Below are 144,179 nucleotides of genomic sequence, written 5' to 3'. Positions count from 1 at the left end.
TACTTCCTTCTTCGGTTATGTAGCCTCTCCTGTACACCGGCAAGCTATGTAATCCAATAAATCCTACTATTTTATTAAGCTAGTTTGAGCTGGATTTCTGTTGCTTACTACCCAAAGAATCCTGAAGTACATACACATGGTTATATACTCAATGCCCATTGCAAATATTAATAATGGAAAGCATTTATATATGCTTGTAATGTACCAGGCCTTGTTGAAACACTTTATGTATATTAATCCATTCAAAAATAACACCATGAGGTAAATACAGATGGTCCCCAACATATGACGGTTCGGCTTAGAAGTTTTCGACTTTGCGATGGTGTGAAAGTGATACACATTCAGTAGACACTTCGAATTTCGCTCTTTTCCCTGGATAGTGACATGTGGTGTAATGCTCTGTCACAGTGCTAGGCAGTGGTGGCAAGCCGCCATCACAAGTGTCAACGACTGGTGCTCTGCAGCGTCGTAGTATTAAACGCATTTTCGACTTACGGTATTTTCAACTTGTGAGATAGGTTTCTTGGGGTGTGACCTCATTGTAAGTCAGGAATCATCTGTACTATCTTTCCTCACAAGTCCTAGTCCAGCCATGTGCATTCAGTTAGTGTTTTATGTACAATGCCTTTTAACGTGACTTACAGATCGTGAAACAAACATATGGTTAATTAAGAGGACAGATGTTTTCTAATTTGACTTGATGACGTTTCTGGGGGCCTCACTTTTTCCATTGAGTGAGAGGTGGCTCCTGTTTCTCTCTGTTTCATATGAACAATCTCCATAAATCCTCATACAGAAGGTACTAGAATTCCAAGGCAATTGAATGTTCAGAGAGGTGTATCTGCCCACCAACCTGAAGATAAGAGTCCAGGAACTAAATTGTCTTCCCATATCCTGGTTTCTTTAAGTCACATACACAGTCTAAACCATTGTTTCTGAGAGTTTTTAATGGTACATACCAGTGGAGTAAGGAAAAAAATGTCATAAAATGATAGAGAACCCTTTTCACCAATTGCCCCATTCAGATTTGTACCCCCGTCCCTGCCCCATCACTGTAAAGACTCATTAGAATGGACGCAAAGAATCGCTTAGCCTTAAGATAGGTTATCATTTAAAAATATTATAGAGACAAAGGAAAAGAAAAGTCAGAATTAACTCTTTTTAAGCATCTTCAATGTGCTAGGTGTGACAGTTTATCATTATGTACCTTCATTGTGTCATTTAATGATATAAGGGTTTGGAGAATTAAATAACACATGTAACATGCTTAGCACAGAAGCTGGTACATAGAAATACCAAAAGTAATAGTGCTCTAAAACAAGCAAACAAAATAAGAATAAATGTGAAAGTAGAAACACGGCAGGTATAAATATCTGGAGTTTCTGTTTTACAAATACTTTTTTATCTCTGCCTTCTCTTGTGATCAGTAACTGCTTATTAACTCTAGCGTAGTTACTATTATTTTATCTTTCATAGGAAGTTGTTATTACCCTCATTTTACAGATATGAAAGCAGAGGCCCAGCGCCATTCAGCAGCTTTCCTAAGATTGATCACACAGCTAATAAGTGGTAGAGATGGCGTTTTAACTGAGGTTTCCATGAGTAGAAAGCTTGTCAGTCAGAGTTCAACCAGAGCAATAGAACCCGTAGGAGATATATATGAAGAGATATATTGCACGTAGTTGGTTTCTGCAATTGTGGGGACTGCCTAGACAAATCAGAAATGTATAAAGTAGCTGTCAGGAAGGGCAGGCAGGGATTCTCAGGCATGGGCTAATGCTGCTGTGTTCAGGCAGAATTCCCTCTTCTTCAGGGAAACCTCAGCTCCGTTCTTAAGAACTACCACCTGATTGAACCAAGCTCACCCAGGTTATCTATGAACATTAGACTATGAACATTAATCACATCTACAAAATACCTTCACAGCAATACCTACATTAATATTTGATTGAGTAAGAAGGGACTGTAGACTAGCCAAGTTAACCCATAAAATACCATCACAATGTTCTTTCTATTTTGCCTTCTAAATAGAAATTCAGAATGGGAATTTACCTTAGGTCTCATCAATTCCAACTTCCACATTTTAAAAGAGAGAACATTGAGGCTCAGAAGCTGGGCCATGACTCAGCCAAGTTCACACACTTACCAGAGCCCGGGTCTCTTAACCCCCAGTGCAAGGCTTTTTCCATAGCACAAACACATGAGCTCATTCAATAAGTATTTGCTGGGCATCTGTCCTGCACCTTGCGAAGAGAGACACACATGACATAGAGCATCATAGATGCTGTAACAGAAATGTGCATGCTGCGCGATACAGCCATAAAGTGAGAAGATCAATGCCACTGTACAGATCAGGAAGTGCCTCATGAAGGAGGTGAAGCTGAGATTTGGAAAAAGTGCTGATGTTGGCCAGGCAAACGGAAAGGCATCACTGGTAGAGAAAGCAGTGGGAACAAAGGCCTGAAGTAGCATTTACTTGAGGTGAAAATAGAAAGAAGATTGAAGTTCTGCCTTCACGGAAAGCACAGACCTTTTCACATTATATGCAATAAAATCAGCCGCGGCCCACCCGTGGATGCTTCTCTGGGCCCTGGTGGTCCCTGACTTTATTCTGAGAACCACTGCCTTATAGTAATTTGTGAGAGAGAAAAAGGAGGTTAACTGGTATCTCCATTTGTAAACACAAAGGAAGATGAGTGACTCTGTCAAAAATACAGCCAGAATCATCAAATCTGAAATGAAAATCCCCCCATTCTCCTGTGTTCACAATAAGGAACAGCCAAGTCTCCACGATCGGACAGAACAGGGTACGGGTGGGCCTGTCTCTGGGGATTTCACTCTGCCTTGGGCATTGTCTGGGCCTCTGGCTGGAGTGGTCTGAGAACTGGAGGATCACCGTTCTCTGCTGTGGGACAGGTTCACCTGGCAGAAAGGAAGTCCTTGCTGATGTGGGGGAGGGGCATTTGCCACCCTCTGACAAAAGGGGGCCATGAAGGAAGTCCCGTTGCTGCCCTGATGTGCAGTGAACACTTCTCTGAAGCAACCAAACACCTTGAGGAAATTGTTGCAGGCTCAGATACTGCTTCTACATAGAAAACTTCAAGGGTGGGAGGGCCTGGGCTCTCCGAATTTAGAGGTGTGTCTTCCCAGGAGCAGGACAAAGAGCAAGTGGGGCTCCCAGAGACTCGGGGTGGCACGGGAAAGAGCCCAGCATGTATGTCCATTACACACTCATGGTGGGACCTTTCTGAGCTGCAAGGAAAATGAGACAACACAAAACCCTGCCTCAGGGTTGCTGTGAGGCCTGTGGGAGGTCATACAAGAGTAAACGTCCAACACAGTGTCTGAAAAAAGTTTGTGGAATTTAAACTCATAGAAAATCTACACTATATGCCACCCCCTAATTCCCCACAGTTATATATAGCTAGGAACATATTAAGGGAAAATTCAAAAGGGGGTTAAAGCTATCAAAAGTCTTCCCTGAACTCAACCACTCAACCCCCCTTCCAAATAAGTTGTTTTCCTCAGCTAAGCAATCCTATAGCATCTCTGTACATCTGTCATAACACTAATCAGACTTTCTTATAACTGCTGGTTAATTATCAGGCTTCCCTGACGGACTGTCAGTTCTGGGAGGGCAGGGACCCTATTCATTTTGTTCCCCACTGTATTCCCAGAGGCTAGTATAAACTTGGCACATGCTAGATGCTCGATATTTGTCAAGTGAATAAAAGAGTATGGGAAGCAGTAGGCAGCCCCAGTGCTTTGCCCTGGTCTTCTGGATCCCTGGCCTGGTTGCCAGCATAGTAAGATTTGGTAAGAGCAACCAAAGGAGCCAGAATCAAGTTCTGGCCTCCAGGTCACCGAGAAGACCTAGCCAAGCCTCTGACAAGGAAAGGGTAAGGAAGGGATCACTGGATCAGAGCTTCTCATTAGCAGGCTAGGGATCCCTTCAGCCCATCAGGCAGGGCCTAGGAAAGCTGGAGCTCACAGGTTTGTCACCGCCAACCAGGAGCAGCCTCAGGCATGTATCCCAAAGTCCCAGGTAAGTATTCTCGTGCATGACCTAAGATAGAGACAGAGAAGCTGGGAAGCACTGTACTGAATGAATAAGGATATGGTCCCTGGCCTAGAGCACAATGAGGTCTTATGTAGGAGGCACTGGCCATTTGAAAGCCCACAGGACAATTCAAGGGCTGGGCTAACAGAAGATTGAGCTGCTCAGGAAAAACAATCAGGAGGTCTTAAGAGATCTGTCTATGGTGCTGAATCATCTCCCAGCAAGGTTGAACCTGTCTCCTCTTTTACTTGACCCTGATTTCTGCTACTTTGATCTTTTCCTTTCTTACTGGTTTTGGAACCATGATCTTGACATCATGTCATTAGACCATTGCAATCAATCGTGGGAAATGTACATGTGTCTAGCCCAGAGCATTTACCACACCTGAGGTTGTCTCTGCCCTCAGCCATGCAGAAATCTGCCCCTCCCCAACTCTCCTCTTCTGGACCATATTTTTTGCTGTATCCATGGTTTTAAATGTGATAATTAAGGCTAATGGGACAAAGAGACAAGGGAATTGTTGAATTGGGGAAGGGAGGTACTGCTGGACAGGGCGGCATGAGCCTCTCTGAGCACCACTCTGAACTCTAAGAGAGAGAAGCACAGTCCAGTATGGAGTCCGCCAGTACTAATCAGGATAGGCTGGGTTATGATGTGGTAACAAACCATCCCCAAATCTTCTTGTCTGGCCACAGTAAAAGTTCTGGCTAAAGCAGTCTGCTGCAGGACCAGGTGGCTCACCAGAGAAAATGTCCTCCATGTGTCGCCTCCTCATTCCAGGCTGCTTGATCTTATGGCACCTCCATATCAAAACTTGCTTCCATGTTTTGGAAGTTATAACAAGGAAAGAGGAAGAGCTGGTGAGCTGACCAGCAATAATTAAATGTTTTGGTCCCAAAGTGGCACAAATCCCCCTTGTTCTCATTTTACTGGTCAATATGGACAAACATGTCTAACTTCAAGAGGTCAGGGAAGCACAACCCTCTGTTTACTAGAAAGTAGAGGAGAACCAGATATTGGTGATTATTTGTATTGCCTACCGCACTGCCTGGCATACAGCCTTGGTGTAATGAATTTCAAGTCAGATATGCACCTTATTTACAAGTTCCAGCTCTGCCATTCACAAGGAGTCACTCCATTTCCCTGAGTCTTATTTCTTCTCTTTGTGTAAAATGGGGATGACATCTGTTTTTCCTGGTGAGACACAAATGAACTAAGGTAATTGCAAGTGTTTTGAGAGCTGTAAGCATTGGCTATCATTAAAATTAATAGAAGCCCTTGCAAGATTTGATAGAAGAGGGAGCTGGGGTTTCTAAATAGAGATACAACAAAGTACAAAAATACCCTTAGGGGAACTATTTCTAGCAGCTAGGATAAAAAGAGGGATTGATTTTTTTCTTTGGGTCCTTAGTACTTACTGCCTCGTACAACATTTTTACACCTTTTTTACTCACAAATTGTTCACTGACTCTTTATAAACATATTTAAAGCTTAGGGTAAAATAAATAGCATTCCTTTTCTCTACCTGAGTTTGGGGACAAACTGAAAATAGAAAGGAGTGAGGCTCTGGGAGAATAAAATATCAGTTTTGTTAGTAATAAAGCTGAAATTAGGAAACATGACAGTATATGCAACAATGAATTTCTTAATACTGAATCCTAGAATTAAACAGACATACCTCCTAAAATCGAAGGAGTGATGTAATCGAAGTGTGATGAAAGAAATGTATGTAGGGAGCTATGGAGGCATGGAAAGGGTAAATCACTTCTCAGACTTTTGGTGCCCACTTTAAATGAGTATAGGATAGAATGCAGGCTCACCACCCATGGGTGTGCAGGTTGTACACTGCACAACTCTAGGGGCTGCTATAGTCTATGCAAATCCCTCCCACCCATCCAGAGTTGTGCAAAGCACGGCCTGAATGGCTGTGCACAGCGACCCTTGTAGAAAGAACAGATAACTTTGGGGGGTTCTACACTGTTCTGAAAGTCTATGAAAGACAGGTATACCACTATCCCTAGAAAGGTGCAAATACTTATAGTGAATTCTGCAAATAATTTTAAGAGTGACACAAACTGACTGAAGCCCATCTCCAGAGAGCTACTTAAGAATTCCTTGGGGTGGCTGGATGGCTCAGTTGGTTAGAGCATGAGCTTTTAACAGCAAGGTTGCCGATTCAATTCCCTCATGGGATGGTGGGCTGCTCCCCCTGCAACTAAGATTGAAAAACCACGACTGGACTTGGAGCTGAGCTGCGCCCTCCACAACTAGATTGAAGGACAATGACTTGACTTGGCGCTGATGGGTCCTGGAAAAACATACTGTTCCCCAATATTCCCCAATTAAAAAAAATAGAAAACAGAAAAAGAATTCCTTGGGAAGATGATCTCCAAAATCCTACATAGCTCTGACATCTTACCATTTTAGGGTAACCTGATTACATTGCAGTGTTTGCCTGGCAACAACCTGGGGAAATGTAGGATCAATAAAGTGAGAGAAGACCACCGATAGGACCCAAGGCATTCAATAGCACAGAACGCAAACATCCCAATACTGAAAAGCTTGTGCAAAATCTACAGAAGCCATTATGTACGGCTTTTGAAAGCATGGATTTGTTTCTCTCTCTTCTGACGTTTAAATAGACACAGGTGGGTGTATATTCATCTTTTCGCTGCTTTATGTCTATGAACAACAGTGCCTCATTCCTTCCCCGCCTCCCCCACCCGCAGTTAATATATCATGAAATGATAATGCAATATGTCAAAGCACATTCTTTTTTAAGACTTCACTCTTAATGTGAAGCACATCCTCGTCTTTTGGTGGGAAGAAACTGATTTTCATTTCACCACAGTTGTGGGAGCCTTGAGAGGCAGACACAGAGGGCACACAATCCTTGATGTCCCCAAGGACACTGAAAAATATGAGTGGTGAGAATGTGGACCAGAGGACTAATAGCTTCTCCTCTGAAGGACTTCTTTCCTCTGGAAGTCCCTGAAAAGTGAGAAGGCAGGACCGAGGCACAGTACCCTCCTGGGAGAGCTCTTAAGGAAGTTAAGATCCTCCCTCCAACCTTATCAGCTTAGACTGGGCTAAACAGATAGTTTGTATAGGTGTTTATTACCCAAAGTTCGTGCCTTCCATCCTATACAAAAATTTGCATCAGTTGTTCTCAAGCCTCAGGATCAGCTGGATATGTGTTTACATAGTTGGTTAAGATAGTTGGCCCCTCTCTGTTTCTGATTCGACAGGTCTGGGTGGGACCAAGGATTTGCATTTCTAACAAGCTTCCCGGGGATGCTGCTGCCGCTTGTCCAAGGATTGCACTTTGAGAGCCACTGGTTCAACTGTTCCTATTTCCCCATTCTCTATTTTCACTCCAAGCAGTCAAGGAAGGGGAGGCTATACAGAGAATCAGGAGTGCTGATGTCCGGGGGGCAGTGAAGGAGGAAAGCTGGGGTAGAAGAGGTGGTTGAGGAACAGTGTGCGTCTAATCTTGGTTTAAAGGATATACTGAGTATCCCACCTCAGGGCTCTGGGAACAGGTATTGACTCTATTCAGCACGCAGCAGCACGGAACCTTCAAATTCAGGTTTCTGTTTCTTTTCTCTATGTCTACTCATTTATCACATCACATAAAAACCACACAGATCATGGATATTGTGTAAATTGTGCCATATGCTTGCCATAGGAAATTCATAGGCAGAAAAGGAGGAGGTACAAGAAGAATGGAGGAGGAAGGTATCACAATATGGGGGTGGGCCACAGTGTTGTGACATTTCAAGAAAGAAGGAAGTTAGGAATAATCCCTATTTGTGGATGAGTGAATGGACACATAGCTATCTAATTTAACACTGTCAAATTCAAAACCGTGAAAGGATTTAGAATGGGGCAAACTCAGTCCTTTTAAAGGCTACAAGCTCATTGGTTTTCAGATCATGAGAATTAATAACCCCTCGGGACCCCTCCTCTTTCATACTACAAATGGAATGTTGTGTTAAGCTCGTAGCAGGACATTTTGAATTGAGAGGAAGAAAATTCCTAGGCTAGAAGACGTTGCCCTCATCGCCTTGTTTTGGATGATTGCTTTTAACTGCCACTGGAGAGCTTGGATCCTCCTGATTTTCTTCTACGTGCCTCATCCTGATCCTCAGCTTGCCCTCAACCTTCAAATTATGAGCACACCTGGCCCTGGCTGGCCCCAGGCACGCACAGAGCTCCTGTTCCACCATCAGTCTCTACCTGCCCTGCTTCCTGATATGATGGAGACTGGCATCTGATCTGGGCAACGCAGTCCTTCTGAGAACCGAAGAGATTTAGAATGCATTTGCTTGTCAAATAAATTCCAATTCTTTTCCTTTGCAGACAATTCCTGACTTTTGGCAAGATTGTCTCTAGATGTTGTGTTCATTTTGTGGCTGCATATGTCTTAAAAGCTGAGATAGCTTATAGTACCGGTCTCTCTGGGCTCTGGTTCAGAACTGCCTGAATTTTGTCTTCAGCACTTCCTTTTGATGGGTCACATCTGGGTCACAAAAAGTGATTTCTATAGGCAGTTTGGGCTTCAGAGCCCTATAAACTCTGGGTGTAGCACAGCAGGTCTATTTCATTATATTTTAGTATTTCACTGTTTTAATAGCCTTGGTTAACTGTGCACATGGGGTGCCTGGCTATAATCCATGTCTCTTTCTCAAGCCAAGCGGTTCATCTAAACAAAATCTGCTGGAATCTGCAATGAGCTTCAAGGCAAACACTCTGCCTCTTTAGTAGCTTCAATTCTATACAAAGGAAAAATGCACATGAACCTATCCATAGGATAAAAAAAAAAACTCTGTTCTTGGGTACTGATCTGTGCATACTAAAATCCAAAGTTGGCTTCTTAAGAATGTGGCTCTGTATATAATATTTGATGATTACTAATTTATATTAAGCATCCTCTGGCCTAAGCACTTTTATATGTTATCTGATTTAACCACAACGTTGGGCACAATAACATCTGCCATGTGGTGGGGATTTTGTGTAGATTATTCAATGGATCTTTTCAACAACTGTTATTATCCCCATTTCACAGATGAGGGAACTGAGGGTCTAAGAAATTAAAATACTAGTACAATAGCTCTCACTTACTAAGTGACTGAACCAGAATTTCAACCAAATCTGTCCATGCCAAAGTCCATATTCTACCCACCAGGCTACCCTGGCTTCCTCAGAGGGAAGACCATGGCATGTCCAGCCTAACCAAGCCCTACCACTTTCCCCAGCCCTGACACACTTAAGTACAGTGGGTTCAGCCACTAGTATTCTGGCCCTAGGACATACAGCTCCTAGTACTTGATGCACACACAGGGAGAACAATGTCAGAATCCCAGGGGCATTTCATCAGAGGTGCTACGCAGCCTGTTAATAAATGTAACTCACGGCTTATTCAGTTTGGCCCTTGCTTTTATTATTATTATTATTATTATTATTAGTTTCAGGCATACAGAACAACATAATGATGAGACATATACATAACTCACAAAGCAATAATGCCAACAAAACTGCTATCTGTCTGACACTATCCATATACTTTTTACAATAATACATTGACTATATTCCCCATACTGTACTTTACATCTCCGTGACGTGCCTGTAAATATCCATTTTTTCTTCTTAATCCCTTCATCTTTCTCACCCCACTCTCCAACCCCTTCCTATCTAGTAACCATCAGTTTCTTCTCTGTATCTATGAGTCTGTTTTTATGCCAATACCGTGCTGTTTTGACTACTATGGCCTGGTAGTATAATTTGCTATCAGGTAATGTGATACCTCCAGCTTTGTTCTTATTTCTCAAGATTGCTGTGGCTATTTAGGGTCTTTTATGGTTCCATATACATTTTAGGATTATTTATTCTTGTTCTGTGAAAAATGCCATTGGAATTTTGATAGAGATTGCATTGAATCTAGAAAATGCTTTGGGTAGTATGGTTTTTTTAACTAATTACTTCTTCCTTTCCATGAGCATGGTATATGTTTCCATTTATTTGTATCTAATTTATCTCTTCAATGTCTTATAATTTTCTGAGTACAGGTCTTTTACTGCCTTGGTTAAATTTATTCCTAAGTATTTTTTTATGCAATTGTAAATGAGATTGTTTTCTTAATTTCTCTTTCTGATACTGTATGAAAATGCAACTGATTTCTGAATTTTGTATCCTGCAACTTTACTAAATTCATTTATCGGTTCTAATAGACTTTGGTGGAATCTTTGGGGTTCTCTCTATATATTATAATATCTGCAAATAATGACAGTTTTACTTCTTCCAAACCAATTTGGATGCCTTTTATTTCTTTTTCTTGTCTGATTGCTGTGGCTAGGACTCCCAGTACTATGTTGAATAAAAACGGTGAAAGTGGACATCCTTGTCTTTTCCTGATTTTAAGGGGAGTGCTTTTAACTTTTCCCATTGAGTATGATGTTAGCTGTGGGTTTGTTATATGTGGCCGTTATTATGTTGAGCTATGTTCCCTCTAGTCCCACTTTGCTGAGAGTTTTTCTCATAAATGAATGCTTTATTTTGTCAAATGCTTTTTCTGCATCTATTGATATGATCATATGATTTTTATTTTTCATTTTGTTTATGTGGTGTATCATGTTAATTAATTTGTGGATTTTGAACCAAACTTGCACTCCAGGAATGAATCCACTTCTTTTTAATATATCTCTGAATTTGGTTTGCTAATGTTTTGTTGAGGATTTCTGCATCAATGTTCATTAGAATATTGGCCTATACTTTTCTTTTTTTGTAATATCTTTGTCTGGTTTAGAAATCAGGGTAATGGTGGCCTTGTAAAATGAGTTTGGGAGCCTTCCTTCTTCTTGAATTTTTTGGAATAGTTTGAGAAGACATTGGTAGATATCCTATGTCTCTCAGTCTTTGCCAGGTGGCCTTATATAGTATGTGTCCTGTGTGGTCCAGTGGCACAGTCTCCCTGATTGTCTGTGCATGTGTTCCAAGAGTGTCCCTTGTGTGTGTTGTGTGTATTCTCCTGTTGTAGTTGAGCTATAATTGTTTGTGGCATGTCAGTGGGTGGGATTAACTCTCAGGATGACTGAATGTGAGGATTGGCTATGCCCACAGCACATGAGTTGCTGTGTGGGGGCTGACCCCTCAGAGGGGGATTCATCCCAGTGGGTTCTTGTGACAGTTGATACCACCCTTTGGGTGTGCCACTTGTGGGGCTAATTGGGTAGTGCTCTGGTATGGTCTGAATCTGGCCTCTGTGTGTGTTGTTTCTTGTGCCTCCTGGGAGGAGCTCCTATTCATAGCTCTTGCTTTTTAATTTCCACAAAAACACTCTGTGCTGTTGTAAGCAAGAGGAATTGGAGAGCCCAACTGACAAACTTGGGTCTTTTTTGGGTCAGGTCAGCCCCTCATGTTTCTCAAGCCACCAAGGAGGGCACTAGACAAGTCCCTGGCTCAGCAAATCCTCAGTTTCTTTGTCTGAAAAACAAGGGGATTAGATTAGAGCAGTATTTTTCAAACTTGAAGGTTTTCTTTCATTAGAAAAAAAATTTAAAGACCCCTAGTGTTGACAGAAATATTTTTTGTTATATGATACATTTTTCACGTATGATTGCTTGTCTGTTTCCCCCCATTAGACTGAGATCTACATTTTATACATTTCCATATTCCCAGCCTGTAGCACAGTGTTTGACACATAGTAAACACTCAGACAATATTTGAGGAATAAATGAATATATGTGTTAATGAATAAAGGGGTCGATGGATGAATGGATGTCTTAAACAATTAGGAAAGTTGCTGAAGATGTGGGAATAATCCATGATGTAGTGGTAAATGATCTTCTTTGCCAAAGGATCATGAGAAAAGGGAAAGAAATGGAATATAAAGACCCTATTCCCAAAATGGCATAGATGTCCCAATGTCATGAAGTCATCAATGAATGCAGCAATGTCTCAAATAAGCCACATACATAAGGTTTATTTACTCAGTCAATATTTATTAATAAGGATCCATTATGTATAAATATAGCCATACATATGCTGGTACTGTGTTGGGAGCTCCAGAATCAGAAATGAGTAACACATAGTTTTTGCCTTTCAAAAGTTCATGGTTCGGAGGACAGAGGAACATACGAACAGAATTATTATAATAGAGTGAGTCTAAAAGAGAATGTGTCAAGCAGCACAGGCCAGTTAATGCTGCAATAACAAACTTCCCCCCAACCTCTAGCATCTTTAAGGGACAGAGCTCATGATACATGTCCATGACCTCCACTTGTGTTGTTCTGAATCCAGGGCCCAGGATGACAGCCATTGTCCAGAACATTGCTGGTTGCTGCGGCAGATAGAAAGGGAGACTGGAGCACTACTCCTTAGCTCTTAATGAGCACATCACTTTCACTAAGTGTAATTCATCAAAGTCATATGGCCACAGTTAACCCCAAAGGTGCAGAGGGAGAACTGGAAACATCTGGTGAGCAGTATTAATGGTTATTGCTCAGAGATATGAACAAATTGCACTGTGAACATGAACAAGGGCCTTACCAACACTGAGCAGGTAACTGGGGGCCTGTACAAAGAGGAGCTGCCACTTGAACTACTAAGTCATGAAGTATGAATACTGGTTCCACTGATGCACAGGGTCTAGGAGGCCAAGACTTAGGCGTTGGTCTGCAGGTAGGTCAATCACCTTTGTGTTGCCTGAAGGTGACCAGGTGTCACAGCAGTGTGCAGTGTATGATGCATAAGTCTGTCTGCAGTGAGTGTGATAGTTTCAGCTTCCCTGAAGGCATCATGCTGAGGCTTAAAATCACTAATATTTATTGAAGCTCTTACTCTGTGCCCCGGGAGGTTTATTAAGGGCAGACAGGTCACCAACGCAGACTGTTGATGTTATGCCCAAAAAGGTTATAAATATAATCACAGAGATTTCCTGAGAATAGGATATTCATCATATACACTTGTGTCTAGTTTCTGGACCCATAGTCTACAGGCCCCTTGAGTTAACAATTTCTAGAATTCTTGTAATCATCTTGCATTGTATTTTTGGTCATCTTGCATTGTATTTTGGTCCTTAAATGTATACATTTAAGCTTTCCTCCAATTTATGTAACATTGTTTTGCTCTTCATTTTCTAACCAAGAGCCTTAAAAAATGAAATGGCTAAGTCCCTCTTGACCACTCACCCCTCTCATTGTTTAACTTGCTCAGGTTTACCACCATCCACACCTTTCTCTTGGGGACTCTGCTTTTAGTTGCTCCTCCTGACCCAGCTGGGTGGCCCATGGAGAAGAAGCAAGCCTGAGTCAGTGGTTTCTTTGAGCATAAAGTTAGCAAGGAGTGCCACAGTTGCACTAGAATCTTGTGGTTCCCGTAGCAACAGAATTAATCAGTCAGTCAACAAGAAGTTATTGGTTGTCAACTGTAAACTCAGCCCTATGTTGCCACTGAGCCCAACTGTGGAGGAGTTTGGAAGAAGGAAGAGGGTGGGGAGCTGGAATATGAAGACAAGGAAATCCAGGCCAGGCTGTGGTGTGGGTGTGGCTGGTTCCCTACACCAGATCTGTGCTCTGAGGGGCCAGAAGGTGGCTGTGATTCAAAAAGGCAGATAGATAGACATCACTCTGAGACAGTGCTCGCTGCTCTGGGTGCCACACCCACTGGCTGGTTCAGTGTGTTCAGGTATTTTAACGGGAAACTTGACTGCTCCTGAATGTCTATAGGAGAGGTACTGGGGCAGCCATAGAGGGGGTTTGGGTTTTGTTGTGACACTGCATCTATATACCAAGCATACTGACTGACTTGAATTTGGGACAGCTAGGAGATGGTTCTGATGAAGATTATTGGGAACGAAGGCACCCTCACCCCCACTGACAAGTATTTACTAAAGATTTTTTAAACTCCCATCTTTGTGCCTTGAAGAAGGAAGGCATAATTCACTGGGGAGAATTGACCATCCTCTAAGGAATGATGAATTTAATACATGTATAACTTAAATATAAATTTTAAAAAATGAAATATACCGAACTGCAGTGCAGCTCTGTGTCATTTCCAGTTCTTTCTCACTGGGCAATGGGCAAAATTCTCAGCAGTAAAGGTTGGGCCCTGGACTCCTGTTGTACCCACGGACCCATAGCAGCTCTCAGTGTCTCGCTCACTCCCTTTGGTCACAGATGTTACACCAGCCACAAAGGCAACTTTCTCCCCATTAGCTGTAAGAGGCAGAGCCTTCATCAATTGTATTCCCAGAGCGGTGGCTATGGAACTGAGGTGGCAGGAGAGCTAGTTCTCAAAGCTCAGGGCACAGAGGAATTGCCTGCAGAGCTTGTGAAAAATGCAGTCTCCTGGGCCGTTGAAATTCCATCGGTGAGTCAGAGGAAGGCCAGAAATCTGCATTCTCTAAACACACCAGATGATCCTGAAGCCTGTGACGCCACCCGTGGGAACACCAGTGTGCGCCACGGTTGGGAGCATGCATTCTAGTCAGGCAAGTCTGAGTTCCCACTGCTCAAGTCTCCTCCTCTTGATGAGAAGTGGGGAGAAGAGCACCTTCCCTCAGGAGGACAAGGCCACCCAACGCCCTGCAGCTCATCAGTGGCAGAGCGGGACTGGCGCTCAGGTTTGCCAGCTTCATGGGCCAGTGGCGGTGCCACTTCACGGGTCTGTGAATGCATTGCCCCTGAGATGCACTGGGGATTAATCTTGTCTCGGAACTGGTGAAGCAAGTTACAGATATGTGTGAGAGGAGAGCATGGGGGTCAGCATGCCTCCAGTGGGTCCTGGGAAGGGGGTGTTCTTGGGGACCCTCAATTGTTCCTGCAGTTCCCAAAAGCTCCATGGTTTTCCTAATCACTAGGTCTCAGCAGATTCTGATTCCCCTGCTGGAGCAGACGCCCCTTCTCCCTTCCCTTGGTCCAGGGTGAGGGTAGACAGTACAGCAGAGGGCAGAGGTTCTCGAACTCTGGTGTGCTTCGACGTCCCCAGGAAGGCATAATAAATGCACATTCCTGGGTCCCACCCCAGAAATCCTGACTCAGTGGGTCTGCAGGGAGGCCCAGGAATCTGCCTTTTTAACAACCCCATCCAGGTGTTCCGATGCAGGTGGTCCTCGGGCCACATGACCTGAGCTTGGAGCCAGGCAGACCTGGGATTAGATCCTGGCAGTATGCTCTCGAGCCTCCATTTCCTCATCTGTAGAAGGTGCAGACCTACTTGCTCAAGTGTGGTGAGGAATAAGTCAACTTAGATGAAATGCTTTAGCAAAGGGCCTGCCACGGCATGTGCTTAGTGCAGGTAAGGCTTCCTCACTGGGCTAGGCTTTTCTCACGGACCCCAAGCCTGTGTACCATCTCCTGAGCACATGTCCCTTCTTAAGACTTCATGGGGAGCTCTGTGAGGGCTGGGACTGTTGCTGTGTGTCAACTGCCTGACTGCTGGCTTATTCTAGCAGCTGTCGGAAGACAGATGTGACCTGGAATGGAGACGAGCTGAGGAAAGACAGAGCCCAGTCCATTCCTCTTTCCTGTGAACCACAGGCTGCGTCCTTTCACCTTGCACACCTTCCTGCCATTGCTCTTAAAGTTCCCCTGCCTGGAATGCCACTGCTGTCCCGGCTTCTTTATTTGGTAAATTAGAAGCCATGTTTCTAGGCTTCCACCAACCCAGATGTGACCTTGTCTGTGAAGTATCCATCTCTGTGTTCCTAAACAATACCCAGGGGTATTTTCCCACATCCATTGATAGCACTTGTCAAATTGTGTGGGGATTTACCTTGTACTCCGTCCCTCTACTTCTAAGCCATGCGCGCTCAAGGGTAAATACTAGGCCTGATTCCCCCCCAGTATCTGTTACCATGCCAGCTATGGACGTAAAGCATGTCACATGTTTGTTTAGTAAAGAAATGAAGGGATGATGCCAAGCTGATTCTGCTGCAAGAACCTCCGCTCTCATCTTTCAAAGAAGAGGATCAGCCTGACATAGTGGGTAGGAGCACAGCCTGTGGAATCCAAACCCACTTCCTCCTTCCAAAGCTCTTTGGTTTGGGGTGAATTAATCTCAATATGCATCACCTTCCACATATATATACAATTAGGATTGACAGTATCTATCTCATGTAGTGGTGATGGCATGTATTAAGAAAACCACCCAGTTTCCCTTCTGTGTGTCTCCTTTACTGTCACACAGAACAATTGACTTCTGACACTTCTGGTCACCAAACATGTAGGGCTTTTCCCCACCCAATAAGCAATTCTCTGTGACACCAGCTGGATGTCCTACAATTCAGCTCAATTCTGACACTATGTGCCTGGAAATGGCATCAGATATCACAGGTTAAGGGCTCAGTCTCACGAGACCGTCCTCTCCTCTTCAGAAGCCAATTGCAAGTGTTATGCGTCTCCACAGGTTACTCCAGCTTCTGTCTGACTTGGCTATAAATTAGGGGTTCCCATGACTTCCTCTCCCTAGGATTCCATTATTTGCTAGAGCAACTCACAGAACTCAGACAAACACATTTACCAGTTTATTGAAGGATATGGTAAAAGAGAAAGATGTACAACCAGATGAAGAGATATGGAGGTGAGGTCTGCGAGGGTCCCGAGTGCAGGAGCTTTTGTCCCCGTGAAGTCGAAGTGTGTTACCCTCCCAGTATGTGGATGTGTTTGCTAATCTGGAAAACTCTCTGAAACCCATGTTATTGGGATTTTTATGGAGGTTTCCTCATATAGGTACAACCTATCACTGACTGCATTTCCAGCCCTCTCCCCACTCCGGAGAATGGGGAGGTGGGGCCAAAAATTCCAAGCTTCTAATCATGCCTTGGTCTTTCTGGTGACCAGCCCCCGTCCAGGAGCCATTCAGGAGCCCACCCAGAGTCACCTCATTAGAACAAAAGACACTCCTAATCACTTAGGAAATTACAAGGGTTTCAGAACCCCCGTGTCAGGAACCAGGGTCAAAGATGAAATGCTAGAACAAAAGATACTTCCAGTGCTTTTATCAATTAGGAAATTACAAGAGTTTCAGGGGCTCTTGTTTCAGGAACCAGGTGGCAGAGACCAATATACGTATTTTCTAAAACGATCTCACAGGCATCGAATGAGTCAGTGCCTATAAAATATTTGGCACCATGCCTGACACATGATAAATCTCCAACAACCGTAATTTTTATCACATGGTCTGGTCAAGCCATACATATTACAGCTGATTTTCACTTTGTGTGTGTGTGTGTGTGTGTGTGTGTGTGTGTGTGTATACTCTCCAAATTCTCCCCCTATGAACATATATTACTATTCTAACCAGGAAAACATGTACACACCTGCTGGTAAATCTCACACACCAGACCTGACTCCTTCGGACTTAGATTCTAGATTGTCAGAAGCCTAAAGTCACCAGACTCCTTTCGGACTCTGAAAATTGGACGAATTCTTATTGTGAGGCAACCACTAAGAACCTGAAAATCCAGTAAAAGGTTACTGTCTGTGAGTTGCATTGTGAGGCAAACATAATGGGTTCTAATAAAATAATGGCAACTAGCATTAGGCTTCTCCTGTGCCAGGCACAGGTGCTCGTTATATGTTCCCTCATTTAATTCTCACAATGGTCTTCTGAGGTACATGATATTATCCCCATCTTTTCAGTTGAATATTGACTTGTAAGGAGGTTGAGGATCTTCCAGAAGTCATGTAGCAAAACCACTAGGAACCAGTCTGTCAGCCTTCAGAGCCCACTCTCTCAGTCCTCTTTAAATCCGCTTGAAAAAGAATTTCTTTCAAGCCAGTAATGCTTGACCGAAATGTTATATGTTGACAGAAAAATACATGTTAGAAAATTATGGCGTTCTTCCACTTCCTGAACAATTTGGTCCCCAAATCGTTACGTGCGCAGAACAAGGCAGGTGTCTGTGACGAGACACAGCTCAGTGTGGGGTGTTGGCACCTAAGGTGAGTGAGATGGACAGACACCCACGTCATGACTGGCCTCTCTCAGGGCCATGGGACAGGGCTTGGGAGAGGTAGCAGTGAATGTAGGACGTTGACGCCACATATTTCTGTATTGTCTGATTTTTTAAAAAATGAATATGTAATCATGAATAGTATACACCATCTTTATTTTTAAAATTAAAATTAATTTTAAATTAAATTAAAATTTAAACATTTGAAATTAAATTTAAAAAGAGAAAGGGCGGGAGCGGTGGCCTGTTTTGCGGGGTGAGGCTGGGAAGGGGAGGGCTGACACCCACCGCTGGGAACATCACCTCTGACACCGAATGTGCGTGAGCCCGGTCAGCGCTCACACAGGCTGCGCAATGGGCCTGCGCACTGGGGTTCCCAGGGTAGCTTCTCCAGCCTCCGCTCCAAATGCTAGGAGGTTCACGCCCACAGAGCCCATCTGGTTTGTCTTCGGGGGCTCTCTGAGTCAGGGATATTCTTGAGTAGTTTTGAAAATACCCAAGGCAACCTTTTCTGTATTGGCCTTGAGTCACTTGGGACCCAGCGACAAAACCTAGGAATTAATGGCAGGGCATCTGGCTCCTCTTGGAAAAGGTGGATGTTTTCCTGTTTTAGTGATGACATTTTCACATACGTACTTTCCCAGCCGAATGTTCCACCACTGGGTTCTATGAAGACACTCGAAATGACTTCCCTTCCACTTAGCTGTTGTGAGTGGGTTTCTATTTGAGGTAAGATAAATAACTACTGTTTGTTGGGTTTCTATTGAATGTGATCTTGGTTCCTGACTCCAGGGGCATGATCTCGTTGAATCCGCACTACAGCCCTGACATGCGGACATTGGTACGAACATTTTAAGTGACTTCTGCACAGTCACCCCTTGTAAGTATTAGAGCTAAGGCGCCAAACTAGATTTTCTGATAGAGACCCAAACTGAGCTTTTGCAATATGCCAAACTGCCTTTCGATTAGGCTTCAATAGTTGGGGATTTTTTAGTTTTCAAACATGGTTTACTTTGTGAACAAAGAAAATGCTGTTAGACTTGTGTGTGTGTGTTTTTTTTTTTAAAGGACTGAATGTTTCCTACCATTTTCCCCCCAAAATAAGACCGGGTCTTATGTTAATTTTTGCTCCAAAAGATGCATTAGGGCTTATGTTCAGGGGATGCCTTCCTGAAAAATCATGCCAGGGCTTATTTTCCAGTTAGGTCTTATTTTCGGGGAAACATGGTATGTGCTGGCACTGTGTTTCATGCCTTTATTTAAACAGTCTACTTTACTCCTCACCAAACCCCATGAGTCCTATGTTACAAAGAAGAAATCAGGAACCACACTCTCATAGCAATCAGCAGGTGGCCTCCAGACAGCACTTAGGCAGCTTGTTGTAAGCACCCATTCCCTTAACCCCTTGACTGTGTCCTCATCCCCAAATTAAGGGAAAACCTTACTGACTTGTGAATATTTAGTGTGTATTTAGAGGCTGTGTAGTCTGAGACCCTCACTAGGCAGACAGCTTGGACAGGTGAAACAACAGTTGGAAACAAAGCCTAAGACTTTCTCAGCCTTCCCCTGCTTCTTTGCCACCATCCTTCCCAGGAAACTCCATGAAGCCTGTTGGTTTATTCAACTTTATATTCCCACCATCAATCACAGTAGGAGTTTGAAAAGCCTTTGTTGAATGAATGAATGCCACTTTATTTTGCTGCTGAGCAGTTTGGTCATAAAGGCACCTCACAGGAGCTTTGCAGAGCTAGGGAAAAACCAACCATCTTTGTCCCAACTCAATCAATGCTCAGGGTGACTCACGGCTTGGTGAGAAGCCCAGTTCCCCAGCTGGTGTGCTGAATAAAGACTGCCCTGGGCCATGTGGGGGACTAACCACCTGACGTAGACCGCAGGTCCGAAAGCAGGCACAGTACAGGGGAAAGAGCCCTGCGCTGGCAGCTCGTGACCTGGGGTCTAATAGTCTTGGCCTCCGCCCTTCTCTGGACCTTACTATCCGTGGCTCTAAAAGGAAGGAGTGGACTGATGAGCTCTGACCATAGGGCTTTATTCAGCAGAAAGGTAGACTGAGGGGAAGTGTGAATTCATGGCCAGTGGGAATGGCTGCCCCAAGCTGGTGTCCATCTTCATCAAGAGCTTGGAATCAGCCATCAGGAAAGAAGACCTAACGTTTACTGAGCACTATGCTAGGGACTTGTCTTTGTGCTATTCTGTGGGATCCTCAAAACAAACTTGCATGGAATACTCTTCAGCAATAAGAAGGAACAAACTCTTGACACGTGCAACAACTTGGATGGATCTCCAGAGCATTATGCTGAAATGAAAAAGGCCAGTTCAAAAGGTTTTATGCTGTTTGATTCCATTTCTATTGCATTCTGGAAATGACAAAATTATAGAGATGGAGAACAGATTAGCGCTGGCCACAGAGTGGGGATGGATGGGTGGGGGCCTGACGCTAAAGGGGGAGCATAAAGGAGTTCTTTTGTAGCTATGGGGCAGTTCTGTTATCTTGATTGTGGTGGTGGTCACAAAAATCTGTATGTGGATAAAATTCCATATAACTAGACACACACACACGAGTACATGTAAAACTGGTGAAATCTGAATTAAGTCCATAGATTGTGCCAATGGCATTTTCCTGGCTTTGCTATTATAGTGTAATTATATAAGGTGTTACTATTTGGGAAATCTGGGTGACGGGTAGAGGAGACCTCTCTGCACTTTCTGTGGGTCTATGATTATTTCCAAATTCCTGTGGGTCTAAGATTATTTCCAAATTCAAAGGTTTTTTTAAAAGGCTGTGAGATATTACTATCCTAGTCTGCACATGAGAGGCTCGTGGAGGTCATACAGCTCTGAGCAGGAAAGTAAGGATTCCATCCCACTTCTCCTCTGAGCCTAGAGCTGTGAGCTTCTCTCCACCACAGGCCTTCAGTGTGGAAAGGGAGCTACTAGAAGCTGGCCCATACAGTCCCAAATTCTTCTCCACTTCTAGCTTCAGAAACTTCCCTTTAAAACTGTCCAGTGCCTGATCCTGCCAAACGAGCACATGAGGTATTCATGAGTTTTCCACCTGAGCGGTGAGACTGTATGACATAGCCAGCTCATTGGTGGGAAAACCTTTTTGGAGGGACTCTACCATGTGCTCTTATTACACTTCTTTACCCACCTTCATCAAGGCTCTTATTGAAGGAGAAAGAATGGCCCTGAGGAGTAAAACACACTTCATCCACACATTTACTTACTCTCAGCTCATTCCCATTTCACTTCATCTTGCTATGTGCTCAGCACTTGCTAGACTGAGGTTGGGCTGTGGAGATCTACTATGAAGACACTAAGGTAAGACCATGACAAGAATTTAAAGAACTTACTAAATACTTAACAGAGCCTATATCCTGTTTGAGGACAAGAACTTAGTAAGTACTCAACAGAGCCTATAGCCTGTCTGAGGACAACAAGGACAAGTAGCAAAAAACAAATAAAACAGTGACAGTAATTAAGGCAAGCGAGCACGTGGGTTAGGGAAGCAGTCACGAGCTCTTACTCGATATTCAAGGTGCTTCACAGAGAGGAGGCATTTAATGTGCATCTCATGGTGAGCAGATGGTCAGTACTCACAGACTTGATGGGTTTCAAGACAGCAGAGGATATGCACCCCTTTCTTTCTAATGAGACAGACAGACAATATTTCAGAAGAGAGTTATCCTTCCAGAGAAGAGAACCCCAGGCCAAAACAAAGAAATTGGCAAAGACAGAAGTACGTTGAAGTGCATGCCATTAGGTAAGAATAGACGTGGGTAAAACATTGATTTGACCTACTCTGTCCAATATGGTAGTCACTGGCCACATATGACTGAGCACTTCATTTATTTATTTATTTAATTAATTAACTTTTAAATTCCCATCCCTCCACCCCCTTCCCTTTGACAGCCATCAGCTTGCTCTATGGGCCTGTTTTATTTATTCATTTGTTTCTTTTTGGATTCCACATATAAATGAGGTCATACAGTATTTGTTTTTCTCTCTCTGACTTGTTTCATGTAGCATAATACCCTCTAGGTCCATGTATGTTGTTGCAAATGGCAAGATTTCATTCTTTTCTATTGCTGAATAATATTCCATTATATATATATGTATATATATGTATATATATATATATAATATTCTATTACATATATATTATTCATATATATAATGGAATATTATTCAGCAATAGAAAATATGCATCTTTATCCATTCATCTATTGATGGACATCTAGGTTACTTGCATATCTTGGCTACTACTAGTAATGTTGCAATGAACATAGGGGTGCATAGTATATCTTTTTGAATTAGTGTTTTTGTTTTCTTTGGATAAATACCCAGAAGTGGAATTGTTGGATTGTACGACAACTCCATTTTTAATTTTTTTGAAGAATCTCCATACTGCCTTTCATAGTAGCTGCACCAATTTGCAATCCCACCAACAGTGCACGAATATCCCTTTTTCCTCACATTCTCGCCAGCACTCATTTATTGATTTATGGATGATTGCCATCCTGACAGGTGTGAGGTAATATCTCACTGTGGTTTTAATTTGTATTTCCCTTATTAGTCATATTGAATATCGTTTCATATGTCTGTCAGCCATCTGTATGTCCTCATGGGAGAAATGACTATTCAGGTCATTTCTTTTTGGTGTTAAGTTGTATGAGTTCCTTATATATTTTGGATATCAACCCCATATTAGGATGTATCATTTGCAAATATCTTCTCTCTTTTAGTAGGTTGTCTTTTCATTTTATTGATGGTTTCCTTTGCTGTGCAAAACCTTTTTAGTTTGATGCAGTCCCATTGTTTATTTTTTCTTTTATTTCCTTGCTTGAGGAGATATATCCAAAAAGATATTGCTAAGAGCAATGTCAAAGAGTTTACTGCTGATGTTCTCTTCTAAGAGTTTTATGACTTCAGGTCTAACTTTTAAGTCTTAAATTGATTTTATTTTTGTATATGGTATAAGAAAGTGGTCCAACTTCATTTTTTGGCATGTATCTGTCCAGCGTTGCCAACATCACTTGTTGAAGAGGCTGTCTTTACCCTATTATATATCCTTGCTTCCTTTGTTATAGTATTGAACCCTTTAAATGATGCTAGCCCATCTGAAATGAGATGGGCGGTAAGTGTAAAATCCACCATGGATCAAAGACTTAGTAGAAAAAGTAAAAATCACAATACTTCTTGTATTGGTTACATGTTGAAATAATAATATGTTGGATATATTAGGTTAGTTAAAATAATTACCTGTCTTAACATTGATTTCACCTGTTTCATTTTATCTTTTTATATGGCTACCAGAAAACTTTAAATTACTTAAGTGGCCGTCATCATCAGCTATTGAATAGCCTGTCTAGGCCATCCTTTGTCTGTCTAATGCTCTTTTTCTCTGCTTTTTTGTAGCAGCCATAGTTTTGGGCAATTTCTATTCTCTTTTCTTAAATGAAACCTCCCTTATCTCAAGGGATGATATTATTTATAAAGTACTTGGAAAGATTGTAAAGAGCCTCAAGGGCCTCTGTACTTAACAATTCTTCCTTTGTAACAGAGTTTTGATATGCAAAATGAATAAATGCACTGAATATTAAAATCTTTAGGATCTCTTTACCTCTGAAATTTCCATTAGAACATTTCTGAAGTTTCCATGGAAGTGCAGGCTCTATTGGACTCTTTGCTTCCTGAAGTAATGCTAATTACATTTCTAGGGATTTGGAAGTGAGTTTTGATGGCACTTTAGTTTCTCTTGTTTTTCTTTTCCTTGTCTCTGAGAAAAGACATATTGAAACATTGGAACAGGGCACTTGGAAAATGTATTTTGATTTTCCTTCATTTTCCACACTTGACTTGCTTCTCTGTTCCCTGAGGTGTCAGTCTGCAGTCTCCATTGTATCACAAAATAACATTTATTTGTTCCTTCTCTTTTTTCATTTCACATCCAATAAGGGGAGTATAGAGCTGCTGGCCCAGGTCAGCAGCCTCCAGCTCAGGGTCTCTCCCTACCCAATCCCCTCATCCCTGTGGGGCGGGACGGGGCGGGCCAGTTGGCAGTAGAGGGGGAAGCAATTAAGTTCTGACAATTAAGCTCCTGAACTTGCCGCCGTGCACTTACATTGGCAGCATGGTACAAACAGGTCGGTAAGGTGTCATAATCTAGGACTATCAGTGTCTCACAGCTGTGTTCGTGTTGACAAGTGGCGGTGTCTTGCTGAATAGCGTTCATTATTGTTGTTGCGTGTTTTTGTGTGCTATCGCGAGAATGTCTGAGCTTGAATTAGCACAATGAACAAACATTACCTTTCTTGTTAAACTTGGCAAGAGTGGAAGTGAAATCAGGGACATGTTAGTCCAAGTTTATGGGGATAATGTCATGAAGAAAATGGCAGTGTACAAATGGATTAAACGTTTTTCTGAGGGGAAAAAACGGCGTCACTGATAAAGAGAGGTCAGGGCAGCCAGTAACGAGCAGAATTGATGAAAACATTGCAAAAAATTGCAAAAATTCATCGAATTGTGTATCAAAATTGTCAGCTGACTGTGAGAAGCATAGCAGACCCAATAAACATCGATGGAGAAACAGGAAAATCTTAAGTGAAAATCTTGGCATGAGGAAGGTGTGCAAAAATGGTCCCGAAGGAGCTCACTGATGAAGAAAAGCAGAGTCGAAGTTTGCCAAGAAGTTTTGGAGAAGCAAGACGATGTTTTGGGCCATGTTATCACTGGTGATGAAACATTGGTGTACCAATACAACCTTGAAACAAAGCGTCAAAGTGCACAATGGAAGTCAGCCAATGATCCATGACCAAAAAAGTTTTGTCAGTCCAAATCAAGAGCCAAAACGATGTTGCTAACCTTTTTTGATACCATCAGAGGGATTATTCATTATGAATTTCTACCAACTGGACAAACAGTTAACCAAGTTTACTATTTCGAAGTGCTGAAAAGGCTGCATGAAAAAGTTAGATGACCTGAACTTTTCACCAACAATTCATGGCTCTTACATCACGACAATGCACCAGCTCACAAGACACTGCCTGTGAGGGAGTTTTTAGCTAGTAAACAAATAACTGTATTGGAACACCCTCCCTACACACCTGATCTGGCCCCCAGTGGCTTCTTTCTTTACCCAAAGATAAAGGAAAAATTAAAAAGAAGACATTGTGATGACATTCAGGACATCAAGGGTAATATGATGACAGCTGTGATGGCCATTCCAAAATGGTGGACTAGGTGTTGGCATCGGTGCATAGCTTCCCAAGGGGAGTACTTCGAAGGTGACCCTAGTGATATTCAACAATGAGGTATGTCGTACTTTTTGCGAACTTAATGGTCACACCTCATAGACTAACTCTCTTTCCTGACTGGGCACAAATTGTGAACAGTGAAGGCATCACCGCTTTCCTCTTACTACAATGACATCAATACTTCAAATGAATACCATACCCAACCGCAGGGTTCCAATAGGCGGGATATATTAGAACCCCTAGGTTCTCAGATATAAACTAGCATGAATGCTGGTGAAGAAACCACCCACCCGGAAAGCTCTTTAGAAGTGTTTCAGAGAGAGCCCTGGTTAAGTCCTCAGCCAATAAAACGGGAGAATGAAATAGAGGATGCCTTGTGCTTGGCCACCTTAAATTAGGCAAAATAGAGGGAGCAGTGGTGGAGACTGATGGTTGGTCTGGGGGAGAGTTCCCTTCTAATCAGATCCACATTGGGCATTCTCAGAAGATATTCATGGGGGACAGGAGGGTATAAATTCCTTGGAGTCTGGGTGTCAGGCTGTGGGCCAGGTTCTGGGGATATACAGGGATGAGGAAGGTACCACCCCTGCCTCAGAGGGCCTCACAAGCTGGTGGGAGACAGGCAAGAACACCAGTGCAATACTGCGGTGCACTAAGCACTGAGGCAATCAGCAGCACAGGAGAAATATCTGAATTGGGGTAAAGGGATGGGGAAGGTCAGAGACAGCTTCCTGTAGGAGATGCTGGAGCTTTGTTTTTCTATTGTGGTAAAGTACATGTTACATAAAATTTACCATATTAACTATTTTAAAGTGTATAGTTTAGTAGGATTTAGTATACTCTCATTGTTGTGCAACCAATGTCCAGAACTTCTTTCATCTCGCAAAACTGAACTCTAAACCCATCAAACAACACTCTAGTCTCCAACTCTCCCCAGCCCCTAGCAACCACCATTCTACTTTCTGGCCTATGAATTTCAATGCTCCAGGAACCTTACATAAGTAGAATCATATGTATTTGGTATGGTTTTTGGGTTATTTTTGTGACTGGCCTGTTTTACTGAGCATAATGTCCTAAAGGTTTATCCATGTTGTTGCATGTGTCAGGATTTCCTTCCTTTTTAAGGACAGTATGTAGGACCACATTTTCTTTATTCATCCACTGATGGACATTTGGGTTGCTTCCACATTTTGGCTATTGTGAATAATGGTGCTATGAACATGGGTGTGTATCTCTTCTAGACCCTACTTTCCATTCTCTTGGGTGTATCCGCTACTGGGGACTGAACTGTGTCCCCCTGCAAAATTTGTATGTTGTAGTCCTAACCCCCAATGTGGCTGTATTCAGAGTAGGGTCTTTAGGAGGTAATTAAGGTTAAATGAGGTCATAACGGTAGGGCCCTAAACCCATAGGGGATGAGACTAAAGTAGGCAGGAGGTAGGACCTTGTGTGGCCTCAACCACAAGTGTGCTCTTTATCCTTCTGTCCAGGAAGAGTTCCGCGGGATTTAAAGTGGTGGGTGTGGAGGGTAGGGAGGGTTAGCAAAATCAGATTTGCATTCTAAAAGGGCCACTCACAGAAATGTGGGAAATGGGTTAGACATTGTGAGACTACTAGGGGGATTCAGGAAAGAAGTGAGCAGAGCCTGAAAGATAGCACTGGGAATGGAGAGAGGCCTCAGAAGGGTGTTGAGGTTAAACGACAGGCCCAGAGACAGAGATCGGAATTTAGGACAACTTCGATAGTAGGCAAACGGTAAAGTGGCCCCATGATTCCCCGGATGTTCATGCCTCAGATAATCTCCACCCCCCAAGTGTGGGTGGAACCTGTGACTTGCTTCTAGGCCACAGAATATGGCAAAGGGGAAGGGATTTCAGATGTGACTACGTTCCCAAAGCAGTCAATTCTGAGTTAACCAAAAGGGAGTGTTCCGAGTGGCCTGACTTCATCAGGCAAAAACCCGTAAAAGAGGGACTAGGCCCTCCCTGAGGTGAGAGACCATCCTGATGGACTTGATGACATAAGCAGCCATGTTGGAGACATCCACGTGGCAAGAAACTGTGGTCATCCTCCAGCCCACACTCAGCAGAAAGTCAGACAATCACAAGAAAATGAATTCTGCCAACCACCTGAGGGAGCTTGAGAGCAGCTCCTTCCTCAGTGGAGCCTCTAAGAATGTAGCCCATGCACACTTTGCTGCCGTGTCAGACCCTGAGCAGAGGACCCAGCTCAGCCATGTCCAGGCTCCTAAGCCAGGAAACTGCAAGATAATATGTGCTGCTAAGGTAGCGGTAATTTGTTATGGAACAATAGAAAATGAATACAACTTCCATGGTTCTTGGGGTACCATCCTCGGAAACAGCTGGGGAGCAATGATCATCATAAGTAGCATGTATGGAGTACTCACTCTATGGCAGGCACTGTACTAAGATTTCTAATGGCTCTGACTTCTTACCCACAATAGTCAATCGTGTTAATTGATCTGGAGAGAGGTGGGCAGGCCAACCTATGTTTAGCAGCATGTAGTCATTATTGCTTTCTCTCCAAGTTCAGGCAAAAAAACCTCAACCAGAAAGCATGTGATTTCTACTTTAGAAATTCCAGAATCTGTGGGTCCATTAATCAAGGCCCTCCTCCTTTAGTTATAGCCAGTTGGATTTTACTAAGTACCACGGAGGCTACTGAATTTTATGCATCCAGCAGAGAGGAATGAGCCTCACGACATTTCAGGACTCATCTTCTGTTACATCTTCCCTGAAGAGAAGGCAAGAAATATTAGGACATTTGTCATTACTCAGAGAAGTTTTATTTAGGTGGACATAATAGTGAAAACCCAAAACATTGCTTCACCTTTAGCTATAGACGCCACAGCCTTGATTTTCAGCCTTTCATCCCTTTTCAAACAAAGTCGGCATGATCAGAATGCAGATCTTGGACAAGTGACTTATGTGAAAATATGAAATATAACAGTGATAACCACCAAACTGCACAGCTATCAAGGTTCTTGAGCTGTTTTCAAGGATCATTTTCTAAACCATGATATTTTCTCATCCTTTGATTTCTGTGTACTAAAAACCAATCATTCTTACCAAATGACACAGCAAAAAGAACATATTTTTCTTTAAAAGTTTTGAAGAAATGTAGTCATTAAAAGGAACTTAAATTACACTTAGATGCACCACTTTACAGAACACCATTAAATTGTAATTATGACGCTTCCAGAAAGCCAACTTGTTACAGAGGAGCTGATGGCTTCAGTTTTTGCAGGGAACACCAGAATTCTGCAAGGATTTTCCTCTTCTGATGGGCAAGGGGAAAGCACTCAAGGCATGAGAAGCTTTCATAACTTTCAGGAACTTAAATAACAATTACTGCTCAAACCACATTCTGTAAGTCACAAAGTATTTTACAGCTAAAAGGAGAACCCCAAACACAATACATTTCATTTAAAGCAGGCAAGACAAACCAATCACAGGTTAACATCTATTATATTCCATAAATAACACAATATCATCTTTGTCAACCTTTTTAAAAATGTTTCACTTGTGAAAAGTAGGGCCAAAATGCCAGTGAACGGTAAGGAGGATGCCCTCACAAGAAGCCTCAATTACTGTTAATTGCACCTTTCAGTCAACATCCCTTTTCAAGAGGTTATTCGGGGAAGTTAAGGAAGACCAGAACATTTAACATATCAATTTCCCTAATCATTGTGAGGAAACACTGAACTTGTATGGAACTTGGAAGGTGGTCACGACTTACTGCACAATATAAAGCTCAGAAGTGTCAGTACTTACATGTGGAAACCTATGCATCTGCAGATATAGTCCTCTCTCTACCAAGAAGCTAAATGCGCCTCCCCTCCCCTCTCCTGTGGAGAACCATCTGCTTTTTAAAATCAAATCACGGTTGCCAAAAAACTAGGATTTATCATCACAGTGTGTTCATGCATGCAACAAATATTTAAGAATGCCTGCTAAATGCCAATCATTGTTTTAGGAGCTTGAGGTAGAGCAGTAGATAAAAACTCCCACCTGCATGGATCTTCTGTTTACCCTGGACTGACGATAGTGAAATAAACCAAATTGGACCCATTTAAAAAGGTGTGCAACGATCTGCCTTTAAGAGCTGAACTAATTCTCCCAGGAACAAAGCCCACAGTGCCCTCCTGCCCCACCTTGGCTCACTCTTGGATATGAGACGAAACTCGGAATCGTTTCTACAAAGGAAACATGAACGTGCAACAAGACCCACCATACAACTGGAAGTTTGTAGCTTTCTCACAGTACAATTACAAAGGAGGACGAAGCATTTTACAAGTGTTATGCCACCCTTCTCTCATTCCAGTGAGGCTACACAGGGACAATGATTTGGATCTGGAATAAGATCCCGCCTGGTGGCCAGAGAAAGAACAGTGGTCAATACCAACTGCCTGATCACGCCAGGCGACCACCGCCCGCTCACTTTCTTAACTGATGTTTCCAGTCCGACTCTAGAAAATGAAGTCAGTTACTCAGAAGTTACTTACACTCCACGCAAAAGTAAACATACAGCTGAGACTTACTGCTGGAAGCAGCAGCTTTCCACAAAAGGAGCAGGAGTCTCCATTCTCTGCTGTGCGGCTTGGCTTTCAGCCACGAGAGCACAGCTTAACCTTGGGGGCGTGGGCGATGACAACCCCTGAAGGTGTATTTAGTGTTGTGTATACATCTGAAGAGAAGGTCCATAGCTTTAAGAAAATAATTGCAAGAGAGTTTATAACCTCCCCAAAGTTTAAGGACCTCTGCATTGCAGGGTCTCTACCTGTCCCTTGGTAAAATTATACATGCAGCTGGACACTGCAATCAGATGGGTCCCAGGCCCAGACGCAACCCTAGTGTTGTGAGTCTGGTTTAGAGACCTCGTGGTGGTCTTACTAGGAAAACACAGGCCAGAGATAAAGTTAAGCAGTACTGCGTCAGGGGTGGGGGTGGGGTAGGGGGCAGGGGCAGGGGGTTCATTTAGGTCTGTGCTCTTCTAAAAAACAACGAATGACTCCTCCTCTTCCGGAATCTGGCTCCTCAGAAGCAGTCCTCCAAACTAGCAACTCCCAGGGTTAACTTTCCTAATGACACTTTTTTCCAAGCCAAAATATATGACCAGACGACCACAGCAACCTCCTCCTGGCTTGACAGAGATTCCTGGGCAGCTAGCTCCACGTGCCCCACGGGCTTTTCCTCCTCAGTAAGACACAAAAGGCAACTGGAGCTCTTACTGTTCAAAATCACCATCTACCTTATGGTTTTGCTCAAGCTTCCATCTGGGGATCATGTGGCTAAAGAGCCTCTGGCAAAAACTGTAATTAGAAACTATGGGAAAGAGAAAAACAACATGGTGTTTCCCAGGAACACAGAGAATTTGTTGTGAGCTTTCTGGAAGCGCCTTTATTGTGGCTACTCTTTGTTTTTGGTATCTGCCTGTCTTCGCTGCCTTTTACTGGACTCTGAACTCCTCCAAAGATGAGGACCTGCCTCACTCATACCTGTGAAGCAGTGACTAGTGTGACATCCGGGACGTCACAAACCCTGTCGGAGCTCAGAGAGTGGGAATGGAGAAATGCACAGAGGCCAGGGACTCCAATTATAACTGTGATGAAAGGATTACCCGTGACAGGATATAGGGAGTTCTTGGTCTCCTAAATAATGTTATCTACTTCTACCACTTAGCAATACAAATTAGGGGCAGTTTATAGAGAAGATGAGGCTTTTTGAAAAACAAAAAAAGTATATCATAGAAAAATATATTTCAAAAGTCTTTTCAAATTATAAAAAGTAATGAGTAGAGAGAACTGTGATGGAATATCTCAGATGCAGTGATATAAATATGTAGCAAAATCGATTATTTGGGTTATTACCATCGCTACTATAATTTAACAGTAATAAATATCATGTAATAATTTAAAGCTCTGCATCCTTGATATTTATTAGTGCTCCATCTCAGAAACCACCCATCACAGAAGCACGAGTAAAACCTGCTTTTGTGAATATTCTGAAAGGCAGAGAGCAGCTTATGCAACTTTTGTTCTTCAAAAAAACAGTCATTACATCAGGTCAACCACTGTCCATAAGAGCCATATGTAAGCGCTGAGGTTCCTGAGGATTACTCACTTTAGCAATGTGTTAACTTCCTAAGAATAAAATCGGAGAGGTCCACAGATGTCATTTTAAAGAACTGTGTATAAAATGTAAACATAGTTTCGATGTATTTACATAGTCAGAATTGGGAAAAGTTCTCATATATTCTGAATCAGCCTTAAATGTTTATGAAATAATGTTTAGGTGTTGTATTATATACTCATTTGTAACATTTATTCTATAATTCTCCATCAATGCTAGAATATTCCTCCCAAATGGCCTCAATTCTAACATATGATTCTAAATTAAAATGAATTTTTAAAAGATGTGCTTAAATATAAATAAAATAAATTGCTAAGTTGTTCTGGCTCCAAGCGCACCATATGGCAGATGTCATTTATATGTTCTGATCGTGATAGGCAAAATATTCTTCACTTTAAGCATTCTGCGTTCAGTTAATTTAAGTACCATCCTGCTTCAAATGCTTTTGATAACAGAGGAAAGCTCTGAAGAAAGCTCCTTAGAAAGTGACTGAATGAACCTGTTCTGTATGTTCAGAGTTCCCCACTGGGCTCTTTTTGAAGGATTCTTGCCTAAATAAAGTCACAGTAGATTATATTTTAGACTCTATCTTCAATAAGTTTTCAGTCAGAGCATGCTTGGGCCTGCGCCCTTCCTAGCCGAGTGCAACAAACAGTGGTTACAGTAGTTCAATTAGCCAAGGTAGACTAGTGGCAGTGCGAAGAGAGCCAGTGTGTGCAAGAACCCAGGACCAGCCTCACTCCCAATTTAGGACAATGGCAAGAGCAGGTCCACCTATGGGGCCACAGCCAGTGAATGTTTTTCTTGTCCAACAGTCATTAGTGCACACAGGTCACTGTAATGCATTTGTCCCACTCTCGGCAGGTGGACCCAGAAAATGGTGAGGCTGAAAAGGAACACCAACAGAGCCATGGCTAGGGGGTTCATACCACTATATCCTTGCTGGCGGCTGGGATGGAGACACAGGAAGCAGGAGCCACACGATCTGCAATCCGCCGTCAGCTTCTCTGCCAACCGCCTTGCCAGCCTAGCCACGGAAGTTATATCAGTGGCTAATGGCTATGGTTACAGGTGATGGCCAACTAGTCACAGCTGATGGCCATCTAATAACCGAGCTAGCACCATTCCGTGTGAAGCCAAGAGCCTGGAAACTATTCTCTGGGACTCTGTCCCCACAGTCACTCATATTAAACTGTACCCTGACATGTTTAGTATTATTTCATAAAATAAAATTTAAAAATCTTCTGAAGTCCTTGCTTTCCAGTAGCTCTGAGTCTCATCGCACCATCTGTACAGAAAGGTGTTTCTTTGAGGCACTGAAAGGGCTACTACTCTTACTTTGATCAGTCTTTCCACTTTTCATTTGATAAAAGACTTACACATATATACTTGCTGTGATTTACTTATCTCTGCATTGCTTCTCGCAGGAAGTTCATGAACCCTTTTTTCCACGACATTTTGTTGACCATCATTTTCATTAGGGACTCAATAAGATGTGCTCAGTATCTCTACCAAGAACCATTTACGGTGAACTAGCTGAAATCTGACAGAGGCACTTAAGCCAAAATGAATCCCATGTCGCAGAAGTCACGGAGTTGATGTTCAAGAAAAATATCATCAGCAAGAAGAATCCAGAAGTCTCTGTCGAGCATTCTTCTCTCCATTATTTGCTTTAGCTTCACTGTGTACATTCAAATCTGTCAAAATGGAAAACAAATATTTATCACAGAAGTCACACAGCAGGAACCATCTGCATGAATTAACTTTTCATCTGCTTTCATGTTCTTTACCTTATCAGATATTGCTTCTTAGCCAAATTTCAGAGCACAGGGAAGTTAGGTCAGGGCAATAATCAAATCAATAAACTTTCAGTCCTTTTGAAAGAGACAGAATAACAGACAAGGGGATCAAAGGTACAGCGAGAAAAGCCAGTAAACCAAGACAAAAATAAGCAAGAAAGACAGTAAGGAGAAATGGTTGAGCAAGAGGCAGAGTATGAGCCAGAAGGAGAATGAGAAGAGAGAACAGTCTAGAACAAGTACAGACCTTTTCCTGCTTTGGAAATTTGGAGCAGCCCCAATTCTTTCCTTCTCTCTCCCACTACTGAATGGTTTCACCTGAGACCACACTAAGAAAATGGTTTAATGCCCAATGGTAGGCGGGGCAGACTGTCAATCATTCATAAAAGGTGGCTGCAAAGGCGCTCTGTGTGTTCCCCTCAGCCAATACCTGAAAGCTAACCCTACCTTTGAGCTCTGCCGTCTGGTTCCCCTGCTCCTCTCGCATCATCTCAGGCTGCTTCAGACTTCTGCCATCAACAACATCCATCTTGATCATGCCGAGGTTAGTCAGGAGAGTCATTGGGTCCGTGCTCTGACCACTGTTTTTAATATTTTCCAGTACCTTAAGACACCTGTATGACTTGAGTTCACTTATATTCTCCTCCAAGAAAAGAGTGTAGAGGCTCAAGTCGTTGGACCCTTCAGACTTGAAACGCAGAACATCAAAAGTGGGCAGGATTTCATACACTTTGAGAATATCTGTCTTCTGTCGATATGGAATAAACAGTGTGTAGACAACCACAGGAATCAGCAGGACATAAACCACCAAGTTAATAAAACTAAGCAACTGGAAGACGCCGACTGCAATGAGTTTGCACTGAATCCGATCGGGGACGGTGCTGTCATTTCTCAGGATCCCCGACTTGATGTTGCAGACAAACTCATCCGAGAGGGTGGAGAGGCTAAAGTAATAGCCCAGGTAGACGCATGCTAACAGTATAATGCTGAGTGTTAGCACCCGGCAGCTGATGTATTTGACAATTAAATTTTTAGAGGTTTTCTTTGTCTTCAAGTACTGTTCCACAATTGGGTACTTGAAGTAGCTTTCAGATATCTCCCACGAACTAAAAAGAAAAAAATAATTTAAACCCTTACAAAGATCATTAAGTATTAAAGATGTAACAACACATTCCACAATATCACACTGAAAAATCTCAAATACCCTCCCTCCCTTACTTCTTTACCTATAATTTCATTTGAGTATTAGGGAATAAAATCAGGTTTAAAAAAAATAAGAGAAGGAAAAGGAATAGTAAAACACTTTTCCCCTTAATATTTTAAAGAAGGTCTAGTTAGTTAAATGAGTTATATTTGTAAATTCTAAGAACAATACCGAGTATCTAGTGAATGTTTGTTAAATAAATTTGACAGTTCCTATTCTGCTTTTTTAAAAAAAAAAAAAACTACAATTTTCTGCTCAAGTGTGCAGAATAAAGTAAGAAAGAATTTTCCAGCCCAACTAGAACACATATGCTTGCTATAAGCAAGGGGCCGGAGGCAGACATTTCAGTGGGTGTGGACTCAGGATGCTGGGCTGGCAGACCTGCTTCAAGTCCCAGCTCGCCCACTCGTACTAGCACCGTAACCTGTTACCTCTATCAGAAGTGCATTTTAGAACATGAGACAGTGATGTTTCACTCAACAAGGGAAGGACTCTTGATGTGAGACCAGGTGCTGGGGTATACAGGCAGGGGTGAGATTTGGGGCGAGCAGGCCTTCCTGGCTCCCACCGAGTGTGGCCAGGTAGACAACGGCCCCCTACCTCCCATCTACTGACAATGGAACTTGCAAGCCCAGATGGGCAGGGAAAGGACAGAAGATGTGTAGTGCGAAACCTGACGGGGTACCTGCTGGGGGCTAAGTTACCTTTGCCCTATGTTCTCATTCGCACCCGGAACTGGGCAGACACCATCTCTCAGGTCGGCGTCACGTCCGCCATGTGCGCTCCTAATGGCTTTAATTGCGCGGTTGTAAACTTTGTCAAGTTCTTCCATGATGAACTTCAAATCTGAGCAAAGATGTGGAGCGGCTGCAAAACGCCAGAACAGGGACGGCAGGTACAGGAGGATGGCAACCAGTAACAGGATGTAGGGGAAAAACTGAAAAACAAGAGAGCAAATCATGGGATCCAAGGCACTCCATGGATGTCACCTAACTGTGTTAAGTACTACTCTAGTTTTCTCATTTTGAGACAAATGTGTATGCCATGGCGCTTATGGAAATCAGGCTCATTACCTAATAACTACTTCTTATGGCTAAATTCCTCTGCTCGGGTAATATTTGATACCGCTAACTACTTTTCTCCTCGTCCTTAATAGACTTTAATTGGAAATAAGTGGCAAGTACATGGTGACACATGGTGTCTCCTGTCCAATCACAGAAGGAAACAATAAAATAAAATTACTCTCATGTCCTTCAGTGTAATCCCTCAACAAAATCCCAATTAAGGAAGAAGTAAATGTCACAGTGGCTTCTGCTGGGTTCTTTTTTCTTTTCTTTTTTTTAATTGCTATGCTTTTAAGGTCAGGTTTAGAGCTCTTGCTTAGTTTTGTTTTTTCCTCTCTGGATCTGAGAGAATTACACAGAAATGCTCAAGACACATTAGAAAAATATTTGGTTTCAGTAATCACCCCATCAAACAGCTGAAATAAGCAGTTAAAAATCACAGCATGAGGACCTCCGTGCTGGGACAGACCTGAGGAGAGCCCAACGCGCTCATTTTCCAGTTGGATAACTCCAAGTCAGGAGAAGCCAACCACGTGCGCAACAGTGTCACGAGAGGGGCATCCGGATGTGAATGTATGTGCAAAACAAACGAGATGGGGTTCAGAAATCAGAGAGAGCAAAGAGCGCCCTTTTACCAGATCTGTCGGGAAGTCAGGAAAGGCTTAGCCTGGAGAGGAGACTCCAGAGGACCACAAACTACAGTCAGTGAAGATCTGAACTGAAGCTCAGCTTAGTGGCCTTGGACAGGGAGCTCATGGAGCCTCTGACCCTCAGTTTCCGTATCTATGAAATGGTCACGTAATACAGGTGTTATGAAGATTAAATTAGATAATTTATGAATGATGCTTATTTAGCATGATGACTGGCATGGAATAAGCACTAACACATATCAACTAAAACCAATGAAAGGGCTACCTAGTGGGCATGTTACCCTTAGTCCCCTGACCCTGGCCACGCCTTTACTGATAGCTTCGTTTTACAAGGGGCAGGAGGAGGAAGTCCAGAGCCCAAAGTTGTGCCTTTTTCACCATAATACACTGCAAATTATTTCACTTCTCTGGAAAACTTATTTCTACCTTTGGCTCGCTCCCTCGCCATAGTTCCTCAGAATTATAACAGGAAGAGGCCACCATGACCCCGAGTTCACACAAACCCTCCACCCCACACATCTGTGGGAGCAGGGAGCAGACCCCACACCGGGACTCTCACTATAAACTCAGATGTTCAGAAACACTGCAAAGAGGTTACAGAATGTTCTTGAGCATCCCTCATCCAGTTTTCCCTGGTAACATCTTCTATTTCCATGGTACATTTGTCAAGACCAAGAAACCATCATTGGCACATTATTATAGGCTAAGTTCCAGACTTTTCCAGTGTTTCCATTATCGTCTTCTTTCTGTTCCAAGATCCAGTCCAGGATATTCATACACTTAGTTATGAATCTCCCTAGTCTTCTTGGTTCTGTGACAGTTCCTGAGTCTTCCCTTGTTTTTCATGGAGAATACTATTTTTAAATGCATAAAATATTTCTTATAGGTTCACACAGGAAATGCATTATATTGATACATAGTTATTAAAATTAAAAAACAATTTTTATGTGATTCTTTATTAACATATTTCATAGACTCTTAACAGATGGTCTAATAATAGTAACTTCTAAGTAGTGAAGAGAAAACAGTATTCAAAGTTATCTGTGATTTCTGCGTGTGACAAAATCCTAAGTAACACTAATACCACTGTGAATTGTGGCTTACATATCTCTGTATATATACACACATATATATTATATATATACACATGTACCGGGAGTGGCAAAAAAATGCATACACATTTTAAGAAAGGAAAAAACTGTATTAAAATTGTAATACTCAATATATACCAATAACAAAAGATGAATACAAGTCACGTTTGACTTCTGCAATGACAAGAGGTGCTCAAAGTGGTTACCATCAGCATCCAGACACTTCTGATGACGGCAAACTACTGCTTGAGTAACACCGACCAAAGTGTCCACAGGTATACATTTTTTTGGCACCCCCGACATATATATATATAATATATATATGTATATATAATATATATATTTTAATGTAGAATTTTAGTTAGAAGTGCATAAAAAATAAAGCTGTCATGTTGTTTCCTATCCCAGTTCACAAGCTCCCTGATGTCATCATGGATCCTGTGTTAGGAATCCTTGCCCCAGAGGAAAGAGAGAAATCACATAAATGGCTCTGAACTTCGTAAAGCCCTCTGTATGCAGGGTCTCAGCTCCCGCTCCCCGCACAAGAACACAGGATATGGTGAAGCCAAAAAGGAACACTCACGGAGCCATAGATAGGGGAGTCATACCACAATAATCTCACCAGCGGCTGGCTGGAGACACAGGAAGCAGGAGTTACATGACCTGCAATCCTCCACCTCTCTGCCAACCAACCAACCCCCCAACGTAGCCACTGCAGTTATATCAGTGGCTAATGGCTAACTGGTTACAGCTGATGGCCAGCTAGTCACAGCCGATGGCCATCTACTGCCGATGGCCAGCACCTTTCCACCTGAGGCCGAGAGCCTGGAAACTGCTCTCTGGGACTCTGTCCCCACACCCTCTCACCAATACAGCTGCCTCACTTAGGGGTTCTGACATGGGATGGGGTTTCTGAAAATTATTAACCCAATTTGCAAAGGGCTGCCGCATAATGATACACACACTGCTGTGATGAGATGAATTTTGGCTGCATAATTCCAAGTTGGGTGCAGTGAGAAGCAGTGTTCCTGCAATCCTTGCCCACTCTGAAGGGTGCCCATTCATATAAAAGTGAAACTGCATGATACAGAATTTGTGCTGCTTCCATAACAAGGGAGCAGGCCATTTTCTTCGAGAAGCACAGAAGGTATTGTTTCTAACTTGGGCTTGTGAAATATTTTTATGTCACTTTTGTTTCAAATCTATTTGAATAATAACATTTTTCCTCACACTGTTCTTCTGAATTAAAAAGTGTCTGTTTACAGTCTGGCAATTTTTCTAACATGCCCTCTTGGTATAATAAAGAGTACCAATGAACAGTTAGGTACCTTTTTCCTTTAATTAGAAAAAGGAACATTTAAAGGTATTACATATTGGGTATTTGCTGTCTCCAAAAATATCCTTGTACCTTAATCACCCTTTTAGAACTGTAGTTGAATGCCCCCATTTCCTGGTTTTCTCCTCAGCTAAAACCCCCTTGTTTCCCCATCAAAAATAAAAAGGTGACTTTCAGTGAATCTGTCACAAGGCAATATTAAAATCAATTCAGCTGAAATAGGAATCAAAAAAGCATTAAATTATAGTGCTTAAAATTTTTTTATCCAAATAAGGAACATGGGGAAACCGCTGAGTTTTACGACTGTACCTGCTGGAACAGCTTTGTTCGTAGCTCTGTCTCCTCCAAATTAGGTGTGAGGTGCTTAGCATCTCTCAAAGCTGTGATCGTACTGTTCTGTGTAATGTTCATGGTAGCACTGAGCTCTTCTAGTGACAATAGAGCTTCTGAAAGCAACATGGAACCAAGCAGTTGCACAATTTTCAGCCTATATGCCTTAAAAAATTGTATTTTTTCTGGGAGGGGCTGTAGTTAGAATCATAGAACCTCCTGATGGAGGGAACGTTGGAGGGGATGCGATATAACTTCCCTCCATGTTCAATCCCCTCCACCTCATCTAAGGCAAAGAACTGTCCAATTAGGACTGAACGACTCCTCCCCTCAAATGTATGGGATCACGTCATACGGAATTAGGTGCAGATGGGTAAATTCATTCAAAAACATCTCCTGGGCACCTGCCAGGTGCCAGCCAGAGGGCTGGAAGTATGGTCCCACAGATGAAGAGTCTGCCCCTCGACCACAGAGGCCAAGTGAGAACACAAGCTAATAATTAAAGAATCAAAACATACAAGTGGTGGGTGCAAGATATGTGGGTACTAAGTACGGAGAAAATAGAAATGTCCTTGGGGAGGTCAGGGAAGGCTTCAAGAAGGAGGTAACATTTGAGCTATGTTTTAAAGTACAGTGAGGCAAAAGAAAAAGAAAAGAAAAAAAGACATAAAAAAACGTAAGATAAAGCATCATTATATTAAGATATAGCTCAAATTTCACCTTCTCTGTGGCCCTTCGGACATCATCTTTCCTCTGTGGGTATCCTTTCTCCTTGTGTGCCTAGTGAATTCTCACCCATCCAGGACACCAAAGGAAAGGAATGAGCCGAGGAGTAGTCAGAGGTGGGACTGGAAAGGTGTCCTAGGTTGAATGGCATCCTCCAAAAAAAATCATGGAACCTCATGGAAACTCAGAATGTGACACTGGAAATACAGTCTTTGCAGATATAATTAGTTAAGCTGAGGGCATACTAAGTTAGGTGGGCCCTAATGCAGGAATTGGTACCCCTCTGAGAAGGCCATATGAAGACACAGAGACACACAGGGGAGAAGCCGTGTGAAGACAGAGGCAGAGAGGGCAGTGACAATGCATCTATGAACCAAGGTGCCCCAAGGACGGCTGGCACTCCCCGGAAACTAGAAGAGGCGCACACGAGATGCTCCCTGAGCCCTAAAGGAGGACCCAACCCTGCTGACACCTGAACTTCTAAATTCTCGCCTCCAGGACTACGTGAGAAGAAATCTCTGTTGTTTCAAGCGACCGAGTTTCTGGTAATTTATTACAGCAGTCCTCGGGAACTCAGGCAAAGAGTCAGCAGGGACCGAACTATGAAGCCTTTGGCTTCCCACAGTACACACAACGGGAAGCCACTGCCGGAGGGCATGATGAAAACTGATTTTAGAAAGACAACTATAGCAGAGAAGGAAACACACTGGAGATGAGAGCGACAAGGCAGGAAGTTGCTGCAGCAAAGAGGTGAGAAGTAATAAGCATTGAACAAGGCAGCAGCAGTGGGGAGAGGGGAAGACAGATGTGAGAGCTACATAGAGGGGGAAACATACATTTCAGTGCCCACTTGGAAGTGAGGGATGGAAAACAGGAAGAACTGGGGCTAAAGCTGGGTTTTTAGCTTAGGCAAAGGTGTGGGTGGTGGTCGCATTAGTAGAAATAAAGAAACAAGGAGGAACAGATCACAGCAGAGGGGAGTGAGGTGGAAGGCAGACCTACGAAGATGAGAAATACCTACAGTCAAGCACATCGTGGTGGAGACATACAGTAGATAACTGAAAAGAAAGAACATATGGCTGGCTTTCCAATTTAGGATTTTATAGCATCTAGATGGGTGAAGCCAAGAGCATGGCTGAGGTCACCCAAGAATGTGTAGAAGGAGGAGGCAAGAGACCAGGGAGGGACGCAAACCCCTAACATTTAAGGGTCGGGCAAAAAGAGAATCTTGAAGAGACAGGAAGGAATGGTCAGAGAGGAAGAAGCAGGTAACCAAGACCAAATGGCACTGGGGAATGGAAACAAAAAGATGCACACAAGATGCTTGATCCTGGCGCCATGTTGTCCAGACAGTAACCCACTTAAACATAATTCCAAATACGGATGTCAAGAATGAGGGCTTCCCCAGAAAGGCTAGTGCATTCCATGAGCAGCCGACAGAGGACAGACAAGAAAGTGGTATGCATTCTCTTCTGTGCTCAAGCGAAGACACCCAGCAGCAGGCTTTGTACCGGGTAACATTCTAGGAGGGACCTAACATGAGGAGAGAGCTGGAGCTGGAAGCTGAGCTTTCGTGTGTGGAAGAAGGAAAAGACTCTCAGCAACCGAACTAGAACCAAATTACAAGGAAGCAAGGAAAAGCTTTCCGAAAGATCTTTATGAAAAAGGAATGAAGTGTCCTGTGAGGCAGGGAGTTTCCTTTCCATGGATCGTGTGGGAGGGCTTTAAAACTCTAGATCGGGGTGGGCAAACATTTTCCTGCAAAGGGCCAGACAGTAAATGTCTGTGAGCCATATGGCCTCTGTCACAACTATTCAGCTCTCCCATATGTGAAAGCAGACACAGGCAGTATATAAATGAACGGGCATGGCTGTGTTCCAATAAAACTATTTGCAGAAACAGGTGATTGGCTGGACATGGATGGAGCATGTATGTCAGAGCTTGCCAAACTCTGCTCTGGATTCTGACTTGTCAAAGAGTGGTCCCCAGATCAGCAACTTCAGTGTCACCTGGGATCTTGTTAGAAATGCAGAATGAAGTCCTCATCAGACCTACTGACTCTGTGTCTATAGTTCAACAAGATCTCTAGGTGATTTGTGTGCACAGAGTTTGGGAAACACTGGTCTAGATGCGTGGTAGCTACACTGGAACCCAAGCTGGGCCATTCGGATCAGAATCTCCTGAGAAGCAGATAAAAACCATATTCTTGGCCGTAACATCACAGATTCCTACCCAGTGGTCTGGATGGGGCTCAGGATCCTGTATTTTCACACAGATAATGCTAAGGTTTGAAAATCTCTGGTCTGGCAGCCTCAGAGGATCTGTCCAACTACGTTTCTGTATATCTCCTTAAGAGAAAGATTTGACAAGTCTGTTAATTTTATTTTCTCATCCTTGTTGTTTTTTTGTTTCTGTTTTTCAGTCAAAACCCTGAACCCTGCTTTTCTGTTTCAGAAATATTTGAACAAAGAACAGAACACCCCAAAAGTTTTATCAAAAAGTCCTAGAGCGCCACCTGCCGGTCTCCTTGAGTGCACCCACATTTCCACCAAAGACTCAGATATACTCGAAGCCACCAGAAAAATAAATGGAGTGGGAGAGAAAGGGAGAAGGAAGAGGAAGGAGAAATGAAAGAAGTAGGTGAGGAGAGATGACAGCATTAATTATGCCACTGCCATAAACTCCATGCTGATGATAAACACACTTAAACATTACACTGAGTAACTTTTTGGGGAGGGTGAGATTTGGGTCTCCTGGTTTAAACTCTAGCATCAGAACTGAATTGAGAAGTGTCCACACAAACCCTGTGCGTCTCATGCCCTCAGTCTGAGCGCTAGTCAGAATGCTCCTAGAGATAAGTCTGATTCTGAGCAGGACGTACAAGCCACCTCATGTCTCTCATCCCTTCCATGTTACTATTACTTGGAAGTGCTGAAAAGGCTGGGTGAAAAAGTTAGACGAAAATGACCTGAACTTTATGCCAATAATTCATGGTTCTTGCATCACGACAATGCACCAGCTCACAGGGCACTGTCTGTGAGGGAGTTTTTAGCCAGTGAACAAATAACTGTATTGGAACACACTCCCTACTCACCTGATCTGGCCCCCAATGACTTCTGTCTTTAACTGCAGATAAAGCAAATATTGAAATATTGAAAGGAAGACATTTCAATGACATTCAGGACATCAAAGGTAATATGACAACAGCTCTGATGGCCATTCCAGAAAAAGAGTTCCAAAATTGCTTTGAAGGGTGAACTAGGCACTGAAGTCGGTGCATAGCTTCCCAAGGGGAGTACTTCGAAGGTGACAGCAGTGATATTCAGCAATGAGGTACGTAGCACTTTTTCTAGGATGAGTTCGTGAACTTAATTGTTAGACCTCGTATGTGTTTTGCACACTCACTATGAGCTGTGCACTCTCCCAGGGCTACACTGACAAACAAGACACGGGCATGGTCTCTGCCTGCATGGAACTTAGCCCTAGAAATAAAGAATCAATTAAGTAGCACTAAGGCAAGTAATTACCGTATCCCAGGTTGATTCCAGGAAAAGAGTAGCTACTCTGGGAAGGCATAACCAAGCAACATAGACCAGAGTGAGGCGCACCAGGTGCTCTGCTTGGCTAGCCCCCCCCCATTTTTAGAATCCATTTTAGAATGTCTTATGCAGGGTATGTGGTCTGCTGTCCACACAGTAGCCCTACGGCCTTATTCCTGGAAACTTCACATTGACCCGGCTCTTGAAGCAATTTAAACTGGCAACAGTACTAGGTCTAGAGGATTAGAGGAAGCTTCTAGGTGGAAATAACATTTAAGCTGAGACTGTAATAATACAATAGGAGTTAGCCAATTTTGAGATGGAGGGAAGATTGCCAGGGGGAAGACTCTTCCAAGCAAAGTTTATTTGAGACAGCCAAGAAACATGACAACTAAGGGAAGTCAGGGTCCCTGGGGCACACGGGGTGGTAAAGATGGGTCTAGAAGGGAAGCTGGAGTGGTTCACAGGGGCCAGAGAGAAAGTGAACCTTGTTAGCCAAAATGGTTTGCTTTTTAAAAGAAGTAGAGATGTTTCACAGGTATTTGAAGGGTTTCGTTTAAGGAAATGACAGTCAAACAGGCCAAAAGGATCACCTGTGATTATGTGGAAATGGGCAAAAGGAGAGAAGGAACGAATGCAGCAAAATGACAGACCTGACTGCCCTAGAGGGGTGGACACAGAGCTGAAGGATTTAAGAACGTTTAAGAAAGAAGGACTGATGGAACTCAGTGACTGACAGGATATGGAGAGAAGGAGAGTGAAAATGGCTCTCCAATTTCTGGCCGATGGATGGTGTGTCATAAACTGAACTAGCGGTCACAGAGGGGACAGGCGGGGAAGGTGAGCTCAGCTTTGAACGAGTTGTGTTGGAGGCACAGGTATTATGGCCTCCAACTGTTGAAGTTTTAGGACACAGCTATGTGGATCTGGAGCTCAGGAGAGAAGGCTGGCTTCGAGACAAAGACCTGGGCATTGATGGCATCTGGGAGGAAGCTGGAAAAAGGGGAGATGAGATGATCCAGGGAGAGGGTGAAGCACGAGAAAAGGAAGTGACCTAGGACAGGGCCCCAAGGGAACCCCAACTTCTCAGGGATGGACAAAAGAGAACGAGTCTGCCAGGGATACTCTGCCCCAAAAGACAAGACAGCATCTGCAGAACTGGATGTCAGAGAGAAGATAAGTAGCCCTGGCGAGTGAGAATTAATTTAGCAACAGGGAGGTCACTGGTGATGGGCAAGATCAGTTTGGTGGAGACAAATTGCTAAAATGTTAACGGGAAGAGAGCATGCAGAAAAGAGAAGGGTGGAAGATGCAGAGGAGAAAACTGGGGGATGAGGTGTTCCTTCAAACAAGGACTCAGGGGGTACCTAGACCATAAGTGGGACACTAAACAGTCCAGCATTTGGTCAGGAGAGGGGGCCTCTTCCATTTATCCAAAGGGAAGAAAAAGGCTGGCGTTGCCATGGGGACATCTGGTAGGTCTGATGGCAGGAAGCTGAGGATGTTTTCATGTCAGAGGTTTCATTTTCTCTGAAAGTGGTGGGAGAGGGCGTTAGAGGCAGGAGGTGGTGGTAGGGAGCGAGAAGCCCTAATTTAGTTCCAGGTAATGACAAACTCTGAGCGAGGTGGCCACTAGAGTGGATGACAAGTGGAAAGGAGGTGAAAGTCCATGGAGATAAGACAGAGAATGGTGAGTCATATGTGTCATCTGGGAAGACACACAAATTATCTTGCGATAGAGAAGTCGTACCAAAGTCTTGAATGACTGAGGGGTGGGGTAATGTAGCCAGATGTCAAGAACATCTAAGGAGCTAGGATTTTACATGAAAGAAGTGCAGCAAGGGGAAAGAATGAAGATATGGGATGAGGACACACATGTTCATGTCCACCCTGAACTAAGGACCACCTCAGTCAACAGTGGGTTCCCCTGCTGGACAGCTCTTCTGGAAAGACCCCCTTTTTGTCAAGGTGAAGTTCACCAATTGATAACTTTCACCCACAGGTTAGAGTGCAGACTTCTGAAGCCAGACAAATTAAACCTGCACCTTTTCACATGTGAAAACTATCTGAAATCTGAAGGAGGCCACCTGTTTTCCCACCATCTGGCCATGGGACGTTGGACATAGTATCAACTGCTGTGGTCCTCAGTGTCCCGTCTATGAAATGAGGAGCCTGGGAGAGCCGATCCCAGTCAGCTTAACAGTCACAAGTCCACTGAATGTGGAGAAACCAAAAGACAGCCAACAGGAAAAACTTTCTAAACTTGAAAAGGAATCCAGTAAGCCCACGTCTGGGTATCTACTCAAAAGAACTGAAAGTAGGGCCTTGAACAGGTACAGCTCTGTTCACGCAGGATTATTCACAACAGCCAAGAGGTGGAAGCAGCCCAAGTGTCCACTGATGGATGAAGGGAGAAACAAAGTGTGGCATATACATAGAATGAAATATTATTCAGCCTTAAGAAGGAAGGAAATCCTGATACATGCAATATAACATGATTGAAATTTGAAAGCATTTTGCTAAGTGAAATAAGGCAGATACCAAAGGACAAATATTATTTGATTCCAGTTATATGAGGTTCCTAGAGTAGGCAAATCCAGAGACAGAAAGCAGCATGGTGGTTGTCAGGGGCTCGCAGAGAAGGAAAAAATAAAGAGTTGGCATTTAATAAGTACAGAGCTTCAGTTTGGGAAGATGAAAAAATTCAGATGGATGGGGGTGATGGTTGTACAACAATGTGAATGTACTTAATGCCACTGAGCTGCACACCTAAAAATAGTTAAAAAGGTAAATTTTTTTAAAAACTTTCATTTCTTTTAAGTGTGTTTTTCCAGGACCCATCAGCTCCAAGTCAAGTAGTTGTTTCAATCTAGTTGTGGAGGGCGCAGCTCACAGTGGCCCATGTGGGGATCGAACCAGCAACCTTGTTGTTAAGAACACCACGCTCTAACCTACTGAGCCAACTGGTCGCCCCTTAAAAGGTAAATTTTATGTTCTGTGTATTTTATCACAATTTTTTTTTTTTAAACCTTAAAAAGAGACCAATGTGAAAATAAAGCGGCTGTGATTACAGAATCTGGCTTGGCTAAGAAAGCCACAGTAACACTCAAATCCTCCCATTAGGCCAGACTCCTGATTCTCTCTAACCACGGCACTGGTTTTCCAGGTCTGCTGTAACCAAGTCCCATAGTTAGGGGGCTTAAAACAACAGAACATTTTTTTCTCTCACGATTCTGAAGTCTAGAAGTCCAAAATCTAGGTGTTGGCAGGTCTATGCTCCCTTCAAAGTCTCTAGGGGAGGACCCCTCCTTGCCTCTTCCAGTTCTGGTAGCCCCACACATTCTTGGCTCATGGCAGCATAACTCCAAAGTAGCCCTCTGTCATCACACAGCCGTCTCCTCCTGGTGTTTTCACATTGTCTTCTGTCTCTGTGTCCAAAGTTCCCTCTTCTTATAAGGACACCAGTTGTGTGGGATTAGGGGTCCACCCTACTCCAGTGTGACTTCATCTTAACCAATTACATCTGCGACAACCCTATTTCCAAATAAAGTCACATTCTAGGGAACAAGGAGGTAGGGTTTCAACATGTCTTTCCAGGGACACAATTGAACCCATGACACCAGCCAAGTAAAGAATTCACCTAAGTCACAGTCCCTCGGGGCAGCATTTGACAGGTTGTTATATTGACACAGGCCTTCTTTACAGGATATCCGGTCTTTCATTTGTGCAGCATACCCTTCTCATTTTCCCTACAACCCCCAGCTCTCTGTCTCCTCTGCCAATGCCTCTCAATGTTGGAGCACCCCTCCGATCTTGGGTATCTCACACCCAAAACCTAAGGCTTGCCTGCTTACACTGCTCTACAAGATTTTCCCTCCTCCCCTGCAGGGACAATGGGAGCGCAAGGACCTGACTCTAGTCCCATCGCCAGCAACTAGTCCTGTGGCTCCTGGGCTTCACTTCTCAGGGTGCTCTTATCCTTCCATATAAAATGCATCCGGATCAAAATCGTTGAATTCTTTTCTGCTCTAAAGGTTTCGCAATCTCCAACCTCTCTAACGTAAGGACAAGCCCAAACTATACATTCTTCTTCTGTGGAACCATCAATGCCCAGCCCAGTGGCTTATTACAACTCTCCATTCTCATGAGAGCATTACAACAAATGGATTTTAAGTACAACAGCGTGGATTTACATTTGCAAACAAAGCTGTTCAATTTTTCAAACCGTGCCCTTCCATACTGAAAATCCTTATTATTTGTTGCCCTGGCTACTAAGCCATACAAAGTTGATGAGGACCCAACTACCGCTAAGGCTGAATGTCAAAGAGAAAAGTCCAACCCAAAAGAAGAAAGGAATTACTGTAGGGCGTCACTGTGCCTAATGGCACATAATGAATAAACATGAGGGGGAGAGGCCTGACTCATAGCAAAGGACTTAAGCTGTTCTTTTAAAAAAGAAGGATGATGATTGTGTTTGGCAACAGGCCAAGGCAGGGGAGAATCAAACCAACTTTAACCTTAGGCTTTTCAGAAGCTGAAATACACGTTTTCCTCAATGGAGGAGTATACCAGAAGATACACAAACGTTCTATTTTCATGATGAACAAAAGAGCCAGTGGTTGAAAATAATGACCAGCTGCAACAAAGCCCTACTTTCATAAGCACAGAGGGGACCTGATGGAGCCACTTCATTATTCAGAGAACATGCTCTTACGCAAACTTGCCAACTCTGGCCCAAGTTCTGCACTGCCCAGCCTCTTTGCCCCCCTCACCTCCACCACTCCTCCAACCACAGAGCTCTTGACCTCTACCAATTCCCTGTAGGACACTGGTGTCTCCTGGGTAGTTTCTTCCCTGTCGTATCTGGACCCATCAGAAAGCAAAGGAATCCATTCCGAAAGCTGTGCTACAACCGACACCCTCAGAAGGAGTCATCGCTGGGCTTCTCGATGCTCCAACAACACACTGGCTAGACGCAAATTAACTCTATGTTGGTCCTTACTTTTTCCAAGAGACCCTGTGTATGGTGAAAAAGGAGCTGGCCAAAGCTCTGTTTGAGTCCTAGCCCTGCCACTATGTAACAATGCTCATTCAGGCATTCAAAATGCACTGAGAACCCAGTGCCTCAGAGTGTCTGAGTCCAGACACTCTGTTGGGCATTAAAGGTAAAAAGGTGACGTGGACACATGAGGTGCCTACCATTATGGAGCTAAAATCCAAAGTGTGCCTCAGTTTCCCCATCTGTTAAATGAAGGTGCTGGACCAAGTAATCTCTGAGGTTCCTTTGGAGTTCAAAGTGCTACAGTTATATGATCAGAGTTACAGCCCCGGTTGGCCATACCTATCTGTGTGGCCATGAATTGGCACAGACTCTCTGGATCTCAGTTCGTCTATAAAGCAAAGAGGTGAGATCCGAAGATGTCCCAGTTACCTTATGAAGCCACAGTGGAAGGATTCCAGAATCGCCCTGTAAGACAGCCCTCTGCTGAACGGCAGCCCAACAGTAAGAATCCACGAAGGCAGCCTGACGCCAGGAGAAAGAACTTGGGGAAAAGCAGCTTATTTGTGTACCTGAAAAGCAAAAACAGACCATTCCAAATAAATGAGAGCACAGTATCTAGACCCTTTCCGCCCCACCCATCTCTCTCTCCCTGCCTTGGGTTTTTAAGTGTTAGCTAAGTCACAAAGTACCTTGACAAAACTGGGGACAGAACTGAAACCAAACACCCAAGTTTGTAGTAAAGCTGAATACTTGAGAGTTTTGGGGTCAACACGGGTCATGATAGCAGCTTGGGCTCAGTTGGGGGAAAAAGTCCTGAAAGAAGTGAAACTACCATAGAAAGAAAGAGTGAGCAGGAAAAGAACCAGAGCCAAAAATAAACAAAGGAAACATGCATAGAGTTGGTTTCCTTTGGGGTGAGGATTGAGAGAAGGGAGGGGGATTATAGGGTGGGGAAGGGCCAGGGAGGAGGAGAGTCAGTGCTGACAACTGGAGTAGAAAAGGAGTCCCTTTATTTATTTATTATTATTATTTTTTCAAGGAGGGCGCAGCTCACAGTGGCCCACGCGGGGATCAAACCGGCAACAGTGGTGTTATTAGCACTACGCTCTAATCAAATGAGCTAACTGGCCACCCCAAAAGGAGTCTTTTTAGAACAAAGAAACAAAGAACTTCGAGCCTGAGAAAGAGAAGGTGGATGGAACATTTGGTAATACTTCACTGGCTGACAAATCAGCAGTTTTCCATCTCCTCTAAGAAAAAAGGCACAGACTAAAACTGCAGCCCAAGCAGTTTCCATTTGGAAGGCAGATGCTTAAGGTGGCAAACCTCCAGATAGGGAGATGGGCACTAAAATGGGGAATTGGGAGAGCTGGGTCCCGCTCCAGGCTCTGCTGGGAACTTGCTCTTCTGGGAAGGAGCTCTGGAACTTGCTTTTCTCCTCTGCAAACTGAGGACTACATCATCCAGCAAATGCTACCGTTACTTACTGCCTGGAAGACTCTTCATGCTCTCAAGTGCCTGTGTGCTCCTGACTCATACAGACCATGTGGGAAATGAGCCAATGAGACTTTTGGGGTGCAGGGCTGATGCTGTGTTCCCCTCCTCAGCAGCAGGCAGAGCACCTGGCACTGAGCCTCTCCTGGTAGCCCAGCTTCCCTGTCCTATCAATCACATACAGAAGTGTGTGTGTGTGTGTGTGTGTGTGTGTGTGTGTGTGTGTGACTTAGGTATCAGCTGCTGAGGCCGAGAGCAGGCACACTCTCCTGCACATTCTACACCGTGTGAGAGTGCTGAGTGCTTGGGCTCTGATGTTAGTTGTATTTAAACCTAACTCTGCAACTCACAGCTGGGTGACCTCAGGTCACTTAACCTTCCAAAGCCACAGATCTCCAAAAGGAGCTGGCCAAAGCCGTGTTTGAGTCCTAGCCCTGCCACTATCTAACAATGCTTCACTGGCTTCATGTCTATTCTTAGTAGAGTGCCTGGTTCCCCGTAGTTGCTTGGTAAGTCTTACATTCTTCTATATGAAATAACTAGCAGATTCTATTCATCCTCTCTTCCCACCCTATAGAGAGATGATGGAGATAGTAGGAAGACCCAGATCTGGACTTCGCTAGACCCTGGGACATAAAAAGCCTCAAAGGGTCACCTTCCTCTGGACAGGCGGTGGCCTTTATACTTGTGGCAGGAGAGGGCAGTGATGGGGATGTTGTCCAGAGAGTAGATTCTTGTGGTGGGAGGGGTACAACAGGCAAGGCCCTGAGCACCCCCTCTTCTTCATCAGGTGCCTTTATGCCCACAGAAATCCAGAAAGGGCTTCCCAGCAAGAGCACTTGGAGATCAGTGTGAATAGTCACATGCCACCAGAGAGTGTCCTGCAATAGGGTAAGTTCTTGCCAGCGATGAAGGACTTAAATATGAGTTGGGGATAGGTAAGGAAATTTCAAGATTCCCTTCCAACTCTCTTATCCCATTAAACTTGAGTTCTTACATTTTATAAAAATAGAGCAGTCAGGACAGCACTGGAACGTGAGGCTAATGTCACATTGCTCTTGTATTAGCAGGACTTGGTCAAATGCTTCCTAGGGGGTCCCACCCACCAAAACGTACTGGGCATGATGACAGAGACACAAAAAGGACAGGCAGGCCTGAGTTTAAATGGATGGTTTCTGGCAAGGGGCTGGCTTGGTAACATCTGCCCAAATACTTTCTCATGAAAATGGACAATGCTGTTAGGATTTCATAAACACCTGTCTGGCCCATATGTTCCTTAGGTATATCCTCTTAGTGCATATAGCTGACATGTAGTAACATTCTTTTAGAGGGAAATGTGCTTCGCTTCTGTGTGGGAACCTCAGGGGCCTCCGCGAGGCAGTAGGAGAAACTGTTGGAGCATAAATAACCACACTTTTTATAGCAAAGCTTTTGCAAAAGAGGAAGAAAGGAAATATAACTGAGTCTAGAGAGACAGACACTGAGGATGTGTTGAACTCATAATAAACGTTCTTTCTCTTGGTGTAGAATAATCCCCGGTCGTTCGTAGAATGTGAAGGAATTCACAAGACTCAAAAGGAATAGAAGTTAGGAAGTTTATTTAAAAAGAAAGGTGCCGGCAGAGAGTCTGCTGGGGACAGAGTCTCAAGGAGACAACTGCGTTGATCTTTAGATTAGCTTTTTCTTATATAGGTAAGGGGGACTCAGTCAGGCAGGTCTGAGGGCTGACATCGCTTCCTGGGGTCTGGTCTGTTTTAAGATAACGTTACCTCCAGATTCTGGACCCAGCCACTGTGGCCTGGGGCTTTAAGTGTCACCAGAAAACTGCAAGGGAGTTGCAAAATGGATTCCGATGTCTGGGCACCTGAGGATTAAGAAATTGCCATTTCCAGATTAGGATTCTGCTAATTAAATGGATTAACGAGGTATGGGTAGTCTTGAGAAAGGGACTACACAGAGTTCTTAAATTAATCAGTGAGAGGAGAAACAAAGAGAAAACAGCTATTAGGCTGGATCTAACAGCAAACTAAGTCTAATTACAGGTGGCTAGATAGCGAGTTATGTGGTGAGTTAAACTGCAAACGAGCTAAATCTAACTACCGTGTTTCCTCGAAAATAAGCCTAGCCGGACAATCAGCTCTAATGCGTCTTTTGGAGCAAAAATTAATATGAGACCCAGTTTTATTTTACTATAAGACCGGGTATAATAAATATAATATAATAAATATAATATAGTATAATACAATATAATAAATATAATATAAAATAATAAATATAAAATATAATACCGGGTCTTATATTAATTTTTGCTCCAAAAGACGCATTAGAGCTGATTGTCCGGCTAGGTCTTATTTTCAGAGAAACACGGTACATTACTGATTCCTCGAATTTCACCCTCTCCAGGAAGCTTCGTCCCTACTGAGCTCCCAGAGCCCTTTAAAGCCATTGGAGAAATGCAGATAATTGCCTTCACACATGTTTGAACATGCACATTCTTATCTCCTCTAGTAAGATTAACTCTTGGCCAGCAGGGTGGAGAGCCTCTCTCTCTCTCTCTCTCTCTCTCTCTCTCTCTCTCTCTCTCTCGATTCTCTCTCTCTCGATTCTCTCTCTCTCTCTCTCTCTCTCTCTGTCTCTGTCTCTTTCTCTCTCTCCTCTCTCTCAGCTTCACACAGCACCCTGTATTGAATAAATAACACCTATCTGGCCCTCTAAAGGTCTCAAAAATACTATCATAAATACTTTCTCAATGTTCGACTATCCCTGTAAGATATCACTGTCCCATTTAGCAGCTGAGAAAACAGAGCCCCCTGACCTGCGGCCATCCTGACCCAGGGCCATTCTCAGGGCAGAGTCCCATGCTCTGCCCGCCCCACTCTGTTGAGTGTTGGCTGAATGCTTCCCCTGATTTCTAGTGAGGAACTTCAGTGAGAGAGAGATGCACTGCCTCTCATAACTGTACAGAAAGCAAGAAACGAGTTTCAGGTTTATACTAGGAACACAGAACACTACTTTCAACTGGCCAAGAGTGCGGAGGGAGCCGTGGGCTTTACATTTATGTGTGTCTGGCCAGATTCAATGAAAGATCACAAGGAGGAAACGTGTGCTCATGGGCCCTGTGGAAGGAGACACAACATCTGCGAAGTAAGTGACTCAACCACAGAGATCTCCTCCAGCCTCTGCCTTGGCCTGGAGCCCAGGGCGTGAGTCACACCTTTATCCTGACTGGAAGCCCAGGCAGCCCTTGGCACAGCTTAGACCTGTCTGTACTCTGTGGCTGCAGTAGAAGTAGCTGGTGGAGAACCAGAGGGCAACACGTCCTGAGGGGAGACAGGACCGGGCTGGGATGGGCAAGCCTGCGCAGGGGTTTGTCAGTGGCACCAGTACAGCTCCTGCAAGGCTCTCTCTTCTCAGTCCAACCTCACAAAGTGGCGCTTTGGCCTAGTTTGCTACTGTCCCTCTCTTTTTAATAAGCTCTTTTCATTCTTATGCATTACTAATTCACTTCTGAAGGGCAGTGAGTTCTGAGCAAGCCCCCTGCGCCTTCTGATAAACACATCCATCCTCCCTCCCAGGGTGCTGTGTGGGAATAAGTTTCCCTTCTTGCTTCTGCATTTAAATGCTACGTGCAACTGTGGGGTGGCATAGGAATCAGGCCTCCCGAGGAGTTAAGGAAACTCATCAAAGCCACAAGTTTAACAAAAATAAAACACAAATAGAAAGATTTAGCTCAATGGCTGGAAGGACTTTAGAGGAACTTTCAAATGGAAGAGATTCTAAGCTGAAACAACTGACACCCTGAAGAGACTGAAGGGGCAGCAGAAGGCAAGCAAAGGAAACTATCCCTTGCTGTGTATTTTTACCCCCATTTTAAAGATAAGGAAAGTGAGGCACTGAGATCTCATGCCTAGTGGGTTGTAGAGCCGGGACATCAACCTGTGTCTCCATCTTTACCTTCCACACATGAGAGGAGGCAAAGAGCACAGGTTATCGAAGAAAGTTGAGTCAGAGGTGGTGGAATAAGAGGGAAGGAGACAGGAGAGTTTCTTTGAGGGGAACAGTAAATCCTGGGGTTGCTGTTCTGAGGTATTAAGGGAAAACAGTGTTTAATAATGATTATTGGAATTATAACCATTACTATCTATATATAGTATTTATACAAAGTGTTTTCATTTTGCCAAACAAAAAATCAGTTCTAATTCACTTAGGGTAACTTATATACACACACACGCAATTCACATATATACACACATCTATGGGATTCAGGTAGGTCATAACATAAGCTATAAAGTACTGAGCTTGAAAGTTCTGGTTATATTTTAAGGCTGCCCCCCAAATTCAAAACTATTATCAGAATAATTACATAAAGTTCAATCAGAATAATTACATAAAGAGGATCTTAACGTGTGACTAGAAAGAGATGGGCAATGGTCAGCTCCTAAAAATAAACACAGAGGGCAGCTGGTTGGCTCAGTTGGTTAGAGCGCAGTGCTCATAACACCAAGGTCGCCGGTTCGATTCCCATATGGGCCAGTGAGCTGCGCCCTCCACAACTAGATTGAAAAAAATGACTTGACTCGGAGCTGATGGGTCCTGGAAAAACACACTTACCCAATAAAAAAAAAATATTCCCTAATAAAAATTAAAATCAAAACAAAACACAAAAATACAGACCAGTAATAAGCACTCACAAGGATGAAATGGGTCTGAATCTCTTTAAAGTATTTTGGTCCAAAATAATAAAACCAAATGACCCAAAGGATCTGCTTAAAGGTCCTTTCTTGCCAAATACTCAGGGCTCCCAACTATCATAAAATACAGTAAAATTCCAAGAACCTCAGAATAACTTCTCTTTCTAAAGAAAAGCCAAGGGATACCTTTCTGTTTACTAGATGGGATGCTGCCTGGTTCACTAATCATTCAATAAAGCCAATTAGGTCTTTAAATAAATAAAATTTAAAAAAGCCAAATTCCTCCCTTTTCACCTTTCCAGCAGACTTCAACCCAGACCCATCTCTAGCCTCAAACATGAGCAAATAAATACATTCTGGAAATCCCAAATTGTCCATTACTGCCTTCACTTTTGCTTTGCAGGAAATGACCCCAAGGCACGCATGAGTTTTAAACCAGTGCAAAAATATAAGTACTCTCTGTAGCTCAAACAAAACAAAACTGAACTGAAATGACAGTTTTCTTTTCCTTCAAATGAAGTTGACTCATCAGGTCTCTTTTGTCCTCTTTAACAGCTAAGCCGGGCTTTTAAAGAGAACTCAATCAGGGCTAACATCTGCCGCTCTGCTAAGATGGGCAGAGTCAAATGTTATTTTCTAAACAAGTTCCCAGAAGTCCCCAGACACTTCCTACCCACCCACACTGTACAGAGTAATACACTGTAAATGTTTGGCATTTTGGAATTAATGGTTTTCCCCTTTGGGTTCTAACACATTAGACAAAGGACCCCTCAGTGCACAATGCTCTCACGACTGTTGGGGAATACAGCCTGTATACACCACATAGAACAAGATGTGTGACCACTGTACCACATGGTACACACGGCTGAAGGGAACATATAACCAAGCTGGTGAGTCTCATGTGGAATCTACAAGGTTGGTTTAATTCAATGAAGAACGACGGCATAAACAACAGAATATGATATGGCTGCTATATGCCAGAGGAGAAGTGAAAAGAAAGCTGACTGAGACCACAGCCCCCAAGAACCCTGAAGGCAGATTATACCCAGAAGAAGAGACTAGAGAACTAAGTAGTGGTTTGAGAGGTTTCTTTCCTGTGGTGGAGAGTCCATTCCCTCAGTACACCCAGAAGGCTAAACCACACAAAAGAACTTGTATAAATCCAATATAAAACGGGAGAATTGTCCAGTGAATCATATTTTCATAACCTGGGCATCAGGGGAAAAAGGCATATGAAATCTCAATGTTTAGTAAAGAATGCAAAAAATTACTTGATGTATTTAAAATATTATTTTATTAAAAAAAAGTTGTCCTCTGAGATTAAAACATACAGAAAATTATAGAAAATAACAGACATCTTGGAGTTAAAAGCAATATTGACATTTTGCTGTAGTTATGTCATCTCTTTTTTAAACATTTTATTTCAAATTTTTTTCAGACCTACAAAAATGTTTGAAGAATAGTACAATGATATTCAGCCATAAAAAAAGAAGGAAATCCTGCCATTTGAGTCAATATGGATGGAGCATGAGGGCACTGTGGTAAATAAAACAAGGCAGAGAGAGAAAACCAAATCACTTACAAATTTTATCTAACAACACATAATTCACAGAAACAGAACAGATTGATGGTTGCCAGAGGTGGGAGGGGGGATGTGGGGGAAATGAGTGAAGGTGGTCAAAAGTCACAGACTTCCAGTTCTAAGATAAACACGTCCTGGGGATGTGATGTACAGCGTGGTGACTAAAGGCAACAATACTGGATTGTGTATTTGAAAGCTGCTGAGAGTAGATATTAAAAGTTCTCACCACACTCACACAAAATTGTAACTATGTGAGGTGATGGATGTTAACTAGAGTTATTGTGGTAATCATTTCACAATAAATACATATATCAAATCATGATGTTGTATAACTTAAACAATGTTATATGTCAATTATATGTCAATAAAACTGAAAGGAAAACATAAAATTTGTAAACCTACATAAAATACATTGTCATAAAAAAAGACTATTACAATGAAATCCCATACACTCTGGAACTTAGAGTCAACCATTGTCAACATTCCTCTCTCTATACATATGTATATGTGATATATACATTCTTTTTTTTTTCTGATCCACTTGAGAGTAAGTTGCAGGGATCGCGACCCTTTACTCTCAGAAGTGCATATTTTCTAAGAACAAGACTTCTCTTATATAACCCAATGCAATTACAAAATTAGAAAAAAATCTGATCTGATCCTGCAATCTATGTTCAGATTTCCCAAACTATCTTTTGAAGCAACTTTTTTCACCCCCTCTAATCAGGATCCAATCCCACACCACCCTCTGCATTTAGTTGTCATGTCTCTAGTTATTAGATTGGTGCAAAAATAATTGGGGTTTACAAGGTTAAAAAAAAAAAAAATTGCAAGAACCGCAATTACTTTTGCACCAACCTAATACCTTATCCTGGAAGGGTTCCTCAGCCTTTCTCTGTCATTCTCCACCCTAACGTGTGAAGAACACAGGCCCTCTGTTTGGTGTGTGTCTGTTTCTTTGCTCTCCGATCCAGGTTCTGTATCACTGGCAGGAAAGCCATAGAAGGATGTGGGTTTCTCCACAGGATACCCCGGAAGCACCTGTCACGATGACAGGTGACGTCACCTGTGCCGATCAGTTGGTTAAGGTGCTGGCTGCCAGGTCTCTGCTATAAAAGTGCCTTTTTCCTGTGAAATAAATGGTCTGTGGGGAGACCCTCTGAGACTGTAAGTATTCTGTTCCCCAACAAACTCTGACCCAGTAGGGAATCAAACACTTCAACTGTGGTTGCAAAATGAAGATTTTTCAACTTTATCCTTCCCTCTACATTTATGAGTTGGCATTTTATTATAAAAAGGAACTTCCCCTTTCCAGCATTGACTTCTTTTCTTAGGATCAATATGGACTCGTATAGTCTTTTGTTTTTCAGTATTTATCAGCCATTAATATCATTCATCTTGATGCTCACAATGTTTCAGTCAAACTAGCTCCTGGGTCCTTCTGACATGCTCCTCTCTGCCTTACTTCCTGGCACAAGATGGTTTGGGATTATTTTGTACCTTCTCTGCCCTCGCCCTGCGATTCGCCATTTCTCCAAGGAGTCCTCTGTTCCTTTCAGTGAGTAATAAAATTTTAAAACCAAGATCTAGATGCTAGGTGCATTCATTACTATGGGATGTCACTGCTCCCAGGCCCTTTCGGTAGACACAGCTAGGAAATTGATGCGGGTGTGTGCGCGCGCGAGTGCGCGTGTGTGTGTTTATACTCCACTTTCCAATTCCAATTCCACATCTCTGGTTTCTTCCTTGCCTTCCCCCCATTCCATGTTTGCATCTTCCCTCTTTTACAGTGAGACCCCCCAAGCTCCCAACTATATCAACATAGTTACTCATTTTGCTCAATCCTAAAAATCCCACAAAATGATTTCAGGATTTTTAAAACAAAGATATCTTCTGATTTTCATTTTAAAATGTTTACTCGGGATGTTATGTGAATAACGGGACATTTGGGGTCACAAATAGAAGCGGAGATCAGTCAGGACTCTATTGACTAGTCCAGATGAGAGACAGTATGAAGAAACAGTCACAGCACATGTCTGCCCGAAGTCTCTTCTGTCATTTCTAGGTCTTACCCTGGTCCAGGCCAAAGACTTTGGTTCCATGAAATGAAGATTAATGCAAAGGTCAGATGGAAGGGAGAAGGAAAATCAACACAAACATCTCTGCTATAATACTGTTTATGTGCTTTAAATAAAAAGTAGTATTCTGCAAAATCACTAAAATAACACAGCTTACGGAACATATAGGATTGGGGCAGACCACTCAAAATCTCTGTAGATTTTATACCTAACGCACTAACCAAACAGCAACAATCCTGATAAAAACACACTACTGGGATGAAGGGGTGTGATAAGGAAGGGGTTGAAGAGGCCGAGTTCTACACAAAGACCAGAGAGCACTTCCAAAACAGGACACGTGACCAGAGGGAGCCAAGAGGAAGAGCTGGGGTGAACGGGCATCGGGTGCATGCCACACTCCTCTGCAGCTTGCTTCATGCACGTCCTCTTACTGGGTGGCACAAATCATTCACATGCTAGAAAAAAGGCATGTGAGCCAAGGTGACTCCCACATTATAATGGTATTCCCCTATGTACTGATCACATATAAGCCACCTCCCATTGCAGAATCACCTACTGAAGGAGAACACGTCATTTACTAAATACTGTTGATTAGATAGGAATTAGTTGCTCTCATTCAATCCAATAAAAGAACCCATGAATTAGTCATCATATTTAGTCCCATTTGTCAGGTGAGGAAACAGGCTCAAAGAGATTATGTAACGTCCAAAGTCAGACAGATAACACTTGGTATAGGTGCAATACATTTGTGTGTGGCCCCAATGTGATGGCACTCTGGAAATGAGTGACCAGGGCATGTAGGCAGGGCAGAGTGGAGAAGGATGGGTGCTGTGGAATGCAAGGCCAGCCAGTAACACAAGCGGCAGCAGGAAAGAGCCAGCCTCAATCTCCCCAGCAGCTCTAGGCCGGAAATTCATTTTCATAAAAGTGTCATCAAAAACCACAGAGCCAATAAGAGCAGCCCCAGGTGGTCAATGGCTGTTGTGTGAAGACCGAACCCACAGCACCTAGTGCTACTCTGTGTGGAGGCAGAAAGGTTGCTGGCAGAGTGGAGGGGATTGCAGGCACGGAGTTAGTTCGTCCAGTAGGATGGAGGCTAGGCCCTGGGAAGGGAAGGGCCAGAGCATCAAAAATCTCACAAAAAAACTACATCATCAAAAATCTCACAGCAGGAATATGACAAGTGAAAGCCAGGAAAGAAATCCTTGCAGCAACCCCAGACTGGTCACACTTCCACTAAAGAAAACGTGATCTTGGTTTTTGCATTGTAAGAGGGCAGTGGGGAGATGAGGTACCATCCTAAAATGAACATGAGAAATTGGATGCTGTCCCCTCAAAATGGGGCGGGGGGCAGCTTAAGAAAAAGTTAAATTACTAGATAATTTAAGGTCAAGGGGCAACTTAATAGACATGTTTATGTATAAAAAGGCTTCAAAGAAAATTACTGCCCAGCTGGTCTTCGCTGACACAGAGGCCTAATTTGTGTGAAGTAATATAAAAGTCCAGTTAGATATGGGGAAGGAATTTTAGCCTATAGGAGAAAAATTAGGTGAATCTATCAAAAGAAGTTTCTTTATTCCCGAATTTTGCTTTTAAAAAAGATCCCATTATATTCCACAGACATTGGGTTTTCTCTTTTAGTTAACAGCAAGCTACTTAACCTCTCACTTGCAAAACTTCGCAGAATTTTATAAGGATTAAATAAAATGTCTGCCACAGTGCGAGCAAACAGTAAGATACAAAGATACAGGGTTTCTTTGTCGCATCCTGTAGTATTTTCTTCAGTGCACTTACAAATTATTCCAGTTTCATTCGCACTTACCGGTTTACTTGTCTTCTTCTACAACTCTCAAACAGAACATAATGTACCATGAAAGCAGGCCTTGGATAACTGGGATCTTAGATTTAATGGGGCCACAGCCTGAAACTAGACCCGACTTTGTTAAGTTCTTTTGCATCATCTCTCCCTCAAAGATGCCTTTTGTGGACGCAACAGGGGCCACACACTAAACCTGACAAGCTCAGGAGAGGCCAGCATGCTGGGTCCTACAAACTCAGAAACCGAAAGTAACCAATTAGGATGGTCTGAACATAAAAATCTATAACTAAAACCCCGACATGGGGAGTAGTCACGTCCTAGGCCGGTAGCTTCCTTGACAAAGGTAAATCTTCACCTTAAACAAGCCTGTCTATGGTCTTTTTGTATCTAAGATAACATACCTTTAAAATGTCAGTCATCTCCTTTTCTAGACCCGGCAGGGCACAACCTCCAACCAGAGCACAGAGCACAAGACCACAGAAGCCCAAATTGTTATCTTGTTCCCCAAATACCATCTGTATGTGTTATAAATGTTAATTATTAACTATCCTGTACCCACAAATGCAAAAGAATTATGTCTCTCCACTTTACTTTTTATCCAATCCCAGAGATTTCCCTGTTTTTTCTCCCCTCTCCTTAATCTACCATCAATGAATTTCATGTAACCCCCCGTTAGGTCTCCTTTGATTCCAATGTATAAACTAAGCTGTAAAACTGCCCAGAGCATTTTCCTTTGAGAAATTCTTCAGTGCACTTACAAATTATTCCAGTTTCATTTGCACTTACTGGTTTACTTCTCTTCCCAGCAATTGTCAGTTTGGCTCAAATAAACTCTAAGACTTTTCTTAGGCTGGACATTCTTCCCTCTACACTTTTGACAATTAGCTTTTGCAGTTCCTGCAACAAAGAAACACTATTGTGTAGGAGGAGGCCTTGAGCATCTAAATTTGGTACTGAATCAATGATTAGTGACTCCCATAAAATGAAAAGAACTTACAATGACTGTTACTATTATTTAGGTCACTGGTTCTAAATAGACCATCATGGGTTTCACGCGACAGATGCAAAGCCTCAAAAAAAAAAAAAAAAAAGAATAAAAGACACATCCAAGTTCATCAGAGCTGAATGAGGGCTTAACGCCACAGGATCTCTGTGCCAGCAGCACAGAAGGAGCCAAGGACGCCTGTCCTCCCTAAGGGCTGTTTTTTCTGTCTCTTATGGTGCAGCACAGCACAGATGTCTTCCCTAACTACTCAGAACTCATGGTGTTGAACTCAACCCCAAAAGCATTCACTGGGCACTTCCTACCATGTTTCCCCGAAAATAAGACCTAGCAGGACAATCAGCTCTAATGCGTCTTTTGGAGCAAAAATTAATATAAGACCCGGTCTTATTTTACTATAATATTATATAAGACCTAGTCTTATGTAATATAATATAATATAATACTGGGTATAATATAATAATATAATATAATTATATAATATAATACAAATACCGGGTCTTACATTAATTTTTGCTCCAAAAGACGCATTAGAGCTGATTGTCTGGCTAGGTCTTATTTTCGGGGAAACATGGTCTGTACATGGTACCATGTGGGCTACAGGGGATTCAAAGAGAGAGAAGGCATGGTCTCTTGTCCTCCAAGAGTTTACAATCCAGTGGAGGCCAAGAATATGAACCACTAATAAACGACAAAAAAATTACATCAGGGTAATAGCTGAGCTATGGCGAAGGTTCCTCTGCAAAGGGAGGAAAGAACCCAGGCTGGGAAAATGGCACAAATAAATGACGCTTGGAGTCTTTCGAGTCCACAGCACGTTATGAAGGGAGCAGACTTTTATGCCTGGAACATGGAGTCCAGCTGAGGATCAGATAAAGGACATCCTGGAATGACATGCTGGGAAGCCTAGACTGAATTCTATGATAATGGCAAGGACAGTGTGACAGAGTGGGGTGGGGAAGCTCCATTTTAATGTCCTTGGGGCTATAATCCATGTACCCCTGGTCCTGATGACCCACGGAGACCGCAATGAATTGGGGACGGGGCTGGCGATGATAATAGGGCAGGCACCCTCCCCAGCAGGAACGTAAGGAGAGAGAAGGATGATGGCATGGCAGCAGAGCCCTCGAGAGACCCAGAGCGGACTATCAGCGCTGGGCTGGGCTTTGAGCTCACTCGGCTCTCAGTCCACTATTCCTCATACACACAACAGGTGAAGGGCGGAGCACACCACAGTGCCAAGAACTCAGGCTGTGCAACCAGAGCTGCACTCAGCCCTGCTCTCGGTATCCCTGGGCACGCGGTCTCACCTCTATTGGCCTCAGCTCCTCATCTGTCAATCATCACAGTATTGGCGCATGTGCAGTCGCTAACCTGTACTGAGAGTTTACTATGTCCTAGATACTGTCCTAGTGCTCACATGTGTTAATCCATTTAATTCTCACCACCCTGTGAGATAGGTTCTAGTAGTACCCCATCTATTGATGAGGAAACTGGGGCACAGAGAAATCACATAAGTTGCCACAAGGTCTCACAGTGAATATGTGACATGCTAGGATTGGAAGCCAGGCAGTCTGGCTCCAAAACTCACATTTTAAGCACTATTCCACAGTCTCTCAAAAGTGGAAAAATATAACTGTTTTGAAAGGTTGCTGCTGGGAAAAATATCATGCTTCAAAGCCCCAGCACACAGGACATGTCAATACATGGTGGCTTCCTGCGACAGAGGATTATTATTCAAAATACACAAGGAACACTTAAAACTCAACAGTAATAAAACAAACAGCTCAATTAAAAGTGTGCCAAAGACCTTAACAGACACCTTACCGAAGATATACCCATGGAAAATAAGCACATGGTCCACATCACATGTCATCAGAGAAATGCAAATTAGGACGAGATGCCAGGGCACACCTATGAGAATGGCCAAAATCCTGATCACTGACATCAAATGCTGGTGAGGATGTGTGCAACAGGAACTCTCAACAACTACTGGTGGGAATGCAAAACAGTAGAGCCACTTTGGAAGACAGCTGGGCAGTGTCTTACAAGACTAAACATGTTTTACCATGTGATCCAGGAATCGTGCTCCTCTTACCCAAAGGACTTGAAAATGAATGCCCACACCAAAACCCGTACACGAATGTTTACAGCAGCTTTATTTATAATTGCCGCAACTTGGAAGCAACCAAGATGTCCTTCTGTAGGTGAATGGATAAACAAACTGTGGTCCATCCAGACAATGGAATAGATATTATTCGGCAATAAAAACAAATAAGCTATGAAGCCATGAAAAGACATGGAGAAAATGTAAATGTATGTAAGTGAAAGAAGCCAATCTGAGAAGCCTACATACTGTATGATTCCAACTCTATGACAGCGCAGAAAAGGCAAAACTACGGAGACAATACAAATACCAGTGGTTGCCAGGGGTTCTGAGGTTAGGTATTGAACAGGCAGAGCACGGAGGATTTTCAGGGCAGGGAAAGTACTCTGTATGCTGCCATAATGATGGATACATGTTATCATACATTTTTCCAAACCCACAGAATGTATGAGTGTGATAGGGGAAGCTGACCATGGGAAGGCTGCACCTGTGGCAGGGCAGGAGGTAGATGGTGAACCTCTGCGCCGCTCCTCAATTAGCTTGCTGTGAGCCTCAAACTGCTCTAAAAAAGTTTATACACACACGCAGCTGTTAATGTTGGTCCTTATGACACCAGGGGAAGGAAGGCATTAGGAGCAACCGCAAAAATGCAGAAGTGTGTGGCAACCTTTCCCTCAGGACACCGGCCCCTCTGGCTGTTTGGCTCTAGGGCCTGGGCCTGCCCCCGCCCCAAGCTGCAGCTTTTCACAGGCCCTCAAAAGACAGAGCTTCCTGCTCTGCCAGGAGATGAGAGCCACCTGTTGGGGCCTGACTCACTCCTGCCAGGCACGGCCTTCTTTCTCACCGTCCACGGCACCAACCAGGCTTCCAAAGCGACCATGAAGCCCCAGGGCAGAGCTGCTGAATGTGACCAGCTCAGGTCCTTCCCTGTCAACTCCAGGACAAACAGGAGGCACCAGGTGTTCACACAGAGCTCCCAGCAATGGCTCCTGATAAACATTTTATGAAATACCTGCCCCATACAAAGTGCCATGGTGGACTCCAAGATATATGGCCGCCCTGTCCTCACCGTGTAGTCAGGAAGCCTGACCTTAACTGCAATAGCCCTGAACTAGTCTCTCCACACGTCCACTCCATTCTCATGAAGTATCTAGAGTGAGCTTTTAAAACGCATAGCTGGCTATGTCACTTAGAGCTAAAGGCCCTCTGATTGCTCTGAATAAACTCCACAATCCAAATCCCACAGGGCCCTCTACGATTGCACCCCTGCCCATCTCTCTAATCTCTCTCTGTACCACTCACTCTTCCCCCTCCTCAACAGGTCCCAGTAACACTGATCCTTTTCTATTTCTCCTAGAAACCATGTCAGTTCTTGCCTCCGAAGCCTCACAAATGCTGATGGATAACTCGGCCCAAGAGTTGCTTTCTCAGAAAGCCATCCCCAATGCCCCCAATTGGGTCAGGCTCTCTGCCATGGCACTTGTTCCCAAACACCGATCACAGCCAGAACTCTATAATTAGTGGGAAGCTGTCTCCCCTGCCAAGCTGCAGGCTCCCGGGACCATGTCTGCCCTCTTCACTGACAGGATCTCGTGCCCAGCATAGTGCTCAATAAGGAAGTGTCAAATGAATGGGAACATGAATAAATAAAGGCCAAAGGTGAACAAGAGCAAATACCGTAAGGCAGGGCATGAATCATGGTGCCAGAACCAGAAGGATACTGGAGTGTATCTCATAACTAATTTTAGTCCAATGTCCTCATGTTACAAGGGGTGAAACCGAGTCTAAGGTGAGATGCCCTTTGGTCACGCGTGCTTCACACAGCTGTGCCATGCTGTTAATAAGTGTCACTGGAGTGTTCCTTTAGTTCTTCAAAGTGCGTTATTTTTCTGTTCTGGCATTCACTTCAGTGTACGCAACAAAGAAAACACACTAAGACTGTAAAGGCTTAGAGTATTTATAGAGACTCAAAAGGAATGAAGCCTTATTAAGGAGAAGAAAGCCGAGACCATCAGCCCCTGCATTCTTCGCCCTCTAAGTGACACTGGGGAAGGAAAGGGAGGCAGTCACAGTTACCATCGCCCAAACTCGAGTGAGCTGAGCCTCCAGCACCCATCTGAATGGCGCCTGAATCTGACTGAGAGCTGGAGAGAAGCCTGAGCCCTGTGTCATAGCTTTGTGGGCTGTTCACAGCATTGCAAAGTACCTTCAGAGTGTAGAAGCTTACCCTACATTAATTTCGGAGTCAACCAACATGCATCAACCACAAAGCATGAGTCAGGCCTCTTTCCATGTATTATTACCTCATTTAATCATGACCTGTTTTACAAAAAAAACAAAACAAAACAAAAACCAAGTGCTGTCAGAGAATACAGCAAGGATACAGCTGAATAAGAATTCTCCCTAAAAAATAACTTTGCCACACGGGAGCGACCGTGTTTTTTGAAAACTTGGAGAACTCTTACATCTGATCATCAAATGTAGAGCAGATGTTAACATTTACAAAAAGATTTGCTTAAAGACATCTTTATACTTCCCAACATTAAATGGTATTCACTAGTTTTGCTCTTTGACTAAATTTAAACAGGAAACACAGGGCTCAGAGTGAAACAACATTTTTTAACCTTTAGGTTTTTTTTAAAAAAAAGATAAAGAGACAGTTAAGATAGATGGGGAACGGGGGAGGGGGACTTTATAAGCCAGTGGTAACCAGCTGAAACCTACCAGTCTCTCCAGGATCAAATACCCAAGGTAAGAGCCTGGAGAGAAGGAGCAGTTCCTAAAACACTGCCTGTGTCTTAGCAAGAGCTCAGCACTGCCTTGTGAAATCCCAGTGAAAACAGGGAACTATAAACTGAAACAGTGAGATGCCATTTCCATCGTCTAAGAATGGCACACTGAAAACTCTGAAAATGTTCAAGTATCAGTAAAGAACTGAGGAAAGGGCTGCTTCCCTCTACTGCCAACCGGAGTGTAAATTGGTATTTTGGAGGCCAAGGAGAAGTTCCTTTGAAATTTGAAATGTGCACGCCTTGTGACCTTCTAACCGTAAACTCCACCCTCAAGTTTGACTGCAAAGCAGTGGTTCTCAAAGGGTGGCCTGGAACCCGAGACCCTTTCAGGAAGTTCATGCCATTAAGACTATTTTCACAATCATATTCACTAGGTTGTTATTTGCCTTCTTATTCTCATTCTTTCATGAGTTGTAGTACATATGTTGACATGTAATTGGGCTTATTATTTTAAATTAACAAATGTTTTAAATTTCTTTTCAGTTTTAATTTCTAATATGATCAATACTGATACACAGAATCCACAAACCAAAGCTCTTTGGAACCCTCAACAAAATCTGAGAGTGTAGAGTGTAAGGGGGTCCTGACACCAAAAAGTTTAACTCACGGTTCTAGAAAAACAAATTTTACATGAGGAAACGTGTCCAAGGATGTTCACTGAACCACTGTTTGTAGCAGGAAAAAGGGGAATAAACCTACATGTCCATTAATAGAATGGCTAAATGAACTGAGGTATAATCGTACTACAGAAAATTACACCAACTCTAAAAAGAATGAGGCAGAGCTGCACATACTGACATAAAACTATCTCTATTACAGGACATATTACAGATAAATGATCAAATTGCGTAATACACAGCATAATATTTTGTTAAAAATTCAATAACGGTAAAATGATAATAAAGCCATATTTTTGTGAAAGGAAACACACAAAACAGTAACAGTAGTTACCTCTAGAAGAGACCAAGATTGGGGTGTGTCAAAAAAAAAAAAGGCAGGGCTTTAATTTCCTTTTACTGTCTGAATTTTAACACAGAGACACAGACATATAGATTATCTGGAAAATTGCCTCCGCTACCCTCAGTAACCCCATGGCACTCTGCCCCAATGCTCCCAAACTACTTCCCTTCTCCACTGCCCCAAACTCTCTCTGCCTCAGTTAGAGGTTTAAGAAAGCAATCCAAGGAAGCAATCTGCAGAGGAATAGTGGTGTTGGCATGGGTTTTTGAAAGGATATCACTAATCCAAACCTCGGTTCTGCAAAAGTTCCAAGGCGTACATTCAGTTTCTGGTGGGAACTGGAATTTCATTTATTTCGAAATAACAGATTATTTTCCACAGCCTCATTTTCTTTTCTTCCTTTTTTCTTGAGGTGGCAGAATGGGGGTGGGTTGGGGGGGGCAACCACAAAAGGGAATAGTAAATAAATATGGAACTTTTAATTCACTGGGTCTTTTAGAGTCAGGGAACAGTATGCATTGAAATAACAAACGCTATTTAGGTAAGTTCTAGTATATTTTGAAAATCGATCTCATCATTACTAAATGTTTGCAATTCATACTCTTTTGCTCTATTATTGCTATTCTCCAGGGCTCCCGAGACACTACATAGAGTTTTCAAATATCTGTGATATAATTATTTTTTAATACTGTTTCAAGATACATAAAATCACATGCTATAGACAATATAATAACACTTGGGATCCAAAAATACTAAAACCCCACTGACACCCCTGATAATTCTGTTCACTTACACGCTCTATTGAATGCCAACTATGTATCAAGTTTTCTGCCCAAAGCTATGGACAGAGTAGTCAACCTGACAGAGGACAGGTGGTCTCTGTCCCCAATGAATGTAGTCTGGTGGGGAGACAGTATTCAACAAAAACTACAAACAATTTCCTAACTGCAACTTGTGGTAAATGGTAGGAAGGAAACTTACAGTGTGCTATGAGAACACATCAGGAAGGCCACCCAGGCCACCCAAAACTGCAATTTTACCCCTGAAAGGGGCTACTGCTTTCTTAAAAGCAGGAGCACATCAAAATGCCTCCTCCAGTCTTCTTTCTTTTTTCAAAGATTTTATTGGGAAAGGGGAACAGGACTTTATTGGGGAACAGTGTGTACTTCCAGGCCTTTTTTTTTTTCCAAGTCAAGTTGTTGTCCTTTCAATCTTAGTTGTGGAGGGTGCTGTTCAGCTTCAAGTTGTTGTCCTTTCAGTTTTACCTGTGGAGGGCGCAGCTCAGCTCCAGGTCCAGTTGCTGTTTTCTAGTTGCAGGGCGCACAACACACCATCCCTTGCGGGAGTTGAACCGGCAACCTTGTGGTTGAGAGCCCACTGGCCCCTGTGGGAATTGAACCGGTAGCCTTCGGAGTTAGGAGCATAGAGCTCTAACCGCCTGAGCCACCGGGCCGGCCCCTCCTCCAGTCTTCTTATAGAGTCACATTTAGAGGGAGTGTGTGTGTGTGTGTGGGGGGGGAGGTACATAAGGTAGCATTTTTTCCTTATTTACTTGAAATAAGAACTCAGGAATGCAAAACTATCCTGGAAGATGATTTCATCCTTCTGGGAAATGACACTGGTCTCTTCTCCTTATCTTTCAATGTTGGGAGGAGGGGAACATTTACAAAGATTTTTGTGCAAACAGGCTTCATGTGAAATTTTCAAGGAACCCAAATGTACATCACTGGGGGAGTGCTTAGATGATTTACGTAACAATATACTAGGCCATGGAATATTATGCCTACCTATTAAAAAATAATGGGGTAACACATATGCACTGACATAGAATGCTGCCCAAAATATACTCAGTGGGAAAAAGCACGCAACTATGGTGTGAGTGAATTTGTTAAGAAAAGCTGTACACACGCTACATTAATGCAGACAAAAGGGACTTTAAGGCCGGTACAAGTTCCATGGTGGTCACCTCTAGCACATGGTGAAGGAGGCATAGGACTCCTTTAGCATGAGAATATATTTAGTACAATAAAAATACAACAAAAATATTAACACAGAAAACCACGTGCACTTCAGTAGGCTCTCTGGACAGCAGGCATCCTTCTGGAAGGGGGCCAGGAGGCTCTCTGGGCTCTTTGGCTTTAAGTATGAATTGAGGATGTGCTGTTATAGGGTCTACACCCTGAGGCCCTAAATATCAGCCCATTCTTATAGACATCCCCGAAAAGAATCAAACAACCTTTGCCATGTGGTACATGCTGAAAAGCAGCCTAAACATATTCTGAAAGATGGCCCTAAATTCAGCCACTACAGAGCAGATGACTTAAGGCAGCCGGTTGCTGACTCACTTGGAGAAAACACAAGGGGAACTGTGAGCTAATAGTATTAGAGAAGCAGCTGCCATTATATATATCCTTTGGCTCGCTGGGGCTGGCCGTGTGCTTCCCTGTAATGACAGCAGCAGAGCACAGCTAACGCGGAGGGGCAAAATCCTTCTGTCCAGAATGGTGGCTGCCCACCGAGAGGGCAGCAGGGAGAGAAAGCACCCTGGACAGACCGGACTCCCTTTCCAGGGATCCACTGGCTGCCTGGCTCAGGGCAAGGAGAATCCTGGCAGGAGACTCTCCTCTCTTAGGGCCTCTCCTCTCTTAGGGTCTCCTAATACACCGGGTTAGGGCACCAGAGAATGAAAGCAACCCCTAAGGACGGACATCTCGGCATCAGGCCCTGTGTAACCCCTAAGGCTAGGGCACTACAGACCTTGTCAAAAGACCCCAAGAACATGAACCCCATTTAGAGTCTGTCTGTTGAAAGGGAATTCATTTCTTCAATAGTTTAGATAAATACTCCCAGAATTTCTAAGCGTAAAGGCGATGTAGTCCAATTATGCTTGTATTCTACACAGAGTTGTCACCCAGCTATTTCCTGAATCTCCCTCTCTCTTCCTCCCAGGGTGAAATGTACTGCACCTCCAGAGGCATCTGGGGACAAATGAGAGTCTCTCTGTGGCACAGAACTCTGTCTCCCTGCAGTTTCCACACTGAGCCTGTGTAAACTTGTGGGAGGGGAAGGGGCCAGAATCTCCATGGAGTGGACTCCACCTGTAGCCATCATGCTGGTACCCAGCAGAGCCTAAATAAAGGTCAAGTTTGTTGCCCTGCCCATAGGTCTCTATGGCCTGGGCAGGTTCTGTCCCTCTTTTCTGAGAGAAGTCCAGTGAGGCGAACTAGTGAGAAAATGGGCCCAAGACTAAGGAGAAGCCTTTAATACAACATCCAATGTTTTATCATATGAGGATATTCTCTCTCCCTAACGTTCAACACTCCCCCACTGGCCAGCTTCTAGGGACCAATAGAAGATGAAGCATGTTGTAGATGAGGCAGCCACACAGACAGTTTATAATGCAATGTGCAAATATGACAATGAAGAAGGATCCCAGGTACCAGAGAGGCAGGAAGCACTTTTTATGAAAGGGAGGATGGAGCCATGTTTGAAGTTTGCAGGCCCATCTCACACTCCTTTTGGGACTAGTGCTCATTCACCAAAGTGGTGGGCAAAGTGCCTGCTCCATGTATATTACTCCTCTCTCTCTTTGTTGTTGTTGTTCTTCTTTATTGCTTTGTTTGTTTTTGTTTCTGCACATTTGCACAAAAATTAAATTTGTACAAAATTAAATGCTGCGTGACTTGACTCCACTGTCCCACTCCAGGTATTAATTTTGTACCTCTCCTCTCCTCTCTAGACCCTTTCTTTTGCTTTTATCTAACGTGCATTCAACCTATTAGGTCTCCCCTGGTCCTGCTGGCTTCATCCCACACATCTGTCCTCCCCTTGGACTCTGCTCAACAGAGCTTCAGCCAAGGCCTGGCCAACCTTCACCTGCCAGATGCTCAGAGCTCTGCACCAGCTTATCACTGAGTCACACACAACTGAATAATATTAGCTCTCAGCACGTCTGTTCTAGCTCCCGTAGGGTGGGGAGAGGACCATGCCTCCAACTCCTTTCATGTCCCACTCAATGCATAGCAGTACTATGCACACAACATCAGGTCAGGCCTTTGCTGGGTTAATCCACTCCCAACACCAACCAAATGCCTCTCAAACAACCCATCCATTTGGGTGTTATCTAGAGCATTACTGACGTAGGTGCTTCGGGAGTCCCTCTAATATGTGGGCATGGAGTGAAGTTGACCATGGAGGGTCACCAACTCTTCTCTCGAGGCATCAGGTGCCCAAGACTGTTGCTCCTCCATGACAGGGACCGTGCCTCATTTACACCTGGGTCCTCAGTGCCTAGCACTGGGTCCAGCCCACAGCTGGTACTCAAGGAACATTTGCTGAAGGGAGAGATTATCTCCAGGACCCACACTGCTTGGTGGTTTTCCTTTCTACCAGAAGCCTTAACACTCGGCCATCTGGAAGGCAGACGGGAACCCCATGGCTATGCCAGCCCAGAGACAAGGAAAACTGAACACATTTTTCCACAAGTAAGTTGGCAACTTCCTGCCAAGTTGAACAACTTTGTGAAATAGATTTAAAAAAAAAAAATCAAACTCATTGTAACGCTTTTCTAAGCAACCCTTCCTTCAACTTTGCTATTTCCATCAATACTACCATTCTCCACTCACCCAGGCCTGCAGCCTTTCCAAAACTCGGACCAGTCTGTGCCCTTCATGGCCTATTAAAACGAGGTACCCAAGTGCTGCTTACTGCTCCTTGATCACTCAGAATCACCCGTTTCAATCCTTTCCCTTCCACTCTTGGCCCCCATCCATGCACAAAGACCTCAACTGATGCCCCATCTTATAATATCCAGCTTCCCTAACTCCACTCTCCTTTACAGACCCCACATGCTACCATCAGGCTATTTATTAAGTGCTGTTTTCAACTGGTCCATCCTTTGCTCCCATAAGAATTTCACCCTTTAAGCCATTAAATCTGTGTTCTTCTGTTCTAAGTGACCCAAGTGACTCACACATTCCAGGAACCCTGTAATCCTCCTGTCTCAGCTAGGACAGTCACTGCCTCTCCCCTTCCAGATATATGTAACATTTTCTGCCATCTCAAAATCTTGGCAAAGGTCTCACCTCTGCTTATCCAACCCCACCCAAGTTCCAAAGCCTGGGGCCACCCCAATCTCTCACATAAGATTTCCCCAAAATCCACCCCCACCAGCCTGGCCCTCTTTGCCCTCACAGAACTGACTCGGAGCTGTCATATACCACCTTCCTGTTGACTCACACTCTCTCCTGTATACTAAAAGTCAGAGCAGCTGAAGAGGAAGACTCGTGCACTTTTTGGCCACGTGATCCTGCCCAACCCACCAGACTTTTGAATCTCACAGAACTGTTATCACTGTTATTAAACGAGAATTTACATGAGGAGGGCTCATTCATCTCACATTCATAACAACATGCAGGTGGAGGACATCAGTATCCCTCTATTACCTGCCAAGAACGGCATTGCCTATCACTCACAACCTTGCAAAGCTCAAGTTTCGGTAAATATCAATTAAAAGAAGACTATGAAGGGAGGACACACTTTTCATGGAGCACTTGTCTTCACGTTCTCCATTTAGCCACTCAGGATCTTCCCTGGTACACAATGGTAGGTACAATTGTAGGTGACCACACACATGTAGGGGAAATTAGGCGAGACAATTGTCCCGGGCAAATCTGGTGGCAAAGGTGACGGACATACAGTGGAACATTAATATTAAGCCACAGTGGAATCAGTGGGGTGCAGGGAACAGAACTGAGGAGTAGGGACGCGAGCAGAGTCCACGGGAATACAAATGAAGCACACAGACAAAGGATGGTTCAGGCCATAAAACGGGCTACCTTCCTTCCCAAAGTTTATGCCCATCGCAGCAATGAGCACTGCCAGGGAGGGGCCCAATGTAAAATCACATCTCATCAGACCCGGGCACCCCTGGTAACGCGGGTTCAGGCCGCCCCGCCCTTCCCCGCCCGGGCCTTACCGATGGAGATTTCCTGCGCGAAGGCCAGCGAGATAAGCAGCATAGGCAGCCCCACGGCGATGCACGTGACCATCTTGTCCACGGCCAGCTCCAGCCGCAGCCCCTTGAACTTGGGCTCCGAGGGCTCCTTCAGCAAGTAGTCCGAGAACACGTACTCGGTGGCCAGGTGTGCGATGGCCATGGCTGCGGCGCGCCGGGCTCGGCCTGGAAAGCCCCGGAGGAGAGGCCCGGGGACCGCCCGAGTCTGGAGGGCTGCGCGGCGCCGTCACCCGGTTACCCGCCGGGCCCGTGCCTTTCGCTTTCCCTTTGCCGGCTGCCCAGTTGCAGCCACATCCAACCGGCCTTTGTGTCTCGGTGCGCCCGGTGGCCAGCGATGCCGCAAACGCGCGCACGAGCTCTGGCGCCCGCTCCCCTGCCCCTGGCCTGTCGCAGATGCACCCCCGCGCGCCCGGCCAGCGCGGGTCCCTCGGGCTGCGCGCGCCTTCCCGAGGTGCGAGAACCGACTCGGGAACAAAGCGGTTCCCGCTCGCCTGGCCCCTGCCGTCCGCCCCGGTGGCTGAAGCCGCCTCCCCGCCAGCGCGGCGCTCTTCCGGAACCAGGAGGGAGACCGAGGACCGAGGGGCGTGGAGTTTCCGGCAGCTGCGGTGACGCGGGGCGGGGTGGCGCGGCAGCCTCCCGCGACCCTGGCATCGACCTCAGCAAAGGGATGGTCCCCACGAGAGGGACCTCTGAAAATGCTCGCGCTGTTCCCATCCTCATCCTCCCACTTCCTGGCACCCGGGATTTTGAAGTCATTTCTGATCGCGACCCCCTTACCCAGTGAACAGGATGGCCCCCTTTGATGCCCCACCCCCAACATTGCTACATGGTGGAGTCAGGTTAAAAGGAGCTTCGAACGCTTCGAACGGCGACGGGAGCCATAAAAGCCAATCGAGCGGTGTGGACCGAGCTTGTGTGGAAGAGCCGTTCCTGGAGCTCTTCGAGACAGGGGTCGGCCGGGGTGAGCCCTTAGTATGACTAGGTCTCAGGCCTCAATTGTCCCTGCTCCCTCTGCTTTTCTTCTCCTTCTTTCCCAGTGGGAGCCTTGGTCTGGGAGCCAATAGAGGGGTGCCCGTGGGGAAGAGCTGCCTCTGAACTACTTACAGGGAGTGGGTGCTGAGAAAATATGCAGGAGATGCTCTAATCAGCAACATTTGGAACAGACAGGACCTTCAAACGTGAGAACTCCTTGGGGCCAGTATGGCTGTATTCTCTGCTCTTTGTACCTGGGCAGGTCCATGCACACGAGCCTCTTCTATATGCCCTCGACTCTCACATGTATTAAGTTGATGCAAAAGTAATTGTGGTTTAAGGGGTTAAAAATAATCGCAAACACCACAATTACTTTTATACCAACCTAATACATCTCCACCCTGGTCTGTCCTCTGAGCACTCATCCGACGGCCTACACAACTCTCCACTTGGATGGCTCACAGGACTTCAAACTCATAATGGCCTGAACTGTAATCCTCATCTTCCTCTAACTCTGAACTCCAGCCCTCTGTGTCTTGCTAAATGCATCACCATCGGCCCATCTCAAGCCCGAAACCTGGGGCACCGCCTTTAACACTTCCATGTCTGCCAGCTGCCATAACCAACTTCCAAATTCTCTTGCTTCTCTCTCCTAAATATAGAAAATCTGACAGTTTTTCTCTACCTGCACTTCCAACAAACACCCCAATTCAGGCCACCAGCCTCTCTCCTAACCACATAGAGGAATGTATCCCCTCGGCATGCAAGCCAGTCTCTCCCACACTTTTTAAAAGCTCCAATCTAAAAAAATACAATAAAATTAAAAATTAACTGTTACATTGTTTTGTGCACCTGAAACTAACAAAAAAAAAATAAAAGCTCCAATCTGATCATGTCACCTCCCCTTTCTTAAAGTACACATAGCATTTAGGATAAAATCCATATTTCTTAGCATGGGCACTGCCTGCCTCACTAGTTTCACTACTTCCCATCCAGTTCTTCATGTTTGTCAGGCTCCTTGCCTCCTCCTTGCCTTCCTCTGCCCAAAACACTCCCCCAGTAGCCTCTTTGCCTGGCCAACTCTTATTGAACTTCCTGATCCCATATGGATGTCCCTTCCCCAGTAAAGTCTTCTTTGAGTACACTAAATTAGATGAGGTCACTGTGTTACGAATATAACTTTTATCTGTTATTGTTGCCCTCTATGTTTCTTCTTTTTTTTTTTCACATTTTATTAGTATTTTATTTGTATTTTTGGAGAAGAGTTGCGGTTTCAAAAGAAACACTGATTTTTCTCAAATAATAAAAAAAGGTAAAAAAAAAAAAACCCACCCCCAAAACCCATTGTCTTAAAAGAATAAAACAAGTCTCTTGAGCAAGCATTGAACCAGTTCAGATTGGAAGAACGAGTGAAGCAGAAGTTACATATAGAAAATTCAGATTTATCCAGTTTTAGAAATACCACAAATGTTTTCTTGTCTAGTTCTGTAAGGCTCCAAATGGGCCATCTCAGTTTAAAACTGGTAGCTCACAGACTCCCGGGTCCCAGCTCTTTTGCACACCAGGCGGCTCACTCACCAGGAGGCTGCATTTGTGTACAGAACTCATCAATCTGCTGCTGCTCCAGTTTAGTCATGACTCTGTTGAGGGCATAGATCTGTGCTCTTTGTCTTTGCGTTAGCTCCTGCAGGGCTGATTGGTTGGCCTTCTCAACTCTGCTGACCAGTTCTTTAACTTTGGATTTTTTTTTACATGCAGGTGGATCTATAACTTGGTTTCTGAATACTTAGTTCTGACTGCTACTCTCTTCGGGTGCAAAATGGCGGTGCTTGGGAATCAGTGTCTTCCCTCCTGGCCTCAGGGCTTCACCTCCCCTACCCAGGTCAAAGACAGGGCTGCCTGAGGGGAACCCTCGCCTTTCCCTACCTCCGGGCCACTATTTTTCCTTCTTAATGATAATCACAACTGTAATTCAACATGTGTTTGTTTAACTGTTGTTTTATTTAATGTTGCTCACCTCCTTTATATGGTAAGCTTCATGAGGGCAGGTTTATGCCCATGTATACCACTCTTATCTCTAACACTTAGCACAAATACCTGGCACATAGTAGTCTTTTAATAAATATTTATTAAGTGTCTGAAGGAACCTGAAAATGTTTCACCTGGAAAATTGTTTAAAAACAAGTAGACTAACTTACACTCACTATCTAATATTTAAACTCAAGGTAAATATTAGAGGCCAGAGATGGGCTATTCTGGGCTTGATGAATGGGAAAGCAACAACGAAGTGGACACATTCCATTTCCTCAAAGACCTCAGGGCTTGGTAAGAGAAACAAGGCCATACACAGTTAACTATAATACAAGTTGGAAAGCGTGAGTGATTTTGTAGAAGGTGAGGTGTGCCTAGGTGGGGTGGTGTATCAAAGAGTGGAGCCTAGAAGGATCAGTCTGTGTGTGGCAAGCAGAGCTGGGACAGGAGTTTTCTAGAAGTGAGTGAAAGCATGATACCATGCTCTTTCTCTCCTTGTCAAAAGCTACACATCCAACAGGCTCAAATGTCTCCTTCTCTAGAAGCCTTCCAGGACCCTCAGTTGTGAAGAATCACTGCCTCCCTAGCACTTTCGTCTTCTGGTCTAGCATTTAGCTCATTTTGCCTTGTGTGATGGTTGATTGCATCTCTGCTTTCTCATTACATATCAAATCCTTCTGAAGAGCTGGGACAGAATCTGAAGTTTTGTAAATTGCCCTCAGCCCTGGCAGAATGTTTTACATTTAGCAGGAAGTCAGTCCACATTTGTTGAATTTGCAATAGAGGCATGAAAGAGAACTTGTTAGGGAGTGGGAAGTAGAGACGCTGAAAAAGGGAAGATGAAGGTGAGGGTGTCAAAGATGAAAAGGGTGGGGCCAGAGAAGGTATTCTGGACTTTTTTTCAGCAAGCATTAGGGAATGTTTGGAGGGGAGCAATATAAATAGTGTTGTGCTTTAAAAAACTTAATCTGCCAGTCACATGTAGCGTGGATTGGAACGCAGAGTGGAGGTAGAGAGACCAGGTAAGAGGCTGTTGAAATTTTGCACGTGAGAAATAATGAGAGCCCAAACTGGTGCCTTGTCTTTGAGGACCGAGACGAATGGCACAGAAGAGAGTGATAGTTAAGGGAGCCATTTTTCCTACTGCAAAAAATCAGCTCAAACAATCTGACATGTGCCAAGGTCCTTTGGGAGGAAAAGAGAAAGCAGGTCCAACTTCTGGATTTGCCACTTACTTGCTGTGTGGCCAAGGATGTGTCACTGGAAATATCTAAGCCTCAATTTCCTCATTTGCCAAATAGGGATGATGTTGCCGACCTCGGGTTATTCTGAGGATTATATGTGATAATACATGTAACAGTGCCTGCCATGTCATGAGCGCTTAGCACTTGATAGCTGTCATTACCAACCTCGGGAGTTTAAGGTGTCACATAAGAGTGTATGTAACATTGCTTTTTTAAAAAATATAGACTTTAATTTTTAGAACAGTTTTAGATTTACAGAAAAATTGAGCAGATGGTGTAGAGTGTTCCCGTGTGGTCCCAACTCCTGCACCCAGTTGCCCGTATTAACATCTTACATTGGTATGGTATCTTTGTTACAATTAATGAACCAATATCGATACATTAATATTAATTGAATCCTACTTTATTCCAATTTCCTTAAGTTTTACCTAACTTTCCTTTTTCTGTTCTAGGATCCCATCCAGGATACCACATTATGTTTAGTTGTTGTGTCTCCTTAGCTCCTCTTGGCTCTTACAGTTTCTTAGACTCCTTGTTTGTGATGACATTGCTTTTTTAAAATCATTATAAGGTGTAGTTAGGGATTAAGTAACACATCCGCCTCCCAAGTCCTCCCTGCCCTCACCCCTTGCCCAGTGTCATTTGTTAGAAGGAAGCTGAAGCCGTTGTGGGCCTCACAGCTACTGTCCCAGAACTCTGTTTTGTTTGTTTGACACCCTTGGCCTTTGAAAATGAGACTTTTTGCAACCGAAATAGTCAAAGTCAAAATAGTTGAGCCCACTACACTGTTCCATTCATTCATTCATTTAAATAATATTTGCTGAGCAGCTAGTATGTATCCGTACGATGGTCTGTGCTGAGGATGCAGCAGTAAGCAAAGCAGGTCAGGAGTCCTTGCTTCCATGGAGCCTACATTCCACTCAAAGAGGAATGAAACCAACAGACTGGTAAAATGGTTATATCCCATGGTAAGTGCTACACAGGAAAACATGGCGATGGGCAATAATGGGGAGGGACCCACTTTAGAGAAGGTCGTCTGAGGAGCTTACAGCTGAACTAGGAAATGTAGAAAAGGGTATGAGGGTGCAAGAGAGGAAGAGCATTCCAGGCGTAGAAAGCAGAATGTGCAAAGGCCCTAAGGCAAGAAAGAACTAGCAGGGCACAGGAACTGAGAAAAGCTGGAGCAGAGGCAGAGATGAAGTTGCAGAGGTGGGCATGGACCAAATCAGACTGGGCCTTATAGAGCAGGGTAAGGAATTTGAATATGTTTAAAAGTGAAATGGAAAGACATCAAAGGGTATTCACCAGGGAAGTGATGGGATCAGATATTTGGAATGACACTGCTGCAACTGTGTGGAGTGGTTGGAAGGGGCAAGAGAGACAGTGGAGAGGCTGGTTAGGGAATTGCTGCTGAGCCTGCTTGAGCAGGACTTGTGGTCTGCACCCTAAGGAGAAACACGTTTTGAATTTATAAGCATAAAAATGGTTTTCAGATACATGAAGACAGATGAAATAACCTATGGAAAAGACTGTAACAAATTACCACAAATTTAGTGGCACACATTTATTCTCTAAGAGTTCTGGAAGTCTGAAATCACTTTTACTGGAATAAAATCAAGATGTCACCTGGGCCAAGATCCCTTCATAAGATATGGGGGAGAATCTGTTTCCTTGCCTTTTTCAGCCTTTAAAGCAGCATTCCTTGGCTTGTGGCTCCTTCCTCCATCACCAAAGCCTGCAGCATACCTTCTTGCTTTACTTGTCACATTGCCTTCCTCTGTAGTCAAGTCTCCCTCTGCCTCTCTTTTAGAAGGACGCTTGTGATTACACATATGGTCAATCTGGGTAATCCAGTATCATCTCCCCCTCTCACGGTCTTTAACTTAATCATACCTGTAAAGTCCTTTTTGCCATATAAAATAACATTCACATGTTCAGAGATTAGGGCCTGGAATCTTTGGGGACACTATTCAGCCTACCCCAGAGAACAAAAGAGAGAATAGGGCCCAGTGTCAGGCCCTGAGTCATGCTAACATTTAAGTCAGAAGGAGGAGAAGGAACTAGCAAAAGAGACTGAGAAGAAATAGCAATTGAGGAAAAAGGAAGGATGGCAGGGAACCATGTGGCAGAACCAAGAAACTAGAGGGTTTTAGAAGGAAGGAGATCTCAATTGTTGCTGAGAGGATGAGTAAGATAATTATGGGGAAGAAGCCAGTGGGAATGGCATGATGTTACTGATTTTGACAACAGCAGATGGGGATGGGGGGCAGGGCACACTGGATTGGAAGCCATTGGAATGGGTTGAGGAATGCATGGGGTGAGGATACAGGCAGCAAGTGTGGACAGTGCTTTAAGTTCAGCTATAAAAGGAACAGAGGAACTGAGTCGGAGGGAGTTATTATACTCTTAGAGTTAAGGACCATGGTTCTTTGCTTTCTATTTTTCAATGGTGGGCATTGCTGATGATTTCATGCATAAGGGAAAACTGGTTACTGGGGGAATGAAGTCTTTGAGAAAGCAAGAAACGATGAGGTCCAGAGCTGAGTGAGAGACTGACTGCTATTGCTAGGAGCAGGAACACTTCCTCCACTGTAAGAGGAGGAAAAGATTGCGTAATGTGGTTCATTTCTTTCAAAGCAGTGAGTGAGACTGAGAATGAAGAATTGTGTTGGTATGTTTGAGGAAACAATGTTTGGGGAGACTCCTATTATTTGTGGAGATGAATTGTTATTTTGTGTCATTTCCGTTAGAAATGAAAGTATAACAAGGATAATTGCTAAATATCTAAAGGACAATTCTCCTTTACTGTCCCCCCCCACCCAGGTTTAGTAACAGGTAATTTTTAGTGAAAAAAAAAAGTGAAAGCCATCTTATGTGAAACTTTATTATAAAGAGAAATGGTGTAATCAAACTACTCTGGATTCGCATTCAATAAAAAAAATTAACAGAAAAGGAAGAAATCTTACAACTAAATCATTTGCTGTCTAAGTGAGATATAAATAAGGCATTTCTCATCATTATTATTAGGAAAGCATACAGCCTACACATATATGAAAACTGTCGAGCACCTACTATAAAATCACATTATCAGTGGTTAGCAGGCTGGAATTCAAAGTCCTTTGGGTACCCTGCTTGATAGGACATCCAGGCAAACTATGAACAGAACTACTGGCATTTGCATCCCGTTTTATGTAAGACTGTCACTTCTATCAAATTATCTGTTTCCCATCACTAAGATAAAGATGAGAAAGTATGAAAGGTCCCTCCACCAGAGTATTTATTAGGTTCTACTGGTTCATCTGGACATCCAAATGGTCCACAGCTAAAGCAGATGTACTAATATCGCTCATCTGGCATAGGCATTGGCATCACAAGACATCTGGCCCTGAACTAAGGTCAGTTTTTCCGCCTCGTAATAAACAATATTGCTTTTATCAATTTAACACCTAACAGTTAGGCATGCCTACAGAGAGTATGGATTGCCTCATCATGGGTTGAGTTTAGTGGTTCAGTATTTTATTTTTGCATTTGAGCCTTGAAAACTGTAATACGTATTTTCAGAGCTGACTTAATGGTTTAAAAAATTGCCACCAGACTCTCTTTTTCTCACCTTTTCTTTTCTTTCTTTTTTTTAAAAAAGGTTATGTCTTTTAAAAGGCATGGAATCGAGGATTTTGTGATTCCTTTCTCCTCCCAACCAGTTGGCTGCATTGATGAATTCTTCCTGGTGTTTCTCACTGGATGAGACTGTTTTTATCTACTAGAAGATGGAGAGTTAGAAAGATGTCCGAGGTTAAATGAAAAATCATACTGAAGGCTCAAGTCCAGACTCCCTTCTTGCAAAACTGCCCTCTGTCACAGAAGCTTCTACCAAACTCTCAGGGAGTCTGACTCACAGTGGGAGAACCCAGCCTACTATTTCACAGATTCCAGCCCTCCACATTGTGAAATACAAATCAAAATTCTCTAACTGATTCTTGAAAATACAAACCTTGCCACAGAAATATATTGTAAAAGTATATAACACGAAGTGAGTTGTAAACATTCTAATCTCTCTACAAGTTTGCATAAAAACAGCAGCAACATTTTTAAAATGCTTATAACTTTGCCTTTTGTGACAAACAATGTGCAGGCTATTTATATTAAAGTCGAAAAGGCCAGAAGAGCTGGCTAAAGCCTCAAAAAAATGCATTTGGTCAGATTCTACCAGCAGATACTGACGTAGACATTTCCATGAACTCCTTTAGCAAGTTATTTTCCCTGGAACAACAAAGGGAAGCATCTCACATAAAATCAGTGCCGTTCCAGTTAGATGTCAGAGGCAGTATAACTCTTTCCCGAAGTTGTCCATCTAGAAACTTTGATGGTTAGCTAAGGAAGCGCTGTCTAATCGAAGAATTATGACAGATGGAAAATAAAGCAATCTCTCAGAGGGTCTCACCATTTCAGCGAATTCATTCCGAGAGCAGACTGAGACTGTTCGGTCAGTCATGCCCATCCTCCGCTTTCTGTATTTTATACCTGAGGATTGTTCGTAGCCCGTTTAAAAATAAATAAATAAAAGCAAATTGCTTTGATTGTGTTCCAGAGGATCAGAGCCCGATCCAGGATACAGTGTCAACCTTCCCTGGTGAACAATGCCTTGTCCAGTTTCCCTGCTGAAGAAGACCAGCCAGTTCACAGAGCATCCGTGGGGAGCGCGCAGGACTGGACTTCCCGATATGCCACCTGCTTCCTTGCAGAGTGCAGTTGGAGGGAGAGAATCCCTGTGGTAATCAGGAGGAGGAGTCCAATGATGACAAGGATGACCAAGGCGGCTTTGGCTCCTCGAGGACCCAGATTCTTGCCAAAGAAATAGAGTGGCTCCTTGCCGGGTTCTTCTGTGAAAAAGAAAAGTGAGGTGTCAGTTTTCTGCCTTTCCCTGGGGCATGAACACTGACCATTCACATGCAGGGTTCGTGGAGGGGGTCCTTACCGTTGGAGGGCACTGTGTCCGGGTGGGATGCTTCTTCAGAAGGAGACTTGGTGGAGTAAGGAATCCTGTTGTCTGGACAAAGAAGGCAAGTTGGTTGTTTTATAAATAGAAGTAGATTTTTTTAAATGATATGAGTTATCTCAAGAGTTATTTCGTTTCACCAACAAGGACTTTATCCGGTCAGTATCAGTAAGTCTTTCTTGGATTCTCACTGTGTGACTCTTCACACCAGTATGCATACAGTTCCTACCCCAGTCACCTTTCAAGCTCCTATTCATCCATTAAGATCCATCTGAAGCATTAGACCCTCTGTGGAACCTTGGCTCATTTCTCCAACATGTTAGCCATTGCTTCCAGCTGCTGTCACCGAACCCTGTACTCCGCACTCTATTTTGGCATGTATCACATTCTATTATGGCTACTATGTACATGTCTGTCTCTCTTGCTTGACTCTGCACTCCTTTGGGGGACGTATGCAGACCCTGTTTTCAGGGTCTGCAGGAAGCCTCATACTACCCCCGCATCACTGACAGACAACAGTGTACCTATGTTCCGAAGGACGGTGTAGGTTGTCTCCATGCCAGCATGGATGTGATCAGATACATGACAGTGTAACAGCCATGTCCCTGGGTGATCTGCAAACAGTTCGATGGTTTGGAATGTCCCAGGAAAGAGATCATACACATCTTCTCGGTAAGATTTATCTATCTGCCGAAGAAAAGGAAATAGTAAAGATAAGAGGAGAAATCAATAAAATCGAGAATAGACATGTGGTAGAAGTAAATCAAAGAAACCAAAAGCTGGTTCTCTGAACAGATCAATAAAATTGGTAAACTTGTGGTAGCCAGCCTCCATGATGGCCCCCAATGATCCCTGCCTCCTGGTAGTCACATTGCAAGAGAGTTGGTCTCTGAGACCAATAGCACATGGTAGAAGTGATGCCATTCTACTTCAGAGAGTAGGTTATAAAAGACAGTGGCTTCTGTCTTACACGCTCTCTCTTGCTCTCCCCTTTTAAGTCACTCACTCTGGGGGAAGTCAGCTACCATGCCATACCTACATAGTGAGGAACTGAAGGCTCCAGTCAACAGCCCCATCAGTGACCTTGGAAGTGGATCCTCCAGCCCCAGTCAAGCCTGATGATTGCAGCTCCAGCTGACATCTTTTTGCAGCCTCGTGAAAGATGCTGAATCAGAACCAACTAGCTAAACTCCTCCTAGATTCCTGACCCAGAGAGATTGTGAGATAATAAGTGTTCATTGTTTTAGGCCACTAAGTTTTAGAGTGGTTTGTAATGTAGAAGTAAATAACTAATACAAACCTCTAGACAAACTGTCCAAGAGAAAAGAAGAAGAAAGACACAGATTACAAATATCAGGAATGAAAGAGAGGACATCACTAATACTTCATAGACATTAAAAATGATAATAAAGGAATATTATGAACAACGGTTTGTTCATGAATTCTATGACTTAGATGGTCTGGACAAATTATTTAAGGTGAAAACTGACAAATAATAGAAAATCACCATTCAGATTATCTATTAAAGAAATTGAAATTATATTATGACCTTCCATCAAATAAACTCCAGGTTCAGAGCTCTTCATTGGAATTTTTTAACAAACATTTAGAGGAGAAATAATACCAATTCTAAACAAACTTCCAGAAAGTAGAAGAGGAGGGAACATTTCCAGCTCATTTTATGAGGCGAGCATGACCCTGATGCCAAAACCAGACAAATACTTTACAAGACAAGAAAGCTGCTACAAATATTTTTCACGAATATAGATGCAAAAATCCTTAACAAAACACCATCAAATTGAATCCAGAAATGTATAAAAAGGATACTGCATTATGACAAAGTAAAGTTTATCCTAGGAATGAAAATTGGTTCACCACTTGAAAAATCAATCAATGTAATTTACCAATATACTAAAAAAAATCATCAATAGACTGAAAAACAATTATCATCTCAATAGGTGAATTTAACATCTGTTCATGATAGAAGCTCTCAGCAAACTAAGAATAGAAGGAAACTTCCTCAACTTGGTAATAGGATCTGCAAAAAATCTACCGCTAACTTACATTCAATGATGAATAACTGAATGCTTTTGTCCAAAGATTAATAATAAGACGAGGATTCATATTCAACATCATAGTAGAGGTTCTAGCCAGTGCAGTAAGGCAAGAAAAGAAATAAAAATCATACAGATTGAAAATAAATAAATAAGACTATCTTTATTCACAGAAAACATGATTGTCTATGTAGGCAACAATCCCCCCCAAAATCTACAAAAAAGGTACTACAATTAATTTAGCAAAGTTGCAGGATACAAAGTCAATTATACAAAAATAATTGTGTTTCTATATATTGACAATGAACAATTAGAAATTGAAATGAAAACAATACCATTTATACTATCACCAAAATCCCTTATATACTTAGGTGATAATCTAACAAAGTATGTGCAAGATCTGTATGCAGAAAACTACAAAATACTGATGGAAAATAAATCAAAGAAGATCTAAATAAATAGATATGCAATGTTTATTGGTTGGAAGGCTCCATCATAAGATATCAGTTCTTCCCAAACCAATGCACAGATCTAATGCAATTCCAGTCAAAATCCCAGCAGGATTTTAGAAATAGAAATCAACAAACTTTCTAAAATTCATATGGGAAGGCAAAACTCTAGAATAGCTAAAACAATCACCACCTGATTTTAAGACTTGCTATCACATTAAAGTAATTAAGACAGTGTGGCATTCAAGAAAGGACAGACATACAGATCAATGTAACACACTAAAGAACCCAGAAATAGACCAACATATATATGATCAATATGATTTTTACACAGTGGTAGAAAGAGTTGTCTTTTCAATGAATGGTGATGAAACAACTGGACATCTAATGGCAGAAAGTAAACCTTGAACTATATATGAAAATTAAAAACATAAAACTATAAAATTTCTAGAAGAAAATCTTTGTGACCTTGAGTTGGGCAATGATTTCTTAGATATAACACCGAAAACAAGATCCATAAAGAAAAAAGTGATAAATTGGACTTCATCAAAATTAAGAATTTCTGCTCTTTGATAGATAATGTTAAGGAATGAAAAGACATCACAGACTGGGAACAAATATTTACAGGTCTCATATCTGGTAAAGGATTTGAATCCAGAATGTAAGAAGCCCTCAAACTCAACAATAAGGAAACAACCCAATTTTTAAAAATGGGCATAAAATTTGGACACTTCACCAAAGAAGATTTACAGATGGCAGAGGGAAATAAACATATGAAAAGATGCTCAATATCATTAGCCATTAGGAAAATGCAAGAAAAAAAACAATGGAATACCACTAATACTTAATAAGATAGCAAAGAAAAAAATAAAATAAAAATGGAAGATACCAGATGCTGATGCGGAACAAGTGGCATTCTCATACATTTCTGGTGGGAATGCAAAATGGTACTGCCTCTGTGGAAAATAGTTTGGGAGTTCCTTATGAAGTCAGACATACACTTACCACATGGCCTAGCAATCCAACTCCTAGGTTTTTTTTCTAGGAAAATGAAAACTTATGTTCACACAAAAACAAGTACACAATATTCATAATGATTTTATCTGTAATAACCAAAAATTGGAAATGACCCTCAACAGGGGAATGGATAAACAAACTGCAATATATCTTACAAGGGAATACTACTCAGCAATCAATCGAAACAAAACTACTGCTATACACAACAAGATGGATGCAATTCAAATGCTAAATGAAACAAGTCAGATTCATAATGCTGTGAATCTGTGTGATTCCATTTATATGACATTTCAGAAACGGCAGAGCTATAGAGATAGAAACCATCACTGGGGTTAAGTACAGGGAAGTAGCTCACTCTAAAGGGTACAACAGGGTAACTTTAGGAGATAATGGAAGTGTTCTATGTTTTGATTAGTGTTGGTTACACTGCTGTATGTATTTATTAAAACAGAACTGTACAGTAAAGAGGGTGATTTTACTCAATGGAAACTATACCTTAATTTAAAAAATGTATATAACATTTTATATGTGCATATAATCTTATAAATTTCATTTTATAAATTCTTAATATGATTTTTAAAGTGTGGGTGAAAAAAGCCAAGTTCTGAAAATGAGCATAGCCATTTAACATGTAAAACTATAATCATTATAGGATAATACTTGGTGTGTTAAATAAATATACAGAGAGGACAAGATATTTGTTTTATTAAAGTTACTGTTTATTCATGTATAATTAGACCTAGCAGGTTTTCCCCACAAATTAGATATGATTATTCTTCTCTATTCTACTTCCTTATAGATTGACTGAGCAGTTGAGATGAAAGACTATTTGGACCTTATCCCTGGAGATTCTGATTCAGCAGGTCTGGGGAGGGGCCTGGCAATTTGTTTTTTAAATGGCTCCCCACGTGATTCTGTACAGCCAGCAGCAACCATAATAAACAGATACTAGAGAGGCAGAAGGCCACACATGGTCCAGTGCAGCTCACTAGGACAAAAGTCAAGATAAATTTTGGGCCCAAGCCAAAGCTTGAAATATCTCCTTTACTAGAAAGGGCTATTTGGTTGGCTAATCACATAGAAAAGAAATGTGAAAAGGAAACAGAAAGGAAAAAAGGAAAGATAAGGGAAAGGGACAAAATACTCTGACTGCTTTTATATACAATGTTAACAGGATAATCCAGAGTGGTCAGAATTATCTCCATAAAAGTGATGAGAAAACTCTCATCTGAAACTCAGTGTGTTTTTTTTAAGAACAATAAAATATATGTACATATTAAGAAGTATCTACCAGGGGAAGGGTATAATGACATTATTCTGTTCCATTCTCTAATTCTGACTACCACCTCTCACAATCCTTATTGCCAAGTAACCCTCTTATTTCACAGTGGAAATGCATTGAATTTATTAGCTCAAAATGTCTTCCCCAAAGCCTTTTCTTTATACTTACTTTGAAAAGAAAGCTCTCAGCATGATAATGGATGGTGTGTATGTCCACTTCACTTCCTATTCCTAACAAATACCAGTTTGTCATTGTGTCTTCATTCATGATGAGGCCATGGAGATTCCCAAAAATCTTTCCATTAATAGCTAAGATGGTGAAAAGAAAATAGCTTTTGATTAGTAAGAAGACATTCATTACTTAATCTGGTTTTAGGAATGGTTCAAGAAGATCTTTAGGTCAACAATTATCTCATCTGCCTGATAAACAGGGAACAATCCCACTTGCACTTCCCAATGTCCCCACCATTCTAAACCCAAAATTCAGATTACTAAGTAATCCTTATACAAAGAGAGCTAGAAAAGAGAAATAGCAGTTTGTTTTTGAAAGCTACATCTTGAGTAGCAGTGTGTGCTGTTTACTTGTTTCCTCAGCATTTTCTCTTTATGGTGTAGATTATAGCCTAATTTGTGAGGTAGCCAGACCATTCTACAGCTGAGTAGACCAAAGAACAGAGAATCAAGTTTATATAAATCATAATTGAAGCAATTAGAAGCTATTTCCTTAATAGTCCACTTTCTGAGAACTAGTTTGGAGCAAGTTCCCAAGAGACTGGCTGACTCTCCAAAAAGCTTCACAGCGACTGAGCCCATGACCTCAAAGTGACCAATGCAAGCTCAAGCTGGGCTCATGTGATGGGGACTCATTCCTTTGCTTTCTACTAAGTTTTTATTCTGTGCATCATGACACAACCAAATGAGTTACATTCATTAAATCAAGAACATACCAAGAAACACTTGGAAGAGGGAAGCAAAATTGGTAGGGGAAAGAGTAGCTGAATCAGAGATCAGGCTACAATAGTCTAATCAATGTAAGAAATTAACTAGCTTTGTGATCTCAGGTGAGGTCTACTTTTTGTACACTTTGGTCAAAAGTACATCATGGTGAGAGAGTGCAGATGTGTCAATTAAACATGTTACTCGTACTTAAAAACAAAAACTACCTTAAATTACACAGAATTAAATAACAGGACACATTAAAACAGAAATTTGGTATGGTATTTTATGTCCTAGAAACAGTTAATTAAACCAGGTCCTTAATTTGATCAATTAGAAGTTACGGTGGATTCTTATAGAAATCTACCATTAAGTGATTGGTAAGAATTACTTCACAGTCTTGCAATTTAGGGATCCCAGCATTCAGAGATAGAGCTCCCTGAACAGCTGGTCCTAAACAGTTGGTCCAAAGCCTTGCTGGACCTTCCTGGCAGCCAATCAATGGCTTGGCTGGTTCCCTCTGAAGGAAAGCTCTCGAGGACTTTCTGCAGTCCAGGTGACACTACGGATGGGGAAGGGCTCAGAGAAGGAGGCTGGGGACTTTCTTCAGTTACAGGTATTTCTATTAGCTTATCTCAACAAGGGTCTTCTTTTTAACTCTCTGATATACCGTGCATTTTGTTGCTCTCCTCAAAATCTTCAGTGTGCTGAATATCTCGTGGATCTTTATTGAGATACTTCTTAATATTGTCATCCAGATACCAAGATTCATTCTCATCAAATACCAAAAACAAGAGAACAAATTCATAATCAACATCGCTCCTTCTTCCCTTTTCATTCAACACTCCTTCTCTGCATACAATCAGGGGACCCATCAAACCACTATATGTATCCTGAAAGAAAATAAAACTGAATTAAAAGAGCCTTTACACAATTTAATAATACAGATTAACTTGAAGAAAGTTTGTAAGAAAGTCATTGTAAAAAGACTATTGGCTGTGAAATAAGTACTAAGAAGCCCTGAAGAATCAACGTGGTCTTTATGAAAATTTAGGAATGTTCCTAAAAATTTGCTATGGAGAGGGCTCCTTGAGGGCTGAGGCTGTGTCCCTCACTTGTCACAGAATCCCCAGAGCATAGCCCCATGTCTGGTACGTAGAAGGTGCTCACTAAATTTATTCATCAAATACACAAATGCTTTTTTCTATTTTTCTGTTTGTTTTTCAAGTGAGACTATAATTATAGCTATATAAATGCTTCTCTCCTCTTTCTGTGGGTAGAAGTGAACAGGGTGACTAGTAAATGATACAGGACCCTGGGTGACCTCCATGCCAAGTTGTTCAGCCTCAAACTTTCTTTTGAGGGACAACTCCCACATTTTCAACTACCTACTTAGATATTCCTCCTGATGAGCTTCCTGCCACAATTGAATCTGCTAAGCATTTCCGAAGTGGACTTGACTATTTCCCTCAGACCATTTCCTGAATTCTCTGTTTCTATTAACAGTGCTGTGATATTACCTGTCACTTAGGTCAGAAAAGTTGATTTCAATATTTAATTTCTCTTTCGTCCTCACTTTGTCCCATCTTGTTTTCTGTCAATCTTACATTTCTTTTTCCTTCACCATGCTTCTCCATTCTGTGACTTCCTTTCCATTTTATCGGCCGCCCTTCTAGTGCAGGATCTGAATACCTCACCCTGGACTAGAAATCGGCTCCTCTCTGACGCCTGGCTCACCTCACCTCCAGCCCATCCTGTGGACCACCATCAGACTAATCTCATCACTCCCATACCTAGAAGTCTTCGGTAAGTTTCCATGGCCTACTGAATAAAACTTAAATCTTTGACAGGTCTTTAAACCTCTCATGTGCTCCCTCGATGGATTTCTCTAGGTTAAGCTCCCCAACTGCTTTCCTTTAGCCAAATGGGACTCTGAACACTTCCCAAACACATTTTCTCCTTTCCTATTTTCAGCTTTGCTCATCATGTTCTCTCTTCCTAGACTCTCTCAGTGCCTCCTACATAGCCCTTCTCTCCTACAGAACTCACCAGACTCAGAGTTCGGTGATAATTATGGGTGTACTCATGCATTGTTTTCTCCAAAGATTATAAGTCCCTTCAAGACAAGAATATGTGCATTGCTCGGTAGAGTCATTGCACATCACAAGCGCTCAGTAAATGTTCGTTGGGATGTAAATAAATAAATAAATGTGTGTTTCCCATAATTCTGATATGTAAATTTAGTGTTTCCAGGGTCTCCTATGCCACTCCTAAAGTCTTGCACTCTCCAGTACAACTCAAAGACATGAGTGCACTCATCAGATATTTAAGGAAAAATTAAGATAATCTTTCACTTTTTAAAATAATGGGCAATGCTTAGATTTTATATCATACATGACTTTAGTTTGAATTTTGATTTATGACATATAATTAAAGATCAGCTGTTTTACATACACATACCTGACTCAAATTCAATAGCGAATCTTTGCCTTTAATTTCTAAATAAAGTTAGCCTATTTATGAGTTTCAGTTACTGTGTGTAGAGTGTGCTTTCTTTTCCTGAGCACTGATACCAGTGGCAATGACTTTAAAAATGATAGATTCCACGCATCAAAAACCATGGCATATATTATATTACAACACATTTTTATTTTGTGGTTATCTATTTACATATCCTCTTTTGCTCAAACTCCCTTGATCGGTTCTAAATTTGGTCATTGAAACATTGGAATTTTATTTGTTCTTTTCCCCCATATTTTAGACTAAAAGTCAGCAAACATTTTTTCTGTAAAGCTCTAGATAGTAAATGTTTCTTACTTGATTGACCATACAGTTTCTGTCACAACTACTCAACTCAGCCCTAGACGATGTAAGCAAATGGTCCTGGCCATAGTTTGAGACCCCTGTTCTAACCTCTTCACATATACTCACCAGAGTTTTGATAACTTAATAGTCAACTTAAACCATATTACTTTGGGCATTTTGATTGCTCTCCCCACCTTACCTTCACAAAGTTTACTGTTGAATAGTAAACCCATGGAATACAATTAGGGTCAGATGGCCCTGGACCAGACCTTTTAGGAACATTCCATCTGTAAGTTTTTATTTCTCCTGAAACAAATAAGAACAAATAGATAGAATTTACTAGTGTTACCTCTGTTCCAGATGATTTACCTGAAGAAATAGAAACAGATCTTTATATATGGTAATTTAGTCAATGTTTATTGCTGGAGAGAATTACCCATTCATTAGAAATGTTTCCATTAAACTCACATCTTGATTTTTAGTTTCAAAATGGAAGATTTTTCATTTCAGACTACAATCTTCCCTCTCATTTGCCTTTTGCATTATCAACTGATGCTTAGTTAAAAAGGAAGACTTATTTTATACCTTAAATTTCACATAGCTCCCAAGAGCTATGCTTGAGCACACTTATGTTACCGTATATCTCAGCCTTGGCTTCTTATGGAGTCACCAGGGAGCTTTGTAAACTCTCACTGCTCAGGCCTCATCCCATACCAAAGAAATTAGAGTATCTGGGGTCTGGGCCTGGGGCATTCGTATTTTTTTTTAAAGCTTCTCAGGTAATTTTAATGTGCAGGCAGGGGAGATCTAGTTATACCAGAGGGAATCAGAGACCTAGTTCCAAATGCCAACTCCATGACTTCATATTTACACAACCTTTTCCAAGCTACTTAACCCCACTGACCTTTAGTTTCCTTACTTGTAAAGTGGGTTAGTCATCCCAGTTTTCAGATTGTTGTGAGAGTTAAGTAGAATAAAATACGTAGGATAGTGCCTCACATTAAAAGCAGTCAATAAATGTTAATTTGCACGTATATTAATAACAAACGTTTACACTCCCTGTTGAGAGGCACCCATGCATTGTGGCTGACCCATACACAGCCTTGCAAAGGAGTCATAAATATACTCAAGAATTAGCAACATAATCACATTGGGAAAGTCTCAAATAAAAGCCACGTTTAAACCGTTACCTCCTTTTGAACTCTCTGTGTCTCAACCCCACCCCAAACCAAAACGAATGTGTCCACGTAACTTTGCTCATACACCAGGGGGTTAGCAATATAACTTTAGGTCTAGTTTCCATTAAGTTTCATGACAGCCCTGTGCCTTATTAATCACAAGATAAGCAGCTGATATTTAACTTTCTAAATGCAAGTGGCTGCAGGGGTGGTATTATTAAAGTTGGAACAATCCAGCAGGGAGCATGGCTCTAAATAAAAAGATGCTCTGTAAATGTTTTTGAATAATTTAATTAAAAAAAGAAGGAATTTGACAGGGACTCCTTACTTATGATGTTAGTTTGCTCTCCTTATCTCGTTCATGACCAGATGAAACTTTCTTTGCCAGTTGGCCTGTACTGCCTGCACAAAGTTAGTTTTTTGCTTCTATTCCACATCTCTGGGCTCTTCAAAACCTTTCAGCCTGTCAGCGACCCTTGTGGGGATTCTCTCCCTCTGAGTTCCAGTCAGAAAAATGCCCCTTTGCCACTTTCTAACCATTCTTCTCTCCACTCCCATTGCCCTCACATCAAGGAGTCTTTGAAGGCAAGCCAGCATAGAGGAGCTGTGTCTCTTGCCAGCCCTCAGCGTTAGGGCACAACTGCCTGTGAAAGGTCACCCCAACTTGCCCACAGCCCCATCAGAGTCCCCAGCAGTGCCTGATTGGCACTGTTATTTCTTCATCCCGAAGAGCTTTCCACCATCAAAAATGAATAACTTTATTCAATAGCTTTTTTGACCTATTTTAAAATATTTCCCTCTTCATCAAAGCAGGACACCGCCATTAGAACATCTAGAAAGCACAAAAAATATGAAGAAGTCGAAAAGAATATCACTCTGCTACTCAAAATACCCCCATGAAGATATAATCATTATTAACATTTTGGTTTATTTTTTTTCTGGCCTTTCTTCTACACTTGTATTTTGCTTAACATGATTCTACAAGTCATTCCCATGTCATTCAAACCTTTTTAAATATCATCTAATGGCTGCATAATAGTCTGTTGTAAGGATATTCCAAAATTTACTATTTTCCTGTAAGTAGACATTCAGGATGTTCATGAGAGGTTTCTTGAAGAAGCAAAATACAGGCTTCTGATACTGGGGGTGGGGTGGAGTGGGGAGTGGCAGAAGTTGGAATAGCGGCAGATAAAGATTCTCCTTCCTCCAACCCCATCCCTCTATAGGTACCTTGCTAACTTTTTCTAGCAATGCATTAGATTGTTTTCTTTTCTTCTTTTTATACATCTTTATGTTTTTAAGTGTATATGACTTTTATTGTAATGACAGTAGAATTATTATAACCTTATCATGTATACGAGGTAAAATGGAATATAACTCCCCTGTAATTATATCTATGGTGGCTGTCATTTTCGTAACTGAAGGTCACAGTGCTCTTCACATTTGTTACAACCACACTTCAACTGTATGAATGTTATGGGAAGCTCCTTACATTGTGAGATCGTCTCTCCCTTCAGAGTATCTTTAAGAGTGTTACCTCCTTTATAAAGCTTTCCCTAATTATTTCTTTCCCTAATCGCGCCTAATTAATCAATCAGTTTTCATGGATTTTCCTTGTCTGAAATTTTTAGAAACATACCCAGACATATTCTTGAAACTCTTCACCACTTAGAATTTTATCGTGTATAATCCACACTACTACTGAAGTGATTCATCTTGTCTGTCTTTTTCTTCCAAGCTCATTTGAAGCATCGAGAGAGAAATGTGCGGTTAAGAGCTCAAGTTCTGAAGTCAAATAAACTGGGGTTCCATCATTACTAATGGTCAAGATCTTTACTCCTCTGTGCATTTGTCATCTGTTAAATGAACTTAATACCACATTTTATCAAGTATAGGAGGCACAGTTTTCACAACTTAACATAACTGAAGTCAGGATGAATCTTTCAATCAGTGCCTTGTTAAAGTTGAATTGACAGCATGTTGTTTCTTTTCTTTAGTAACAGATACAATAATGATGGACATTATAATCAATGGTATAAGGTTTAATGAAATATGTTAGTGTCTACCTCACTGAGTTATTGTAAGAATAAGAGTTTAAAAAAATAAAAACAAAGCATAGAACTTGGCACAAGATTAACATTCAATATGTGTTAGCTATTATAATGTCTTAATCCACTTCCGGGTCCCTAATGGTCCCTAATGGGTCATTGGATGAATGATGGTCTCATTTTTGGAGTGACTAGGTGATGGCTGGAACACGTTGACATTAAGGTGAGCTCTTCAAAACCTAATTTTAGAGATCAGAACAAATCAGAAATGAGTTGAGTCTGCTGTCCTCACCGGGACAGAGCAGATCTCTGGTAACTTACCCGGCTTTGTCATGGACACTTGGAATCGCTTCCCACTCTCTGTGTCCTCCACTCCATGAGCTGAGATGGAGTACGGTCGACTGGCTTTGTTCTTAAATATGATCAGGATAGAGTCACCCACCTCGGCATGAATCATTGGGCCTAAAGGCAAAACACAGGTCTGTGTGCGTTATCGTTGCTTCTTTCAACACAGATGTAATTTAAACATCGGTAGTATTTAGTAAAATAAAACAAAGGTTAATGTCACTAGCGTACTCCCTTTAGAGGGCAATATTTGTATAGTGTTAAATATCACATAGTATTTGGCAATTGGAACAACCTAGTTTCAAAGCCTGTCTCCTTCACTTATTAGAGAGGCCTCAGGTAAGTCAAGGCCTGCCTGAGTCTCAATTTCCTCATCTGTAAAATGGGTTTAATTACACCTTTCTCATAGGGTTATCGTAAAGATTAAATAAGATGATGTACAATAAGTACTCATTTCAGTGCACTGAAACACAGTAATAAATGCTTAAATTTTTATTACTGCAGAGACATAATTTCCAGGAAAAGCCATATCCATGATATGATGACTTCCGGTTGTAATCTCCCTGCGTGTAACCTTTGTTAAATCTGAAATTGTTCACTATATGCTAAATGGATATAATAATAACAAGAATTAGGATCCAGTGAAATAACGTGTATAAAACTGATTTGAAAGCTAAGAATAAAATTAAAACATTTATGTATTGATTTATGATCAATATAGTGATTTCACTAATGCATGGCCAATGCAGTTTCTCAATATTTGGATACTTGATGAGCTGTGCTCTCTTCAGCTCCTCACATGTACACATTTCTGTTAGAAGCCAGCAGCCTGTGTGCCGGTGGAAATGGGTCCATGCCCCACAGGAGAGGCCTGTGCCAGAAGGACTGTGGGATGCTCCTCGTCCATAGGCACCCCCAGTGCATTTCACCTCTTGGTGCCCAGAATGTGGCACAAATGCAATTTGCCCAGTGCACACCCCACACTGAGAGCGTTAAACAGTGGTCTTTACAAGGCACTGTTTTGAGGAGGATGGAAAGAGACTCCCATTTGGAAGCTCCTCAGACCTGATCCCTATTTATTTGCTTTTTTGGATACTTATTGCATTCTACATTCATAGGGGCATATAGTCATGGTATGGGGGTTCTGACCACACCATTCTTCACTCATTCAGACGATGATTTTAATTGCTTTTTTGAGACAGACCACTAACGGCCTTAAAATATCTAAAATTTGTTGTACTATTATCTTTGGAAGGAAATAGTATGAATCATGAAGTGTCTGAACAATGCTCTTTAAAAAAAAAATACAAAGCCAGAAAAGAAATTTTTAGGCATGTTTTTAAACAGTAAATTTGGGTATAGTTCTAGATAGGGGCATTTGCATGCATATATTAAAATCACTATTTGTATATTCATTACCACTTAAATTGCACATGCCTTGCTGTACTGGTGAGGAAGAGTGAATGCCTTCTGATGTATGGCCTGGTAGGTCACAGGGAACAGTAATGAGCAGTAATGTGTCTGCAGGTACCCTTTGTAACTTTACGAGTACTTGCCTATACCTGAGCTGCAGAAAATGAGTGGATGGGCCTTCCTCTCCCCTGGCCGAGACACTGCTGGGCTCACCTTTGATGGAATCATTCATTTATATCATTTTACCGAGCAGACCCAAACCAAGGCTCTTTGGGTGGCAACCCAGCCCCTTTGGCAGGACCAGCACCTTTTCTTCAGAGCTCAAATGACATACGCAAGTTTCAAAAGAACGTTCCCACCAGAGCTGACTTGATTTAGTGTGACAAACAAATTTGTGTGCCAGTGTTAATAGATGGTGAAGGTGTGGGGTAAGTGGATGGGCATTTAATCATTTATCAAGCTAGCAGTCGTGGTGCCTTATTCAAGCATTAAAAAGCACTGTGTAATACCATACTTTATACATAAGTTATCTCATGCATTTAAAAATGGGAACGGATTTCCAAAAGTCATCTAATTAGATGTCAACAGTAATTGAAAAATTTTAAGATGGGGGAAAAGATAAAGGGGTATAAGAGGTTCAAAGCTCCAGGTATAAAGCAAATAAGTCTTGGGCATGTAATGTACAGCATGGGGAATATAGTCAATAATATTGCGATAGCGTAGTATGGTGTCAGATGGTTGCTGGACTTATGGTGATCACTTTTTTAGGTTATAAATGTTGAATAATTATGGTGTACACCTGAAACTAATATAATATTGTATATTAGCTATATTTTAATAAAAATCTTTTTTTAAAAAGTCATCTAGATTAGCTCTCTGCCTTAATATCTCATCTTCACGATGGGGTCAGGATTGGTGATTCCCAGGTGAAGAAAAGTGGGAAGGAAGGCAGGAAGTGCGGAGTTGATTGCCAGGTCAGGCAGCGCAGGACATCACATGGGTGGAGTCAATTCCCAAAAGGCCATGAGTTAGCACCTCCCAAACTGAAACCAGTCTTTTCGCCTTTAGCACCCTCTCACGTAAGGGGTTCCTCTTTTGTCAGAATTATTTTGACAGTGTTGTCTTAGGGCCCTGTGCCTGGGTAATCTGGAACCTTGAAGAAGTTACGCAAACACTCTGCCTGCTGTCCTGAGGCATTGAATTGTTTCAAATTAAAATTTCCTGGCTCAGTCGAGGAGTGGAAAAGGAACTTCAGGGCAAGACATGGCAGTTAGACTGCCCTGATGGTACGGATTCCTGTTTGTGTGTTATCTGGAAGTCTTATTATTACTGTTCTCTGGATGGGCTGAGCACACAGCATGCTCCCCAAGAGGGCAGAGCAGGGAGATGTGGCACTTGGCTGGGTGCAGTCAGGCTAGCCTGTTCCTTCCCGCCCTTCTCAGGTGTAAGTCTAACAGACGCTGCCAGCTGTGCCATACCCAGCAGTTCTAAGTGCTCCTCTCGCGGTGGTCGGGCTTTGATCTCCACAAACTCTCCATTGGTGTATTCCCTGTAAACCACTTTCTTGTACTGAGAGCCAATCCAGTATTCAGTGTGGTTCATAAATATGTCTCCATGTCTGCAAATCAGAAGCATCGAAAGTTAAAATTGTCAGAGGGGAGAAAAACCTTGAGTGCTTCTGAGGGATATGGGGTTACTTCAGGGCAGTGCTTCCCAACCCTGGCTGCCATCAGGACCTCCCTGGGGAGCTGACCTTTTGCACCAGGCTCTCTGGGAGTGGGGTCAGGAATCTGCATTTGAAAGCACCTCAGGGGACAGTGATGTGAGCAGCACACCACTGGCTTACGGCCCACTCTTGGGAACCATTGCACTATAGCCCTGATGGGTCTTGAATAGGGCCAGCCTTAGTTAGAGACTTCCCTGAGGTTGTGCTTTTCTTCTTGGGAGGAACTAACCTCACACGCATGCCCATGCATGCACCTACCCACACTCTACCACCCTGTGTTGCTCTAGACTTCCGATGTATCATTCTGGGCCTTGTTATGGGTTTTCACTTTGAGTGATCTCAGGAAAGCCTGTGGTTTGTGTTTGTGCATGTGACCCTATACAGTTGATTCTTGTTATTCACAGTACTCGTGTCCAAGAAAGTGACTGCAAACATTAAAATTATGAACACTGAACCATGGTCCTAGGGGAAACATAGGGCAAGATTCCTTATAACCTCTGGCCACAATATTTTCATCAACACATCAGTATATAACCTTGTGTGTTTCTGTTTAAAGACATCTTGTTTAATATATATCAACATTGAATTTACAGCCAAAACCCTTTAACTCTTGCCTGAATGAAGCTTATCTAACACATATATTTCCTCTGCAAAACCTTCTTGAGCATTCCAACACTAGACAGCACTTCAGCACTATGCTAAAACAGCTAAATCACCAACAAAAAGCATAAACATGCAAAAAAAAAAAGAAGAAAAGAAAAAAAGTGGCACTAAATAAATCACAAAAATGACATTTGTTTACAGAATGAGATCTGAAAGAAGAAGGCAGAGCAATGCCTTGTTTGACCTCAGCTGGGAACATGGATATCAGGTGACAAAAAATTTTTGCTGCTTTATATTTATGATCACAAAAGCACCACAAGAACTAATTTGGGGGTCACAAATACATTTTAATAAATAGGTGAATCCACAAATATGGAATCCACCAAAAATGAAGATTGACTGTATATTTAATCTATCACCAAGATAGATCATCACAAAAAACAGAAAAACAATCTACCAATTTTATCTCCAAAATACGGTATGCCTCATCTCCTTCTACTTCTCACCGTTAAACTGCCCACTCCAATCTAAGCTACCTCCATCACTTACCTGCATTAACTGGAATTGTTCTCCCTGCCACCTGCACTCCTTTCTTCCCTCCATTCTCTATACTGCAGGCAGAGTGATCCTAAACTATAAATTCAACCAAGTTTTCCTTCTGGAAAATCTTTTCATGGCTTCCCACGACCAAACTCCTTGAATTGGCTCTCACACTGCTGCCCCGTCACCATCTACCTCTGCCAGCCTCCCCAGACCCCATTTACTCTACACTCAGGTCATTCTACCATTCACTCTCTTGAACACCATCCACCTTCCATGCGTCCTCCCCACCTCCAGGCCTTCCATGTGCTGCTCTCTGTGCCAAGAACACGCTTCCTACCTCTTCAACTTGTCCACTCTTCATGTTCCAGGTCCAAGACGCCTTCCTCCTGGAAGCTATCCCTGACTGCTTACCCTCTCCCCATCTTTCCCCCAGATGGGGCTGTGTGCTCCTGCTGTGTGTTCCCGCTGCACCCTGCACTCCCTCTCATGGTGATTGCCTCACTCAGTGTGCTTGCTCTAACATGTTCCCCATGGACCATGAGGTCTGTGTGGGAAGACCTTGTTTGCTCTTCTCAGCACTGTTCCATCAGCACTTTGCATAATGTCTAGCACACAGTAGGTATTTAACAAGTGCATATATACCGTCTGCCCTACTTTATGCTTTCCAAGGGAAGAGAATTTTTCTTCTACTTTTATTTTCCAGGAGTCCCAGTAACACTTGTGGTAGTGACAAGCACAGACTCTGGAGCCATGCTCTACTGTTTTCCAGCTTTCCTTTTTTGAAAATGAGGTGATAATAACATATCTAGCTCCCAGGATTGGTGTGAGGATTGTATGAGATAAGGTCTGCCAAGCACTGTGTCACATACAGATTAGGCACCATGTAAGCGTTTGCTCTGTCATCATCTCTCTAGGATGTCATGTGCAATGCTGGGCCAAAGCTCATCAAATGGGTCAAGGGTATTGTGAAGGTCATACCAGATAAAGAGTTTGTCAAAGCCCTAGCAGAATGCCTGGATCGTGGTGGGTGCTCAGTAGATGGTGGTTATTATCTCAAATCCCACGTTAGTTACATTACCTGAAGATAAGTCCACAAGAAGAGTATACCTTTATTTCTCTACAGCAACTGAACCTGTTTTCAAATTTCTTCCCACTGCACAAACCCTGTACTGATGGTCTCATTTGTTGCCTTTTGGGATCCTGAGGCCTTCCTGGTATGTTCTTAGGAAGTCCTAGGGAAAGACTTCTAGGTCCCAGATGTGCTGACCAGGACAATAAATGTCTCAGGGATAACCTGTACTGAGAGGTGGTTTGAAAACCAGATGTGTCCCATGGCTCTGGCCTTGGGTCAAAGGGCAGAAACACAGCAAATGAGGTGCAGAAGGGGCATTTTTTCCCTGGATTCCTATCTATAGGGGTGCCACAGACATGCTACTGGGGGAACTTGTTTCAAATCTGTACTTTGTTCTTATCTACAGGTCTGTCGTATTTTGAATATATGAACATGTTCTCAGTTCACTTTGCTTTTATTTATTAACGGCCAATATCCAGAGTGGCTGGGGCAGGGTACAAGCACACTCAGCTGCTTCTATCTCTCTGTGTCATTTGGGAGACAATCCCAGAAGACTGTAACTACGGCTTCCTGCCAGCGCAGAAAGATGGAGCACTTAAAACAGAAATTATACCGAGTTTCACGAAAATAATGAAGACTATGTTTCTTACTCATGAGCTAAGAAAGTACATGTGACAGAATTATTATACAATTACTTCTTTAGTTATGACAGCCTTTTAATGGATAATCATTTTAGAAAAGGCCAAATTAGTGTTCACATTTCATATTCTACTGCACCAGCAGGAGTCCTTAGCTTGTATGGGCAGCACTGGTTTTGCAGGAAAAGGGTATCTGGTGAACAAATGGTTGGCGAATAATTGAATGAATTATAAGTCATCCTGTCCTCGAGGCAAATCTTTTTAAAATGAAGAGGCATTTTATTTCTTCATTTATCCATAAGGTGGCACTGTTATACTCTTCTTTTCCAGGAATCTGAACCCTCAAAACAGAGGCCCACAAGGAAGAAGAGAAACAAACGTGTTAAGATCAAGAGCAGTGATGTGTAGAAGAGTTTGTGTGTGACATAGCCATAGAGGATTAGTGAGAGGGGTGAGGAGGGGAAAGGGGAAGGGAGGGTGATAATAAAGAATAAAGAGGAACAGGGGCATGTAAGTCAACACGGCTGTTGGAGAGAACGTGGATTTGTCCTTCAAAAGGTCTGTGTTCAATTCCAGCTCCGCCAATCACCAGTCGGACAATTTTAACTCTCTGCACCCAAGTCTCTGAGTCTATATGTGGGGACAATGATATCCAAACAGAGGATAGTTGTGAAGTGGGGTTTATGAACTTTGGGGGAGGAGGTCTGCAGATCTGAGCCTGACAGATGTCTCTATACCTTGTCTGACTCTACTCCAGTGCACCCCGGAGGGCTTAGGGCTGGTGGAGGACCAGTGCTCACAAGCCTGTGCAGGGCTTGAGCCTCACTGATTTGCCCACTAAGCCCTCCGTGGCTGACAGCGCTTTCATGGGAAGGTCAATTTTGTGGACTTTCTATGTACAGGACCTAGTAGAGAGACCTGCTCGTCCTATCCCCACTCGGAATCTCTGCCAAGGCAATGCCTCCTACACCCTGCTGGGTTGTTCCCCGACCCGGAGAAGCACTTGGTCAACGGCCCATCCTCCGTCCCCCTTCTCTGAGGTCCTCAATCTATAGCAGTCCATCCTCTCACCCGGATCTACACAGCATCCCTGCTGTACCCAGCTGTACCCTTTTGTCTTCCCAGTCCCAGGATCGCTGTGGGACCTGCATCTTTCCTTAAATCCTTTCACTCCAGATGCTCAAAGGCACATTCATTGGTCCACAGCCACACCTGGAAACAGCCACACCCTGGTAGAGATGTACTGAGCCTCCAGTGAGTGTCCTCCAAATAACTTCAGACCCCCTTCCCGGGATGGAGACGGGCAGCTTCCCTAATATTTTGTGCTCATAGTAAAAGTCTCTATCAGAACTGTGCAGGCAAAACCAGGGCATTCTTAGATTTCCACATTTGATAAATGTCTACAGAGCATGTGCAATCCCACCCAAGAGACTTGGCTTCGCCCGTGGTACCTTTCCCCTTCTGCGTCCAAGTGCTGCTTTTCGAACTCCCAGTTTTTGTTAGGGGCATAATCCCATTCTACCTCTTCAGCAGCGATGTAAAAGGTTCTTATCATCCCGTAGGGCTGCTCTGAAAGGTCCTTGTTGCCACAGCTGTTGACCTCATATATCTGATTCATGCCTCTCGTGAAGTGGTGCATGGTGGTACAAAACACCCTGAAAATACCTGCAAGAGAAATGGCTTGGCAATTTTTTTGGTTTTGTTCTTGGTTTTGGTTTGCTAGCACATTTACATATTTTATTCCAAAATAAATAACCGGTAAGGTAGATTTCTAAAACATTAATTTTATATACTATTTTAAAATCAGACCCCTAAAGGAATAAGTTACTTTGAATATATTTACTTATGGGGGAAAATACCATTTGAAATTCATTTGTAATGGAAAAATGAAACTTGCACAGTTGCTGCCAAGAAGTAATTTCTCTGTGTCTTCTCTATTCTGTGCAAACAGATTAGAAGACAGTCACTCCTGGAAAATCACTGATACGTATAATTATCTTAGCCCAGCCCAGTTTAAGAAGAACTGATTATCTGTAAGATTAACACCCTAGGCAAAGTTCAAATTAGGACACATTTCTGAAGTCATGTATTTTGCCCTGAAGGATTTCATAAACTATAAATCGCAACACATATAAGTTATTATTACTAAAGCCAAATGTATTACTTCATTAAACCTTTGAGCAAAGGAGGTTCTCATTACCAATGGTAGAATCTACATTGTGCCAGATGAAATACAAAAAAGCAACTAGATTGCTCTACATAATACTAACTCTCATGCCTGACTGAGAATTATATAATTTTTAAACTGAATTTTCCAGATGCATTGTCATCAGGTAGATATACTTCAACTAAATTTACCATAAAATCATATAAAACAAAATTATTGGAAGATATTAACTCTCAGAGAAATTATTGGATATTTCCAATTATTGGGATCCAATTGGAAGTACCTGATAATTGGATAATTCCAAGATTATGAGATTATGAGATAAATCTTCCCTTCCTCTAATAGACTGTTTTTAGAGTGGCTCTCGTTAACTACCATTTAGAGTGATTAGTGTGGCTCTCGTTAACTACTGTGTTTCCCCGAAAATAAGACCTAACTGGAAAATAAGCCCTAGCATGGTTTTTCAGGATGACATTCCCTAAAAGCCCTAATGCGTCTTTTGGAGCAAAAATTAATATAAGACCCGGTCTTATTTTGGGGGAAACATGGTGTCTACAATGCACACAGATAGCTTTCGTCATGCTACATGTGTCTAAATATTGCCAAATTACCCCTTCAGGATGGGCAAAAACCATTGGTTCAGTGGTACCCTAGCACCCACAGGCACCGGTGAGGAAGAGTCTCTGAAACCACAAGGAATATACCTCTGAGAACAGAGTTGGCAGGGGCGCCTGCATATGTTGTTTTCCAGGCAGTCCGTTATTTATGCATTCATCATGTTCTTCAATAGTCAGGGAATTATCTTCTCTCAGCACAAAGAGGCGTTTAAGGCCTTGTTTGTGGTGATGATTTCAGGGATGTATACTTATCTCCAGACTCATTAATTTGTATAAATTAAATATGAGCAGCTCTTTGTATATCAATCATACCTCAACATAGTGTTGTTTTTTTTTAAAAAAAAAGAACAAAAAGAAAATGCTTGAGTTTCAGGCTACTGTCTATCCTATCTACATTTGGGGCACTGTTTTTGGCTCATTGATGTGGGACAGGAATGGGTGGACCAGCTTTTAGGTAGTCACAGATTTATACTTACCACCAAACATAAATGGGAAAACATTGTTGTGAAGCTCTTTAGAAGTGTATAGGGCACATGATTAATATTCAAGGTACTGGAATAAGTAGCCAAGTCTCTAAAATCATTCCAGCCAGCTCTAGCTTTGAATGCCTGTTTTCTATAGATTAAAATTATTTGACTGTTTCCCTCCCCTCCCCTTTTTGGTTTTGAAGAGTGCATTTTAAAACACTCATTGTGCCCAAGGCATCTCTTGGTTTGGGTGAGTCATAATTTAACAATTATATTGATATAGAAAGGTTGAATACTAGAAGTTTACAAAAGTAAGAATTACAGAGCTCCTAGTCTCAGACAGTTCTTGGGGAAGAGTTTTGAAGCCCAAACGTCAAGTTCTTAACCAATGGCACTGTGTGGCATTCATTGTGAAGTAAAGGAATAAACACTCACTCGTAACAGAGGCAGAGTTGGCAGAGTTGGGTAGCTATGGGTTTCTTTTTAAGATGAATGAACAAGCTGGGTTGGAGAAACACGTTGAAAGCCCATAGTACTTGCTATCCTTATTTTTCATGCAACAGTTTATATATGCTGCCATATGTTGCTCTATATATTTTATAAAAATGCCCCAAGTATCCAATTCGCTTGGGCATCTCTAAGAGAAAGGACAGGTACTGGCACTTCAGTGGCCTTCCATGGACTTCAGACCCAATGCAACTTGTCCTCTGGGGAAACCAAGGGAGCACAAGAGAATGAAATTAGAGAAGCCCCCAAATAACTCATCAAGAGAGCACTATCCATCTCTAGAGAAGGCAGACTGGGTCACATCATAACCTAGAAGCATCCATTGGGCTGTCCACGCCTGGTAAGATGCTTCTGGGCAGCAACTAAAACAATGCTTAAAGAGCACAAAAATATCCTCTTTCTTGGGCCTGAATTCTTCACAGATATAAATCAAGGTCATTCTCCAAAGATTTGTGCAGCAAGGTCATTTAGAGGACTACCACTTCTGCTTGTTGGATCTTATTTTAGATGCTTCTCCTTTGTCCTTTATGCTATGTGTTTGGAATAAAATAGGACTCCCTGATTCCAGTCAAGACTGTATCTCATTCTACACGCCCTGAAGTGCCCAAAGTTGACCAGTTTCTTCAGAGAGAGGACCCTAAGAGTATATGCCTGGAGATAGGAATTTGGTCACCTGAGATGACCCCTAGTTTACCTGCATGGTCTGGCTGCATGAATGCCGTTGTAGAGGTATGGGGAAACAGGGCCAGGGTGTCGCGGTGAGTCCCTCGTAGATGGATGGTGTTGCCTTGAAAATAAACTCCGTGCATGTCCGTGTCAGTGCCCATTCCAATCATGTGCCAGGAAACTCTGTCCTTTTTACACATGTTTAGGCCTGGCTGGTTGCCATACACATAGCCATTAATAGCTAAATGGAAAGAAAGACATAATCAGAGCCCATTATAATTTTGTAGACATACTGAAAACACATCATCTTAGTGAGATTATCAGTGTATATGGTATGGGGATGTTCAAGTTCAAACTATCGACAGAAGATCCTTATTATCAGAGAATAAATAGTCCTGGGGCAAAGTCCAATGGTGAATCGATTTAAAAATGGAGACTGAAATTAACAAGGAATAATGCAAATATACTAAAATTGTGAAAATGTTATGTTTAACGATGTATATACAAGGGCATGAATTCTAAGAATCAATAAGGAATAATCGATAAGTTGTTTTCTGACAAAATTGTTTGATAGTGTAATGTGATATCCTTCAATTTAAATTTTAGTTTTTCAGATTATAAAGATCATCCTTGCAAAAATATAAACTTTAGCAATTTCCTCCAAAGTCTTCTCTAAAACTCTTGATATGAAAATCATTTTCTTTTGAGGTTCTCATCCTGTCATCTCTTTGTTAAGTGTCTCTTCCTTGGTTATTAATTCATTTAATTTTGTCAGATTCTCATTTGCCAATGGCTTTGCATTTGATTCTAGACGTTACCAGACATCCCTTTACTGATTTCATGAATCCTGCATCGTTTGAAAGATTTGCAGTTGATTAACATTATCTTCAAATGTCTGGTCAGTGGAGAGGGACTTTTTTGAGGGGAGAGGGACACTAAGTTTATAAGACGGTAATAATTTTGCCTTATGATAACTTTTGTTTTCCTACCTCAGTAAAACAACTGAAGGGACTTGGAATAATGATTACTTACATATGAAGACCCTCTGTATCTCCAGAAATGCAAATTGTTTTTATCTGTTACATCAACCTCAGTCCATTGATAGTGGCTACGTGGTGCAGTGCCTTGAGAAGAATTGAGAAACCACATTCCCACTCTGTAGGGGGATGAATGCCATGACCGAATAGCGCTGTCTGAGGGGTGACTGCGCATGATGTTGTCATATTAGGCTTGATGTCTCAGAGAGAGCAAGATTATATCCCTGCCCCCTCCTTACAAATGCCCACAGTAGGAAAGAACAACTATCATGAATGATCTTCTGTTATAATCCCCTTGTCAAATAAAATTATTTTTTTATTATTTCTGTGTCTGAAGAACGAGTGGTGCTTGGCAATTTTGCTCAAATATCTGGGATTATTAGTAGAATGTCTAAGAAACCCTGGGGCTTCTGAGAAGAACATCACATTTTCTGAAAAAATCTTTGATAATGCTTTTGCCAAGAAATGATCTAAATCTTGTCCACTGAATATTAAAGAGATAGTATTGTAAGTTGGGGTGTTAATAATTTAGTCCTTAGGTAGCTGATAGAGAATCTTCTGTTGCCTTGGAACTCTAGTTAAAAGCCCCTTTTTCTGGAACACTCATTCGTTCATTCACTCAACAAACACCTTTGACTATAGACTATATCTCATAATAGGTGCCATGCAGAGCATTGTATACCATGTGAGGCACTTGCTCTTTGGTATTGTTCCCATCTTTCTTCCCCCCCACTCCACACAAGAAGACTGAAGATAGAATTTAATTTCTAATTAATGTGAAATGTAATTAAAATACATTGTTTTCCTTGAATTTTGCTTTAAAACTGACATATTATATATGTCCAACATATGAAAACATATTCCACATTGTCAAACCAGGATGGGGCTGGATTTGACATGGTCCATTAGGGTGGTTAGTGTTTTCTCTATATAGGCCTCTCGTGATAAATTTCTTTTGCAATTAGCTTCTCCACTAAGGAATTGTTGTTTCCTCCTTTCTAGTTTAGTTTCCCTTTTTTATTGACTAGGAGGAAGGTTGGAAACGAATTTTGTATTCGGGTTATAACAAAACTTTTCATAGAAGATGACAATGAAAGTGCCTTACTCCATGCTTTCCATCAGCCCAAGAGGGGACTGTTGGAACAGAGCATCTGGAACCACAGGAGTCTATGAGTTGGGTGCTATGGGTCACTTGGAATATTGGACATTGTTGGACTTCCTTGTGGAAGAGGGAGATTTGGAGCTGTTTTATTATTTCCCCATATGTTTTATAGGCAATAAATAGATGTTATGTTTGATCCTAGAAACCAGCACTTTAGCACCTGTTACCTTACAGTGCCTTCTTTAGGCACTTTTTTTGATGGCATACTCTTACAGGCATTTGAGTTTGGACTCTGGCTCATGATTTCACGCCCTTGGGTTATGTGCCCAAGACTAACAAGAATCTTGTGGCAGACCAATTACAAAGTGGTATGCTATTATAACAACTGATGGAGAGAGAGATGGAGAAGGAGAATTAAGTAATTTCTCTGAAATGAAGATCTGGGATAGGAATGGCTAGTGTTTTACAAATTAACCCTTTAGCGAGACATGTCTATGACTTGATAATAGATATTTTGCTGTACAGTCACTACCTCTCATTATCACTGGGGTTATCAGACATAATCATGTGATTGCGAACCCAAGGGAGGGCATTTTGTCAGTAATCTTATCCATTTAAGATATACTTTGATCTTTGCTAGTTCAAATTTTGTGTTGGTTCATCTAAGGCTGATAAAGTGTTTTAGAAGTATTAATTAAGGGTCATAACATCTCTGGGAGGGAGAGAGTTTTCATCATACCCTGTGAGGCTGAAGCCACAAAATAATGTACTTGGGACCAAGAACAACACCCAAGAACCAAAATTAAGATAGTTACAGCTTTGCCAACACTTTCACTTCAAATGCAATTACACCTTTTCTTTACAGGAGGAAACGTCATTTTTTTATACCATGCATCCTGTTGGATTTCACAAACTCTTTGTCTTCTTTGTCAACAGTGAAGGGACGCCGGGTAAACTTCTGGATGTTTTCATCAAGATACAGGCTCAGATTCTCATCGAAGACTGTGAATAGTAGGTAAAATTCCTTGTCTATGCCTTTCTATAGAGAAGAAAGAAATGAGTATAAAAAGTACAGGTTGGAGGACTCCTTGACTCTGCTTTGCTTTTAAAGTTAACACAAAGTAAATAAGGATCAGCATCAGTCTTCGATTTACTGGGTCATTTTGTAAACCAGGGTTCTCGTAAATTCATTCCACCCCTAAAAAATCCATCTCATTATATCCTTTTCCCTCCTCTTGTGACTTCCTCAGGGGAAGTAAGTCCCTGCTGGGAGGCTTTCCTACTCTGTGGGACTACTGTTGTCAGGCTGGACGTCCTTGTCTTCCTCTCCTTACCACGGCCTCCATGTCCTGGCCCAGACTCTCTCTCTCCCTGATTTCATAGCCTTGGACTCGCCCCCTAGCTTACACCAGCCACCCTGGCCTTTTGCTCTTTCATGAACACACCAACCTCATTCCCACCTCAGGGCCTTGTCATGTGCTGTTCCCACTGCCTAGCAGGTTCTCTCAGGTCTCGCTTAGGTCACTTCCTTACTTTATCCAGTTCTCTGCACAAATGCCACCTCCTCAGAAGACTCTTTCCTGACCATGCTGTTTAAAACAGTCACTCATCTTCTACCTTGCCTGCAAACTCACCCACTTTACCCTACTTGACTCTTCATAGCACTTATCTCTGCCTGAACTTGTATTTTGTGTACGAACTTACAATTGTTTTCTCACTGCAATGTAGTCTTTATGAAGGCAGGAACATTTTGGAGTTTTCTCTATATGCTCAGCTCAAAAAAAAAAAAAAAAAAAAGGAGAAAAAAAAAAAGCCTGGAAAAGCAGGCACCCAGTACATGTTTGTGAAATAATGAATTCAGACAACCTATAAGACCTTGCTCTGTTATGTTACCTTGAATTGCTATTGAGGGGACTATGGATGACTTCCTCTCTGTGTATATTTCTAATCCATCTATTTTGAGAACATCTGACCACACAGCATCCTGAATGCTGAAATATGCTTTTCTTTAAAGGTGAAACAGGGAGCTGACTATATTTTCTGTCCCTCAACATCTTCCTTTCTCTTCTAATATGCTCCCTTCTGATCCACCCTTCTGCTGCCTGCTCCAGAGGGATCCTCAGCAATGCTATCTGATTACATCTCTTTTCTTATTAAACTGGACAATATGATCTAAGCTCCCAGTGCCTGATCCCAACCTGCCTGTACAGCCTCATCTCCTGGCCCTTGCCTCCTGGTACTTTGACGGAAGCAAGGCCAAGTTCCTTGCAGGAATCTGAACTTCTTGTGTTCTGCAGGCCTCTGTCCTTCATGCATGTACCCCTCAACTTTGACGGTCTGTCACCCTAATCCAGCCTCAAGGGCCAGCTCAGCTGTCCTACCTCTGTGATGCTTTCCTAATGCCTCACCAAAGACATGGGTACTCCTTGCTTTACACTCTTACTATATCATATATATACACTTACTGCTTTTATTGCATGGTGTTTTAGAAGGCAGTAGTTTAAGATGATGGAAAGAAACAAGGTAGGCTTGAAATTTTTAAAAATAAAATGTAAAACCTTGAAGAGACATAAAGGGTCAAAAATACAAAAGCTGATAGGCTATGGGAGCAGGCAGATCTAGGTTCTAACGCCATTATTCTTTTTCATGATTTTGTGTAAGTAGACTGGCTATGAATGGGATTTGGCTCAGGTAACAATGCACAGAGATTATAAAATGCTTCTAGCAAACCTCAAAGTTACCATCGAATGTGGCAAAATGATAAGTACCTTACAAAGTTTTTCTAACACTCAATTTCCTTCGCTCAGGTATTTAGCTAGTAGGAAGCAGGGTAGTATATTGGGAAAAGGTCAAAGCTGACTGCTCAAAGTCCCATGTTCTACTGCTGACTGTCACTACTAACTAGGTGTATTTCCTGGGATATCACTTAATGTCTCAGAGCCCCAGTTTCTTCTGCTTTATAAAGGGCATGATCCTTCTGCTTTGCCTTATATGATTATTGCGGCACAGTGTAAGCATTCAGTCTTCTTACACAAGCATTGTTCAGGGTCATTCAGAGGACCAGGGACACACTGAACCTCAAATAGACATTTCCAGGTTTGGTCCTTTGTGCAGGAAATGAAAATCTGAGGTGGATCAAGATACTTTGTGTCCTCTACTTAGAAGTTCCCTTGAGCCCCGAGGCGGGTCCACACAATACCAAACATTATAAAATATTCCATTTAAATAGTCTTGCTATTTCTGATTGGTGAAGTAATTCCAAATGGCTAAATGACTGGATTTTTCTTGTTTCATCAATGTGTTTAATATCATGCAGACATAGCTTGGAATGCTATGCTTTGCCACACTAATAAGCGCAACCATCCAAGTTTCTAAGGTGGGACTTGCTGGAAGTTAACGGCATGCTTTCTTATTCCTTCAGCCATAGTGATCAGCTTCCAGTTCACAGTGGTGAGTTACAGTGGTTCTCAACCCTGGCTGCACTTGGGAATCACCTGGAGATTCAGATCTAATTGGCCTGGAGCCCCTGAATAAAAGATGTTTAAAAGGTCTCTGGGTTGTTCTAATGGATGGCCAAGTTTGAGAAAATTTGTCCAAAAAGAAAGGATCCCAATTTGCTTTCCACGTGGATCTCAGAAGATTCCAGAATCAAAGCAATGCACAGGGAGATACCCACCAAATCCCAGCCACAAGAAGCAGAAATCCTGGGTATCTGGTGGGCATCTGTAACTTTGGAAAATCAGATCTTAAAATTACAAAACAGGGCTGGCCCAGTGGCTCAGGTGGTTGGAGCTCCATGCTCCTAACTCCGAAGGCTGCCAGTTCCATTCCCACATGGGCCAGTGGGCTCTCAACCACAAGGTTGCCGGTTCAATTCCTCGAGTCCCGCAAGGTCCCGCAAAGGATGGGGGGCAGCGTCCCCTGCAACTAAGATTAAACACGGCACCTTGAGCTGAGCTGCCACTGAGATCCCAGATGGCTCAGTTGGTTGGAGCGTGGGCTCTCAACCACAAGGTTGCTGGTTCAACTCCCACAAGGGATGGTGGGCTGCACCCCCTGCAAGTAGCAGGGGCAACTGGACCTGGAGCTGAGCTGCGCCCTCCACAACTAAGACTGAAAGGACAACAACTTGAAGCTGAATGGCACCCTCCACAACTAAGATTGAAAGGACAACAACCTGACTTGGAAAAAAAAAAAGTCCTGGAAGTACACACTGTTCCCCAATAAAGTCCTGTTCCCCTTCCCCAATAAAATCTGGAAAAAAATTACAAAACAATTCAATTCCCATTATACCGAAGTCAATTTCAAGATGAAGGGGAAGAAATTCCTTTTTGTTACTGACTCTTTAGTACTATGTATCTCTAGCCAGGTTACTGCTTTCTCCCATACAATCCTGAGTGGACCGTTGATGACCTACCTGTGTCCCATCATCATCAAGAACGCCCTTTTTACAGACTAGCAAAGGCCCTACAAGGCCAGAGCTGGTGTCCTTGATTGGCTCAACTGCTGAGAAGTAAAGATAGGTCAGACAGGGAGGATCATCTGCTGTTGGGCTTACACTTTCAGGCAATGTCCACCTGTATGTGAAGGTTTCACCTGGCTTAACATGTGCCCCTGGTTTCAGAAATCCTGAGGAGATAAATGAAACAATTACTCAAAGCCATTGTCACAGTCCGCTGTTTCATGAGATAGAAGCTTATATCAAAGGATTGTATACTTAATAGATTACATTTAGCATCTTCATAGATACTGTTTCTTAATCAAATATCAGATTTAGAATATATTAAGAGTGATAGTTGCCCATTTAGCGGTTAAATGTAAACCCATAAAATATTGAGTGCCTTCTCTGTGGAATATATTACACTTGGCCCTGCAGAGTATACCCCAAAAAGTTAAGTAAGAGACTTATCTTTAAAGAGTTTAAAATCTTGATGGTTGAACTAGGAAATAACCCAAATAACTACAAGATAGAGTAAGGAAGGAAGTGAATGCCCAGGCTGACTAAGCTGGTAAATGGCAGATCTGGGATTCAAACTCGGGACTGTTTGATTCCAAAGACTGTGCACTTAACTTTCACATTATATTGACAAATGAACACTGAATCTCTCCTACTAGGCTGAGGCCAGAGACTCTGCATCTTGTCCAGAACTTTGCAAAAATGTGTGCAGTAAGTTTGCTGAGTTTAACAGTAGAAAATACAGATATTTGGGCTGTCACTGGTCTTCTTTCTGCACACACAGAAAAAGTCATGGTGAGCATTTTGACCAAGCAGGAGAGTGCCGGTATAGGAGATACTGCGGTAGAAGAGGTTGAGGATAGGTCTGGGCAGTGAGGGGAGGGGTTGCTGGAATTCTACTTCCATTCCTACATCCTCTGTCCCCTCACCATCACCACAAAGCCTACTCTAGATGGTCCTGGCCTCTCACTGGGGCATGAAGAAGTAGCCTAGGCAGCCATGATATCAGCTGTGGTGATGGGGAAGGCTTCCAATGAAACAAGGAGTTTCCTAAGCGCAGCATCATGAATGGAAGGGTAGTTCCTGAGCCACTGGGCAGAAGCTGCCTTTCTTATGTATACAGAGCCTGTGCAACCTGCTCTGTGATGGATGGAGAGATGAGGATAAGCACATGATACTGGTTTAAAATAAACATTTGTCAATAAATACAGAACAAAGACCATGTGTAAGATTTGGATGTCAACAAAACATTGGAAACCAGATTTTCCCTTCAGCCTTCCCCCAAAGAATCCTATGCAACCTGTAGCAGAAAACTCTTCATCTTAAAGAAGTGGGGGTGACGGTGAAAATAGCTCACTTGAGATTAATTACATTACTGAGAGAAAAGAAAAAGAATTGATATTTCCTAAGACCCTACCTTGGGCTAGACCTGGGCTGAATTCTCTCCATCCCTCCCCCAAAGCCCTGTGAGGTGAGAGTCATTATCTATATTTGATAGGTGAGAAGAATAAGGTTTAGAAAATTGAAATAATTGCCCAAGCTCACTGGGCTGGGAAGTGAAGGGACCAGGATTTGAACCTAGTCTGTCCAGGTCTAAGTCCTTTGTACACTCACCTGCTTCCTCCGTTAAGCGTAGGCTGAGACTTACCATCTATGTTGGGGGCTGCATCAGAGGCTTTGTCATAGACCACACCGTGGGGCAAAATACTGTACACTTTGTCAGCTTTGTTGGCAAAAGTCACTAACAGGGTATCGCCCACCTCTGCCCTGATGACTGGGCCTGAAAAATATCAAGAAGAGGAGAGAGAAGGGGGTGAACATAGTCAGAGAGATGTAATTATGGTCAAGAAAAGAATCATTCCATGTAGATGTACGAGTACATGACCCGCTAAAACATCCACACACACACCCCCATCCCGTTCAAAACATGATGGATGGTTTTACTCTACCAAGAATTCCAAGATGGGCTTCTGCCTCAGAGAGTCTCTTTCTTTGAGTAAAAGTTGCATCAACATACTCCACGTATTGAGCCTTCCAATATTTTCCTCCTATTCTGTTGTCTGCTTGTGCAAAGTAGAACTCAGAGTCACTGTGGAAAAAATAGGAACCCGACTGAGGACACATTTCTGCATATCCACCAAATGTGTTAATTATGGAGCTTCATTTTATGATCTCTAGCCCATTCACCCACTCGTCTCTCCAGAAAAGATAACAAAGGCAAATTAATGTGACAAAAAGCTGGTTCTTTGAAAAGATTAACAAAATCGACAAACCCTTGGCTAGACTCACTAAGATAAAAAGAGAGAAGACACTAATTAACAAAATCAGAAATGAAAAAGGGGAAGTTATCACGGACACCACAGAAATACAAAGGATTATCCAAGAATACTATGAAGGACTATATGCCACCAAATTTAATAACTTAGAAGAAATGGACAAGTTCTTAGAAACATATAGCCTTCCAAGGCTGAATCATGAAGAACTGGAAAATCTTAACAGGCCGATCACCAGTAACGAAATTGAATCAGTCATCAAAAACCTTCCCAAAATCAAAAGTCCTGGACCAGATGGCTTCACCAGTGAATTCTACCAAACTTTCAAAGAGGATCTAATACCAATCCTGCTCAAACTCTTCCAAAAAATTGAAGAAGAGTCAGTACTCCCTAACTCATTTTATGAGGCCAACATTACCCTGATACCAAAACCTGGTAAGGACAACACAAAAAAAGAAAACTACAGACCTATATCTCTGATGAATACAGATGCTAAAATCCTAAACAAAATTCTAGCAAATCGAATACAACAATGCATTAAAAAGATTATTCATCACGACCAAGTGGGGTTCATCCCCGGGGCACAAGGATGGTTCAACATTCGCAAATCCATCAATGTGATACATCACATAAACAAAATAAAGGACAAAAATCATATGATTCTATCAATTGATGCAGAAAAAGCATTTGATAAGATACAACATCCATTTATGATTAAAACACTTAATAAAATTGGTATAGAAGGAAAATACCTCAACATAATAAAGGCCATATACGACAAGCCCTCAGCTAATCTCATAATTAATGGTGAAAAGCTGAAGCCCTTTGCTCTACGTTCAGGAACACGACAAGGTTGTCCCCTATCACCTCTGCTTTTCAACATAGTGTTGGAAGTCCTCGCCAGAGCTATCAGGCAAGAGAAAGAAATAAAAGGCATCCAAATTGGGAATGAAGAAGTTAAATTGTCACTCTTTGCAGATGACATGATGCTATATATAGAAAACCCTAAAGACTCCACCAAAAAGCTATTAGAAACAATCAATGAATACAGTAAAGTTGCTGGCTACAAAATCAACGTACAAAAGTCCATTGCTTTCCTATATACCAACAATGAAATCTCAGAAAAAGAGATAGAAAAAACAATTCCTTTTGCAATTGCAGCAAAAAGAATAAAATACCTAGGAATAAACTTAACCAAGGATGTGAAGGACCTATATGCTGAAAACTATAAGACATTTTTGAAAGAAATTGAAGAAGACACAAAGAAATGGAAAGACATTCCGTGCTCATGGATTGGAAGAATCAACATAGTTAAAATGGCCATATTACCCAAAGCCATATACAGATTTAATGCAATCCCCATCAAAATCCCAATGACATTTTTTAAAGAAATAGAACAAAAAATCATCAGATTTGTTTGGAACCACAAAAGACCCCGAATAGCCAAAGCAATATTAAAAAAAAAGAACAATACTGGAGGTATCACACTCCCTGATTTTTCCTTGTACTACAGGGCTACAATAATCAAAACAGCTTGGTATTGGCGGAAAAACAGACACATAGACCAATGGAATAGAATTGAGAACCCAGAAATAAAACCACATAAATATGGACAGATAATTTTTGACAAAGAAGCTAAAAACATACAATGGACGAAAGACAGCCTCTTCAATAAATGGTGCTGGCAGAATTGGATAGCTACGTGCAAAAGAATGAAACTGGACTGCTATCTGTCACCATGTACCAAAATTAATTCAAAATGGATCAAAGACTTAAGCATAAGACCTGACACAATAAACTGCATTGAAGAAAACATAGGTACTAAACTTATGGACCTTGGGTTCAAAGAGCATTTTATGAATTTGACTCCAAAGGCAATGGAAGTAAAAACTAAAATAAACAAATGGGATTATATGAAACTGAAAAGCTTCTGCACAGCAAAAGAAACTATTGACAAAATAATGAGGCAACCAACTGAATGGGAGAAGATTTTCGCAAACAGTTCCTCTGATAAGGGGCTAATATCCAAAATATACAAGGAACTCATGAAACTCAACAACAAAAAAACAAACAACCCAATTGAAAAATGGACACAGGACCTGAAGAGACATTTCTCCAAAGAGGATATACAAATGGCAAATAGACATATGAAAAAATGCTCAACATCGCTAATCATCAGAGAAATGCAAATGAAAACCACAATGAGATATCACCTCACCCCAGTCAGAATGGCTTTCATCAACAAAACAAATAGTAACAAGTGTTGGAGAGGCTGTGGAGAAAAAGGAACTCTCATACACTGTTGGTGGGAATGCAGACTGGTGCAGCCGCTATGGAAGGCAGTGTGGAGGTTCCTCAAGAAATTACGAATAGAATTACCATATGACCCAGCAATCGCTCTCCTGGGTATCTACCCCAAAAATATAAAAGCATTTCTCTATAGAGACACGTGTACGCCAATGTTCATTGCAGCTTTGTTTACGGTGGCCAAGACATGGAAACAACCAAAATGCCCTTCGATAGATGAATGGATAAAGAAGTTGTGGTACATATACACAATGGAATACTATTCGGCGTTAAGGAAAGATGATATAGGAGCATTTGTGACAACATGGATGGATCTCGAGAGAATAATGCTAAGTGAAATAAGTCAGACAGAAAAAGCAGAGAACCCTATGATTTCACTGATATGTGGTATATAAACCAAAAAGAACAAGACAAACAAATGAGAAACAAAAACTCATAGACACAGACAATAATTCAGTGGTTACCAGAGGGTAAGGGGGTGGGGGGTGGGTGATGAGGGTAGAGGGGATCAGATATATGGTGATGGAAGGAGAACTGACTCTGGGTGGTGAACACACAATGGGATTTATAGACGATGTGGTACAGAATTGTACACCTGAAATCTATGTAAATTTACTAACAATTGTCACCACAATAAAATTAATTAAAAAAAAAAAAAAAAAAAAAAAAAAAAGATAACAAAGGCTTCAACAAACTCCCCAGGAATAGTCAACCAGCTTTAAAAGTCTTCAGAAGCTGGATATGCCCAAGCTCATTTCTCTCTTAGCCATTGCACTTTCTTCCCCAGAAATCCTGCAACTGAAGAAGAAGGCACAGGTCAACTCCTTACTTACCAATACTGGAGTCCCAGAATGGTGTCCTATAAAGTAACAAAGAGCTAACTGGTGTCTTTGCAGAATAGGCAGCCCTCCCTCTCTTGCTGATGCCAGTGTGAATAGTCTCTGCATATAGTAAGCTCTAATATCTGGCATTATTAAGGAATGGAGTGTCTAGTTAATCAAACAGTTTAATTAATGGAGAGTTATCACATAAGCTATACACATGAAATAAAAGTCAACGTTGTGAAACACAGTACTGTAAATTCTGACTAGTACTAACTCTATGTTATCTTATTTCTGTTAGTGGTACCATCACTCTTGCAGTCTTACAGGCTGTCTCTTTGTCTTTATTTTTGCTTCACCCCTCTATCTTGTTCATCCTTTCTTTGCAAGCTCTTATTGCACCCTTCGTTTTCTGCACCTTTTTGCCATCTTTTCCTTTCCTTTCTTCCCACTGCCACAACCCCAGTTCATACCCTCATCATCTTGTGTCTGGACCATTTTATGAACCTCTAACTGCACACTCTCCATCCATCCTCTCTCTCACATTGGCTCACTTTTTCTCAGCATACACACGACTATAACATTATTCTCCAAAAATTGTCATTTTCATCGCAATTACTGGCTGCAAAATCTTCAATTGTTTCTAATTGCCAATCAAATGAGGATTACAGGACCTCTGCAATTGATAGGCAGTGTATTTCACCCCAGTTCTTTTCCTATTGCTCTATGCAAATCCCCCACTTCAGTCATTCTGATCTAATCACTCTCCCCTACATGGTAGGCACTTTCCATTAACCCCTGCATCTAAAGTTTCCTCTTTTCACTATTCACTTGTATAAATTCTATCATTCTTCAAGACCCTGCTTAGGTTCTGCTTCCTCTGTGAAGTGTTTCTGGCTATCTTAGTTCTCTCTGCATGCCCTGAGAATTCACGGTCTGGGCACCTCATCTTAATCCTATTTGTAACTTACAAAGTTATTTCTCTTCTGTGCATACAGGTTCTTTCTCCACCTGAGTGTGGGAATATTGTCTTAGACCGCCTTGCATCTCTCATGTCAGTTAGTATGTTGTGTCTCCATATATTATATTAACTGTCAATTGAATATAGGTTAATATTTCATATTTTATAATGTGCTAAAGAATTCTGGAAGGCTTCTAAGACATAATTTTCAAGGCTTATTCTCTTTATGGAGAAATACTCATTAATAGTGAATGTTGATAACAGAGTTTATACATATTGTTCACACAAATTCTTTAGACAAGGTTCAAGTGCATCAGTTTTGTGGAAGAACAAATGAATTAATAGAATTTACAATGAAAGAAATAAAGCGTATCTTATTGATTGCAAAGAGAATTTTAAAAATATTCCCTCAAATGTAAAACAAATTATAGAGTAATAGCAATACATTTTGGTATTACACTGTACATTTTTTAATGCTTTCACAGACATCATTACATATGATTCTACAATAAGAAGTCACAGGAGTTCACATCCACTTAATGGTTTGATTCAATTCAAAAAATGCTATATGCCGGGGCCGGCCCAGTGGCTCAGGCGGTTGGAGGTCCATGCTCCTAACTCCGAAGGCTGCCAGTTCTATTCCCACATGGGCCAGTGGGCTCTCAACTACAAGGTTGCCAGTTCAATTCCTCGAGTCCCGCAAGGGATGGTGGGCTCCGCCCCCTGAAACTAAGACTGAACACAGCACCTTCAGCTGAGCTGCCGCTGAGCTCCCAGATGGCTGAGTTGGTTGGAGCGCATCCTCTCAACCACAAGGTTGCCGATTTGACTCCCGCAAGGGATGGTGGGTTGTGCCCCTTGCAACTAGAAACGGCAACTGGACCTGGAGCTGGGCTGCACCCTCCACAACTAAGACTGAAAGGACAACAACTTGACTTGGAAAAAAGTCCTGGAAGTACACACTGTTCCCCAATAAGGTCCTGTTCCCCTTCCCCAATAAAATCTTTTAAAAAAACACAAAAAACTCTATGCCGTGGGAACCCAGAAGGAAAATGATTAACTATGATTCAGGAGTCAAGGAGGCCTCAGGTAAGAGGTGACATTAGATTTTGAAGGAAAATGACATTTTACTGTATAGGGAGGGAAAGGAATTGTAGGTAAGGGGGCATAACTTACATCAACTTGAACTAAAAAGAGTAAGTTTCCTTGATTGAAAGAGAGTCCTGTTTTATTCCATCTTCAAAATTGTCTTCTCCATATGTGCAAAGACCTATTCTCTTCCCCATCAGCTTAGTATGTCTTATGGCACTTAGCACTGCAATTTGCACATAGTAGGTGTTCAAGAAATGTTTGATGTATGAATGAGTGAGAGAATGAATGAATGAATGAATATAGTGTTTTGATTTAGCCAGCAAATCACAAAGCACTAAATAGTCTTCCAATTCTCAGCAGTATACCCAGGGCTCGGAACCCCTTAAATGGTGTCATTTTACCATTTATGTAGTACGCTCTCATAAGAGCTGTGTCTGGGATACAAATGAGATCACAGGGAAAAGTCTAATAGATGGTTCCTTTATGAGAGGCTTAGAAACATCAGCAAAAAGAGCTTACCTGCCAGAGGCATTTAGGGGAAGACCAGTGAATTTGTTACAGCCTTGAGGACCATAATCCCAAAGAATTTTTTCAGCTGCTATAAAGTAGCGCCTCTGTTGTCCTTTCATCTTGGGGTGTGAAACAGGCTTTTTGCAGTAACCAACATTATACTGCCCCAGCATACCAGCTGCAGAACAGAAGAAAACCATCAGCTAAAATATAAATGCTCACAAAAGAAATCATACAGAAAAAGACTGATAAATTTGACTTCATAAACTTTGAAAACTTTTGTACAGACAATAAGACCATCAACAAAGTTCAAAGTAAAGGATTAATAGCAAGATTTTGTTCTTTTTTACTGCTGCATAATATTCCATTGTGTATATATCACATGGTTGGACCTATAAGGTATTATTCTGAGTGAAATAAGTCAGATAGTGTGGAGAAGACAAACACATTTTAAAAAGGAATTTGGCAATATATGTCTATAACTTAAAAAGAAAATCAAACTCTCTGACCCAGGAGTTTCAAATCTAGGAGTTTTGCTAAGGAAACGTCAGAAAAAGTATAAACTTATCTATAAATTGATTTTATCAGTTTTGTTGATAATGCTAAAAAATGGGGGGAATATATAAACGTTAAGCAATAGAGTGTTGGTTAAGTGAATTGTAATCTCCTTATAAAGGACACTGGCAGGATTAACAATGACAAAGTAGCTCTATATTCACTGATGTAAGTATATTTTTGGTATATTAATAAGTGGAAAAAATAAGCTACAAGGCAGTATTTTATAAATAATATATGCATTTAGGTAAAGGTCTAGAAAATAGTGATGGAGGATATTCATCAAAATGTGATACTTTTCTATCTTGATGGCATTACTGATTTTTAAAATTAAATTATAAATTTTATAAATGTCTAACCACTTTGCTGTACACCTGAAACTAATATAAAATAATATTGAATGTTAACTGTAACTGAAAAAATAAATAATTTTTTAAAAATAATAAAAATAAGTTAACAATTTTAAAAAATTAAATTATATGTACTTTCTAATTTTTTAACAATAATTTTTCTCTGAAGGCATGGACAATTTAGGAAGTGTTGTATTTTAGCAATCTGTAAACACCAGTTCATGTCCACAACTACTAGCCAAGCTTAGCAATCTTACCAGTCTCAAATGGCTGCTAATGTGAGTTTAAAACTGGTTCCTTCTGAGATTTAACAGCATGGGGCCCTTTAAGAGTAGGGATCTTGTGTTGAGAACACTTAAGATCCACCCTCTTTGGAAATGTCAAGCATACACTACAGTATTGTTGACTGTGGTCACCATGTATTAGATCTCCAGAATTCATTCATCTGGCATAACTGAGACTTGGTATTCCTTGAGATGTCAAGAATTCCCACCCGTGCCTCCCACATACGCACAAAGGTAACTATGTATGGAGATGGTTATGTTAATTATCTTGAGTGTGATGATCAGTTCACAATGTATGCATATATCAAAACATCCAGTTGTACATCTTAAATATGCATGATTTCTATTTTTGATTATATATGAATAAAGCTGGGAGGGGTGGCAGGGGGAATAGGAAACTTATCTTGTTCATCTTTAAGGCAAATACCCTGAAAGTTATCTGGTACATATTCACTGATCAACTCAACATCTGTTGAATTGAATTCAGCTGGAATACAGCAGCTGACTAAGGCTGCAATTGGCTGCTTAAGGTTGATGGAACAAGAATGTGTTATCAAAGCAGCCCTGAAGGGTTGCATTTCTGTACTGCTAATAGTGCCTGTGTGTACGTCGTTAGTCAGGACTCACGTTTAATCACATAATTTCTTCTGTGTCCATCCCACTGACATATTTTCTTTTTCTATTCTTGTTTTTACCATTTTAGGCCAGACCTTTTATACTTCATAACTCTAATGTTTCCAATGCATCTTAACTAGCATCCGGTGGCCGGAATCTCTCCACTGAATTCTTTCTGCACACAGATACTATATGTATCTTCCTAAGTCACTGCACTGATTATGTCACCAGCGTGCCTAAGGATCTCTGGAAGGACTCACTATTGCCTTCCAGACAGGGTCCCACCTCTTTAGCCTTGCCATTCAAAGCTGCTCCCACTGGGGCTGAACTGCCTCTCCAGGCTTCTCTCTCATCACTCTTCTGGCCTGAGCCTAGAGTCCAGCTCAGTAGAACCCAGTCTATATGGTCCCAAGGAACCAGGACCAAGTCATTCAACAGGCATTTAAGTCAACAAATGTTTATCGTGCACCTGTCATTGGATTTTGTCTCCGCATAGGGAAGAACATTGTAATAAAGCAACCCAGAGATTAAAACGGGCTGCTATAATATAATTACTTAAAAGAGATGTTCCAAAGGAAATTCAAGAGTTGGATGGGGGATTGGTCCAGATTACCTTTCCAATGCTAAAAATGTGTTACACTATTTACAGTTGTTCATATAGAACCTGTGTTCATGTTGCTTCTTCTGCCTGGAAAGCCTTTCTTCCTTTCTTTACCTATTCAATTCCTACCTGTATTGCAAGGCTGAGATTACAAGCCAGCTCTTCAGGAAGCCTTTCTGATTGCCCCAGAGAAGTGACTATGGCACCCAAAGAGCATTTATCATTTAGCTTCAAATGTTACTCATTGCATAAGTGTCTCACTGTGTCTAACTACTAGATTGTAGTTTCCTTGACTGTCTCATCATTTCTTTCACCTGGTTCATAGGGAAGGGATCAAGGCTTATCTGTTGCCAAATAAGCATTGTACATTTTCCTATGTGTTTAATATTTAATTAAATGTAACACATACAAGAATCTATCTAACAGAGTCACTGAATGAGCACCATTGACCGTGTGGTCTAATTGTTCCACGCTAAGCATCTTCCCACTGGTCTTTGTCCTTTTACCTTGTAGGTGATCACTGACTTGGCAGGTAATCATCCACTTCCCAGGATTCTCAGCTGTCATTTCTGCTGTCAGGAAGGTGGCGGGGAACAGATTGACGACATCCGTCCGATGCCCTCGGCTGATGAAGGTGTTACCATAAAAATAGATGGAGTGGATGTCTATTTCATTCCCCATCCCAAATAAGTGCCAGGACACTGATTCCCCAACACACATATCAGGCTCAGGGAAGTTTCCAAAGAGGTATCCATTGAGAGCTGAAAGACAGAAGCACACCAGTGGAAGAGACTTCCCTGCAGAGGTGAGCAGGACCAGAAAGTTGGTGGCTCCTACTCTTGCACAACTGGAAAATCAGCGCTGATCACTGATTGTAATGTTCTCATGCAGAAAAGCACGGCTCCTTTCACATACGCATAAATATAGTCCCAGAAAGGAATGAAAGGTGTTGGTCTTTTGCGAAGAAAAGCACTCAATAAAAGTGACAATCAGCACACACTAAAAACAGCCTGGGAGCTGCTGTGTGGACCCAATGAGATCAGCAACAAACAGAGCACTGCTCCTACTTCCAGGAGGCTCTGCCTCTTTTTTTCCCAATCCTTCATTTGCAAATTTGCCTTCCCCACCCAACTCTGTTTTTGCAACTAGAAACCCTTTTTTCCTCCTCTTACAGCTCTCAGGACCTAGCAGAAAAGCTGCACATAGTAGCTACTTAATTCAAATGACAAAATCATGCAACAATATAGACAGGAAAGGGACTGATTAGAAGGGACTTATAAGAGATACATATTTTGTTAGCTTAAAAGCAGGGATGAAAAACGTTTTTTACTAGGTCTTGCTGGGAAACAATCTTACTGACTGGGCTGACGCCTTAAGTCTGGGACCTAATACTTTGAATTATCTAAATGGCAGTTGGAATTTAACCAAGTGCAGAAAAGGAACTTGACTTAGGGTTTCTTAAATTCAAACTGAGTTAAAAAGCTATCATTACTAAGATAATAATGACTGGGACAGTACAATTAATTCTGTCATTTTTAGTAACTTTAAATAAGTGTAACAATAAACCTCGTGATGATTGTGCATCTCTATAGACTAGTTTGTTTGTGTGTTTTTTTCTTTGAAGTTACTTTTTTTCTATACTTGGTTAGGTCTCATTTGCCAGTCTGAAGGATTGATTGCAAACACCTACTTCAGCATACAGGCTCATTTTTTAAAAATGTATTTTCATCCAAAAGAGTAAGAGGAGTTATTTGGGTAGCTGAGTCATAACCATCACAATTAGTAGTTTTAAGCAAGATTTGAGATCACCACACCCATTTTCTAAAGAACAGGGATAAAAGTTAACTGGTCATCACAATTAGTAGTTTTAAGCAAGTAGTTTTAAGCAAGATTTGAGATCACCACACCCATTTTCTAAAGAACAGGGATAAAAGTTAACTGGTCATAGCAACGATTTGAATTTAAGTCTTCTGTTATTCCAGTCTTCATTTTTTCCCCCTGCCTCCCTCCCTTTTCTCCTCTTCCTTATTTCTTTTCCTCCTGAAATATTTTCCAAGCAGCTGAAACATCCTTGGAAGGAAAAGAGCAGGTGTGCAATACAATGGAAAGAGTCGGTATATTGACAATCACAACTTGATGTGCTATGGAATCAAACACAAATAAATTAAATTTATTTGCTATGGGATTTCACTCTCAGGGTCTCTCAGGCAACTCTGGCACTAATTCACACTTTGACCTTAAGCAAGTCATTGATGGTCTCTTGACCTCAGTTTCTCCATCTGTAAAATTGGAGAAGTCAGATGAACTTCAGCTCCTTTCCTCTCTCCTATGATTTTATGACTACATTGCCTGTCTCAGTTAGGATGATTCTGGGAAATAGACAAGCAAAGACGGAGGGAACTTGTCAATGAATGACATGGGGTGGTTGTTTATATTGAAGATGTTCTTTATGTTCACTAGAACTCTCTAGGGAAAAAATAGAATGAGATGCCTAATAATCCCCAAATCCTAAAATTCTGCATTAAGCCACTACTCAGGGATAGGTAAATGTTCTGTCTCAACTATCAGGATAACTATAGAAATTTGCTACTTTCAACAAATACACAGTCTGGGGCATAGTAAATGCTCAATAAATGTTGATTTAAAGAATGTCTGGGAAACAAATTCACAAGTGTGTATTTAAACTCTGTGCACAGCATACTTGAAACTTAGCAGCTGCTCAGAAAATGGTTCCTGGATAATGCGAGAGATTGCAAAAGACAGACTGTTATATGATTCATTCTCTTTTCTCCAGTCTAAATCCACCCATCCTCTGGGCTCACCTCCTGATTCTTTCCTGATGCTAACATTAATCCTTCTACTTTCTGTGCCATAGCTTTCTCATACCCAATTTATCTTTTATCTATTGTCTTGTCCCTTCTCAGGCTGTTTCATTTTCTGACATGTAGTGTGTTTCGTATCTCTTTCTAACCATTCTCATCACTAAGTTACAAACCTTGGAAAATGAAGTTTACCATTTCTGCGATCGCATCAGATACTCAAAGGCAGTCAGTATGTATTGGACGACATGGCAGATACTCACCGTGCATTTTGTTACTCCTCTGGAAAACGGCATCTTCTTTGTCAACTGAATCGGGGTCAGTGCAAAAATGTCTGATATTTTCATCGAGGTACCAGCTTTGATTCTCATCCACCAGAGTAAACATTATGATGAACTCTCGGTCCACATCAGTCCTTGTCCCTGAGTATTTATTCAGGACACCTATCAAGCACATTCAAAAGAGTAGAGAAAACAGTTCAAAGGGAACTTAATCAGGATGAGCTGTGCTTGCTGCCGATCGGGTCAGATAAGTGTGAAGCTTGTTGAAGACCTAGATCCACAAGAGCAACCCACAACATACAAGCAACAAAAGGCTCTAGTGGAAATGGCAGACGATTTCCACTAGAGACAGAAGAGAAAAGGCATAAAACAGAAATCTTCACAACTGCAGACTTGGAAATCTGGCTATCTCCAAAGGAGTCGACTTTATTGACAGACACATGAAATCAATTAATAGGGAATAAAATAGCAAAGTGATGATATGGGTGAAACAATGAAGCAAAAGCATTCCTGGTCATTTGTATTTTTCACTTTGCTATGTATGTGTGGTGTCAGGGGGATGTGAACAGCCATTAATATGGAATGTCCCTATTATTTTTGTGGGGTTTTTTAAGCATATAAGTTTCAGAAGACTGTGATGGTTCTTAGGCAGAAATCCAAATTATAGCTCCTGCTAGGGTGTCAGATTGATCAAAGAGTTTCCCTAATCTTACAGAAAGCTTAGAAGAGAAACATTCTGTATAGAGCAAGGGATGTAAGCAAGACAGGACCTAAAATTTATACACACTTTTTAACCTGGGAACAGGCTCCGGGGGCGGGGGAAGGGCGGCTGGAAGAGCCTCCTTACCTTCCTTGCACACCAGCAGCGGGCCAATCAGCCCAGAGCAGATGTCCTTGGGAGCGTCGATGTGTGAATGGTACACCCAGGTCAGGCAGTTGGCATCTGCAGGGGCAGGGGCATACTCTTCTCTCACTGGCCAGACATACGTGTAGTTTTTGCCAGGAGGAACCATGTCATCATTCTTGTTCTTTCCAGATGTTCCATCTGGGTACAGGGCTCCTTTCAAGAAAGAATAAGACATGGTTAAAACACACAGATCACCTGCTGTAGTGGAAATGGCCAGAGCTTTGGAATCAAACACGTATGAATCAAAATGTATTTCCTGTGGGACTGAGGTAAATTACTTACAGTCCAATTCAATGCCTCGATTTTCTATCAGTAAAGCTGGAATGTTATCATGTACTCCACAGGGATGTGAGAACAAGATGACACAATGTACAGGAGTGTCCTGCTCAAAACCAGATGCTTTAAAAATTTCATAAGGACCCCTTCTGATGGGTCTCCTGTAGCAATCAGGAAGATTTCAATCCACTTCACTTAACATCAACTTGTTGAATGTGAGCTGGGGTCTAGGCACGGCGGAGGGTCTACCACAGAAGGGGTGGGGCAAATGGGCATGGCATTCCCTCTCTCTCTTTTATAAGCTAAGATTGCACAAGGTTTTTCAATTAAGGAAGGTTCTGTGCTAAAAACAAAATAGTTTGAAAACCACCTGGGTAGAAGGCAGGAGACCAGCCTGTGCAAGTTATAATTATCAATAGCTTCATAGCAGGGGTGGGACTTGAGGGGCCTTGTATGACCGGGCAGAGTTTGATGGTATTGAGAAGGCTAGAGTGTGAGGGCAGAGAGGGACATGGATGTGGACACACTCCAAGTTCATTCTCCATTCTCTCATTTATTCACTAATTCACTCAACAAATCTGAATTGGTTATTAACTAAATGCCAGCAAATGTGCTGGCGTTAGGAATACAAATTCAAATAAGACAGCAAGAGACAGGGTATCGAAGCCAAGCCAAACAAAAGACATAACTTAAAAAATCGAACATCACCTTTTTTAATAACAGATTCTACCATGAAACATAATTTGATTTTTGGAGAAGGATGCCAATAGAAAAGAACAACAGCAAAGCCCCTATTATATGCCAAGCATAGTGGGTACTTTGTGTACATTATCTCACTCTTCAAAGCAGCCCCATAAAGTATATATTAATATTTCCTCTTTTTGAAATACAAAAAACAATTCCCTTTGCAATTGCAGCAAAAAGAATAAAATACCTAGGAATAAACTTAACCAAGGATGTGAAGGATTTATATGCTGAAAACTATAAGACATTTTTGAAAGAAATTGAAGAAGACCCAAAGAAATGGAAAGACATTCCATGCTCATGGATTGGAAGAATCAACATAGTTAAAATGGCCATATTACCCAAAGCAATATACAGATTTAATGGAATCCCCATCAAAATCCCAATGGCATTTTTTAAAGAAATAGAACAAAAAATCATCAGATTTGTTTGGAACCACAAAAGACCCCGAATAGCCAAAGCAATCTTAAGAAAAAAGGACAATACTGGAGGTATCACACTCCCTGACTTTAGCCTGTACTACGGGGCTACCATAATCAAAACAGCATGGTATTGGCAAAAAAAAACAGACACATGGACCAATGGAATAGAATTGAGAACCCAGAAATAAAACCTCATAAATATGGACAGATAATTTTTGACAAAGAAGCTAAAAACATACAATGGAGGAAAGACAGCCTCTTCAATAAATGATACTGGGACAATTGGATAGCCACGTGCAAAAGAATGAAACTGGACTGTTATCTGCCACCATGTACCAAAATTGATTCAAAATGGATCAAAGACTTAAGCATAAGACCTGACACAATAAATTGCATAGAAGAAAACATAGGTACTAAACTTATGGACCTTGGGTTCAAAGAGCACTTTATGAATTTGACTCCAAAGGCAATGGAAGTAAAAGCTAAAATAAACAAATGGGACTATATGAAACTTAAAAGTTTCTGCACAGCAAAAGAAACCATCGACAAAATAAAGAGGCAACCGACTGAATGAGAGAAGATTTTTGCAAACAATTCTTCCGATAAGGGTCTAATATACAAAATATACAAGGAACTCATGAAACTCAACAACAAAAAAACAAACAACCCAATTGAAAAATGGGCAGAGGACCTGAAGAGACATTTCTCCAAAGAGGACTTACAAATGGCAAATAGACATATGAAAAAATGTTCAACATCACTAATCATCAGAGAAATGCCAATAAAAACCACAATGAGATATCACCTCACCCCAGTCAGAAGGGCTATCATCAACAAGACAAATAGTAACAAGTGTTGGAGAGGCTGTGGAGAAAAAGGAACCCTCATACACTGTTGGTGGAAATGCAGACTGGTGCAGCCTCTATGGAAGGCAGTGTGGAGGTTCCTCAAAAAATTACAAATAGAATTACCATATGACCCAGCAATCCCTCTCCTGGGTATCTACCCAAAAAATTTGAAATCATTTATACATAAAGACACGTGTGCTCCAATGTTCATTGCAGCTTTGTTTACGGTGGCCAAGACATGGAAACAACCAAAATGTCCTTCGATAGATGAATGGATGAAGTTGTGGTATATATACAAAATGGAATACTATTCCGCGTTAAGGAAAGATGATATAGGAGCTTTTGTGACAACATGGATGGATCTTGAGAGTATAATGCTAAGCGAAATAAGTCAGACAAAAAAAGCAGAGAACCCTATGATTTCACTGATATGTGGTGTATAAACCAAAAACAACAAAAGAACAAGACAAACAAATGAGAAACAATAACTCATAGACACAGACAATAATTTAGTGGTTACCAGAGGGTAAGGGGGGTGGGGGGAGGGAGATGAGGGTAAGGGGGATCAAATATATGGTGATGGAAGGAGAACTGACTCTGGGTGGTGAACACACAATGAGATTTATAGATGATGTAATACAGAATTGTACACCTGAAATTATGTAATTTCATTAACAATTGTCACCCCATTAAAAAAATAAATAAATAAAATAAATAAAATATTTCCTTTTAGATTAAGTTAAGGTAATACTGCCAGCATGTGGCTGGGCCAGATTTCAATCTAGTTGTACCTGACTTCCCATTATACTATGACACCTCCCTCACGAGTTATTGGGTATATAGTGTATAGACTATTTTTAAAGATTTATTTACTTTATTTTTACCTGCTTTCTTTTTATGTGTATGTTTATGTAAAACTTTCTTTTACATACTAACTTTTAATCTAAAATAATATGAATTATTTTACAAATTAAACCCACATACTATATAATACTAAAAAGATAGAGAGCCAAAGCTACATAAAGAAAACAGGAGATTAATTAGTTAGATCCCATCAGTATTAAGTGTAGCTCTAAATTTCCTGGTTATATGTAGGTCATGTCGTTATACCTATGTTTAATATGTATTATGTTAATATAATTGGTTATATTTTTTTCTTTGTACAATTAAAGGAAACTCACCAGTTCTGCAAGGGAGAGGAACTTTTTGCTGGTACTAAATTCTAAGAGAAGATTTTCAAGAATATAATTATATACAAATTAGTGAATCATATGATGAACTATGTCATCGATGTTTTCAGGAATGGTTTCCAAAACACATAAACATACTTTTCAATAATAAATTCTTACATTGTCTCTCAATGTAAGGTGAGAATATAACACTGAAATATATTTGACAAAACCATTTTTACTCAAAGTTAAACTGATGTAGTTTACTGCTTTCTAATTGATAATTGATCTAAACTAATAGATAGGAAAAATCCAGTGTTACCCACCATCCATTCAACCCAAATGACACTTTTTTAAAAATCCTGTTACCTAGCCTCTCAGCAGCATTTGATATTATTTCCCTCCCTCTTAAACAATTCTCCCTTATCTCCCATGACGTCACACTGTGCTCTTTTGCAAGTCATTTTCAATCTATTTTTCTAGTTCATTCTCCTCTACATGCCATTTAATGTCAGAAACCCTCAACGTATAATGCTGGCTCCCTTCCTTCCATGCTCAGCGCTGTCTCCCTAATTGATAGCACCCATCCCAACAGTGCCCCAATCAGCTACATACCAGTGACACCTGCTTTTATCTCCATCCTGGAAATGGCCTCTGAACTTTACACTGATATCCTACTGTCTGTCTACTGAACACTGCCACTTGTAAATCTCAAAGAGATCTCAAAAACAACCTTTCCCAAAGAACATTAGCTCTCCCTTCTCAAACCTGGTCCTTAGCCACTGTCTCCTGTCTCAGTGAAAGGCACCACCAGTATTCAATGACACATGCCAGAAATAAAGGAAGCATTCTTATCTCCTTGATTTTCCTCCTTCACCATTTCCAAAGCACCACACGTCCTGTTCTTGTTGCTTCTCGAATTCATCCATTTATGTCCAGTTCTAGCATCATGACCCTAGTCCAAACTACACCACCTCTCACTTGGACTTGGGCAGTACCTCCTAGCTGATTTTACTGCATATCTTGCCTCTCTAGTGCATTTTCCAAGCATAGCAAGAGTGATCTTCTCAAATCTCAAGTCTGATCATATTGTTCTTTGCTTAAAATCATTCCATGGCTTCCCAGCACTCTTTGAATGGAGGTCAAATATGTTGAACATAGTCACAAGGCCTAGTGTGGTCTGGCTTAAGCAATCCTGAACTCTTTAGACTAGGGCAGTTGTCTAAAATGCATTCACACATAGCAAAGGGCAGTAGAGATAGTGGTTACGTTCACAGTCACTGAAGTCAGACTCTCTGAAATCACATCTTATCTTCATCACCTGTTAACTATAAGATTTGGGCAAGTTCCTTCTCTTCTATGAGTCTGAACTTCTTATCTGTAAGAACATGATAATTATAATCCCTACCTCATAGAGTTGTTGAGGCTTACATGACATAATATCTATAAAACATCTATCACAGTGCCTGGTACATGGTAAGTATTCAATGAACCTCAGTTATTATTTATGAATAGCATTCGCCTAAGCTTTTAATTATTGAATTAAGTACATTATGTGTGAAATTGCTTGACACATGTCTGTCTCTCATGTTAGACTGTAAGTTCCACGAAAACTTGGTTTGTTTTTGCTCAAAAATGTGTATGCGAGATCTATCCCAGTGCTTGGTATGCTGGGTGCTAAACACATATCTGTGAATACAATAATGAATGAGTAGATGCCCATATACCATCTTTATCCAAAATCCTGTGACTAAAATGTATGGCTTGGGAGCTTCTGAATTTATATATGGAGAGGCTGCAGGTCAGAAACTGGGGAAGTGTGGGTGGGTCATGGTCTTGTCTTGAAGCTTCGACTGAGATGATTCATTTTTCTTTGATTATATGATAGCAATGAATAGAAAAAGCAATTTTCCTAGAGATTCTTTTATTCACAATGTATTCAATGTGCTTCCTTTTTGCTTATTATTATTGGCCATGGTTGATGGCTATCATTGAAAGGTGGTACAGGAGTGTTTCAGAAAGGAAGCATCAAAGACAGTAGCCTTTAGCAGAGAAGTTGGGATCAGCTCACACTGAGACACCCTCCCTACAGCCAAGGCTGGTACTGGGACAGGACTCTGGAACCTGTTGATGTGTGCTGCTCTTCATCCAATGTGCTACCCAGTCATGACTGATTGGCAAGGAACAACGTTAGTGTGCTGTTGGGGGGCATGGTGGAGCAGGTGCCAAGGAAGCCCCGTACTCAGTTCTGTATCAACATAAACAAGAGTGAGACAAAAGGGAGGAAGGAAATAAGGGAAAGAGAAAAAGAAGAGAGAAGGCATGGGTAGAGAAGGAGACAGAGAGAAGACAAATGAATATGTGTAATCCTTGTGCTCTTAGAATCCCTTCCACCATAACTGACAGTTGCTTTGATTATGAAATACAGACAAGACACCAATAACAAAGGATTGATATTTACCTTCTGAATCTTTCTTGTAGAAAACGCCATGTGGATGCAAAGAGTAAGGTCGAGAAGCAAAGTTTTTTAAATGAATGACAATCACATCACCCACTTCAGCCCTCACGATGGGGCCCAAAAATCCAAGCCAGGGAGGTTTGGGGATCTCTGTGGAATAGGTGTCATCTGTGTAGTGTCTGTAAACAGCTTTTTTGTAAAGACCACCTATCCTGTTGGGCCCTCTTTCGAGAAATAAGGTGGCAAGTCTAAAAACAAGAAGGAAAATATTTTAAAATTGAAATTAAAAGAAAAATTGTAATAGCTTACCTTAACAAGTTGTAAAGGACTTGCATGTATGGCTTCTCACTTGGTCTTCACTGTAACCCTGTGACTTCTGTAGAACTAGTGAGATTATCCTCTCTTTACGGATGAGGAAACTGAGGCTAAGAGAGTTAAGTGACAAGCCAAAAAGCACAAATAGTACAAACTAAAACAAAACCAAATACTCTAAAGTCACAGTGTCCATTTGCCCTTTTTCATTCAACACGCTCCCCTTTTATTTTTCATTGAACAAACACTTAATGTACACGTACGGCATTCCCAGCACTTTGCTACATGCTGTGAAGAGATACAAGAGTTCATGATGTAATCATGGAAAAATTAAGGAACTGCACAGAACAGTATATGAGTAAGTAAGTGCCAACTGAGTGGTTGATGCAACAGATACAGGCTCAGTTTTTCTAGAAATATATTTGTTCAGAGAAGGAAAAGATTTCTGTGGGCAGAAAAGGTCAAAAAACACCTCACGAGAAATGCAAGAATTAAGGAGAAGTGGGATTAGATCACAAAATGGAAAAGTGAGGACACAAAGCAGGGACAGAGCATAAGCAATGAGAAGGAAGCAGCGCGCGTGATACTGGGGAACAGGAGGTTATAGACCAGGGCCCAAGCCTGAAAGGGGAGGAATGAGATGCATGGATGCATGTAATATCTTTAAAAAGACTGATCGTGAACTTGAATTTCAGGTTGAAGAATTTAGGATTTATCTTGGAAGCGCTGAGGACGTACAGAGGCTTTTCATAGAGTGACATGATAATTAGTATTTAGGGACCATCCTATGGCAGTGATGCGTACGTTTTAGAGGAGCTAGGCAAAGGGGTGAGCAAAGATGAGGGGCAGGGAGGTTGTCAGGAGACCAGCAGGGGTGGTGCAACAGAAAGAAACCGTCGGCTGTGAAAAAATAGGATTCTAAGACCTGATGTGACTGGATGCGCTCCTGGGGCCCCAGGGTGAAAGGGACCCTACTCGGGGTCTGGAAGCCTGAGGCAAGAGCAGCAGTGGAGGTGGCCAACTTGGAGGTGGCCATATCATCTTCCCCTGGGCAAGTGGAACTCCCTTCAGAACTCTCAGTCTGTGCTTAGCATAGGTAAGGCTCCAACCCTAGCTCCAAGGCCAGAAGTACTGGCTTCCGCTTGAGGAAAAGAGCTACCACTCCTGGGTGCAGCCATCACCATGTCGCTATGCCCCGCTGAGGGTGAGAGGCAAGTCCTGCTCTCACACACACTCCTGACATGCACACGCATGCCTTCCCTCTCAGTCATTCAACAGTCTTCAATTATGCCAAGTCCTGTACTCAGTCTTGGGGATACAGAGAAAAAAGACAACAACTTGAAGGAGCTGTCATTTTAGAAGAGAGTAATTTGAACACAGATTATGTTCTGGGACATCTAATCATCTGGAGTAGAAGACAGATCAGGGGAGGTTTCCTAGAGGAAGTAATGCCTAAACATGGTTTCAAAGAACAAAGAGGAATTACCCTGGCAAAGAATATGGAAAGGGCTGATGTAGTAGACATTTTGGAGTTTTGCCAACTCAGCGCCCACACTCCATACTTTGATCTGAGAGCATTCCCATGCTTCGGATTCCCATGCTAAGTGCTTTGGAGAGGGCTCCATCCCCAGCTCCAGGGATGGAGCAAGTAACTCAGCCTAACCTATCAGACACCGAGTCCCCTCAGATACTCGTGGAGGGAGGCCTTGTGATCCAGGCCTGGCCAATTGGGGGAAATCGTCCCCTAAACAAACCACTCTGGTTCACAGTGAGCAGTACAGGGACAGCCACAGAGTGACCAGTTGGTTTAATCCAAGGGATGCTAGAGACTTTTGAAGGATCTTTTTCTAGATCACTTGGAATGAGGGATGGGAGTCTAGAGCTTCTGGCAACATATGGGCAACCCAAGGAGAGAGTCTGCCTGGGAACTCTTGCATGTTCCTCTAATCTCTTAAATTTAGCTATTTATGTCTTCCCTCTAATCAACCTTTACTTACTTCCATCATCATATTCATTTTTGTTGTTTTCTTTTCTCATTATTGTACTCTCTATTCTCTTTTATTCACTTCCAATAATTCAATGATTTGTGTGTTTTTTAAAAAAAGGATTAAGCACCTACTAGGTGTTATTCAGCACCTCTCTTTTCTACTCTTTTGTATCCCCTTGCCCAACCCTTTTCTGTTTGTTTTTTGTTGTTGTTGTTGTTTTCTCTTTCCCAATTCTTCCTTGGATTGGAAGCTGAACCTGGCAGTTGGGGAGACAGAGCTTTGCTGCCTCTGGAAGGAATGGCCCTGCGATTCCCGGGCAGCTGGCCTTTTCTTTGCCTATCCCTGGCTCCTCCGTGGGAGGACTGAACACGGCTTCTTCCTTTATCCCAGGAACACCCCCCCACACACACACCTCCACTGGCTCCACACCAAGGGCAGGGCAGGGTTGACACATGTGGGTGTCTGGGCAGACTAGTAATCTGGTGCTTTGGGCAGATAAATAATATGTGGCTCGTTCAACCGATATTTGCAAAGATACTTGTTCAGATCTTATTTGGAGGAAAGACTGACAATGCTGAGAAGAGGAGAAGGTGGCCTGGTGGTGGCAGTTCTTACCTTCTTCTTGGTCACAAGAAGCCCACCCTACAGTTCACGGGACCAATCTTCCTTCGAAGGGATTTCAGTGACCACATGGTATTACTTGACTACATCCCCTGGGGTCTTCTCCTTCCACCTCCCAAACCACATCTCAAGTAAGTGATTCTTTCCAACCACATACAATACTCACCCCAGAGAAGTTCTGCAACTTGTCATTTTCTCCACCTTCAATGTCATTTCCAGTGAATTTTGTTCCCCCAGCTGTACCTCCAGCACCCCAGGGATGTCCTAGTGTCCTTTAGAGCTGAGGCCCAGCTGCTCCCCCTCTTTATCTGGCTCAGCTGAGGACCCCTGAAAGCTCTCCCACCTCCAAGGCCAAGGCCATTCTTGTTAAAAGGGTTTTTTTTTGCATGAACCATAGTCCATGATCATATTAGGTTGTTTGGGACAGGCTAGGTGCCTCAGCTGGTTAGGGGGAGGAAGTAACAAGGTTGTGAAGAAATCACTTTCAAACCACGCTATGTTCTGTTTAAATGCGTTTTAAAAAAATTGTTTTGAGTTATAAACTTCAGTTTATACATTACAAAAAGACAAGGTGGCTGCAAACTCTACTTGTCAGCAGGTCCCTGGGAGGAAGAAAACATTCCTTGGAAGGCAGACCCAGCAAACCAAAGCTTATTAGGTCACTTGTTGGATTTCTGGAAGGAGGTTCAGTGGATATTTTCTTGTGGCCACGTACACTACCCTGGACCTGGGCATCATTGGATATGCAGTTGACCCTTGAGCAGCACAAGTTTGAACTGTGTGGGTCCATGTACACACAGATTGTTTTCAATAAATAAACTTGGCCCTTTGTATCTTTGGGTTTCACATCTGCGGATTCCACCAACCTCAAATAGAAAACAATATTTTTGCATTCTCAATCGTGGATTTCCAATTGCAGATCAAAAACAGTGTTGGACATCTGCTCCTCTTAACTTCTCTATTATAGATTCCCAACACACACACACACACACACACACACACACACACACACACACACACACTCACACATGCAAATGCATGCTGAGCAAGAGTTACTTATCACAAACTGTCTGGCAGAACCACCCAAATAAGAAGTGAGCATATCAGAGGGAGGAGAAGTGTTTACTGACTTCCTCCAGCATTTATTGTATGTACTGCATACTTTAGCCCTGAGTTATATGCTGTCTTGTTTTACACCTTTCTGGACATGTGTCAGTCTAATCACCTAAACAGCCAGTAGTCACCCCAAGAGGGCATTAGCTTTGCTAAAGCAGTGGTTCCAAATTGTCCACCCGTGTATTAACTGTATAAGAATTATCTGGGACATCCGCCAAAAATTTTGGTCCCCAGACTCCATTTCAGGGCAACTGAGTCAGATTTTCTGGTGTTAGGGCTGTGGCACCTATATTTTTCCTAAGCTCATTAATGATTATTCAGAGCTTTGTAGTGCTTACCCATTCTGATTCCGCTTTCCTCTCAGCAGAAGGGGAAAGCAGAACTTTTGCAGTTAGGTGGAACTGTGGGATTTGGGTAGATGAATGGATGTGACATGTGTCTCTTCCAGGCCATGGAACCTAACTGCCATTTCAGTACTCCCTCACTTCCTCTGCTGCACGAAAAGAAAGCCTCAAGTGAAGGTAGTGAGGCCTCCAGATCCAAACAGCCTGGCTTGCCATTTTGCGCAAGGAGGACAGTTGTCCTGGAGACATAGGGCCCTCTGTGAACCTGAGTGGGTGAGAAGTACACTTCTATGGTGTTAAGCCCCTGAGATTCGGGGGTTAGTTGTAAATATAACACAACCTGACCTATTCTAATACAATTCTGACATGCATGCAAGTTTGGAAATCACATTTCTATAGCACCTAGCACAAAAAAACATAGAAATTATTTGAAACTATGGGAACTATTAAAAGTGGAAAAGATAGGGGAGGGGTGGAAGTAAGAGAAAGCAGTCTTTTTAGTGACTATGCAGCCAACTACCCCTAAGAACACATTATGCATTTGTAACAGGAGAGCTAGATGAGCCATAGATGTAAATCTTGCCCAAAGAACAAAGCAAGGGGGTGACTTCATGGGAGCCCTACACAAGAAGCAGCCTGCGGTTTAGCTAGAGCGCACACATTAGAATGCCTGCATTGGTGGACTGTGTATTTTTATAGTGTAGCCCCAGGAAGGCCCCTTTGTGAGGGACTCACAATCACTCCCTCTCAGGTTCATTCCCAACCTGCCCCCTACCGTTCTGACTGAAGCTGAGCAGGGTCTAATCCTGCTGTGAAGGAATCCAGGTAGGGTGGGAAGTTTAACATTAGCAACTGTTTTAAAGACCAATGGGGATGCCAACTTTCACGTTGCAAGGCCAGGGGCAATACTCTGAAGGGAGACACCTTCCCAAAGCATCAAGATTAACCATCTTGGGATGAACTTGCTTGTGGGAATCAGCTACCAGCGCGGAGGTGGCATCTGGGTTAGATACTGAGGATTTTGTAGATCACAGGTGGTGTGCACCTCACCATCACCACTGTCCCCCACAACTTGGATCTTTTAGTGGGATTTTCCCCCCATCCAGTCAATTATTCCTAGCAACTGTTGAATCTCTACTGTATATGGGACATTAAACTAGAGATTGGGGCCAAGATGTGTGAATCTCAATCCTCGCACTCAAGATACTAACATCTGGTTGGGAAGACAAAACATATGCATTGGGGGATAAATAGCAACACTCAGTTTTTTATATTTAGTGTCAACTACATCATAGAGAGCTTGAGTATGTGCGAGGTGTGGGAGAAACAAGGTGAAGATGAGCTTCCAAGTAACATCAGCAGAGGGTACGGTCAGAGCAAACGTGTGAGACCATCAGTGTCACAATATGGACAAGCACCAGTTGTCTAAGCTTGAGAAGGGGCCTTGTTCACCAAGGAGAAAACAGGACGAGATTGAGACAAGTGACACTCAGAAAAAAGAAGGGTGGAGATGCTGATTACACATTGCAACTCAGGTATAGACACACCCTCCCTAATTAGATTAATAATTTTGAAGCCATCCCATCCAGGTGATGTGCTCCTAGTCACATACTCTCACCCTGGTTCCCTAGTACCACCTATCATGTTTCCCCGAAAATAAGATCTACTCGGACCATCGGCTCTAATGCATCTTTTGGAGCAAAAATTAATATAAGACCTGGTATTATATCATATCATATCATGTCATATCATATCATATCATATTATATTACCAGGTCTTATAGTAAAATAAGACTGGGTCTTATATTAATTTTTGCTCCGAAATATGCATCAGCTCTAAGCTGATGGTCCGGCTAGGTCTTATTTTCGGGGAAACACAGTAAGTCTTGAGTTCGTCCTTCTCCGACTTCATTTCCACAAAAGCCCCTCAGAACACACATACAGTGTGTTAAAAACAAATTCACGTGGTAAAGAGAAAAGAGAATGAGCTCAAATCCCAATTCCCCCACTTGATCTTGTGAGATTTTGAGGAAGTGGCTTAACTTCTCTAGACCCCTGTTTCCTGAGCTATAGACCGGTGACCATGACAGAGCCATCACGAGGAGCAAACGAGATGAGATGTGGCGCTCCAGGCACGGGGCCTGGGACAGTCAGGGCTCACTCGGCAGTAGTTGTGGGAGTTATGATTATTTCTCGCAAAGCTCTAATTAGAAAAGAGGACAAGGTAAACTTTGAGGTCTCTTGCCCACAAAGCCCTTGCTCTCCAGAGAAGCCCTCGAGATAGGAGAACTCCCATGAGGACTAGCATTCCTTGAGTGCTCATCCGGAGCCAGGCACCACATCTGAGCATTGACAGATCTCATGTCTTTGGAGCCTCCTCATACCCGTCTTTGGGGCTGATAATGGCTTCCGAGAATAGGTCCACATCCTAATTCCCTTGTTTGAGAAAGGGCCTTTGCAGATGTGGACAAGTGACGGATTTTGAAATAAGAAGATGATCCTGGATTATCTGGGTGGGTCCTAAATGCCACCAAAACTGTTCTGATAACAGGCAGATTAGACACACGTAGAAGAGAAGGGGATATGAAAATGGTGGCAGAGATTGGAGTGAGGCCCTCTCCTCAAGCCAAGGATTGCCAGCAGCCACCAGGAGCTGGAATAGGCAATGAATGGATCCTTCCTTAGAGCTTCCAGAGAGAGTGTAGCCCTGCCGCCATTTCAGACTTCTGGCCTCCAGAACTGGCAGAGGATACATTTCTCTTGTTTTAAACCAACCAATTTGTAGTAATTTGTTACAGCAGCCACAGGAAACTCATACAACCCCTGCTTCAAGTGAGGCCTGGCATTATCCCCATTTCACTGATGAGAAAATTGAGGCGAAGAGAGATTCAATTCCTTGCCTAGTAAGTGGAGCAAGAATTCTAAGCTTCTCAGTTGATACCAGAATCCTACATCCACCAGTAAATCAGGCTGCCTTGGCATCTCTGTTAGGCCACTGCCGGGCTACACGTGGCTGAGGAAACCCACCCTGGACCTCCTGGTCCCCCTGACCAGGGCAGAAGATCTGTCACCCCTCTGCATGGCATGGAAAGCTTTTATGACAATGCCTGAAACAGTAAGGACTTAATGATAGTTAGCTATTGTGTTGTCTATGAGTTCTCTCCAACACCATTAATCAGACGTTGGGAAAGGAAAGAGGGGGACCAAGAGGGCATTCATCAAGGATGAGAAATAAGGAGAACTGAGGTAGGGGAGGGTGGCAGGGACTGCCAGCTGCCTTGCAATATTCACGCTCCCCTTCTTTCTTAGTAATAGAATCAAATCCTGCTTTTATTCAAGCTGAAAAGCGCATAGCTAAGAGACTACATTTTCAAGCCCCCTTTGTGGCTTTGAGTGTACAATGAGATGTAAGTAGAATTGTTTAGGTGGGGGTTCCATGAGAACCTTTTAAAGGACTGATGCAGCAGGAATTGTAACACTTCTGCTTTTTTCTTCCTCTCTTCCTTCCTGGAACATAGACATGAGGGCTGGAGTTCCAATTGTCATCTTATGACCATGAACTTTCTTGAGGAGTGAAATCACATGCAAAGGATAGTGAGTTAGAAATATAGAACGCCCCTGAAATCCTATCATATGAGCTGTTCCACCAGCCTTGGACTGCCCAACTCTGGATTTCTTTTAGAAGAGATTGCAAAACCCTAATTTGTGTAACCCACTCTATTCTTGTCTCTACTGGTACCCCAAAGCAATCACTAATTGATACAGGGAATTACAGCAACCCTAAGAGATTCACATGGCATCAGGCCACGCACATGATTTTTTTTCTGCTGGTAAGATAGAAGTTGAGATTTGAAAGTCACTGTCTGTCAAGATCAAGCCCTCATGGGATGATATCCTTTATCTCAAGGCTTACAAAAACCTCTCTCTCTCTCACCCCACCTGCTTCCCTTCAGCTGTCTCTTTCAGATAGACATATGGGTGTCCCTTTCACACCTGTCCGAGGGCCTGGTCCTAGGGGGTGCTCCAAACCCTTTGCCATCACATGGGCTGACAGGGATGTGGTCCAGTGAACTCTCTTAACAGACCCGACAAAACTGGTGTGTGAGCAGCAGTCTGCCTCACTCATGTCCAAGTGTGGTTCTACCTGTGCGTTAGCACCCACGGAAATCCCTGCATTTCCCTGGCAAGAAAAAGCCTGCATGTGTGCTCATTGCTTAATGAGGTCTTTGGTGAGAATTGTGGTTTCAAATAAGGTGACCCCACTCTGGTTCCATTAAAGGCCAGCTTTTACCACCGAAGCACAGTCACCCCTTCATTATGTGCTTTATGAGCCCCAGCAGGAATGGCAGGAACGGATCAAATGCTGACACCATCCCCAAGTAAATCAAAGGAGCGCTGTGTGCCCAGTAAGCACGACAGGGAGGAACACATGCATCAGGAAGAAAGAACATTTTCTAAATAGAATATAACTCCTATGTCCTATACTTTCTAGGAAATATTATGCTACAGTCTCAATTATGTTTTTGAACCCTGTGATCAAGCAAGGATAACCAAGTTGAAAAGTTAATTTGCACCATTGACTGCTATAGTGTCTGGGTAAAATGATTGCAATTTGTTTCCTATCTCATCGTTGTGACTCGGGATTTATTAGGCATGTGGCACTGCCTACTTTTGGTTTCTAAACTTTTTTACATCACTGAAACTTTGGTACTTACCTCCTATTCCCCTAATTTTTGAACCAATGAGTTTAAGGATCATATTTCAACTTCCTTGTTACACAGTTAAGAAAATTGATGTTCAGAGAGATTATGTGACATGCTCAAGATTACACAGCCAGCGGTGGCAGAGCAGGGACTGGAAGTCAGGTCTCCTGATTCCCGTTTCAGGCTCTTTCCACTTGTCATGGAATACTGAGCACCTGGCTCTCTTGGACCTCTACATACCACGCATTTGTCTCAATGTCCTGAATAGCAGACTGTCCTCAGAAATGCTGTTTGCTCATCCTGCCAGAGGCCGAGTGAAAGACAGGGTGGCACATCCAAGAGGATTCCTTGCTCCTGGGGAAATGACACGGCACAGAGCACACATACTAAACTCCGTGCATGTCTCACAGTCGCGGCATCTTCATATGTGACACTTGTGGCACCTGTGACATGTGAATTGTGACACCTGTGATCTGTGTCCTGTGGTCTTCAAACAAGGGTCAGCAGCCTACCACAATTGTGCCTTTTTAGGGACTTGCCCTGAGACGTCTGCCCCACCAATAGCAGCACTTCCTGACGTGACTGTTGAGAAACACAATATGCGTCGTGCGCTCACTCCAGCTCCCCTTTCCAGAGTCAGGAGTCAGCCCCGCAGGAACTCTCTTCCACTAGAAGGAACCATGCGGGGCCTGTTGCCTCCCAGGTATGACATCTAGTATGTCAGCTGCTCCTAAAAGGCAGGAGTCCTCTCATGTGAAAGCACAGCGTTTGTTAAACCACCTCACTCTAATCTGACACTAAACTGTGTTTGAGTCATGGTTCTTTTTTTTTTCCTTTTGTTTTTCACCATAACTGTTTTCATACATTTTACTATACTTTCTTCAGAGCACCATCAGATGCCTGAAAAAGAGAACCCCTGACTTCTTCCTGCAACCAGTTTTGTGGAAATAGCATTCTAGTATCTGAGTATTTAAAGAGCTTTAGGTTTCTGAATGAACAGGTAACTTTGTTTGGTCACTGACACCAGTGATCATTTTCAGTGTCTCTCTGGGAAGAGTGACACGTGAGACTAAACCGACCTTTGGTAAGCATTGAGTCTTTCGGGAAATTTCTTATTACTGGAATCCATGGCTTCCTCAAAACCGAGTTTAGTTTAGTGACAAACGATCATCTTTGCCAAGAAACAAATTGCACAGTGAAAAAATATGGGCTCTGGAGCCAAAACCATGTGAGTTTGGTGCTGCCTTTACTCTGCAAACCCTGGCAAATACTTAATGGCACCTCAGATCCTGGCTTATAAGATGGGAATAATAACATGTACAGCAGCCATGAATTAAAAGTCTCTTGTGGAATTCCTGGGTAAAGATAAAGAAAACCAGGCATTTTAGGAGAAAGTAGAATTCTGGGCTTTTTACTCAACCATATAGAAAGGTAGTCCCATATCCCATCGAGCTTAAAGGCCATACCCACTATACTCCATGTCCATACACATTTTTAATAGTCTTGTATCCAATAGTTGCTCACAACAACCATTTTCTATTGAGCCCTTTTTGAGGACAGCAGAGCTCTATTTTTAGGGAAGGGTGCTAGCAGTTAGTGTAGTCTTTCAATCCCACATCCATTTGTCACCGTGAAGACTACAACCACATTTGGGATTCAAAGAAGTCAAAAGCTTTCTTTGGAAATAGCCTTCTAGACATTAAATTTCCTGGTACAAAGCTTAAGGAAAAAATCTTTCTTGGCAGCCTGGCTGACACAAGCACCACTTTTCTTAAATTAAAAAAAAATCTATGACTATGTCACCTTTGGGCATAACCTGGAAGTTGTATGTCCAAGCCAACAGGATCTTTGGTCTTTCCCCAGGGCAGGGGCACTTGGCTCTAAAGACTTGTTGGCAGACCCGGTACTGTTCCTGAATCCTATCAACTAACCTCATCTTTAGAAAATGGAACTTAAATGTTAAATGCAATGAGCTCTGCTTAACAGAAAAGAAGTAAGCATCCGAATATTCAACAGTTATTGCCAGAACATCTCAAAAGATGTTCAAGAAGCACAAAGTTGAAAATATGCATGACAACTTCTGGATCCAGGCCGTGATTTCAGAGGGAGTTCCAGGGAACAAATTAGAGATATAAGACACTGGACCCTGCAAGGAAAAGGGGAAGCAAGGGCATTTTCTGCAAAAAGAAAAAATCAGGGACATAGAACACTCTAGAAACATTTCACCTAGCTACGCCATGGGTTCTGGAAATAGGATATTGCCCTCAGAGTGAATGAGTCTGGGCTGAAACAAGACTCTCACCAGTGAAAAACCCATTTCTAAGTGGACTCAAAGAAGCTCTTAAAACACCAGCCAAATCTCTTATAACTGCTTCCTTTTTTAAATATTGTAAAACAAAAATAACTACCTATAGCATACTTATTTCCAATGATGATTTTTTCATTCCCAAAATAAAAACTAAGAAACACTGTGTGTTTCAACAGTGAAGAATTCTTGAAAATCCTCAGATTTCCATTCCAAGCATTGTCATTGATTTTGTTTGTTTGCTTTTGTTTTTTAACAAACTAAGTCCAAACCCCCCTAGAAGTCACTAGTGGTGCCAGGTGAAAATTATCCCTTTATAGAATAAGCCATTATTCAAACACCTGGTTGTATATATGGCTCTTTACAGACAAAGTTGTGAATAGAAATCTCAACAAATAGATGGAGTTAAGAATGTCTCTTCCAAATTACACACCCGCCCAGGCAAGGGCTTTCCAAGCAAACACAAAACCCCTTCTATTTATTTAGATCAACTCACCCCATTATAACTACCCCAAGAATGCAACCTTCCCCATGTCAAGTCAAAAGGAAGCCAAACCTGGGAGTCCGTGAGGACCCCAAGTACACTCACTTGTCTTCTGCGAAACTTTTCCCAGTAATAATATTCTTCCCCTCGGGTACATAGTCCCAGTATTCTTCCACAATCCCAACGTGATATGTTCTGGTAACTGCACCAACCAGCCCAGATACACCCAGGAATGTGATGAGAAGGATGCAGTCAGACTGCTGCTTCCGAGGCATTGGTGGCAATAACTCAGGCAAGCAGCGCGCAGGAAGCAACCCTGCCCGTCCCTCCCCCTCACTTGGAGCTAGTTATAAATGAGAAATGGACAAGGCCCAGCTCCTCCTCCTTAGGCAGCTTAGGGTTGGGACAGAGGCTGACAACTCCTATAGCAGAGCGAGCTTGATGGGGGAGTTGCTGTGACGACAAAACCTTTGCCAGCCATCCAAGAAATGTGTAACTGGCTTATTTGTTTTATGTCCAAGCCAAACAAGTCTGCTTCTGTATGTTTGGGTGCTCTGTTCTGCCATTAGTCATTCATCATTACCAAGAATGGCAGTGCAACTAGTTGGTCTGAGAGAGTCCCCCGCCTTCTTCCTCTTTTTTTCTCCACACCTATTACAGGAACATATTAAAATCTGAAAACTGGGCTGGTCTGAATGGAGCATCAAGAAATATCTCAAGCAATAAAGAAGGCTTCATCTCTCTCAGGAGCACCAAAGGTGTGATGCAATCACCCTCCACCATCTCTAACTTGTTTTATAAGGCTACATGAAACAATCAACTCACATCATAAAGTTCATAACAACACTGTAAAACCTCATTAATTCTCAATTTGCTCATGTACCATCTCCCCCAAATTCTAATCCCACCAACAAAAATTA

General features: G+C 42.2%; 3 protein-coding genes across 3 annotated transcripts; all 3 read right to left on the bottom strand.

The window, feature by feature from the left end:
• Positions 1 to 28,079: 28,079 nt before the first annotated feature.
• PANX1 (pannexin 1) lies at positions 28,080 to 73,259 on the bottom strand. Its single transcript, XM_081061987.1, has 5 exons — positions 72,685 to 73,259; positions 48,611 to 48,750; positions 35,148 to 35,380; positions 33,687 to 34,345; positions 28,080 to 33,137 (listed from the first exon to the last, which is right to left on the bottom strand). The coding sequence occupies exons 1-5, from the start codon at positions 72,863 to 72,865 to the stop codon at positions 33,058 to 33,060; spliced, it is 1,293 nt and encodes a 430-aa protein (XP_080918113.1). The 5' UTR covers positions 72,866 to 73,259; the 3' UTR covers positions 28,080 to 33,057.
• Positions 73,260 to 75,265: 2,006 nt separating this feature from the next.
• Positions 75,266 to 81,468, bottom strand: LOC308503447 (small vasohibin-binding protein-like; the record flags this gene model as incomplete). Its single annotated transcript, XM_081062732.1, has 3 exons — positions 75,266 to 75,459; positions 78,020 to 78,026; positions 81,412 to 81,468. 3 exons carry the CDS (start codon positions 81,466 to 81,468, stop codon positions 75,266 to 75,268), a joined length of 258 nt encoding a protein of 85 aa, XP_080918858.1.
• A 179-nt stretch (positions 81,469 to 81,647) lies between these two features.
• HEPHL1 (hephaestin like 1) lies at positions 81,648 to 143,534 on the bottom strand (the record flags this gene model as incomplete). The annotated part of the gene is made up of 20 exons (XM_081063745.1): positions 81,648 to 81,850; positions 81,946 to 82,017; positions 82,491 to 82,653; positions 86,937 to 87,076; positions 88,374 to 88,596; positions 90,708 to 90,814; positions 94,056 to 94,196; positions 96,971 to 97,110; positions 101,526 to 101,739; positions 104,527 to 104,739; positions 107,526 to 107,676; positions 111,055 to 111,266; positions 112,742 to 112,873; positions 113,043 to 113,182; positions 119,067 to 119,235; positions 121,969 to 122,223; positions 124,545 to 124,724; positions 125,410 to 125,622; positions 131,390 to 131,634; positions 143,365 to 143,534. The coding sequence occupies 20 exons, from the start codon at positions 143,532 to 143,534 to the stop codon at positions 81,648 to 81,650; spliced, it is 3,483 nt and encodes a 1,160-aa protein (XP_080919871.1).
• Positions 143,535 to 144,179: the final 645 nt, after the last annotated feature.

This window comes from Rhinolophus hipposideros (assembly GCF_964194185.1).
Source record: "Rhinolophus hipposideros genome assembly, chromosome: 10".
In the NCBI taxonomy this organism is placed as follows: Eukaryota; Metazoa; Chordata; class Mammalia; order Chiroptera; family Rhinolophidae; genus Rhinolophus; species Rhinolophus hipposideros.
This window is presented reverse-complemented; position numbering and strand designations above follow the sequence as displayed.

What these genes read in the sequence shown, in the direction of transcription:
- PANX1 (XM_081061987.1), bottom strand. Translation starts at nt 72,865, where the DNA reads ATGGCCATCGCACACCTGGCCACCGAGTACGTGTTCTCGGACTACTTG. An exon ending in CGCGCAGGAAATCTCCATCG is followed by an intron (nt 48,751 to 72,684) that starts GTAAGGCCCGGG and finishes TTTGCTTTTCAG; the next exon opens with GTACACAAATAAGCTGCTTT. An exon ending in AATGAGAACATAGGGCAAAG is followed by an intron (nt 34,346 to 35,147) that starts GTAACTTAGCCC and finishes TTTTCTTTTTAG; the next exon opens with TTCGTGGGAGATATCTGAAA.